A 140,439-nucleotide genomic window follows, 5' to 3' on the forward strand; every position below is an offset into this window, starting at 1 on the left:
TCGGTGATGGAGCAGCGATCTGACTCAATAAAGCGTTTAAGCTTAAAAATTGACAGTGCTGCTCCCTTGCCCTAGAACATCTGAGAAAAGACATGCTTTCTCTACTGGCAGAAAAACTGCAAAATTTCTGTTCTGGAATACAAGGAGAAATCAAATGCACTGATGTAAGATCTAAAAATCCCTGTCCTTCAAGTGAAGGCTAGGCAAATCTTGCCTACTGGACTGGCGTTATCTCCTGTTTCTATGTACCCCACGCTCTGAGCTTTCATTTAGAAAGCAAGATATGGGGCAAAATGTGCAGGTACCTATGAAGTGAGAATGAGTGTGTTATGGCTACCTTGTATATTTTTCCTGGTATTGAGGAATGCATGCTGTTGCCATTAGCAACAGGTCACGATGCATGAAGGTGAAAAATCAGTGTTGCATTGATCTCCTATAATCAGGACCAACAGGATATAGCTGTCTTCTCAGGGTAACAAATTTGCTAGAAGTAGCTCTTTCACTCATTTTGTGTTTTGCCATGTCCCCACTCCATGGCAGCCCCAGCACTCTCAAAGTTGGAAATGTGCCTGCTAGTCCAAAAAAGGTTGGTGACCCGTCTTCTATAGCATGGAACAGATGTAATATGGGCAGAAGCTGACTTTCTGCAACAGTCTCTTTCGCTATCCTGTGTCATATTTGTTGAGAAGTCAGACCCATGTAAGCCTTTGTAGGATTGTAGCCTTAATACCATGCAACCCTTAGCTTTTGTCAGTTGACAAAATTAAATGTTTGCATCTTCTCTTAAGAGTCAAAATTTATAGATTAATTCCACCAGCAATATTTGTTTCATTTTATTTGAAAATTTACTGAAACGAGCATTTAGATACATGTGAACATGCATTCTGATTAAAAGACAAATGTACAAATTTTACACTGCAAGGAATGATTCTGCCATACATGTTCAAATAATTTGTATTTACACACCTGTAACAATATACAAAAAGCCCATGTGCTAAAAAAGCAAGCCACTCATAAGTGGGTAACAACCTACTATACTAACCACCTTTAAGAGACTTGAATATCATGACTGCTAACAGCTAAAGAAATGACACTTCAATTTTGAAATCACACATGTAGAGTTCCCAATATAAATCAGTGAGACTGATTAAAAAAAATTGCTTTGCAAAAATCTTACACTGCGCTTCTATTTAGAATAGAGAAGTGTAATCACAACCCACTGAGATTAATAGGTCTTGCACTGGGCATTAATCACCCACCATCAAGTATTCTGAAATTCCATAGCTTTTGGGAGAATCAGAATAGTGCTTGTATATCTTACTGATTGCAGTAGCAATGTAAAGGCCTCAAAATCATTTTGAAGGACTGCTGATTTTCATTAATTGTACAAAAGTTGTTTGTTATAGGTATGCACCAGTAATGTAAGACTTCTTAAATCATGCCACTATACATTGACTGCAACATTTTACAACTTAAAAACTGACATCCTAAGTTTAAAATAATTTGAAAAGCAGCAAGATTATCCTTTGTTGTGATTCAAATGTTGAACAGTCACTTAGAATGTTAAAGATACTCTGATATTATACTACAGACCATTAAGATATAAAAAGTTGATATATTTCAAAATTAAATGAAAATAAGAGTTTGCTGTAAGGCTGAACTCACCTGGCAAATCTAATTTAGACTGCTGCATTTGGTATTCAACAACGTCAAGTAATGCCTCCTGAATCCTGGTAAGAACTAGACACACTTGCTTACTATTAGGAATCTTGGTGGATTTTTGCACTGCTCAATGTCCCACTGAAATTAGTGGAACACTACCAAATTACTTATATTTAGGAGCAATGAAAAATAAATTTGCAAGATTGCAAAATAAACCTGGAGGAGCTTATTTACTTTTCTCCCTGTAAAGTTAGGAAAGGTTCAAAACGTTTATAAAGAGTGCCACCATCTGGTCAAATAAGCAACAGACAATCAATATTAAGGTAATTTAGTTTGACATGGTAAGTAGGACATTTTTGCACTTCTGAAAGCCTCCAAAGTGTTGCAAAGAATGAATGGATGAGCTCATCCTTGGTAAAATTTTAATTTAAATGTAACTAGGAGCTGGTAGCGATGACTTGAAGAGTCACAGCTGAAGTGCATAATAACTTTGACAAGCTTTAAAATAAAGAAAAGGCTCCAAGGCTTCAAAGATGAGTTTTTACCTCTGAGGTCCATATCCAAGAAACATGTAGCGCAGAGAATTCAGCCTGGGAGGGAAATTGCAAACCTTTCTTCCCGTCAGTGCACTTTGATAATAACTGATACAAAATTGCTCAATCACTCATTTGGGTCCTTACAATGTTGGAAGTCTTGTTAGGAAATTTCTGTAATTCACATTACAATGTAAGCAGACCAAAAAACTAGCTCTTGTTATCTCTCAGGTATTTCATTGCTTACTAAATGAGTTTATGTTAACACTTTACAGGGGAGATAATCATAAAAAGAACTGCAACTGCTGATAAACTTTTTACCATGGCAAATACGTTGTCCACTATCCAGGGAAGTAAGCAGAGGGTCTGGAAGGTGCTGCAGATTTGGCTGGTATTTGAGTTTTTATCAAGGCAGCTGACTTCAGGTGTCCTAGTAATGGGGAAAAGAATCTTAAATGAACAGCTTCAGAAGATTTCAAAAAGTTTTAGAGCAACTTCTCACATTTTAAGTTTAATACACATGCATGCTTGCCCACCTGTGTTGTGAGATGTGTTTTGGCTGAGCCTTCGTAAAGGAATGCTGTCTTCTCTTTTCTTCAAATATTTTGCTTCCAATCCCATGTTTTCACCACTAAATCAGAAGGAAGATACTTAATAAGAAGAAACCATTTCAGTTTGCCACACTCAAAGAATGTTTCTAAATTCACTAAGCTGGGGTTTCATAAGATCTTCAAATAATACATTTTATGGTCTCCTAAAATGCTGCTTTCTTTAGAAGAAGTCAAACTCTCCAGATGGTGTTGGGGACGGTCAGAGTTGTAGTCCAACCTGCTGGCTGGTGCTAATGGGAGCCCCAACAACATATTGAGGGCCACAAGTTAGACATTTCTTCAGGAACACTCAGACATGTAGCCTGTTTCGGACTGCCTTAGTCAAAGTAGTATTTGTATCTTGCCTTTCCACCAAGGAACTAAAGATAAGGTACATGGCTCTTCTATGTTTTATCTACCATAACAAAACAGCCCAGTGAGGTAGATTAGGCTGTGAGAGACTGACTAGCCCAAGGTCACCCAGTAAACTTGGCCGGGTGGAGATTTGAACCTGGGTCTCCCCAGCCAGCGTCCAAGGTCTAGGCAACACAACCATGTACATACGCAATAAACAATCTTTATAGAATTCCTTCAAATCATAACAAGTACAAAATGAAATCTTTAGTCTCAAAGTCTCTGAAAATCTGTAAATGAAGCGAGGTACCAGACTTTGTACGATGAAAGGTAAGCTGTGAAGCTTTGTGTATTCAGCAAATATGATGTCCAACACTGAACAGTGCTTCCGGATATTGACTACTGTTTCACAGAATTCTTCATCAGCGTGGTGGGAGGATATAGAATTGCTTCATAAACCCATCTGATTTCGAATGAATGTATGTAAATATCAAATGCTGTGGAACAGTGCTCATGTAATAGTGTCCAAGGCCTGGCAGCAGCTTTTGGGTTCTATTCAGATCAAGCCCATTGTCAGGGAGGGGCTACAGCTGGGAAGAGTCATATTGCTCACTGCTAGAGCATATGCTTTCCATGCAAAAAATCCCTGGTTCAGTTCCTGGGTATTTCCACTTAAAGGGATCAGGTAGCAGCTGATAGGAAAGGCATCTGATGGAGAGCCAGTGCCAGACATAGTAAGTAGATCAATGATTCACGTAACACAGTATTAATTCCGCATAAAGCAGCTATACATGTTTAAGGGAAGTCAGATTGAATTCCGCAAGGGATTCATCTCATTCAGCTGATAATTAAAAAGTATGCATATCAAAATGACTGCATGTACGCAGCTTCACCTATACTTTAGATTCAAGTAGCATCACAAAATACTTTTGCATCTTCTCTGAACATCACATTCACTTTCTGGATCCTGCCACTTTTGATATGCCCAGTGTGGCCAGAGGAAAACAGAGCAATGCATCGCCATGTTGCCCTCTAGTCTCTGTCACTCTGTTATGGACGGTATTTTGATAGTTATCATAAATGGGTTCAGTCATACCGAATAGCTTCTCCATGAAAAGGAATCTGATGAAAAAGATCAGGCATACCTGTGTATAAAATCCCAAGAGATGTATCTCAAGGGTCGCTTGTGCACATTCCTCCCACTCAAAATTAAAAATAATACTGCTGCTGTTACTCTTGGGGTGTGGGCAGGAGAATACTTTCATTTTTTTTACAATCGGTCATCTAAAACATGTCTGAGGATCCTTTTTCAGTCAAAGGCCACATTCCTTCAGGGATAATATGATGGGAGACACATTCAGGATGTAGATACCTGCTTCCTTCCTTCTTGCCACCCTTTTCTCTCCCCACATCCTGCAGACTGCCAGCAGAGGGACAATCACTCTTGCCAAAGGACTTTGTGCCATCTATTTTGGCACCCCTTTCCTCTCTTCTGGCAACCTCCACCCATACATAATTAGGCCAGGGCCACCGATGGACCATTCCTCAACTAAAAGCACAAGCACTCACTTCTCTTTATTTGTTGGGTGATTTGTCATCAGAGGAATTCCTGGCTGCGAATCCGAACATCTGTTAATCTCTTGAGGTTGCACATTGAACTGAACCTGCTGGAAACAGAAAATTTTTCACACACTCACATTTCCATTTCTAGGCTTTAATTATACATTAAAGAATGCCAAGAAGACTTACTAAAATCTGGTTCATACGCACAACACTAAAACTTAATTTAAGCCACCAAGGGATAAACCTTAGGCTTCCACACTCCCAGTATTTTGTTGAAATTATAAAGGAGGGCAGTTGTGAAAATTAATTTCACTTTATATACCTGCAAAAAAGGAGAGGCTAAGAGATTTCAACAACTTAAGAGGGGAAAGACTTGTTCCTGAGGGATGAGGTTTGCCAAAACAGTGACAGGGTAATTTTTTTGTTCATTAAAAAATATTTGTTTTAGTTCTGCTGCCACAGGTAGCAGTTTCTCCATATGAGAACTTGCAGCTCAGTCCTTGTTACACGTATTCTTAAAGCCTGTATTCTGGGTGTGCAGCAGCTTATAATGCTAACGTGGAAAGATGCAATAGAATATAAAATTATATATTTGGGTGCCTGCCTTTTGTCCTGAAGTTTGCTGGTTGATGCTTTTGACAGCCACTGTATCTGGGAAACTTTGAAAAGGCAGCAAAGGAGAGATGGGATAGCCTAGTCCCGAGTTCAAAAATGGAATTCTGCTATCAACCTGCAAAAGAAAATTAAAATTATAAAGCCAGAGCAACAACAGCACACTATTAGTTCCAAAGCTCCTTTCATACCTTTCCCCTTTTTTGTATTTAAAAGCAAACACATCCAAAATTAAACTATACTAATAATTTATATAGTACTTCATAATTTGTACTGTATTCTTTCCATTTGAAAACAAATCCCTCTATTTGTATCTTAATAGTACAGTGGTGCCCCGCAAGACGAATGCCTCGCAAGACGGAAAACCCGCTAGACGAAAGGGTTTTCCGTTTTGGAGGTGCTTCGCAAAACGAATTTCCTATGGGCTTGCTTCGCAAGACGAAAATGTCTTGCGAGTTCCTGCGGGGTTCCCCCCCCTTTTCCCCAAGCCGCTAAGCCGCTTATCAGCTGATCCTAAGATGCTAAGCTGCTAATCAGCTGATCCGCTAATCAGCTGATCCGCTAAGCCGCTAATAGCGCTAATCCGCTAATGGGCTTGCTTCGCAAGACGGAAAAACTGCAAGACGAAGAGACTCGCGGAACGGATTCTTTTTGTCTTGCGAGGCACCACTGTAGTGGATATTGGGTATAAGCACTTCCTTCTCTCCCAGTATGTGTAGAAATTAACACTATAGGAGAAGGAAAGGACCAAAAGGACCATACAAAAATTCATAAGGACATTACTATTACCATACTGTGAGGTGAAATGCCAGTTCTTGGAGTGGTACCACTAGGACTAGTAGATGTTCCTGACACTTCTTGCTTCCTCGTCATCTGAATTTCATTCAGCTGCTTGTTTAGCCATGTGATGACTACAAAGAAAAAATGTACACCAAGTATTTCACTTTTTAGGACTTTTATCTGCTGTTTTAAATCTAAACCATAGCACAGTATACTGCTGGACAGCCATACATACCGTATTTTTCGCCCTATAGGACACACTTTTTCCCCTCCAAAAATGAAGGGGAAATGTGTGTGCGTCTTATGGGGCAAACAGCAGGCTGTTCTGGGGGCTGGGGTCGGGGGAAGTTCGGGCTTCCCCTGTGCCAGCCCCGCGCCTGGGGGGGAAATATTTTTTTTTTAATCCCCCCCCCAAAAAAAAACCCTAGGTGCGCCCTATGGGGTGAAAAATACGGTAAATAATTCACAGTGCTATCTTATGAATGTCTACACTGAAGTCAGTCCATCAAGTTCAACATGCTTGGGTGTAGGACTGCAGCCCCAGTTTTGTCATATATTAAATTAGAGACTGAGAAACTTAGTCAGTACTCTGTGATAGCCTTACACGATAGATGGGAAGTGGGGAAATTACATTCAGGAATTATTTATTAAAAATTTAAATTACATAATGAAGTTGCAGAAGAGAGAAGGAAACAAAAGGGGAGGAATAAATATGGCAGCCCCAGAAATTCTTCTTTAGGTTTCAGCTGCCAAACAGGATTCTTAGTCTTTGCACAGTAATATTTACATGCTTGCACTTCCTTAACAGAAAGCTGATCAACTGCCACATATCTAAGAACATAGAATTTGTAGACCCACAAAAGTGAGATTACGTCTCAAACCAGCTTCAGTTGTTAGGCTCTGAAAAGTTGATAGGATTAGATATTAGTGGCTAATGCAAGAATCTCATATACACACACCGTTTTCATTGGTTTTGAGAAGATGCTTGCTTTCCTCCAGCTTCTGTACTGTAGCTTCCAATTGTTCCTGCAACTTGCACACCTGAAATGTTTTAACACAGGGGTCAGCAAACTCTTTCAGCAGGGGGCCAGTCCACTGTCCCTCAGACCTTGTGGGGGGCTAGACTATTTTTATTTGGGGGGGGGGTGAACAAATTCCTATGCCCCACAAATATCCCAGAGGTGCATTTTAAATAAAAGGACACATTCTACTCATGTAAAAACATGCTAATTCCCAGACCGTCCGCAGGTTGATTTAGAAAGTGATTGGGCCAGATCCGACCCCCGGGCCTTAGTTGGCCTATCTCTTGTTTTAACACTATCAGTCCATAGCAGTTTAACTGGCAGCACCAAAACTTAATTTAAAAGCAAAGTGTATTAAGTCTATTGAAAAGCTCATACTGACGGTATTTCCACCACACCATAGAATTAGTCTGCCAATCATATGTACAGGGATTATGCAAAATGATTCAAGGCAGAGACCTAGCATGAACTGACATAGCATGAGTTTAAAGTTAAGCATCTTTTTTTAAAAAACACACTTACTGGATAGAAACCTGACCCTTAAGTTACCTCTTGCTCTTTTGCTCGGAGAGAACTTTCTGCTTCCTGTAGATCCTTTTGTTCTTTCTGCAGTTTTTCTTCTTTTTCAGCCAAGAGTTTTTCTTGCTGAATTGTTACTGTATTTTTCAGCTTCAGTTTGCTCATTAGAGTCTTTACATCGCCTTGCAATTTCTTTATTATCTCATTGGCCTAATAAACAACCACAGAATTTTAAATTAAGAAAAACGAAGTCAAATCATCATCATCAAGAAGGACAATAACGTGTTTTGAACAAACCTTAAGGAGTTCAGATGATAGGGACTTTAGTGTTGTTTCCAGATTTCCTATTTGAATTTGTTTCTTTTCTATATTTTTTTCCAGGTTTACCTTTTAAAAGAGCATATATTGTATTAGGGAGGTTTTGTTTTGCCAAGAAATATTCACATGGATCTGTTGCATAAAGTAACAAGAACACTAGTTCTGAAATTCCTATTCTGTAATGTAAAATGCTAGCAATTTCTGAAAAGCCTATCACATCCAAAAATGCTTATTTATATTACTATAGTGACTACAGCGTGGTGAAATATATAACTTTTTAAAAAGTCAATACATTGCAGTATTGCCTACAGTTTCTAAATATAGCCATAATCCGGAGAACTACATAACTATCTCTGTGTGCCCAGCAGCTTTTGGATTTGTTTTTCTAATGGGAATGTACCATGTCACACAGCACACTATTTTTAAAACTTAAAAGGAATTTCAAAGGCATATTGAGGAGCACAACACTTATGTTGTATCAAATAGGAAGTAGACGGGGCATGAGGAACCCCTGCTGTGCACCTATAAGCAGCTCTATGGATTGTAGCTCATGTTCTTTCATTTCAGCATTCAGTTCTCCATGAATTAAAGTACTGCTGCATTCTAGAAAGTAAAATTAAGAACCTTTTGCTCATGTGTTGCATCCGATACTTCTTTTGCCCTAGTAACCAGATCCTCCTTGCTTTTGACCTCCTGTTCTAAAACAGCAACTCGAGTCTGCAGCTGATTTACTAGTTTTTCCTTTTCATGGCATTCAGCATCTAGGGTCGCATTCTCTCGACGTAGAGACAGAACTTCCTGGTTTGCTCTCTGGCATTCCTATGTGGTTGAAGAAATATTTTACAAGCATTTTAACAAAAATGTTGCTGGCAAAAATTCATGCTTTGTTTCATGCTTGACAGAAGTTAAGCATATTCTATAAAAACAAAACAAAAAACTTGTTTTCAATACATAACTGGCAATATTTAGTATATTTGTATGAGTGACTGGAAACTATCAAATTGTCTCCCAACGTAGATCTTAATAGGTGAATATTACTTACATCTTCTATGCCAGACAATTTCGCTTTAAGTTCTCTGACTGTTGAATCGCCTTTGTATCTCCTTTCCATTAGCTCCTTGTTGACATTTTCCAATTCCTTCAGCCTATTCTGCAGCTGCTGCACTGTTTTCTGATGAAAGCTTTCCAGATCCCTTTTCTGTTGCTCATTCTGTTGTTGATATTGTGCTTGTGCCTGCAAAGAAAAGCAATTACTTGAGCAACTACTAAAGGCATAAGGATTCTGCTAGATGTATATAGACTTCTCTTTACACACCTGCAGAGCTTTCTCCTTCTCATTTGTCAGTTCCTGGGTATATTTGTTGGTTAGAGATGCTGTTTTGGATGCCAATTCATTTCTCAACTTGTCCAATTCCCTGCTCTTTTCCGACAAGCTCTAAATATGAGAAAATAAAAATAGTAAGATGGTCAACTTGCATGTAATTGAAGGGTTTTAATCAATACTGTGCCAGTGCTTTATAAAATGGTTACAGGCAGGTTATCCTACTACAAACATATCCCACTGCAAAGACTAGCCTACAGAACATTTCCCACATCACAGCTATCCCAGAAAAAAACATAATTGCTTTGCACTTTACATCATTATATAGACATACACAATTCTTCTGTTTTTACAGAAACCTATAGCACCTTAACCACTAAAACTTAAGCGTAGTATGAGCTTTTAAAGCTGAGCCTACCCTAACCTCCCGTGCATCTGATGAAACAGGCTTTTGCCTATTTTAGCACAAGCTGCAATAAGTTTGTTACACTTCAAGGAGCCAGAGAACTCTTCAGCCATCTAATGCAGCTATTCTTAAATCATTTCCTCTCCTCCTGTACTGAATTCTCAGCAAGAAGGCATATCACAGATCCTAAATTTAGACACAGTATTTATACAATGAATTCAATCAAATAGAGAGAATAATCTTCATTTTCTGTTAATCCCACCCCTCAAAACACAATTTCATGGGGAGCCTTTGGGCTCATTCTCTTAGCCCCGACACCTTAGTGCAACAAATTGAATTGCATGTTCTTTCCCTGCCCTGCCCACACCTCTAATTCCCCCTTCCCTCTGTTGTTTTGCTATGTCTGACTTTGATTTGAGTGCCCCTTGGGGTAAGGATCTGTCAGACTTTCTCTCTCTAAAGGGTCAGGTACAAAAAGGTCATTAAGTAAACACAATACAGTAATTAAATAATAGAAGGAGTCGAACACTGCTCAAGTAGACTTTGATTTGTGCAATGGGTTCCTATCCTCTCTGCAGCCCCCCAACGTACTCCAAAAATCTGTTCCAGAGGGGTTGTCATTTTAAGGACATGCAGGGGGGAGCGTAAAGAATCAGAGAATTGCAGAGGGTCATATAGTCCAAAGCAGGAATCTCAACTAGATGCCCCAGTGCTTACAGTGGAAGTTTTGCTCACACACAGATAACATTGTATACAAACCAACACAGGGTGGGTTTTTTTAACATTAATTTTCTACCATTTGACCCACAGTGGAATTCTGCTCTTACCTGCTGGGCATAGTTCAGCTGTCTTGTAAGGTCCTCGTCTGTTTTTCTAAGTTTCTGTTCCAGCAGCAATTTTTCTTCCTAGGTACAGTTGACAGCTTTGTCGGTCAATGCAACCCTTTCCAGTTCTTGAAATCATTAAACCTACAACCCTAAACATTCTCATGCGTAGGACTGCACTGCTATTCAGCACATCAGATACAAACTCACTCCTGTTACAGGAGCTGGGCTACTTAACTATTAGGTGCCTTTCCATAGGCCTAATTCTGAAAGATACACTGGCCTCGTTTGCATATCACATTAAACCATAGTTAAAATGAAGTATGGTTTAATGTGAATGAACAGCATGTTGGTGCACACTGCTGAACTCACAAGTGCTTTGCTTTTATTCCGCTGCGCTACAAGGAAACAAACACAGGCCTGAGGCTTCTTTCCCTCAAACAAATCATGAGTGGTAAGCCAAGAACAAACCTTGGATTCAATTCATAGTTTGGCTGGAGAGAAACAAACCAAAACCCAAGCCCAGATGACGATAAGCCAGAACGTAACTTGTTCCTGGCAGTGCAGCAGGAGCACCAGCAATTTCACATTAAACTGTACTTTACAGTGGTGCCTCGCAAGACGAAATTAATTCATTCCGCGAGTTTTGTTGTCTTGCGATTTTTTTCGTCTTGCGAAGCACGGTGTCGGGAAAGTTTTGGAAAAGCTTCCAAAATCACCAAAGTCTTTAAAAACCTTAAAAAAGGCTACCACACCGTGTTCTATGAGTTGCTCCTCGAAGTCAAGTCGCAACTGTATTAACGGTGTTAAGAAAAAGGAAACAAACTTGCAAGACGTTTCCGTCTTGCGAAGCAAACCCATAGGGAAAATCGTCTTGCGAAGCAGCTCAAAAAACAAAAAACCCTTTCGTCTAGCGAGTTTTTTGTCTTGCGATGCATTCGTCTTGCGAGGTACCACTGTATTTCGACATTGGTTTAATGTGATGTGTGAACTTTCAATTGTAAAATATAAAAAACTTATGTCAAGGTGGCCTTGTTACACCACTGTCACGAAAAGAAAAGCAGAGTATGCCAGACCACACAGCAGGACACACCCCACAACTTTATATTTTGCCTCCTCATTTAGACAAAGTGACCCAAGCTAGTCACTATGCCAAAAGATCCGAAAATGTAACCCAAAACATAGAACTGAAATCTTAGTTTTACCTTAACGCATTTCAAACAGGTTGCCAGAAACTTCTTGATTTCTGCATCATTTCCGGGTAGGAATTTCAGTGATAAGTGTGTGAGGTGTTTAAATGGGTTTGTCTCGACCACGTTTAAAAAAGCAGGAGTGTGATCTAAATTAGGGCCTGATGAAACCAGGTGCAGCAAAAACCTAAAAAGAATAAGAACACATTAAAAAGGACTTGTTAGCTGGGTCTCTCAGCACACGACACACATATCCTTATGGAAGGGTAGGCTGGTGCAAAGGAAATAACTCTTCCAATTCCACTACCATCCCATCAGTGTGTTAATCCACCAATCATTACAAATACTGGCTACTTCCTCTGCCCACTGGTAGAAGTGTGGATCAATGCAGGTGCAACAACCTTTTCCTAAGCAGTCTGCAAGCCTTATTTAAAAAGCCAGCAACAATGTTTTGGAAGTAGCTCATGAAAAGGCAAAGGAAATGGAATAAGGAAGCAGCTGGGGGGGGGAGGCACATTGCACTATAACAGAGTATTAGATGGACTGGGCAGAGTTTGTACTTGGCCTCTAACTCTACTGCAGCAAGAGGTATGTGTTCTCCACTTAAAGGGTGTCAACAACCCCAACTAGCACTCGTAGAGTCAAGTCAAAGCAACATATAACTGATAGATTTATATGGAATAATTAAACACAGAGCTAAGCAGATTGCTCTGGCAGCACAAACATTTCTCCTTTTCTAATAATAATAATAGATAGGAGGGCGTTCCACAAGACAGGCGCCACTACTGAGAAGGCCCTCTGCCTGGTTCCCTATAACTTCGCTTCTCGCAGTGACAGAACCACCAGAAGGCCTTCGGCGCTGGACCTCAGTGTCTGGGCAGAACGATGGAGATGGAGGTGGAGACGCTCCTTCAGGTATACTGGCCCGAGGCCGTTTAGGGCTTTAAAGGTCAGCACCAACACTTTGAATTGTGCTCGGAACAATGGGACAGTCAGCTCTCTCCTCCTCCAGCTCACTGTTCTAGCAGATCTCCTGCCGCCTCCCCATGTCAATTTGGGAGAGGGCATGGGAACAGGAGAGTGGGTAAGCCCACGTGTGCAGGCTTCCCTTAGCTGAATTCTGCCCATAGGTTTTGCATTGCCCATTTTTGTTGTTACCGAACGTGAGATTTCAAATGGTGTTAATAAAATAAATAAGTGATTTAGACACAATCAGTCTCCTTGAATCCTACTTTTGTTGTTTGTATTACTTGTTTTAAAGAAAACATAGACTACCGTATTTTTCGCCCTATAGGACGCACCGTCCCATAAGACGCACCTAGTTTTTTGGGGGGGAAATAAAGGGGAAAAAATTATTTCCCCCCCAGGCGCGGGGCTGGGGCAGCCCGAGCTTCCCCCGACCCCAGCCCCCAAACAGGCAGCTCTCTGCAAGCCGTGGGAGCCCAGCGGTGGCTCCCGCTGCTTGAGGAGAGATCCGCGAAGCCTGGACGCGCTGAGATCAGCGCGGCAGGCTTCGGGATGCCGGCAACTCTCCCCAAGCAGCGGGAACGTTCCCACTGCTTGGGGAGAGATCCGCGAAGCCTGGACGTGCTGAGATCAGCGCGCGCAGGCTTCGGGATGCCGGCAACTCTCCCCAAGCAGCGGGAACGTTCCCGCTGCTTGGGGAGAGATCCGCGAAGCCTGGACGTGCTGAGATCAGCGCGCGCAGGCTTCGGGATGCCGGCAACTCTCCCCAAGCAGCGGGAGCGTTACCGCTGCTTGAGGAGAGATCCGCGAAGCCTGGAGAGCGAGAGGGGTGGTGCGCACCTACCGCTCTCGCTCTCCTGGCTTCAGCGAAAGTCTGCATTCGCCCCATAGGACGCACCCACATTTCCCCTTCATTTTTGGAGGGGAAAAAGTGCGTCTTATAGGGCAAAAAATACGGTACTGCTTAAGCGTTACTAACCTTGGGATGTCTTTATTTTGTTCTTGGATACAATGTTGAAGGAGGTCTATAAATCGCTGAGGAAAAGCAGAAAAATCTACCAGAAGACTCTGCTGGAGTTTTAAACTATATAAAAAAGAAAAAGTATAATAAATATGTATTCCTATTGACTATTTGTTACTAAAATCATAGAACTGTAGAGTTGGAAAGGACCTTGAGTGTTATCTGGTCCAACACCCAGCAATACAGGAATCTTAATTAGATCATACATGGCAGATGACCATCCAACCTCTGCTTAAAAACCTCCAAGGAAGGAGAGTCCAACAGGTCTTGTGGGAGTCTGTTCCACTGTCAAACAGCTCTTAGTGTCAGAAAGTTATTCTTGATGTTTAGTTGTAATCTCCTTTTTCCTTCTGAGATATGCAAGTCATTAGGTACATAGGAACAATGTTCATAATATTCATTAGCTAAAACGCAGCTACTCAAACTTTTATCTTAAGCATTTTCTAATCAGAACTTGGTAACTTACCTTTGAAAATCTTCCTCAGAAATAACAAGATTGTATAGAAAGAAGGGGTCAGAATCCTCAGTTAAACGAACAACTAAATCCTAGAAGACAATAGTTTGGAGAAATTTATTACAGCTTCACAATTCTTTCGGAGTCACACATTCAGTGGCTTTGTTTGCACACTGCACTATAAGTAACAGATTGTTTTAACTATGGATTGTTTTCAATTTATTTAAATACTTCCATATCCCCTTTAAGAAAAAAATCTCAAGGTGGTTCACAATCAAACATACAATAAAATACAATAAAAACAATAAATTCAGGAACAAAAAAAGTTAAGAAAAAATCAATATGCTGATATTAATGGTTAGCAAAAACCTGAAGTAGTAGTATGTTTTTAGCAACCACTGCTAACCAAGAGTAGGTGTTTGCCTTATCTCAAGGAAGACTGTTTCACTGGCAGGGTACCACAACAAAAAGGCCTTTTTCTTGGCTGTCACAAGATGAGCTGCAAACCTAGTAACAAACCTGGGTTACCACTCATAATTTGTCTGGAGAAAGACAAATAACAAGGCTGAGTTTAGATTACATGCTAAGCAAAACCATGGCTTAACTGACAGAAGGAAGAGGACAGCAGGAGGAACAAAGTGTGCACAATCCAATCTCCAGCAGTCTGCTTGTTCATCCTAAACCATTGTTCAGCTTAGCATTACATGCAAAACAGCTCAAAGTAGAAACAAAGTAGAAAACAATCCACGGGTACTCTGCTAGGCTTGGACATTCAAACAAACCATGCCTTAGTGTTACCCATGCATCTTGTAACTGTTGAATGCATCTATACAACAGATGATACCACAGCACAATAACATAGAAATATTAACCCCCAAAACAATGCTTATTCATAATGTTCCACAAGAAACTGTACAGCAGTGCCTACAAGAAGGATGGGGACTTGTGGACCTCCATATATTGTTGGACTACATCATCCCTGTCCATTGTCCATGCCCCAGCCTTTAGGGCATTGTTTATACTTAGGAAATGTCTCAGGAAACACAGTGTGTGTTTTGGGGGGGGGGGACTACTAATCCCCAGAAATCTATTACTTCTTACAAGGCTACTGTTCATGGAATCAAATTTGTTTGGTGCTAGCTGTTTTATCGATAAGCCTACTTTGTGTTAGTAAACATGATCATACGAAGAAGCAACTAAAGGAGTGCAAAACCAACACATGACAAAGTACAAACCTTTCTATGAATGGGATTTGTTGTTGATTGCAGCTCAATATTCACACGAACGTTTATTCGCCTGCAAAAGAGACATGTGACTCCATCTTTATTCTTCATTTTACTAAATGAAATACTTTGTACCTCAGCTCTGATCAAGATTTTCACAGGGAAAATTAGATTAAGTGCTAAAATAAGCTACAAAACAGCAATGAAGCCTTAATCATTGAATTATTTAGATTATATTTATATTCAGCTAGGAGGTTTTCTCAACAATACAAAAGTGAACTTGTGTAACAGATACTTTTCTTAATGTAATGTCTCCATACATGCCACTTGCTTTAAAATTGCTATCTAAACCATTCATTCATACACACATCACTAATCCTAAAACCAACCCACTAATATGGAGTGGTATGCAACCAAGTTTTACTTACAGTAGACACATTGACATTAATGGACCTTACAGTCATGTTTGTTAATTTCAATGGGTTTACTCTAAGTGAACCTTAGTTTCATACCACCCATTGTTTAGTTAATAACAACAAGCCCACTCATTGAGTGTGGATCCTTATGAAGCCAAAACAGTACAAGTTATCAGCAGGCTACATTATCATTTCCAATGGGGATGCGGTGGTGGGAACAACTCAAAACAGCCCAGTGCAGATTGTGCATGATCAGTGAGCACAAGATGCCGAGCAACTGTTGGGGCAGCAGTGATGGTGAGGAGTGGTACCTTGGTTTACTAACTTAATCCAAAGCGTTCTTAAACCAAGATGTGCTTTCCCATAGTTGTGGGGACTCAATTTACAAATGGAACACACTCAGCAGAAAGCGGAACATGTTCTGCTTCCAAGGCAAAGTTCACAAACCAAAACACCTACTTCCGGGTCTGCAGTGTTCTTAATCCAAGTTGTTCATAAACTAAGCTGTTCTTGAACCAAGGTACCACTGTATCATAGTTGTCAACCTTCCCTTTCCCCCCCGGGAAATTCCCTTATTCCAGCGCCATTCCCTGCTGCTTCCCGCTGCTATCCAGGATTGTTCGATATCCTGTAGACTGTCCCCGGGAAAGATAATTTTCGATCCCTTATTTTCTAGGCTGCTGATCCCTTATTTTCAAATCTGAAAGTTGACAGCAATGCACTGTATCCTGGAAAATGACAAGGCTGACTAGAATCCTGAACACAAGCACTCCACACTACAGCATTGTTACAGGTTCCATTTGTATAGACAATTTGCAGCACAAATGTACTTCATCAAAGCAATTGATATAGAAATGAGCAAACCAGTGATATTTTAGGGAGCAGGCTAGCAGGTGGGGCCCATTACTTACATCATAGGCACCTACACTGTTATTGCTATATGCAGGTTTTATTTATTTATTATCTTATACAGTATTCTGGAAATGTACTCCCAGGTTTTTTTCCTTTAAATTTTGGGGGACCCCCAAGAGAGTGGGGCCCTAAGCTATAGCTTGTTTAGCACAACACACACACACAAAATGATGGCGCCAACATGCTGGGAAGGGGATGAACTCGGGCAAAAGACCCCTAAGGCTCAGGTGCGGCGCCTGGCTCCTCCTCCCCATTGAACGCAGTTGGACCACAAACACACGCAGGTTCCCGAGTCCGTTGCTCCCGAGCCTCGCAGCGCTTTAACACCCCCAACGCACGACATTTACCTGCAACCTCGAAAGGGGGTCGTTTGAAGAGCGTGACACGCGTCTTCCCAGCCCGCCAGAGTTCGCGTTACGACCAGTCTCGCAAAAAGCCCCCAAAAAACTTGATAAACCCCCTCAAACTAGAGAAACCCGCAGCTTTCCTGTTTCAAAAGGGCCCGAGGGTCTTGCGCTGGAGAAGCGGGGGGCAAGCAGCCGGTTTCCCCCCCCAGACACCCCAACAGCTCAGAGGCCCCTCCGTCTCCCCGGGTCCCGCCAGGGGACGAGCCAACCGCCCGCCTGCTGCGACGGACATAGGGCGGCCCTTCAAGCAACGGAGGGAGTGGGGAGAAGAAAGCCCCCGCCCCCGTAGGCCATTGTGAGGGGAGACACGGGACACGTCTCCCTTTGCGGGGAAGCCTCGCCTCGCCGCTCACCTCTCCTCGCAGCCCTGGCACTTGGCCTGCACCGGCACCAACTGACTGAACAGGCTCTCGGCCGCCGCCATCTTGCGCTTTGAGTTTGGCGCCGGCCTCCCGCGGGGCGGAGAAAAGAGGGAAGGAGGCCTCTCGGGGACGAGCGGAGGGGGAGGAGGCAAGATGGCGGCGGAGGCTGCTGCCGCCGCCGCCGCGCCGCTCTCCCCTCAGCCGGGCCGCTGCGCCTATTTCGTGGCGCGGAAAAGGCGCTTCTGCAAAATGGTGCCGGCCCGGGGCAAGCGCTTCTGCGGCGAGCACGGAAGCCGCGAGGTAGTCGCTTTGGGGGCGGAGGGCGGGGAGGAAAGAGAGAGAGGAATGGCCTCAGCTGGAGCTCGTTTCTCACCAGGCGACGTGGAGGCGGAGAGAGAGATTGGCAAATAGCTAGTTCGCTTTCGTTCTCATAAACAATGATACCCCCCCCCCAAAAAAACCCCAACATCAAATGACCAAAATAAAAACCACGCCGTCAATAAGGACACCCCTCGCTCCAGAAACGAGGAAATGCGCTTTGCACGTGCTCAGAGGCACGGTGTTACTTTGCGACAGATCCACCACATGTTCAGTAGTTGCAGATTCCTCGTGGCTTCGTTTATTTCCATGCTGGATGAAGTCTTCATCTGATGCAACACACACATATCCTTAGTTTTACTTTAAATTAATATTTATAGTGGACGACTTGTAGGCCGTGTATCATTCCCAGGAGGAAAAAAACACACCCTATAAAACTGGAAACTGAAATTCTGTGCAATGCAATCCTTTACTCAGTTGGGAAAGCAGGAGACTCTTAATCTCAGGGTTGTGTGTTGGAGTTGGGCAAAAGCTTCCCCGCATTATAGGGGGTTGGACTAGATGACCCTCAGGGTTCCTTCCAATTCTACAGTTCTATAATTCTATGATGGCATTTTACCCAAAATTAAGACCTATTGACTTCAATGGGACTTGCAGCCAGGTTAATGTGTATATAGGACAGCAGTCTGAAACAGGTCATAAAATAAAAAAGCTTTCTCTTTTACACATGCTTTTAATTACAGATAGGTAGCCGTGTTGGACTGCCATAGTCAAAATAAAAAAACTCCTTCCAGTAGCACCTTAAAGACCAACTAAGTTAGTTCTTGGTATGAGCTTTCGTGTGCATGCATACCAAGAAGAAGTGTGCATGCACACGAAAGCTCATACCAAGAACTAACTTAGTTGGTCTTTAAGGTGCTACTGGAAGGAGTTTTTTTATTTTGACATGCTTTTAAGTAAAACTTGTTTCCAGGTAATGTTTTAAGGGTTTGAGTGCAAACTGCACACCCCATTCTATGAAAGCCAATTTTGATTTTGTATTCCGTTCCAGGGTGCTAAATGCAGTTTAGAGGACATGGTCAAGTCCACTGATCTCACTGGGGCCACTCTCTGTATAACATATAACAATACAATCCATTGACTGCTCAAGTAAACACACAGTTTTAAAATTAAAACTTTTTTTGCCACCCAGGAAGAAAATGGCAGGAGAAGAATTCCATGCCCTTTGGATCCGAAACAGTAAGCATGCTTAATAGATGTTTGCACGCTAACTTTTTGTTTTGAGAACAGTGAACAGTGCTGTTAGTTTTCTTTCTGTTTCTGCTTTTAGTACTGTATATGAAGATCAGCTACAAAAACACTTGAAAAAGTGTAATTCAAGAGAGAAGCCAAAGCCTGTGAGTGTACATCTAATGGTTTGAATGAATTAAACGGGGTTTTTAATGGTGTCTCTTAAGCAAAACTGCCTTCTGCAGTGATGTTACTGCCATTCTTCCTTCTGATGGTTCTCCAGTGAGATAAAATCTATGTGGATTTGTTTGGGTGCTGTTTTTATTACAGTTATGCAGACATGGTTTATGGAGTACTGGGTTCTCTTAAAACTATGGATATAAAAGTCTAAGGCAGGATCCTCTAAAGAGGTGGCCACTAAAGTTTAAAACGGGAATAAGAAGAATGGCATCAAAAGAAAAATGGAAAGGGGATGGAGAAGGAACTCTTTCCGTGAACCTTTTAATGAAAGGCTAGGTAAAACCATATAAACATACTGAAAAAGTAATTGTATGTTGTCCTGCCATAATTAGATCCTAACATGATATTTGTTCCACGATTTAATTAAGGTCTACTATGCTCAAGATATTAATGCAGGACTGAAAGATACGACAGAGTTGCCAGGAGAGCAGGTGAATGATTAAATTTTAATATATGATGTTTGTTGCAAATGATAGTTGCAATATGTTCTCTGGTGCAAGGATACTGCCTCTTGTAAGTGCACATTTCGTTGTGTGTCAGTCATGGTTCTGCAGCAAGATTTATTAGCTTAGAAGACAATCCAAGGGGTTTAAACATTGTTCTTAGCTGACCCGTATCTTAAACCTCAGTATAGAAAAAGCTGTTTCTTTGGTTTTGGACAGAATCATATGCTGCTGATCATTTGAGGCACCACACCCAAAGGGCCTTTGTTCAGATGACTGCATCCATCTTCTTATATGTGCCATTATCTTCTTCATCCATTGTTGCTGTGGCTGGCTCTGATGAAAAAGCCTAATCCTATGCGTTTTTGCTCAGAAATATATCCCACTAAAATCATTGGAGTTTACCGGTACTTCCATGTAGATGCATGTAGGACTGGACTACAGGTGCTTATGAATCACACCAAGCAGGATCCACTGAAACCATAAACAGCTATATATACGGCATATAAAAAAAGAGCACCAGGTAGGATGTAACTGACAGTTGCCCAGACAACCAAGTTTCTAGATGTGTGTTCACATTTACTAGGTACAGTGAGAAACATCAAGCTCTCCTCCTCAAGGCTTTCCATTCACTTCAATTAGAATGTGTAGACAGGCTGGGAGAATTGCACCATTATTGCTTCTGCATTCAATTTGTGTACCCTTCAGCAGGTACCGATTTCTGCGCTGTCTAAAGAAGAGTTGGAGGACTTAATTAGAAAGCTAAGAAGAGCAAGTAACTGTGAGTCTGTTTTATTTTTATAATAGATTATGTCGGGTGTTGAGGAAATTGAGTAGAAATAATCCTAATGGTCAAAGCCTAATGTTTTTTGAAGACAGTAGCACCTCGGCTTACATTACCCTTGGGTAATGTAAACTTCGGGTTGTGAAAGCGGCAAACCCGGAAGTGTTTCGCTGCGCATGCATGCGCAGAAGCACTCTACTGTGCACATTCACAGAAGCGGTCCTTCTGGTTGTGGAAACCTCGGGATCCGACCCGAGCTCCAGAACGGATCCCGTCCGCAACCAGAGGTACCACTGTATGTAAGGATGGAACTAGAAAACCTTTAAACTCCGACTGTTTAAAATATTTTTGCTGTTCAAAATTGTGTACTCTCATATGGTTAGTAACTTGGTCACAGGAGGGGACAGTGTAGTGGGTCGATGGTGCTCACCTGACACCTCTGGTCAGTTGTGTTGCTGCTGTTTGCAAGAGATGGAGGGACAAGGAAGCGGGGGCATTGCTATGGTGCAACTGCATTGACAGGGGTGCAGGATTTGCTGCATAAATGAGTTGGGCCCATGTTGCCTCTTTCCCCCTCTCCATAAGCAGCAGTGGCACAACCTGTCGAGGTTGGGAGTTGCAGAGCCCCATCATGTCATCCATTACCCTTCCGTCTACAAGATGCACCGTATTTTTTGCTCCATAAGACGCACCAGACCACAAGACGCACCTAGTTTTTGGAGGAGGAAAACAAGAAAAAAATTATTCTGAATCCCAGAAGCCAGAACAGCAAGAGGGATCGCTGCACAGTGAAAGCAGCGATCCCTCTTGCTGTTCTGGCTTCTGGGATAGCTGCGCAGCCTGCATTCGCTCCATAAGACGCACACACATTTCCCCTTACTTTTTAGGAGGGAAAAAGTGAGTCTTATAGAGCAAAAAATATGGTGTTTACCTAGAAGGAGGTTCTTTGTGACTGCCTTAGTTGAAACTCAGGCAAGGGATAATAATGCTTTTCCTCTTCAGGTATAAATTATGTACTTAAGGACCAAATCCTCTCTCACCAAGCTCTACAAGAGGCCTTGAATGACCCCCAAAATGGAGATGTGGCTTTTAAGCATTTGAAACAACAGGTGAGTACTCTTAGCGGTAAATACTGACTTTAGCAAAACTTTCTTTTAAATTTCTGGTTGATAAATGTCTTGGAAGTGTTAGCATATCTATATATATATTTTCTGAAATTGCTCTGTGCTTTATGGAGCTTTCATTTACATTTGTTTGTAATGAGTTTGGACATTAAATAAACCTGTGAAATTCTTTAAAAAGTAGATGCCCAAAGAAAATGCTCATAGTATTAAGTAAGCAGAAATCAAAAATAGGTTTGGCTGCAATTTCAACAACTTTTGTTGGTGCGTGGCTATGCATTTGCAAAGCAAAGGAACTGTTGTAGGTACAACGAACACACATACTACAACCTGTTCTGTTGGCTACACTGCTTTCAAGCCTAATTTCAGCAAGAAGAGGGCCTCTGTGGGTGCATGTCATTGTGGGTGCCACATAGATGACCCCCCTGCATGGAATTACCAGAATATGCTCAAAATAACAATGCAATAATTTAATCCTGCAATCCATTAGTATGGGCAGAATCAGAAGTAGCATTTTAGTAGGTGCTATGGAAAATTCTTCTGATTGTTACGTTGATGATAGTAGAGAGAATTGATTTCGCTGAGCTGATAAATAATCTTTTGACATCTGTAGGCTTCTATATTAGGTAACATGGAAAGACTGCATTTGCTTGAACCTGGCAACTGTTTTGTTGAATTTGGAGCAGGACGAGGAAAGCTGTCCCACTGGGTGGATATAGCCTTACAAGATTCTAAAGATGTGCATTTTCTTCTTGTTGAAAGAGCAACTACTAGGTTCAAGGTAAGGCAGTATTGCAAGCCTTATAACCCCACCCCCAACCCCAGGGGAAGCCAACTCAAGGGTTTTTTGTTTCTGTTTTTTACAAAAAAATAAGTTTATCAATAAAAAAGTAAGGCCAAATCTAAACTTGTCTGTTTTAAAGTATTGCCAATAACAACATTGCAGCAGAAAAAAATTACTGGAATTTTTACTGAACATTTTTTTATTTCATTTGTGAAATATAACTGGAATTTGCCAAGTAACTCTTTTAGGAGGCAATTACTTCATAAATCTTTCTTGTTGTTTTTTCACAGGTAGATGGTAAGCATAGAAAAAATTGCTTTGAAAGGCTTCAAGTTGATATCCAGCATTTGTGTTTAAGTAAGTTACTCATTCATTTAACATATGCTTCAGTTTGACAGTAATCATTCTTTATGAACTCTGTGAAAGACAGTGCAGAAAAAACCCCTGGTGATTTTAGAAACAGTTAAAGCAGGATCAGTCCTACTAAACTGAGATTTGAGAACAAGTGTGGTGCAAGAGCTAGAGAACAGGATTTCAGTGGCAAGATTTTATATACTGTTAGGTATATAAATACAGCTTTTCAAATCCATTACTAGACACTCCCCATTTGTATTCCTTAAGTGTTAATAATCACAAAGCAGGTCAGATACACAAATCAATTAGAGTGTTTTGGTTTCATGTGCATTACACATTTGGATTGCCATCAGTGAACTAACTTCAGATTAGTCCTCTGTATATTATTTTTAGAATATTTGCTTGTGGCCAAATGCAATGCACTTTAAAAACTTGAAGGCACTGTATCCAAGTGCAGTGGTACCTCAGTTTTCAAACGCAATCCGTTTTGGAAGACCGTTCAACTTCCGAAACATTCGAAAACTGAGGTGCAAAGAGCGGTCTGCCAATTAAATAGAGAAAATTGTGAAAAACAACAGATACACACAGCGGAAGCCATTAGACTTCCAAGGCACGTTTGAAAACTGTTAGGGATTGATTAGCTGCTTGTGCGTAAAAACGTGCTCCCTCAGAGTTTGTGCGATCCCACAAACCTCAGTGTGTGACGGAGCTCCTCAGACATGTCTGCTCTAGTCACTAGTAGAGTCCGACAGTGGCTGTCTGCGGAAGCGTTTCCAACAAAGGAGCTCCTTAACGGAAACGCGTCTCCTGGACTCACGGCGTGACAGTTTCCGGCGAGGTATAGGTCTCCCTATGGGAGACTCAGATACCTCGCCACTGTTCTCGCTGGAAGCGTCCCTGAGCCCTCCCTCCTGCTCACATTCCCTCAGAGAACCACTCCTCCCCCTGCTGGTGCCTGCTTCAGCTGTTGAGTCTCTTTCTTCCTCCCTGAGCCCCTCCACCACCTGATGCTCCGATGGCAGTTCCCTGACATCCACCTCCCCTCCAGGGCCCCCCTCACCCCCTCCCATTACCTCCCCCCTGGGAGGTGAAGGGCTAAAACCCCGAAAAGAATCTTCCTCATCTTCAGACGTCTCGAACAACTCCCTCCATCGATCGTCGTCCTGGCTCGCTGAATCCTCTTCCTCTTCAGAATCTGGGAACCCCTCCAACTCCTCTTCCTCGTCGGTGGTGGCAAAGTATTCCCTTCGGAACCTCGCTACAGGCTGAGGTTTACGTGGGAACCTCTGATGAAAAGTCTCTATTAAAACTTCGTCATTGACATCCTCTGCCCTAACCCAGGTGTTTTCCGACTCCGGTTCCCCTTCCCACATTACCAAATACTCTACTTGATCTCCCTTCCACCTGGAATCAAGGATCTCCGCTACATGGTAGCTGTGTTCCTTCTCCTCCATTGCTGGTCCCCTAGTGACCCTCCCTTCACTGTCTCCTCTATACGGTGACAGCAACGACCTGTGAAAAACTGGGTGCAGCTTCATGTGGTTCGGTAACCGGAGTCTGAAAGCCACTGGGTTGACCTGTTGCATAACTTCAAACGGACCCAGCCTTTTGGGTCTTAACTTCTTACAACCTCCTTTGAATGGCAACCCTTGGGTTGACAGCCACACCTGGTCCCCCACCCTAATGCTTTCACCTTCCCTTCTGTTTTTGTCTGCCTGCCTCTTATATTCCTCCTTAGCCCTGTTTAAGTTGAGTTGGAGCTGGCGATGAATCGCTTCCATTTCTTCAACGAACTGTTCTGCAGCTGGAACGCTCCAGTTCTCCCCTTCCCCCCCTGGGAAGGCTCTGGGATGGCACCCGTGATTAGCCAAAAAGGGGCTCATCCCCGTGGACACGTTCTCTGCATTGTTGTAGGCAAATTCTGCCAACGCCAGCTTCTCCACCCAATCATTCTCTCTGTCATTAACGTAACACCTCAAATATTGCTGGAGAACCCCATTTGCTCTTTCCGCCTGCCCGTTGGTTTCTGGATGACGGGCCGTTGAGAAATTAACCTCTACACGCAGTAAGCTCATGAGCTTCCTCCAGAACCTGGAAGTAAATTGTTTTCCCCGGTCTGAAACCACCCTCAAGGGGGCGCCATGCAGCCGAAACACATTCTCTACAAACAATTTGGCTGTTTCTTCTGCTGTGACCGCATGTGAGCAGGCTATAAAGTGGGCCATTTTAGTTAACAGGTCTACCACCACCATGATGGCTGTTTTCCCTCTAGACCTTGGCAGATCAGTCATGAAATCTATTGCCACTGCTTCCCACGGTCTTTCAGGTGTGGGCAGTGGTTCTAATAAACCAGCCGGCGCCCGCCTCTCCCCCTTGGCTCTTTGGCATTGTTCACACCCTCTCACATACTCCCGCACATCTTCCCTGACCTTGGGCCACCAAAATTCCCTGGTAACCAGCCACATGGTCTTGTGTTGCCCAAAATGCCCTGCTGTGGGGCTATCGTGCAACTGCTTGAGTACCTTCTCCCTCAATTCCCCTTCGGGTATATATAACGCTCCCTTGTAATACAATGCCCCATTTCTCTCCTCAAAACCACCGGGTTTGTCTTCCTCCCTCCTGAGACCCCTGAGTTTGTCCTGGGCGTATGCATCAAGCACCGTCCCCTCTACCAATTCCCTTTGCCCCACCAAAGTCGCCCCACACACCCAGCGATCCTCTGGGATGATATGGGTTTCTTCAGGTGCTCCCTCCCCCTCCAAATATTCAGGTTTGCGTGAGAGAGCGTCCGCCCTAACATTCTCTGGGCCTGGCACGTAACAAATCTCAAAGTTAAATTTGGAGAACTCCTGGGCCCATCTCAACTGCCTTTGGTTGAGCACTCGCGCAGTTCTCCAATACTCTAGATTTTTATGGTCCGTGCACACTTGCACCTTATGTTGTGCACCAATTAGCAGATGCCTCCATCTCCGGAACGCCTCATGAATCGCAAGAAGTTCTCGGTCGTACACCGTGTAGTTCCTCTCGGATTTGTTCAGCTTTCGCGAAAAGAAGGCACACGGTCGCCACTCTGACTCCTCCTTTCCCGGCTGCAGAAGAAGCACCGCCCCTATGGCTCTGTCAGACGCGTCTGTTTCGACCCTTAGCTTTTTTTGTAAATCCACATGCAGAAGTTGTTCTTCAGAGGCGAAGGCCCTTTTCAGCTCCTCAAACGCTCGCTCCGCCTCCGCCGTCCATACAAACTTCTTTTTACTGCTGAGACAGTCAGTAATGGGCGCCGTCAGATGGGCGAAGTTGCGGATGAACTTACGATAAAAGTTTCCAAACCCTAGGAACCTCTGCACATCCTTCTTGGTTTTGGGTGTTTTCCAGTCCAGCACCGCCTGCACCTTGCCGGGATCCATGGCCAATCCCTTGTCTGACAGGCGGTACCCCAGGAATTCCACCTCCTTGGTATGAAACTGACACTTCTCCAGTTTCACCCACAGCCTGTTGGCTTGCAGTCTGCTCAACACTTCTCTGACGTCTCTCACATGTTGCTCCTCATTCTCCGAATACACCAACACATCATCTAGGAAAGCAACGCAATTCTTGTAGAGCAAAGGGCCCAGTACATGGTTCATAAAAGATTGAAAGCACGCGGAGCCTGCTTGTAATCCAAATGGCATAACGAGATATTCAAATGCCCCCAAAGGGGTAAACATGGTGGTTTTCCATTCATCTCCTTTCCTTATGCGTATCAGGTTGTACGCCCCCCTTAGATCCAGCTTTGTAAAAATCTTTCCCTTCCGCACCCTGGTCAAAATATCATCAATCCTGGGCATAGGGAACGCCACTGGTTCCGTCACTGCGTTCAACCTCCTAAAGTCACATACAAGTCTCGGCTTGTCCGCGTTTTTTTTGTCCACAAAAAACACTGGGCTACCCCCCGCTGCTTTGGACTCTCTGATGAAGCCTCTCTTCAGGTTCTTGTCAATAAACTCTCGCAACTCCTGCATTTCCCTGTCTGACATGGCATACAACTTGCCCACAGGAAGCTGTGCTCCAGGGAGTAAATTGATCTGGCAATCAAAGGGCCTATGCGGGGGTAGTTGGTCAGCTTCCTTCTCGCTGAACACGTCGCTGAGATCTGCATACTGTGGTGGTACCTTCACCTTCTCCATTACTTCAGTCCCTGCTAGGGTGGCTTGGGTCCCTGCTGAACCCTTTTCCCCTTTGCAGTGTTCTAAGCAATGTGCTGAACCAAAGGAAACCACTCTTTGATGCCAGCCCACCAGCGGATCATGTAGCGCTAGCCAGCTCATCCCCAAAATAATGGGAGCGCCTCCCAAGGTGGCCACATTAAACGCTATCAGTTCTGTGTGCCTTGCCACCCTCATGATCATTGGGACCGTCTGCAAGCTGACTCCTCCTCCCAACAACTCCCTGCCATCAATCGTGGTCACCTGCAGGGGGTTGCTTAAAGGGATAGTCTGTATCTGGTGTTCAGCAGCAAACTCCTTGCTCATAAAATTGCAGGAGCTGCCTGAGTCCAATAGCGCCTTTATTTTTAGGGGGTGTCCATTTTGCAGCTCTAGCGACACTTCAATCACTAGAGCAGGTCGAGGAGCTTCTGGCACGGGCACTTTCACTGCTCTTTGGCCTGGCTGCAGTGCCCCGATTGTGGCAACCAGGCGTTGGCTTTTACCTGCTCCGTTCCCCCCTGCTCTCCCCCCTCAACAGCTCCCACCATCCCTTGCCATTCCTTCCTCTGGGGGCAGACTCTGGCAAAGTGGCCTGGCTGTTGGCAGAGATAGCATTTCCGGGCGCCCTTTCCCTCCTTCTTAGCCCCCTCGCTGGGTTTTGAAAATGCGCGCGCGCGCGCTGTCCCGATTTCCATCGGCTCTGCCGGCGGGAAAGCTGGCTCAGGAATGTCTGGAATGCGGAACTCCTTCCAACGTTCCCCTCTCCCTTCCCGCCTCTCCAAGGCTCTTGCCTCCTGACGCGCTCCTATGGTCAGCGCAGATTTGGTCAGCTGATCCATAGACCCCGCCCTGGGGCTCCGTGACAGCTCGTCTTTCACAGCCGACGAAAGACCTTCTTCAAATAGCATCTGAATGGGTGCCGCCGATAAATCCCAACCCAGTCTGTGAACCAGCATGGTAAACTCAGTCCAGTACTCACGGACAGATCGGCTTCCCTGCTTGCAAGCCATTAGCTGTCTGCGCACCACCCCTTCCTCAATATCGCTGGAAAACATGATATCCATTGCACGAAAGAACTTCATCGTGTCCTTTAGTACGTCATTGTGCGTTGCCATCAGGGGTCGAACCCAGTCTCTCGCCCCCCTTTCAAGATGCCCAATCACGAAAGCAACTCGTGATTCCTCATCAGGGAATTCATCAAACTGCACATTAAGTGCATATTGCATCTCTGTCCTAAAGGCATGGTAATCCTTGGGGTCCCCCCCAAACTTCTGCACCAATCCTGGTACCTTTCTGGGGAACTGAGTGGCTCTCCCCTTCTTGTCTGCATCCTGAGCCCTTCTCTCCTCCAGCCTCGCCGTCTGCAGCGCCAGTTGGACCTCCAACGCTCGGTATCTATCTTCCAAGCTTGGACCAGCCCCAACTCCAGCTCCTCCGGTTCCGGTTGGTTCGCTCATGATGCTTTCTCTTGCACAGGCAGCGTACAAAGACTGTCGGACTGCTGTTAGGGATTGATTAGCTGCTTGTGCGTAAAAACGTGCTCCCTCAGAGTTTGTGCGATCCCACAAACCTCAGTGTGTGACGGAGCTCCTCAGACATGTCTGCTCTAGTCACTAGTAGAGTCCGACAGTGGCTGTCTGCGGAAGCGTTTCCAACAAAGGAGCTCCTTAACGGAAACGCGTCTCCTGGACTCACGGCGTGACAGTTTCCGGCGAGGTATAGGTCTCCCTATGGGAGACTCAGATACCTCGCCACTGTTCTCGCTGGAAGCGTCCCTGAGCCCTCCCTCCTGCTCACATTCCCTCAGAGAACCACTCCTCCCCCTGCTGGTGCCTGCTTCAGCTGTTGAGTCTCTTTCTTCCTCCCTGAGCCCCTCCACCACCTGATGCTCCGATGGCAGTTCCCTGACAAAAACGGAAGCATTTACTTCCGGGTTTTTGGCGTTCGAAAACCGAAACGTTCAGCGACGGAGACGTCCGAAAACTGAGGGTACCACTGTATAAAACTTGATACATTTGACTAGGAATGTGTGTTTGAATTGTTTGGCATCCTTGACCAGCTTACTAAAGGGGTTGGAATAGGGCTATTGCCATCACATCCTTATTGCTTATGGGTTTCCCAGAGCTGGCTTCAAAAGAGCTTGTGAGATGGGCTTTTGATTTGATTTACTTATGTTGTTAGATTTGATACTCTTATGTCCTACTGTGCTCTTTCTTTTGTAATCTTTCTTTTAAAAACCTTTCATCACAGTGTCTCTGGCTGCTCTGTGGTTGGACCAACATGTAATTTGCATGTAAAAGCGTACGATTTTCGGTTTTGATTTTATTCTGATTGCTTGAGGCATGTGTGTGTCTGCAACAGTCGGAAACATGCTGGCTGGGGTTCTCTCTTTCAGATAAGGTCCCCGTTCTTGTGAAAGAGAAGCTGCCTGTGATAGGAATTGGAAAACATGTTTGTGGTGCGGCAACAGGTACAAGACTGTCCTAGTTGGTGAAGAGAGAGGTGTTTGAACTATACAGTGAGAAGTTATCGCTGATTAAAATCACACAAGCCCCAAAGGGTCACATGACTTGGCGCAGGCTTTGACTTCATTCTGAGAATCAGTATGTCACCATCTCTCCTTTGTATATAGCTGAACACGTTGCATCTGCTTAAAAATATTCACGGAAATACAATGTAAGGCCTTGTTTCCCAAATTTGGGTCTCCAGCTGTTTTCAAACTACAATTCCCATTATCCCTATCTTGCTCGCTAGGGATGTTGAGAGTTGTAGTCCAAAAACAGCTGGGGACTCAAGTTTGGGAAACACTGATAAGGTAACAAAATAAAGGAGATTAAGGCAAGTTAATAGAATTTACCAAACCCTTTCATAAATAATGGTTGTACTTATTAAGCTGCAAGCCTTCTTACACTTAACTTGGGAGTTGGAGTCCTGTTGGGTTGGGCTGCTAAGTAAGAATATCTCTTGAAAATGTTGCACCATAAATTTGGCACATCTGTTAACAAACCAACTGTTGTAGATGGAATCAGGTGAAAAGATGGTTCAGACATCAGAAGAGCATGACCAAGATGACATAAATGTTACAAGTTATACATTATTTCTATTGCTCTTTGAAGCAGCCACAGTTCAAACAATACTTTTGTGTTCACAGATCTTGCTTTGAGATGCTTAGTTGAAACATACACAAAACTGTGCGAAGGCGAAAAGGAGAGCCCTGCACCTAAACGCTTTAAGAGCAATGAAGCCAGCATAACTTCTAATAATTCTGGTGAATTGCATGGCAAGCCTATAGCAGACAGCTTGAGCCCTGTGGCTGGGGTTGTTATTGCCCTGTGTTGCCATCATAGATGTGACTGGAAGCATTACGTAGGCCAAGACTTCTTCACAAAAGTTGGACTTGGGGCGATGGAATTCAATTATTTTAAACGGATGACAAGCTGGGCCACGTGTGGCATGAGAGAAACTGAGAGGAAAAGCTATGCAACTCATACAAAGAATGAAGAACAGAGCAATGAGACAGAAGAAGATGACCAAGATGAATACAATGTGGATAGCCTGCAAGGGTACGTGATCCTTCTCAGCACAACAGATTATTGAAATAAATAGGTTTTAATGTTCTGCATTTGATAGTCATTCAGATATTTAATTAGGAGTATTATTTTCCCTTCCCAAATGTATTTTGTAATTTGTTGCAACCTAAAAGGGACACGGGTGGCGCTGTGGGTTAAACCACAGAGCCTAGGACTTGTCAATCAGAAGGTCGGCGGTTCGAATCCCCACGACGGGGTGAGCTCCCGTTGCTCAGTCCCTGCTCCTGCCAACCTAGCAGTTCAAAAGCATGTCAAAGTGCAAGTAGATAAATAGGTACCGCTCCGGTGGGAAGGTAAGCGGCGTTTCCGTGCGCTGCTCTGGTTTGCCAGAAGTGGCTTAGTCATGCTGGCCACATGACCCGGAAGCTGTATGCCGGCTCCCTCGGCCAATAAAGCGAGATGAGCGGCACAACCCCAGAGTCGGCCACGACTGGACCTAATGGTCAGGGGTCCCTTTACCTTTACCTTACAAGATTTTAAAGTAGATCCAAGTCCACAAACATAAATTTGTTGGTCTTTAAGGTACTGCATGACTTTTAAGGAATTCTGAAGTCACCCATTTGCATTGCAGTGCTCTAAATCTGATGTCCCGATTCCTTTAGATGTTACAATTGCTGTATTTAAAAACATTTTTTCCTTCTGGTTTTAGGGTGTTAACCACTGAGGACCGAAAGCAGATAGGTCAGCTTTGCAAACTGTTGATTGATCATGGTCGGATCGAATATTTACAGCAGAGAGGATATGAAGCTGTGTTACAGCACTATACAGATCTCAGCGTGTCCTTAGAAAATGTACTCTTGACAGCTGTGCCATGTCAGTCTTCATTAACCCCCTCAACTGCTTAAAAGTGAGAGGACTTTAGAAAAAACTGGACACACAGTCTGCAGAACATGTCTCCTCTTCTAACATCCAGTATAGAGCTTACCAAATAGCTAGAGGTTTTTATAGCCTCCTCTGGAACCAGAAGAAAGAAAACATCAACTTAGTCTTCTTCACTGAGAGAACGCCTTTGTTTGGAAGACATATTCTTGTGAACTTCCAGTAGCAGTGAAAACTCAGACTGGCAAATATTTTTTTTTACTTTTCATTGACAGCAGCACCAGCTACCATACCACCTTCCATGTTTTCTGAAAGAGAAAATATTTAATGGAAGAAATCTACATGCCAAGAAACTTACATTAAAAATAATAATGCTGGCAACTTATTTATAATCCTATCTGTTCACCATATCTTTTTGAAAGGTTTTTTTAAAAACATGTTTTTATACTCTTTGCATTATGTGCTTGCATAGAATTAAAGTACTTAGCTGAAGCCTGTTGAGTATTTTATTTTCCTGCTAATGGACTGTAAATTAAATTATACCTTATATGTAACACATAGTTTACTTTTTCATATGTTTATGTTTTTTTTTTCTTTTAAAATAGCAGCTAGAGGCTCCCACATCAGAACTGGGATTGCATTGCACTGAGAGTGAGCATTGAACCCTTTCTCCTGTGCAGTGAAAACCCTTATTTCTGAAGCTGCAATTTGCCTCAAGAAGGGGTGATTTTTCACCAGAGCTTTCATAGCTGTTTCCCCTTAGAAAATCGTATGCTACAGGGGGGTGAGGCAGGAAAAATTAGATAGCACATGCAAACATGCTGACAAATCTAGTAATATATTAGTGTTTCCCAGCCTGCCTTGACAGCCCAGAGAGAAATGCCTTTGTTATTTGTTAAAAGTAGCGCCAACGATCTTAAGAAGGAATATATTTCCACCCTGAGGAAGAATAAAGATTAGAAAGCAAAAAAATTACAAGGTTGCATCACATGAAAATATGCCCTTAGCATTTGGTCACTGAATTCAAATATAACTTTTATTTTAATGGTATAAAGATACCTTTTCTGCTGAGCGACTCCTGAATGTATGCGTGCATGAACTGAATGCCATAAAGTTCCTGTTCTTCTTCTTCTTCAGGATTCTCACAAGGGGGTAGCGTTACCTCCAGCTTCAGTGGATTGTCTCTGAAGTTGACGAATCTAGTAATGCATTAGAGAGAAATTCAAAAAGCAAGAGCTGTTTCAGGCCTTAAAATCGAATCCTTAGGTGAAATGGTTTGCAGCGAAGTTTACTGGAGTAGTATGTGCTCTTTGAAACCTTATTAGACCACTTCCTCCACAATATTAAGGCAGCAGTGTGCTTTTGTGTGTCTGCCTATGAATATGAACATTGCAGGCACAGCGATTGCTTTCCTCTCACCTCAGCTCCGTCATGTCCTTTAGGCAAGCAGGAATATCTTGGAGCTTGTTGCTGGTAAGGACAAGCGTGCTCAGATTTTTCAGGTTACGAATGGATTCGGGTAAATGAGTTATTTCATTCCTTTGGAGCCACAAAGTATGTAGGTTTTCAGCTCTGTGAAGTCAAGCAGATACCTTAATTATGAAGAAAACCACTTGGCTATATATACACATTTCTCTACCCCCTGTAATTTTTCATTGTGGTAGTAATGAAGGCTGAGCATGGAGTGCTATGAGCAATTTCTCTGTGGTATTCGATTACGGAATCTCTGGCAGCTAGCTGAGGATAAACACTGTATTTTTCACTCCATAAGACACTTTTTTCTTCATAAAAAGTAAGGGGAAATGTCTGTGCGTCTTATGGAGTGAATGTGTGGTCCCTGGAGCCAAATTGTCCAGGGGCAAAAAGCAGATCATGCTTTTTTTTTCTTTCTTTTTTTTGAGAAACAAAGCCGCTGATCGGCAAGCGATCTGGAGTGAGATAAGGGACGCTAGCAATAAAGGAGGCTGCCTGGGAGTGGGGAGGTAAAGACAGCAAACTTGCAAGGAGAGGAGACAGGAAGACTAAAGCAATGAGGAGAGAAATTAGAAGAAAAGGAGGAGCAAAAAACTGTTCCAGCTCAGGAAAAGACACTAAGGCAAACAAGAGGAAAGGGAGTGTTGAAAGGAAGCAGCTGATCAGTAAGGGATTGGGGAGGGAGATAAGGGAGCTAGAGATAAAGGAGGCTGCCTGAGGCGGGGGAGGTAAAAGCCCATGGATCCTCAGGATTTTTACATTGGGTCACACCAAATTTATCATCAGATCACATAGCATGTCCATGGCTACAACCTGCACCCAAAAAATCGCGCACACGCTGTTTTGTGGGGCTGCAATGGTGCAAAAACGTGGTTACAAAGCACGGATCCACATGGATCCCTAGGATTTTTGCATTAGGTAAAGGTAAAGGGACCCCTGACCATTAGGTCCAGTTGTGGCCGACTCTGGGGTTGCGGTGCTCATCTCGCTTTATTGGCCGAGGGAGCCGGCGTATAGCTTCCGGGTCATGTGGCCAGCATGACCAAGCCGCTTCTGGCGAACCAGAGCAGCGCACGGAAACGCCGTTTACCTTCCCGCTGGAACGGTACCTATTTATCTACTTGCACTTTGACGTACTTTCGAACTGCTAGGTTGGCAGGAGCAGCAACCGAGCAACAGGAGCTCACCCCGTCACGGGGATTCGAACCGCCGACCTTCTGATCGGCAAGTCCTAGCCTCTGTGGTTTAACCCACAGCGCCGCCTGCGTCCCCTGGGTCACCCCAAATTCAGCATCAGATCACACAGCGTGTCCATGGCTACAGCCTGCACCAAAAAAAATTACGCACCCACCGTTGCCTGGGGCCGCAACGGCACAAAAACGTGGTTACAAAGCACGGATCCACATGGATTCTCAGGATTTTTGCATTGGGCTACCCCAAACTCACCACCAAATCACATGTCTGTGACCACAGCATGCACCACAAAAATCATACATCCACTGTTTCGTTCAGAATTCCCCCCCCCCTTGTTTTCCTCCTCTAAAAACTAGGTGCATCTTATGGTCAGGTGCGTCTTACGGAGCGAAAAATACGGTATCTGCCTGAGATCTTGAAGAGGTGGTGCTTGTCAGGGCTGACAATATCAAACCATTAGTTTGAATTGGGGGAGGGTAAACCCTTGCAATAGTAACTAACTATAGCATTTCCAGGGGAGAATATGGCCCCCCAAAGTCAGACAGTCATGCCAAAATTGTTTTGTCATTCACCTGTTCACCCCTCTCTGCACAACTCACAAAGGGGGCTTCTATGATCCTCATCAATGTATGAGCCCTAACTGCTAGCTTGGTTTGCACACCCTTATATTTAAGGACTCACCTGGTAGTCATAAGCATTCAGAATTTCATGCATGTAACTGAATAGGCTGGTGGAGAAAGAATGAGCAACTTGGTTTCTCTGCTGGCTGCAGAGGAAACAAAGCCTGTTGTGTCCCACGACCAGCAAGGACTTGTTTGCTTTAGGATAAATGGTACAATAATACAGCTTGCCTATACTGCAATATATTTCAGTTTTTACTATCTAGGTAACAAGACATTTCATTTCAGTAAACTTTGATTGTTACCAATAAATACTGGAAAGCGGCAGGAATTTCCCCAAGGTTTCTAATTTACCTGTCCAGATCCCCAGGGATTTCTGTAATTTTGTTGCTCCCCAAGTCTAACCATTCCAGGTTTGGCATATCCAGGATGACTGATGGGAAGGTGGTGAACTGATTCATACTCAGATCTAGGTGATAAAGCTTCTTCATGTTGCTGAGCTGGTAAAAACGCATAAGTATCTCAGTGATAACAACTTTATGAAGCATGCCGTGGGCTATAAACATTGAGGAAGCGTTGGATCCAATTTTGGGCTCTCCTGTGCAATAAACCAGTAGTGCCTCTCCCTATCCCCCACCACATGAGGTGGGAGAGATCACAGGAGATACCTGGACATAAATCATGTTGCTTCTGTCATCTTTAATCCATCCTCCCCATTGATCTTTGAAAGGAAAGCAGAAGTCTAGGGTCCTAAGCATTGTACCACGTGTGCAGGACTTAGCTCAGCAGGTATCGGGAGTGAACCAGCAGTAAACCACACCATGCAAGCTGGAGTTAATGCTTTATTAGCAAGAACACAGTCTGCACAGATGTGGCAGAGAGGCCTCATGAGCACAGCAGCTCATACCCCGGTAGGTCTTGCTTGCCCCATGGTTCAGTTGCCAAGACTGAATGTTCCTGCCTTCCCTTGCTTTCCCCAAGCAATTGGAGACTGCTCTGTAAAGTCAATCTCTCCTCTGCCCTTTTCATGCCGCTCTTGGTTCTGGGAAAGGGGAGGGGAGCAGGAGGGAGAGACACTCCAAGGACCTTCTGGCAGTTCCCGAACTGCGAGAAGTGTGGTTACAGGGAAGAAGAAGAAGAAGAAGAGTTTGGAGTCTCAAAGTGGCTAACATTCTCCTTTCCCTTCCTCCCCCACAACAAACACTCTGTGAGGTGAGTAGGGCTGAGAGACTTCAAAGAAGTGTGATTGGCCCAAGGTCACCCAGCAGCTGCACCCAGTTCACCAGATTACAAGTCTACTGCTCTTAACCACTACACCACACTGGGAACCAGGCAGAGGGCCTTCTCGGTAGTGGCGCCCACCCTGTTGAACACCCTCCCATCAGATGTCAAGGAAATAAACAACTATCTGACTTTTGGAAGACATCTGAAGGCAGCCCTGTTTAGGGAAGTTTTTTAATGCTTGATGTTTTATCGTGTTTTTAGTATTCCGTTGGGAGCCTCCCAGAGTGGCTGGGAAAACCCAGCCAGATGAGCGGGATATAAATTATTATTATTATTATTATTATTATTATTATTATTATTATTATTACTACTACTATGGCTCTTCACCAGCCTAACTCATCTCTGCCTCTTGGAGTCCCTCCCCAGCTTCTTGATTCTGGACTTCTCTCTGACACAGACTCTCCCAGTTCACTAAGCCCTGTTACCTCCTCAGCTTCCAACACCTCTTCCCAGTCTTCTCCTTCAGCCCACTAAAACATCCTCCCACCACCACTCCCAGGGCTCTGAGACTTCTTCCCTTTGTGGTTCCCCAACTGCTTCCTCCCACCAGTCCTCTGCGTTCAACAAGGACATAGACAAAGCTCTGACCTTACTTGTGCCATTGCCAGCTAAGCTCCACCACCTACTTGAGAAGAATCATATCTAAATCAGTGGCACCAGGGCTATGTGTCAGATATAGTCAGGCAGGCAGCTTACTCTTGAATCTAGTCCAGTATACAATACTGTAAGAAAGATGAGCCACAACAAAGGGCCTGCAGAGCAGGTGTCTGAGTGACCAGTGGGATATGCTTGTTCGATAAATAAATCGGCCCTGTTTCTATAGCAATGGCTCGTTTGTTCTCTTTCTCCGTTTGACTTTGTATAATAAGCACCTAAGCCTGCAGGCGTTGTGCAAACAGTATGAAAGGGCCAACACAGAGTCCCAAGATATTTTGGTAGAGTGACAAGGGAAAACCAAGCCTGAGAATTTCTGCAAGGAAATGTAACACACAAACGGCTGCAGAGCGAGCTAGGCAGAGCCATGTCAAACATTACAAAACGGAACGAGGAAGTAGAAGCATGAGTAACCTCTCCGGAAATAATGAATCTCCTTGCAATAAAATCAAGAGGAGGATGTCAGGGAACTGCCATCAGTGACGGAGGGAGAGAGTAAGCTCCAGAGGGATCCCAGAGAGCGTCCCGGGATTGGGAGAGGCAGCCCATCTTCTGGGGAAGGGAATCAGTATAGCACCAGTGGAGAAGGGGGGCAGATGGGGGAATCGGCGAGGCGGTCACATGACTCCTTGCCGGGGACCAGCGGGGAGAGGAAGGGTCCTCCGCTGCCTATGCCCTCCTTGCGCAGAAGGCTTCCGTGCAGGGAAAGTAGGAGGAGACTAGGCGTCAAAGAGCTTCTTTGCTGGAAGAAGTTTAAGAAACGCCCACTGACGGATTCTGCCAGCGATTGAGACAGCCACGAGTGAGTGGCTGTCCAGACAGGAAAGGTTCACTCAGGCAACCCAGCCAGGTGTTGGCACAGGCTTACGCACGAGCAACCCCTAGAACCATTAAAGATAATAAACAAATCATTAGCGCTGCCCCCTTGAACCGCTTTGGCTGCAACATTTAGGATACTGTCCTAAGCATGCTTACTAAGGAAGAATCTCCATTCAACACAGTGGGGCTTACTCCCGAGTAAACGTGCATAGGCTCGTGCTGTTGTGTCCTATGCCATCTTATAACAGGCTTCCCACCTTCTCACAAATACAAAAGGGAAATCTCTTTCTACTGTGGAACATGCATGCACCATCTTTCAAAATTTTGTTTCTCCTTCAGAACTATTGTTCTACGTGGTGATGCATGCAGTTAACCAATGGTAAATCAGTTAATCAACCGATATTCCTTTAATCGGTCAACAGCCGTAATTGTACAATGGAATGTGATACTAGGGGATAGCTCAAAATGGCAGCCCTCGCACCAGATCTTTGGGATCTGTCGTTGAGCTAACTATTGTGCAGTAGTGTCTTTATGAGAACTGGCGTACCCACATGGCGCTGTACATGCAACTACTGCAATTTTGACCATTAAAAGGCTTCCTCAATTGTGTGAACTGTGACAGTTACATTAAATCCATTCTCACAAGTGGTGTCTCCATGTTGGTGCCACCTGGTTGCAAGGGAAGGAAAGGGCTAAGTTGGCACATGGTGAAGGAATAGATTCCACATTGGTTACACTGGTATAAAATGGTAATCGTAAGCAAGTCCCTTGTCCCTCTTGGGATCAAAGAAACAGAGAGAATATGGTCTTTCCAAACCTGATGGGGAAGGTCACAGATGTCTCTGTTCACTGCCAGCTCCAATCTTTCTAAGCTGACACAGTTGCTTAGCTCTTTAGGAACAGATTTAATTTTATTGTAACTGAGGATCAGCTCTTGGAGATTTGACAACTGGCCTGCAAAAGTTACGAATGAAACAAAAATGGGTGATAATGTGCACTTGTTAAAAGCTTATTTTCCAACAAATAGCTCTCAGTTTGCATTTCTTAGTGCAGAAAGTATTGATCTGATGTGTAGATATCTTTCCTATTCTAATTCATTCAAGAGGGTTCTGGAAGCTTCTCTGTATGAAAGAAGCTTAATGTTGTTTGGGTTATACCTTCTGGGAAGCTGGTTTGAACTGATTCTCTTATCTCTTCCAATTAAGGTCAAGCTGACTATAAATATAGGCCAGAAGGAGCCTGGGTTTTACTTTATTTCTCTATCTCTCTTCCTTCTGGTGTGGTGTTCTGTACATAGTATGCTTAGTGCTAAGGTTTATTATGAGTTACGTTTACAGTGGTGCCTCGCAAGACGAAATTAATTCGTTCCGCAATTCTCTTCGTCTTGCGAGTTTTTTGTCTTGCGATGCACGGTTTCCCATAGGAATGCATTGAAAATCAATTAATGCGTTCCTAGGGAAACCGCCTTCAGACCAGGTCCGGGGACAGTCTGTCCCCGGACCTCTTCTGAAGGCTGGGGGGGGGGCAAGGGCTTTTCTTCCCACCCCCAGCATTTTAAAAAACCCCGGGACAGCGGAGGACTTCTCCGCTGTCCGGGGCGATCTTAAAATGCTGGCGGGCGGCATTTTAAAATCGCCCCGGACAGCGGAGGACTTCTCCGCTGTCCGGGGCGATTTAAAAGCCCCTGGGAAGGCAGGCAGGGGGGACAAAGACTTTTGCCCCCCGCCAGCCTTCCTCTTCTGAAGGCTGGCGGGGGCGAAAGTCTTTCTCCCCCCCCCGCCTGCCTTCAAAAGCTGTCCGGCCAAGGCTTCGCGGACCTCTCCGCCAGCAGCGGCAGCGCTGCCGCTGCTGGCGGAGGGTTGCCGCCATGCCGAAGCCTGCGCGCGCTGACATCAGCGCTCCCAGGCTTCGCGGACCTCTCCGCCAGCAGCGGCAGCGCTGCCGCTGCTGGCGGAGGGTTGCCGCCATGCCGAAGCCTGCGCGCGCTGACATCAGCGCTCCCAGGCTTCGCGGCGCTGATGTCAGTGCGCGCAGGCTTCGGCATGGCGGCAACCCTGCAAAAGACGTCCGGGGGAAGCGGCTTCTTCCCCGCTTCCCCCGGACGTCTTTTGCAGCAAGGGGCTGCAGGGAGATAGCGATCTCCCTGCAGCCCCTTGCTGCAAAAGACGTCGGGGGGCAGCAGGGAAGAAGCGCTTAGCTTCCCGCTGCCCCTGGACCTCTTTTGAAGCAAGGGGCTGCGGGGAGATAGTGATCTCCCTGCAGCCCCTTGCTGCAAAAGACGTCGGGGGGCAGCAGGGAAGAAGCGCTTAGCTTCCCGCTGCCCCCGGACCTCTTTTGAAGCAAGGGGCTGCGGGGAGATAGCGATCTCCCTGCAGCCCCTTGCTGCAAAAGACGTCGGGGGGGGGGGCAGCAGGGAAGAAGCGCTTAGCTTCCCGCTGCCCCTGGACCTCTTTTGAAGCAAGGGGCTGCGGGGAGATAGCGATCTCCCTGCAGCCCCTTGCTGCAAAAGACGTCGGGGGGCAGCAGGGAAGAAGCGCTTAGCTTCCCGCTGCCCCTGGACCTCTTTTGAAGCAAGGGGCTGCGGGGAGATAGCGATCTCCCTGCAGCCCCTTGCTTCAAAAGAGAAGACCCGCTGTCCCAGGGCAAGCTTCGTCTTGCGAAGCAAGCCCATAGGGAAATTCGTCTTGCGAGGCAACTCGAAAACGAAAAAACCTTTCGTTTTGCGAGTTTTTCGTCTCGCGAGGCGTTCGTCTTGCGGGGTACCACTGTATAAGCTTTTATAAGTGCTGCAACTGGATTTCTTGTGGACCGTGCCAATCCTGAATGTACTGGATTTGTGACCATTATGCTCATTTGCCTTCAGCATAAGTAAAGCTCTGCTGGGTGAAGTACTATTGCCTCTGGTCTGGGTTTTTTTGGGAAATTCTGCTACATGTTTTAAGGCAGGCGTGTCCAAAGTCTGTTTCGGGGGCCTAATTCAGCCCACCAGTCAATTTAATCCAGCCCCCATGGCAGTATTTGTCCTGGGGTAAAATCTTAAAAAACCTCAGGAACCTCAATCCTAAAAAAACCTCAATAACTTTGGGGGTAAAATTGTAAAAAAATCTGAACAACTTTGGTCGGCCCTCACACATGTTCACTTCATCAAATCTGGCCCTCTTTGAAAAAAGTTTGGGCACCCCTGTTTTAAGGTTTTCCTCCACACATACAACAATAGCATCCTCTGGAAAGAATCCAGATGAAGACATCAAGAAGGTGGATGCTTTGGAGGGGCCATCTCTGATAGATTTTGAAGGCTCTCTCAGTTTTATCTTCAAGACTGTGGAAGTGTTAAGCTGGGTCCACTTCCACAGAGACCATACAGGAAGGCCCTCTCTGTAGGAAGCTATTCCAACAGGAATCCCAATTTATTATTACTTTATCTGACTTGTATACCACTTTATATTTCAAGCAACCTCAGAATTATTTACGTTTCAGCAAAAATCAACAGACGGTGCATTTTAAGCAAACAGTAGTACCTCGGGTTACAGACGCTTCAGGTTACAGACTCCGCTAACCCAGAAATAGTACCTTGGGTTAAGAACTTTGCTTCAGGATGAGAACAGAAATTGCCGGGAGGCGGCAGGAGGCCCCATTGGCTAAAGTGGTACCTCAGGTTAAGAACGGACCTCCAGAACGAATTAAGTTCTTAACCCAAGGTACCACTGCATTCTTTTCGACGGGATAAATGTTGCTGTGCAAATTCCTGCATTCCTGACTCAGAAGCAACTACAAGGTTTCATGGTTCAACTCACCGATTTCCCTAGGAATTTCTGCAATGGAATTTCGAGACAGATCTAGAACAATGAGACTCTGAAAGCGACCGATGAATTGAGGGATTTTAACCAGACCAGTTCTGTGAAGTTGCCATTCCTGGAGGTGGTTCAGTTTCAGTAAGCAAGAAGGGAGAATCTAAATTTGCAAGAGACGAAACAAGAGGGAGATGTCACTTATCATGCCAGATGGACAATGACAATAATCCAATCAGTTTGGTGCCAAAAAAAGACCAGGAACCAATGCAGAACATATATAGCAAATGAATGGCTACTAAGAGATTTTTGTTTATGCCTATGTAGTTTGGACAGCTTCAATAATCCGGTACAAAGATTATAGGTAAAAACACTGTTTACAATTTCCAAGATTTGGGGTGGCAGGAGGAATAAAAATGGTAATCATTCAGTATGCTAACATAGACCGGATTTCAATACTGTACATTAAAGTCTATAAAATGCCAGACAGCTCAACTTCAACCCAAACCCTCATTACCCACCGCTCTCTGTATAATAACTACATTTGTAGTCATTGTACATGGTTTGCTATATTTATTTATTTTATTTATTGAATTTATATGCCGCCCTATAGGTCTCAGGATGGACGCAGGTGGCGCTGTGGGTTAAACCACAGCGCCTAGGACTTGCTGATCGGAAGGTTGGCAGTTCAAATCCCCGCAATGGGCTGAGCTCCTGTTGCTCGGTTCCTGCTTCTGCCAACCTAACAGTTCAAAAGCACGTCAAAGTGCAAGTAGATAAATAGGTACCGCTCCAGCGGGAAGGTAAACGGCGTTTCCGTGTGCTGCTCTGGTTCGCCAGAAGCGGCTTAGTCATGACCCGGAAGTTGCACGCTGGCTCCCTCAGCCAATAAAGCGAGATGAGCGCCGCAACCCCAGAGTCGGTCATGACTGGACCTAATGGTCAGGGGTCCCTTTACCTTTACCTATAGGTCTCAGGGCAGCTCACAGAACAAAATCAGAATATAAAACCACATAGCATATTGTTATGAGTCCAGCAACTAATGGGCAACCAGTGGCTTAACGAAAGGGAAGAATTGTTATTTGATGGCTTAATCTCTCTCCCTCTTGCTCTTGGGCTGTCTCACCCATCAGGTTTTGGGGAAGGTGTTGTGATTCTGATTGTCACTTTCCTCTGGCTCAAGAGACTCCAGCTTAGAAGCCCAACTGCACCCCGTCTCACCCATCCCATTGGACTCAATGACTGCTGAAGCAGGCTGAGAGGAAGGTATTCCTTACACCGAAGTTGAGACTAGCTATTGAAACAGAGCGACGGCTCCTGTTCCAGGCTGAGGGCGACTGTCGCTGAAGCAACATCTCATGAAGTCTTCAGCCTGAGCCTAGCATGGAGCTGTCTAGGGTACTCCTCTGCTTGGCTGAAGTCAGCATTCACAGCAGAATAGGACAGAGAGACCATTAGAAGCAATCTGCAGCTCGAGAGCATCTGATGGAGAGAGAATGAAACTGGAAGCTGGGTTAGGGAGCTGCGGGGAGCTCAGCGCTGTTTATGTGGGAATTTTATGCAGGGTTAGTGGCTGTGCTTTTGGAAGCCTGTGTATTTCCAATGTGCTTCTGTATATTAAAATCTGATATTACAAAGGCACACGTCTCCAAGTACGCATACTAATCCAAAAGAAATGAAGCCTATTGTCCCTGGAACTCTCCTCCTCTAAGAAGAGAGGAGCATATAACAATAGATTCAATCACTCTTACCCAACATGATGCCCTCTGGGTGTTTTGGACTACAATTCCCATCAGCTTCAGCCAGCATGGACAATTGTCAGGGATGATGGGAGTTGTAGTCCATAATTATTGGTACAGCTTTGATTAAACTGATGAAGTGGAGCACTGAAGCCAGGATAACAATGTGAAATGTTTTGTTAGCAGCACCACGCAAACAATACCTTCCATTCTTCTTGTTCAATCTTTAAAACAGCCCTTCCATCTTCTGTGATAACCTTTTCTTTGAGCTTGGCCAAACTGACTCTCTCTTCCCAAACAAGCGTCAGCCTAGAAAAAGGTTGTAACATATTTAATATATAGAAGGGCTTTTTCTGTGATGAGGCCCTGGCTCTCTGTCTTCCATATTATTAGTTTTCAGACATCAACCGAAGATATTTTGAATTACCTAAAGTATTACAGTTTGATAACAAGATGCTTAATCCTCAGAAGCAATATGAGTCAGTGTTCCATTGTTTTTGAAATTTAATTTTTAGCTCATACAAGTTTTGACTGATGTTTGGTGCATTTTGCTTTCTGCTTGCTGTCTATTGCCATGAGCTCCTTTGGAGTATCAGGGTATTCATAAATACCCTAAATAAACCAGCAGATCAGGCCTTCAAAGGAGATAGTTCAACTTAATATGTTGCTCCCAATGAAGCTAGGAAATCAATTTCTAAATTGTTTTTTGGGGAAAACCTCAAGTCGTATTGACAACCTACCTCTCTGCAGACCTCTGACTGAATGCCTTTTGCTTTCGAAGCTCTTCGCTTATTTTCTGGATCCTGACTTCCCAAAGTGCCTTAACAGCTGTAAACGTGCCGACGCAAACTGATGTTTCAGTCATGGCCCTTCCACCTCCCGGTTCAGTGTCTGGTTTCATTTTTCTGCATCAGTGTCACATACAGGGGCGTCACACATAAAAGAGGAAAACCTGGTGAGACCTTCAGTGTCAAGAATTGTTGATCCTTCCTAACTTTCAGTAATATTAATAATAAATTTACAATGAAAGTGAGGGGGTTCCACAGCCTAAAATGATCACAGCCTCCTTTGCAGGCCTATGTAGTCAAGCAGACAAAAAGAGGAGAGGCGAGTTGTTTATTTATTTTGGACAAAGCCAATCTCACAATTGCTCAGCCGTTTCAAAAACCTGCTCCCATTTTTAGCCACAAAGCAAACAGATCAACAAATCTGTTGGTAATGCATTCACCTCGGGCGTTTTAACGGAAGCGTTTTGTAATGGCTTACCTCAATTATTTCCTGGTTTTCCATGACTCCCCGATTCCTGTGTGACAACAGAAGTCGGCTGCAAACCCTGAATGCTTTGCTAAAGCCATTTACAACCTTTGTACCAACTATGGAAGAGTGAAATGCAACGCCTGACGAGTTCTAATTTTAGCCCACGACGCTGGCTGGGAATAGTAAGTATTGCTGTGACCAGGTGTCACAGCCCTCTGAAGTATTTCCCCAATTTTGAATCCCTTTCCGCTTTTCAGAACTCGTCGTGTTCCTACGAGTCAAAGAAAACTCAGCTGCTTTGTACGAAAAAATAGTTTTACTATATTGCTACTACAATACAGCTCTGATTATGATCCGTGTCACGAATTTAAAATCCTGAGGAATCCTGGATAGAATAACTGCCAATCGGGGTATAAAACAGCAGCCATTTTTTAGTAAGCAATAATGGGGAACAGCCAGAAAGGCTCGAACAGTTTATTGTAAAGTTCCTGGCAGTAACTTCTCTCTCTCAATCCGCCTTCTACTTTCTTATCTTTGGCCAGAATTGGAGCAAGGTCACCCCTCCAGAGAGCGTGAACCCTGCCAAATTTCAGAAGGATAGCTGCAGAGACAAGGGTAGACATTATAGTTTTTGGATGAATTAAGAAGTAATCATTTAATCTTCCCTAGTGTACTGTGGGCAGTTCTGTGAGCACGAGAGGTGATCCTGCAAAATTGCAAATAAATCCAGAGGTTTATGTACTCAGCATCTTTAAAGGTGACTCTGGCATGAGAAGAACAATAAGGGGGGCACTTTTTACCAGCCAGGGCTGGCAGTCACAAAGGAGGTCTCTCTTCTCCCTCCACAATGAGGGAAAGTTCCTTAAACTTAGAGATCTAAGTTTTGCTCTCTGTCCTAAGTACTGGGACTGAAATGCACAGGTAAAAAATTAGAACTGACCCTTCAGTCACAATGGGGCCCTTTATATGTCCAGCTGTCCTTTGTCAACAACAAATTGCCGCTGTTTTTTGTGTTGAATATATGCTATATGGGAATTTATGGACCTAATAGGTATCTAAAGCCATTTGCAAATAACAAAATATGCATTTTATCAAAGTAATTGTTGAACTGAAATACGATTAAGAAGTATATTAATAGTGAAATACAATTAAGAAGTATATTAATAGTGAAATACAATAAAGAAGTATATTAATAGTAAAATAATCATTAAGCTCTAACTTAAAATGATTTTTTATTCATAACAAACTTAATAATGCAAATGCATTTGGCAATAAAAAAAGTTCATTTAGAAACACAATTTACAAAGACTCTAATTTTTTACAAAGAGACTAATTTTGGGGGGGGGGGACCAAGAGAGTGGGGCCCTAAGCTATAGCTTGTTTAGCTTATACGTAAATCCTGGCTGTTGTAAACACTATGATGATTTGCTTTGGTGAAAGGAAGTGAGGAGGGAAACAGAAAAATTGGCAGAAAAAACTTCTGATATTCCCACCCATTACTGTTCATTTCTTCTTGTAGCTTGATCTTGCCACATAGCCACTTTTCCTCTTGGATCTGAATTTACATCCACTTTTTGATCCAGTCTATGTGTCAGCATGCAGGTAAAAAGGAGGCCGAATGCTGCTGGCACTACAGAAAATCTTTAAAGAAACAAGTTTCTGCAGATGAGCTCAATCGGTTGCTTTCATGCGACGAGACAAATGGTGTGTATTTGGGACTTTGTAGATTTATGTTCTTGGTGGATTTAAAGCCACAAAATACCCTCAGATAAAAGTCTTAAATCACAAAGTTTGTAATAAAAGATTTATTCAAGAATAGAAAACAATTTAAAAGAAATGTTAAGACAGTATATAGTAATTGTGTTTTAATTGGCAAAAGTAGTGAATACAAAATTCCTCACAGATGTACATGAGACTTGAGTATTATTTCACATATTTAGGTCTCTAAATCTCAGATATTTCACCTCAACTTTCTTCTCACAGATGACAAGAGGAGTGTTTTTTATTAAAAAATAAACATATACGATTTAGGAGTTTGTAGGGATGTTTAACCAAATAACTTTCACAATGAGGATACAGTACAATATTGTTTGAAAATACGCTGTGCGTGCAATACTAAGCTTCTGTCAAGCATCTTGAGCGTATAATCATTTCCCATATGATTTTTAGAAGCTTATTTTGTTTTCTTTCTTTAAAGTGCCTTTTAGTTTCTGTGACGTACAGCCTTTAATCCGGCACGCTCACTTTTAAAGTCACTTTAAATCTCCCTAAACAGTTGCGCATTTGTGTATTGCTTGTTTCAAACCCCTTTCTGCTTGCATCTCAGGTTTTCGCTGTTCTGAAGTCCAGTCCACAATTGCACAATAGAGTTGGAATAGCCTTCCGAGCAGATTTGGGGGACGGTTTGAGGGGCAATTCCTGTGCACACAGCGACTTAACTGGATACCATTCTTCGGCTCTAAATGCACGTGCAGAAAAAGGGATTGGGAACTCCGGTGACGCTGTGGAAAATCCTCAGATGAAACCACTTGAACCCAGCGTCTCTTCAAAGTATTCATTTCATGTGAATGGGCAAACACCTTTCTGCTGTATGCCTTTACTTCCTACTTAACAGCCTCCTTTCCAAACCCAGGCATGCACCCATGTGGAGAAACCTAACGCAGAGGAATTGGCCATTGGCAAATTTTATTATTGTGCTGGCTCAAAATGTGCCTCTCTGATCACAGGAAGTGATGTCAGCTATGTCTATCTGTGGTTGCTTGCTTCATAAATTACATGTGTCCACACCAGAGGTGCCAGCTTGCGAGGGTGATGGGCTGATGTCACACATGATGTCAGAGCATCTGGAGGAACCAGGGCAGAGCTGGACATGGCGGCCACATGGCTTCAAGAGCCAATGGCTACTCCTCCTTCTCCCGCTGCCATTGGCAAGGGGCTGTTTGGACCCTCCTTCCCCTCCGCAGCAGGAAGAGGAGGAGGAACTGGCTATGAAAGCTGCACCACGCTCAGACCTCCTCCTGTTTTTTGGACATTGGGCCCCCCAAAATATTGGGGGGGGGGTGTCCCAAAAGGGCTGGGCCCCCAGGAGTCTGTGCCCCAGGTCCACAGCAGCATGCGGGAGACAGCGAAATAAACAAACGTATTGTGCAAACTATCCTTTGGGCACCTCTGTTACATTCATTAGATTTCACACAAAATACCTATCCATACCATCTTGATACGGAGCACCAATAACTGTCCAAAGTCAACGCACTTGGGATTCTGAAGAAACTCTATTTTGCATGAGTTTCATTTATGGCTCCTTAGCTAAGCTGTGCCCTGTTATGAGCTTCAAACTTTACTCCTATTGGACATATTCCCATTTGCCGACAGAAATTAATTTAGGCAGAAAGGACGTTTGGAAAAGAAACGTTAGCATCAATAACCAATGAAAGGCCATCCCTGTGTATTTAATAAAATAAGCAATAAAAGCATTTTATTTGAACGTGATTTGTGCGTTTGTTGCATCAGAAACTTGGTAACATCCCTTTTATTTTGTGAAAGAGAAAACCCTGTTTCCAATCAAATTCTGAGAAAAGATTAATCTACCAACAGCAGAAGCAGTTAAAAAATAAATGCTAGTAACCTTCATCTGGCAATGTCAGTGTAGTGGAATACGGCCTGTTATCAACATAGATTTCTCAATGCCGCACCAAAGAGCCAAAGTATGACAGTCTAGTATGACAGTCTCTAGCCTAACAATTTACAAACTAACCTACTCAGCCTGACAAAATGTAACAGCTAATCAGTACACTGACCAGTGATCAGAAAGGCCTATTGATCACACCTTGTAAGTGATCACACAATTCACACACTGAATTGTGAAATGTAGTATTTAAGGACACTTGCTAGCATAGCTAGCTTGATAGCAGTTTCAAAATTTAAACGATGCATCCATGCATTAGTCCTCTTTATTTTAGATCCAGCAGCATGAAAGCAGGATTCTCCAAGTAAGATTTCCACAAGTTGGAAAAACGGGACATGGTTGCGCCGTCGATAATTCTGTGATCGGCCGACCAGCTCACATTCATTATCTGTGCTTTAAATATTTCACCTTTCGCATTAAACCGAGGAAGGCCCTAAAAAATCCAGGAAGAAAAGGAGAGAATACTAATGAAGTATTATTAATACATCAGAACTCTCTAACACCTTTAGCTATTGCCCTGGATACGCAAGAGGCCCTGAAATTAGTCGGATGAGAGAGTTTCCCCTCTTGACTCTGAAAGCTTGCCTCACAAAACTGATAGTATCACTCAGAAAACAGTCAGTTGTGTGATTTTTCTCTCTAAAGGCCTAAACGGAGCAGACAGCAAATCTGCAAATGAGGAAAATGCTTTTATTTCAAGTTACCTTTACAGCACAATCCTGTGCATATTTGCTCAAAACCAATTCCCACTATGGGGCTTACGCCTTAGGTGAAAAGCAACAAACGCTTGCAGAGCGTTGTGACCAGTGCTTTTTTTCTTTTAAAATGTTTAGGGGTACTCTCATTTTCCTCCTCATATTAAAATACTGCCCCTCAATGAGGCCAAACTTAAGATTCACAAAATGTGTAGGGGTATGCATACCCCTGCGCCCCCCCAGAAAAAAAAAGACACTGGTCGTGAAAATGCATTCAAAAATGTATGGGAGTGATCAATACTGAATCAATACTGAAATTGTAGGTTTATCACTCAGAATCAACATACTTGTATTTTCCCAAGAGCGCCAATAGCTACTTCAGGAGGAAGAATTACGGGTTTTGCATAGGTACCGCCAATCTGGAAAATAAAATAATAAAATAAACAAGCATTTTTTCTGATGACATCTGTATTAGGTGATCTTTAATCTGGGGAAACAATTCCCCCCTCCCAGCCCATGGGTGAAGCTGTGCATGTTGAGTTGTTTGCTATGTGTGCTCGCATGTACATAACACCATTAATCTTCATGGGGGCCTAATAATAATAATAATAATAATATTTTTTTTTATACCCCGCCCTTCCCGGTTCAAAAACTGGGCTCAGGGTGGCTAACAACAAGTTTAACACTTAATTACAAAAGCAGCATAAAATACAGTATAAAAACATGAATAACAATAAAATTCAAAAATCAAAAATCAATTTAGGGGAAATAAGCATTAGATAATTCCCAGGGCTAGCTGGTTGAATTGGTCCTACTTAGGCCAGCAAGGAGGCCAGGGGAGAATTAGGTGTGGGGTCTCAGCGCAGGTGATCTTCATAAAAGGGGAGGGGGAGGGAAGAAAAGGGAAATAAAAACCAGGCTGAATTCAAATTAAAGGCCAGGTGGAATAGCTCTGTCTTACAGGCCCGACGGAAGGTTAAATCCTGAAGGGCCCTAGTCTCATGGGACAGAGCATTCCACCAGGTCGGAGCCATCACTGAAAAGGCCCTGGCCCCGGTGGAGGATAGTCTGACTTCTTTAGGGCCTGGGACCTCTAGACTATGGTTATTAATGGACCTTAAGGTCCTCTGCGGGGCATACCAGGAGAGGCGGTCCCGTAAATACAAGGGCCCTAAGCCACAAAGGGCTTTAAAGGGCAAAACCAGCACCTCGAACCTAACCCTATATTCCACCGGGAGCCAGAGCAACTGGTAAAGCACTGGGTGAATATGCTCCAATGGCAGGGACCCCATACCACTCTCTCATATTCCAAATGCCCTGCGAGGAAGAGAAGCAACAGACCGCAAGGTCAACAGACACCTTCGCCATCTCCACTTGTAGCTGTTTTCGCCACCCCTCCTCCACCCACCACAGAGACCACCAGGCTCCACTGCCCTGTTATGAACTCCAACAGGACTATCTACTTTGGCAGCGGTGGGTATCATCTAAGCCGGGCATGGGGAACCCAATCCCTCCCAGATATTGTTGGGATTCCAGCTCCCCTCAGCCCTAAGCATGGCCGATGGGACAGGGATGATGGGAGTTGCTAGCCTGATATAATTATCCATCTGTGGGAGCCTTTTTCAGCTTAAAAGTAGGGTATTTACATAACTAAATATTCATTCATCTAACCCCCTGTCCTCCCAGGGGCTTAGTCCCCAAAGCTAGACCAGTTTCTCCCTCCCCCACGGTGTAATAGTTTGTGGCCTGGTTGTATTTAAAACAATATGGCTAGATATGTTTCTGGAGTTGGATTGTAAAAGGCTGTTCAAACTCACTGTGCCAATGTTGGAGAGTGTGAATGTTCCCCCGGTGAGGTCGCTTGTTCCCAGCTGATTCGCAGACCCCAGGCTCTGAAGGCGATTTAATTCTGAAGCAACCTCATATACACTGCAGGCCTGGACATTCTTCACATTAGGGACAACTAGGCCTTGCCCTGTATCCATAGCAACTCCAATGTTGTGAGAAGCCTAGAATGAATGAATGAATATATAAAAAATATTCATCTTTGTTTTGGACCAACAGAATTTCTCTTCAAGATGTAAGAAGGCATGACCAATATATTCTCCCTTTCCTGCTCCACAACTGGACTTCAATTCATGCAATGCTAGATGCAGCCCAGTACTGTCAACTGAGCCGGAAAGACATGGGTTCAAATTCCAAGTCTACCAGCAAAAGCTCAAAGGGTGGCTCTTGGGTGAATTGCTCTCTCCCTCAGGCTGACTTGCAGGGGTGTTGAGGAAAAGATGGGGTTGGGGGGAACCACGTACGCTGCTCTGAACTCCTGAGAAATGTAACACTGGGATAAAATACAGGACTTTATTTTTTTAAAAAACAACAAACCCTTGCAAGCTGCAAACTGCTGTTGACGTACTCCCATAAGCACCCTGCTTGCTTGCAGTACAAACTATAATTTCCTGTATCTTGTTGGCATCAATCATGAGAGACAATGGAGTGCGCCTCCACAGGTGAAGTCAAACCACTGTGTTAGCAGCACCCGAGTGACCTCCCTGGGATGCAAGCCTGGCTAGTGTGGATGAAGGTCCTGGGCTGCTCAGACAAGAAGATGTTGTTGCCTCACTGATGCAGTCCAAAGCAATACGTTTGGCACCAGCTTGGCTGCAGGGATTGCCTAAAGGAGGCGTCCACGACGCCATCCAACCACCTTAGGGACTCTATTCCAGATTTGTGTTGGGTTTACTCCTTAGCCTTTTCTTCTCCTGAAGATAGCCTGCAAGGCAGTGGAGGTTTAGGACCAGAGTTTTCCTTCATCATCATCATCATCATTTTTAATTTGTATACCGCCTTTCTATCTTACAATACTCAAGGGGGTTTACAAGTTGAAGAAACAAAAAAATGTACATAACAATCTACAGTGGTGCCCCACAAGACGAATGCCTCGCAAGACGGAAAACCCGCTAGACGAAAGGGTTTTCCGTTTTTGAGCTGCTTTGCAAGACGATTTTCCCTATGGGCTTGCTTTGCAAGACGAAAACGTCTTGCGAGTGTTCCGATTTCCCCCCCGCTTCCCCCCCCTTTCTAAGCCGCTAAGCCGCTAATAGCCTTTTAGCCTCTAAGCCGCTAAGCCTTTAATACCCGCTAAGCCTTTAATAGCCGCTAAACCGCTAACAGCGCTACTCCGCTAATAGGGTTGCTTCGCAAGACGAAAAAACCTCTAGACGAAGAGACTCGCGGAACGGATTAATTTCGTCTTGCGAGGCACCACTGTATTGCAATACAAAAATGTGATAATAAAACATAACTTTAAAATAGCCTATATCAAAAAAGTAACATTCAACAATCAATTAGAATAGTATAAAATAACAATATCAACATATAAAAGTTAAACAGAAATCCACTCAACAGTTACAATAATATCTAAACTATAATCAATAAAACAAGGGCAAGCCACAGTACATAAAATAATACAATACACATTGAGAAGCAGAGGGTGGGGCAAGGCAGGTGGAAGGAGGCCTTGCCTGATGGAGTCTCTCCCCTCACAGTTCTTCCTCCAGGAACAGCTCCCTTCTGAGGACTCCTAGGCCCGGAGGTGGGGCAAGACAGGTGAAAGGAGGCCTTGCCTGATGGAGTCTCTCCCCTCCTCAATGGGCTCCCTTTCTAGGTTGATGAGCCCCATCTGCCCCCCATGCAGAAACTGTCTTCTTGTCCCCTATTGGTCTCATCCGTTCAATCCACTGGAGCCTGTCTTTGCACGCAGGGGAAGTCTTTAACCCCAAGAGTCTGAGGCCTATCGGCTCCCCTCACCTGGTTTAGCTGGCCAGTCAAAGCCATTCCCAGGGTATGGCTACTATCACAAGCTGACAACTTTGAGGAGCCACAGGTGAGAGCAGAGTGTGTGTGGGGAGACCCCAAGGTGGACAAACTACCCCACAAGGAGCACAACATGTCCCCCACCAGAGGTACTACCCCTCTCCTAACACCCCCTCCCTGTATCTAATCATCATAAAACAGAGCTGGATCTCCCTTAAGAATGTAACAGGAACGTCAATATACAAACCTTGTAAGTGATGTTTTGGCAGTTTTCATCCAGCGAAGCGTTGAGGATCGGATAATGTAATAAGGCTAAAGAAGCGGCCTGTTAAATATTTTTTAAGAAAGACAAATGTGATTATTCTAGCAGCCAGAGCCAACAGGCTGCATGCTTCAGAAACTGTGCAACATAGCTTCTGCATACGTGTACATAGGGAGATAGTGGCAGAGGATCCGTTTTTCATGCGGAAAGCTCCAGCATCTCCAGGTAAACTTGTGAGAGATACCTGTCCGAAACCCTGGAGAGACACTGCCCATCGGTGAAGACTTTACTGAGCAAGATGGACCAATGGACTGACTCAGTTTAAAGAAGCTTCTTGTGTTCCCAAAGGCTTTTGATTGAGCAGAGCTGCCTATTAATGCAAGAGGAGGGGATTTTATTTTTTTGCCAATTCTCCTTTCTCACTTCCGCCCTGTTCCGGCATGTCCCCCAACTCAATGGAGCTCATGGGGGAAGAGGGAATGGGGAGAAATCATCTTCCCCTCCTCTTCCAATAGCAAATGCCTCTGCTGGATCAAATGCCCTTCTGTAAGCTGGATTCCACCCCATACACACACACACACACACACACACACACACACACACAATCACACCCCTCATTTAAATAAATGTGCTTAGAAGCCCATCGGCTTTTCTTTATTTGGCATTTCAGTGGAAATGTCTCCAGTCAGAGTAAGTAATTTCTGTTATTCAATGGAAAAAATTATTGGATGGAAGATCCTTTTTGTTAATTACAACATTATTGTGAACCATCCTGAGATGAAGGGTGGGATATAAAACAACAACAACAACTCCTGATACACCCCCACCCAAAGAATTGCATTTTGAAAGAGGACCATGACTACGCCTCATACTTTTCAAAATATTTTGAGAAGCATGAAAAAAATCAAGTTTTTTTTGAAAAAGGTCAATCTATTTTTGCAGCCAAACATACGTGCAAAACTAAATATGTTGCCAGTGTAACAGCCTGTAAGAAGGAGTGCTGTCTACCAGTTAAAAGACTCTTATTATTTATTATATAGATTTCTGTACTGACTGTCCACAAAAATCACCAGGACATATACATTAATTATCTCCCTTGAAACGTATTACAATTTGATGCATTTGCATCTTATCAAAACTACTGTACGGACAGCTTGAGCTTCTTACAAACCCCTCTCGTTTTGCACATTAGCAAGGCCTGCTGGTTCCGCCTCACCTTTAAAAAGAAAGGCATGAAGGTGAGCTTAATTCCACGTTCGAGCGCTACAGGTTTCAGCTCCTCTCTCAGCCGGACAAGTTGCGTGAGATCAATCTCGTCGCAATAACCGAAGTGAGGAATTTTCAGAGCTGCAGACATGGTTTTCACCATGACCTTCTGGAATCCTGGAAATAAGGGGGAGAAGAAGAAAAATGATGCCTGGTGATGTCCCGGTTTCCTGCCTTGCTTTCCATCTTCCTTCAAATTTATTTAACAAAATTTATATGCCACTTAACTGACGATGATGACAACCTCAGACATAGGCATCAAAACTATTAAAGTTAAAGGGTAAAGGGATCCCTGACCATTAGGTCCAGTCGTGGCCGACTCTGGGGTTGCGGCACTCATCTCACTTTACTGGCCAAGGGAGCCGGCATACAGCTTCCGGGTCATGTGGCCAGCATGACTAAGCCGCTTCTGGTGAACCAGAGCAGCGAACGGAAATGCCATTTACCTTTCCGCCAGAGCGGTACCTATTTATCTACTTGCACTGGCGTGCTTTCGAACTGCTAGGTTGGCAGGAGCAGGGACCGAGCAACGGGAGCTCACCCCGTTGCAGGGATTCGAACCGCCGACCTTCTGATTGGCAAGTCCTAGGCTCTGTGGTTTAACCAACAGCGCCACCCGCATCCTATCAAAACTATTAAAAAGGCTAAATATCGCAGGTGGGACTACAGTAAGCCATAGGAGAAACTCGGGGGGGGGGGGAACCATATGAGAAAATACCTTCTTATTTATTTGCAGAAGACTGCAGTACAGTAAGAATGTATTTGCCCAATGAACAGATTACAGCATCCAAGGCTGTTGTACTGTTGAGGCTAAGTGGGTGCAGACTTTATCAATGCCTGGGTGGGAGATGTTTTGAGAACGATGCGTGGCCATATCTATGGTTTGGTTACCCAGATTACCAGGGTAACCAGAAAATACACTATGTTGGCACTGCACCACAACAGGGTGTTGTTCTCCCCTGCCCTGCTGCATGGTGATGTCACTGAATGCCAAGGCTTAGAAGTCTTACCAAGACAGTGTCTGGATTAATTTTCCAGGAGTCAGGAAGATAATCTGGTGATTCCTGATTAATATGAGAATAGTTGGGAGTGGGGAGCAGACCTGCCAGTCTTTGGAAGCTTCCATAAGTATCAGTGCCTGAATGAGCTCTCTCAAAAATTCTGCATTGCCATTTTCCTGGATTCATCTCTAATTGTAACAAAAAATTGCAGCACATTCCTCAACATCCTACTGGCATTACAAGTGGAAAAACACCAGCAGTGTGCTTCGCTATGAATGAAGAAACAAATATTCATGTTTTACTTGTTCAGTTGCCCTTTACAAATATTTTACACATGCCGTTCTATATTAGATCCTCAGGTTTCATTAATGTATTTACCTGAAACGGCCACTGTTTTATCTTTCTGTGAAATTACGACAGGTTTGGAAATGGGCAGAGGGATTCTTGGAGTCTTTGGCTTATCTGCTGCAGGCTTCGGTGTTGGCGGCGGCGCGACAATTTCAGGTTTTGGTGATAGAGGTAAAATAGCCCCCGTCTGTTTAGCCAAGTAATTGAGAATGTCTTCTTTGAGGATACGGTTATCTTTCCCTGTTCCAACAACTTCACTCAGTTTAATCTGAAAGATAAGAGCACAAGCTAAAGAATTCTGGATATAGGGCATGAGTAGAGGAAACGCGTCGTTTTTCTTGAAATGGCAAAAGAAAATGCGAGAGAAGGCAGGCAAGTTACCGTATTTTTCGCCCTATAGGACGCACTTTTCCCCCTCCAAAAATGACGGGGAAATGTGTGTGCGTCCTATGGGGCGAATGCAGGCTTTCGCTGAAGCCTGGAGAGGGGGAAAACCGACCCCTCTTGCTCTCCAGGCTTCAGGAAGCTATCCGCAAGTCTTGCTGGGAGTTCCCGTGGGCTCAAAAGGCTTGCGGGCAGTTCCCCGGACCTGGTCTGAAGGCTGGCGGCGGGGAGAAGGGCGCTTCTCCCCGCTGCCAGCCCCATAAGCTCCGGGGACAGCGAGGAGGCGCAGCGCCATGGCAGGCTTTTCTGCTGTGCCGCAAGTTCGGGGGTGACCGAGCCAGCAAGATGCTGAGGTGCCCAGCCGGCTCCGCCCTCCCGTGTGCCTGGGACTGAGCAACCGGGGGGGGGGGCACCCCAGCGCCGCATATGCTTAAGACAGCCCTGTTTAGACCACAGCGCCACCTGTGTCCCTGTATTTCCTGTACTGGCTGTGGGCACCTTCCAAGTCTGATTCTACAGCAGATGGGACTACGCGGCCTGCCTCACACTTCAAACTCCCTGTTTGTGTTTCCAGGAACTCCTTGAGGATGGACCAGGCTGCTTCGGGGCTTCTTCCAAGGTTCTCCCGATTGTGGGAGTGGCATGAGGGGTTTCTCCTGATGACATGGGACTCAGAACATCTCCTGCACAAAAGGGGCTTGTCATTGTGTGCTATTATGGGTAAGGGTGCCGGACTGCGTGCAAAGTCACACATATCATATATCACTAAGAGACTCTTGTGTTCTAATGGAACTATTCCGCACAAGAAGTGAATGGCTTCAAAATTCCTGACGCTAGCCATGCAAGCCACTTCATCAAGTCACGAGTGTTGCAATGCAGTCCTTAGAGCCTCTCCATGCTCCATGGTGTCTCTCAGCCCACATTAATCCCCAGCAAGCCTCTCCACTGCATTTGACATAATATAGCATGTGGTGGGTGTGGCTTGCCGTAAAGCCCAGCCCACAATATGGGAGGTGGGCACTAACATACAGGAAGGCAATGTACCACCTTCAGCCACCAAGAAGTTACCTACTCCTGCCACGAAGCATCAAACCTTCTGGTCAGCCTTTACATTAGCACAATTGCCGCGTTAGCCGTTACGTTAGCACAGCTTGTGAATGCATTACACTGGGCCTTGCAAAAGAGATCAACCGCAAGGCAGCCCGCTTCAGTGAAAAGGGAACGCACATTGTTTTCCATGGCAAGGCGGCGGACAGCAGGAGTTGCCAAGGTTTTGTGGCCTTTGATCTCCTGGTGGGTCTGCTCTTCGTGAGACACGGCAGGGGTTTCTACCACGTCCTCTTCGGGAGCGACATCTGCAGGTTGGACACAAAGGGGTTAATTTTAAAACGCAGCAGTGAAAGCGGCTTTCAAGGGAAAAGAGAACGTGGGCCCAGCGACAATGCTGCCAGTTTATTTCGTTTAAGCTTTGGCACGTGTGAAACGAGACCGTTTGCGTGTTTAGATTACGGCATGGTGGTTCCTTCCTTCACACCTCGCTGGAGTGATGTGAGACAACACCCCAAGGGAGGCAGCTTCCAAGTTGCCCTCAGCCTGCCCTCATCTCTGGCCAGAGTGCAAAGATATACAGTGGCACCTCAGGTTAAGTGCTTAATTCGTCCCGGAGGTCCATTCTTAACCTGAAACTGTTCTTAACCTGAAGCACCACTTTACCTAATGGGGCCTCCTGCCGCCACCGCTGCGCAATTTCTGTTCTCATCCTGAAGCAAAGTTCTTAACCGGAGGTACTATTTCTGGGTTGGCGGAATCTGTAACCTGAAGCATATGTAACCTGAAGCGTATGTAACCTGAGGTACCACTGTATACAATTAGCTCCATGCTTTCAAAGGGACTTTAGGCTTGTGGCTCTGCAGCAACGGTGCGTCATAGAATAGCAGACAGCTAATGGCTTCTGAGACACCCCAAAGCAGTTTGCGACGTGGACTGGGTTAGTTGGTACAGGAATCCAGGGTTTCCCACTATCAGAACGAGCTGCAGTCTTGTGTGCGCCTATCTCCCCTCTCCTCGTCTTCTGCATGCCAGCAGGGCAAGATCGGATGCTTCTGATTTTAAACCACTGTGACGTACAAATGGAGGGAACTATGCTTTTGGTTCTGAGAACAAGCTAGGACCTGAAAGTATGGTTTGATCCTGCCTTATTTTCACCAACCAGAATTTAACCAGGCCAGAATTTCCCAGGTTTCAGATGCCCTAGTGGTTTCTATAAAATGCAAGGCAGAGGCTTCCAACCTGGCCTGCAAAAGAGGAAGAAGGGGAGAAGATGCAAGCCCAAGACTTGTATATGGCAACGAGAAATAAGAACCCAAGTCTGTTGCTCAAAGCCCTTGTACACGCTTGAAATGGTTCTCTGAATCCTGATTTCTGTTTATAACGTAACTGAGTGACTAGGCTCTAAAAATGAATTGAGAAGTGCATAAAACTCCCTCCACCCCCTGCCTAGTGAAGAACCTCCTGCAACTTGCAAAGCACTTGGAAACAAGAACTGGTTTTATGTTTTTAAAATTCCCATTTACCTATTTCACATTTGATTCTATGAGACCATCCTGACAGAATGATGAAATCCACTGACGTTACCTTTCAAGGCAGCTGTTTCTATATCCACCAGCGGTTTCCCCACATGGGCAATTTCGTCTAAGTTGTAATGGAGTTTTCTAATGACGCCATCGTAACGGCTGGTGATGGTGACAGAGGCTTTATCGCTTTGGACTTCACAGATGCTGTCAAACTGGGAGACGACGTCGCCTTCTTTTACATACCTAAGAAAAAAGAAAGACCTGCGTAACATACATGGCAGAGAAGCCGGAGGGTTATCAAAGAACAATGGGACAATTGGCACCTCTCCTTTTTTAATGCTCCAAATAGGCGCTGCAGGTAGAACCATGGGAAATATGGCAGAAATGGGTTGGCAGCATTGAGTAAAATCATGGTTTGCTGATGTTTCCATAAAGGAGCTGCTTTACCTCACCTTCCCTCCAATTGCTGTGGCAACCTTGATATATGTGGGGCCCCTAGCGTAGCTCAGCCCCCCCCCCCTTTCAAACTGCCAATGCACACTCAGTTTTATGTTTCCTGGCACAGTGTGTGGAAAGTCCCTCTGGTTGAAAGAGCTTGTTCAAGGAAGTGGCTGAGGTCCCCCTTCTCATCCCTCTCTAATTCTGGCCAATTGGTTGTTCCTCATGTCTCACTGTTATCTTCCGTGGATACAGAAAGATATTTCCAAAATTATGTGGAAGTATTCTTTAGTCAGGGACGCGGGTGGCGCTGTGTGGGTTAAACCACAGAGCCTAGGGCTTGCCGATCAGAAGGTTGGCGGTTCGAATCCCTGTGGCGGGGTCAGCTCCCGTTGCTTGGTCCCTGCTCCTGCCAATCTAACAGTTCAAAAGCACATCAAAGTGCTTCTTTGTAATTTTAAAAAATTCTTTTTTCAATAGATATCATTATAAAAAAAAGAAAAAAAGCACATCAAAGTGCAAGTAGATAAATAGGTACCGCTCCGGCGGGGAGGTAAACGGCGTTTCCGTGCACTGCTCCGGTTTGCCAGAAGCGGCTTAGTCATGCTGGCCACATGACCCAGAAGCTGTATGCCGGCTCCTTCGGCCAATAAAGTGAGATGAGCGCCTCAACCCCAGAGTCAGCCACGACTGGACCTAACGGTCAGGGGTCCCTTTACCTTTACTATTCTTTAGTCGGATGCATGCAGAATGTGACCTCAAAATATGAGGGACCATTTCTCCCCATAATGGGCCATGTGCCAGTCACTGTCAGAAAATGGGGCTCTGCTCTATATGGCTCAATCCTTGCCAGATGACAACAATGATGGCTAGGAGCAGAACTTTAACCTGCAGACTGAAAGCTTTGGAGTGCTCGGTCTATCAAGGTCCTTTTCTTTGTATGTGTATTTTGTGAGGGGCCTCTCGACACAATGTGATTCCTGTCTTAACACAACTCGAACATCCTTTCCTACCCTATTCCAACTTGTCAGGAAAGTGAAAGGTGAAGGGAGCCCTGTGGCACGAAGCGAGTGAACCTACCATTCTTTCACCGTCACCTCCGTAATCCCTTCTCCAATATCGGAGAGCTTGAACTGGACAATTTGGCCATGTGACACTTGGAGGGGGAAAGACAAGGGAACAAATGTCAAACAAAACAACAGAACAGCAGCATGGAGTAGCTCTATGTACAAACTATACAATTAGAGTCAGGTCCCAACAACTGCTGATTAGAAGTGCAATAAAGTGGTGCCTCGCAAGACGAAAATAATCTGTTCCGCGAGTCTCTTTGTCTAGCGGTTTTTTCGTCTTGCAAAGCAATCCTATTAGCGGTTTAGCGGCTATTAAAGGCTTAGCGGTTAAAAGGCTATTAGCGGCTTAGCGGCTTAGAAAAAGGGGGGGGAAGCAGAAAAAAATCGGAACACTCGCAAAACGTTTTCGTCTTGCGAAGCAAGCCCATAGGGAAATTCGTCTTGCGAAGCAGCTCAAAAACGGAAAACCCTTTCGTCTAGCGGGTTTTCCGTCTTGCGAGGTATTCGTCTTGCGGGGCACCACTGTACTGTCCCCACTTTCTAACCTATTTATTACATTTAAATCTCAATCTTCTTCACTTGTGGAATCAAGTTGGGGTACACAGGGTTCTCAGGCAGTCTCCCATCAGCCTTGCTTAGTTCCAGCAGTTTATTTATGTAGATATTTATAAACCTCACTTTCCTAAAGTATATTAAAGGAGGCTCAATGCACACAAAACATAATAAAACCACTCCCATAAAACCCAAGCAGAAATATCAATAAAACATCAGCAGCAGGTACTGGTGGGTTAAAATTCTGATTGCAAAGACCCATCTGAACAATTTTCAGAAGATGTGAAAAAAGGCAGGGACAGTGCCTGCCAAACCTTTAGTGGCAGGCAGTTCCGCAGGGCAGGGCTTGCTCCATGAAATACTTGGTCTCTAGTCAAAGCATGGGGAACCACCAGCAGTGTCCCATCAGAGGATCTCAGTAATTTGAGGTGGAGTAAAAACTATTAGATGGTCCTTAAGATACTTTGGGTCCATGTTGTTTTGGGCTTTGTGAATTAACTATGTATTGCTGCATCATTTACCTCAAGACTGTGTTCAATGACGCTTACTGCAGAATGGAGGGCTTCAGGGTTTCAGCTACTCCATCCTATTCAAACCCCACTACCAGTCCCCCATCCCCCCGTCAGCATTTCATGGCCACGGAGCACACCAGTCTTCTCTGAGCTATTTGGGACTCCTCCACCACACATGAGGTTTGTTCCTCCTCACCCCTCTTTTAGGTGTTTTGGCTTTTTGCAAACCTCGGGATTTCCCTAAGTATGTTGATACCCATGGTGGCTTCCACAACAGACTGATGTTGGGAGGGCAGTGCCCCATTTGCCCTAACAGGACACCATTCACTGTCCATGGCTCCATTTTGGCTGCCATTTTGGCTATATAAGTCCTGACACTTGGATAATTGAGATTGCTCCAAGTATATATGTTGATCCTTCCTTGTTTCCTTGCCTCTCTTTGGAGTGACAAGAACTCCTAATAAAATAAAACAATTTTATGTGTGAAAGAAACTCACCAATAGTTGTTCTGAACAATCGGTGTGGATTTCGATACCTCCATGAGGGCTTGTCAAGCCCACAATTGTATTTTGCCTTTAGCGAACAGAAGTTACTGTACAATCTAATATGGTGGACGCAGAGCTGGCAAAGGAAACAAAAAACAAGCCTTAGAGACAAGCACGACTGAAAACGCCACTTATTCTCTTCTTTCAATTTGTCAGAAGTGCACAGAAGCAACTTATTATTGGGGGAGAAAAATGACAATTAAAGTTAGCAGATGTTATCATTTGCATCTTACTCATTGTTATTAATTGCTTTGTTTCAGAAGGCAAATTCTGCCATATTGTGTGTTCATTGGAAGTTAACAAAAAAGTGAAGATTTGTCCTCAAAATCCTGAGGGGCCTGTATAGAAGAAATGTAAAGAACCATATTAAAAACTACCATCAGATTCCACTAGCTCTGGGCTTTGGAGTCAACATGGAGCTCCGTATAAAGAGAAGCTGCCCCCTTCTCTTCAGTTTTGGGCAATATCAGGAAATGTACGTCCACAGTGCATCTATGGACCATGCTCCAGCTGTGGTCCCAATCACTATAATATTGTTTACCAAAATCACAACTAGATTAATGCCAAAATTAGGTCAAAATCAGCAGTGAGAAGGTGCAACTGATTATCTTCCATAGGTGCTTACTTACTTAGGGCACAGATACGTAATCTTAATACCAATGTTATTCTTGTTGGATATAAACTGCATGTATTTGCTTATTACTTTCTTAGTGAAATAGTGGGAAGGGAGGGAGAATTCCTATGCCGATGTTCTCAAGCAGTGGAGGAATGCAAAGGAGCAGGTGCGCTGCAGAAGATCTTCTTTTGAGAAGCTGGAGGGATGCTCAGCCACAGAAATGCATCAGGTCTCATCCATCCATCAATGGTGGGAGGAGTCACAGAGGGTGTCCTGCTCCCAAGTCCAGTTTTGAAGTCATTAGGACAGTGAGAGAGCATCTACAGAATAATCTACAAGGCACCGTTTTTCCATATCAAAAACGGCACAATACTCAAAGAGTTGTTGTTTGGCACAGCTTCCCAAAAGAGATCAAGATGCCTTAGAATCAACCTAAAATGGTTTAAAACAAAAGTTAACCGCTGGGATTCCTAATAAGGAAGTGTAGCAGGTCCCGCAAAGTACCTCAAGCATTTCACATAGTAAAAACTGAGCAATGATCTTCTTGGCAAGTCCAGGAAAGAGGAGACCTGTGTGGGAAAGTTGGTTTAAATGTGGTACCTTTAACTCCGAGTAAAGAATATTCAAACTCTCTTCCCTCCTATACTAGGAAGAAATTTACAGGCCCATTAGAACGTCATTCCATGTTATTGCTTCTTTTGCAATGCTTCCCTAATGTTAGCCCATTATGGGGGAGGGGGGAGTACTGCCGGACAAAAAAACAGGCCTGAACATTTGGGGTATAAAGAGTTACAGGATTCCAGCAGGACGCTAAGGGACTTGCACTGACTAGAAATGGAGTAGTATGTCCACTCCAAAAACATTTGCAAGTGTAAACAGTATTGGTAGTGTGGTCATGTATAACCACCCCAATACCATCATAAGCACCCATGAATAAAGTACTGAAACTGGCAATTTCAGTGTCCATCATCAGCATATTAACTACTTTCTGAAGTAAACTTCTGCCAAAACTTTTTTACAGTCAAAGTAGACTGCAGCAGCATCTCAACTCACAAATCCTGCAAACCACACACAAACTTGCACCAGACATTAAATGAAATCAAAACACTGCACCAAGATCCACACAGCAGGGTTGTTCTCATTCCCAATCCTTTACACTGGGATTAGGTATCGGACTATCATACAATAGCCACAGCTCACAGTGGAATTCAATGGAATTATCAAAGAAGCTTAGACTTAACTAAGCACATGCATATCATTTACCAATTCAAGTTTTCAAGTTCTGACTGTATGCCAGATTAATCTGCATGTATGTAGACAAGAATCAAGTGAAGGATGTACTTGCAGTTAGTCCCATGCGGCGCAGTGGGTCAGTGGGTCTGGCTGTTAACCAGGAGGTTGGTGGCTCGAGTCCATCCAGGGATGGCTGTGGGCAGGATTCCTACATTGCAGGGGGTTGGACTAGATGACCCTCGGGGTCCCTTCCAACTCTATGATATCAGTTTAACAAAAATTTGCTAGCTTGAATACATTGTAAAATACCCCTGTTCACAGTGTTCATCACAAATGGAGAAGACACACATAGAATCTAATCATCATCCACAAATGTCAGGTCAAGAGTCCCTCGGTGGGTTCACAAAGGACAGGCCACTAGACAAATGGCAGGAGGTCCTGTGACAAGATCTGAAGTTTGGATGCGGGTGGCAGGAGGGATGTGGGTGGCACTGTGGTCTAAACCACTGAGCCTAGGGCCTGCTGATCGGAAGGTTGGTGGTTCGAATTCCCATGACGGGGTGAGCTCCCGTCCCAGCTCCTGCCAACCTAGCAGTTCGAAGGCATGTCAAAGTACAAGTAGATAAATAGGTACCACTCCAGCAGGAAGGTAAACAGCGTTTCCGTGCACTGCTCTGGTTTGGCCAGAAGCGGCTTAGTCATGCTGGCCACATGACCCGGAAAAAGTGTCTGCGGTCAAATGCTGGCTCCCTCGGCCAGTAAAGCGAGATGAGCGCCGCAACCCCAGAGTCGTTCGCAACTGGACTTAACTGTCAGGGGTCCTTTACCTTTTTTTACTGTATGTATAGACTGCCTGGGGACCATACATAAGCTGCCCTGAGTTCTTCAGAGGACTAAGTGCAAAACATAAACTTGACATTTTTTAACCATAATTTCCTGGGTTTTTGTTTTTCACATTTCTAAATATTGACCATGTAACCTCAGGCAGCATACATGGGGCTTTCAAGACATCTCCCAGTCAGGCACCGACCACACCTAGACTCAGCAGAATGGGGACCTTGCCTGTCTTCAAACCACCAGTATTTTTCCCAACATCTGGGACCTACCCAGAGGTATGCTGCCTCTGTTACATGGAAGCTTCATCAAGACACCATCACTAACAGTGGTTGGAAAACACCTTTCATTAACAAATCTGTTAAAAACAGCTGTTGTTTTCAAAAGCCTTATATACAAATAGGAATGTGGCAGAGCAGATTTTATACTGGGAAGTTTCAGAGAGCTAAGACTGCAAAAATGGGCAAGACAGCAGCAGCGGTAGGGGGTGTTGAATTCTTCAACTTCCAAAAACTGAGGAGTGCTTAAAAAGTTGTAAGGCAAAAGATATGTCGGTTACATCAATATTATTTAGCTTTGTTGGCTAAGCAAAACGTGCAACAAATTGCGCAGAAACCATTAAAAAGGATGGGTGTTATATATGTTGTTATTCTTATTCGCTATCACCTTACATTCTCAGATGGTAAGATTAACATGATTTCAGTTCTGCAAAACTAGTTTATGTGCTTTTTAAAAAAATGGAACGCAGATCTACCAAGCCAAATGTAGTCCAGTCACAAAAATAAGAGCAGATTTGAATTCCTTGCACCTCAAAAATGTATTTTAAAGACAATGCTCATGGGAGAAATCTGCAAAATTTTAGTTCAACCCTCCCAAGATGACACGCTCTACCTACTGCAGCAGCAGAGATCTCTTAAGGTGTTAACGATAGGGGCGTTTGGGGGAGGAGGATCGATCACAATCCCCCACTTTTGACGACCCTAATTCAGGTGACCCTTCAGATCCTTGCAAGCCGCCTTGAGCAACCATATGGCGGGCAACCAAGGCGCCCAAACACCCGCAATCACTGGCAGATTTCAAGGCAAGGTCCTCCCAGATCTCTTGCTTTCCACAGAGGAGGATCGCTGGGGCGCGGGATCGACTGAGGAGCTGCTTTTAACCCACCCACCCCTAACCTCCCCCCACTCGCCCATTTCTCATGGGCTTCACTGCACTGCCCCCTTACCAGGCGCCCCGTCGCCTTGTAAAAGCTCCTCAGCCCGACGGCTGCCGCCATCTTATTCCGGGGGAGGGAAGTCAAGAGAGAGGAGAGACCCTCGCCTCCACACCCCTCCCACCTGGCAGCCAATGGGATCGCACGATTGGCGCCCGGTAGCCAATTAGACGTTGAAAGGCTGCCCCCGCCCCCTTGAAGGTCTGTTTCACGCTCGCTCCAATGAATGGTTGAGAGAGGGAGGCGCTTAGCTTGGAAGGTAAAGCGAGATTCCTCTATGGACAGCCGCAAGCAGCCGAGCGGCACAGAACTCTTCGGCAGCGCACGAAGCCGGGTATATATTTTAGAAGGAACAGGCTTCTTCCTATGGCAGTGTTGTGGCATCGCTAATATATATATTCATCATGCGAAAGGCTGTGTGTGTGTGTGTGTGTGTGTGTGTATATATATATATATATGCAGGTTTTGGTGTCTTCGGGTATCTTCCCGTGTAAGAGTTGGGGTGTCTAGGCGACGTTTCGACGAGGTCTCACTCGTCATCTTCAGGCTGGTGCTTTCGGCTTCTTGTTACTAGAACAGAGCAGGATCTCAGTGTTTGAGTTCCTATAAATACTGTTGAGGGGGTGTGGTGTATAGCCTCCAACGTTCTGGGCAGAGAGGAAGTTCCCAGGTTATTGTGCCTTTTCTTCTTTTGTTCATTAATTACTTGAGGGATATCTTGAGTGATTTCTTGAGTGATATTCTGAGTACCACTTAGGAGGGTCATTAGGTGTGGATTAGTTGCTAAAGCTTTCGTGTCTTGACCTCTTGAGCTTGTAAAGAGTTTTTCTGAGAAGATGGCTGTACTGCACTTAGTTGTGCTCTGGCTTGGCTTCGTGTATAGGGGCGAGCTGTGGTTTTGTGCCCTGTGCCAGCCAGATCTGTGTTGGGATTGCAGGGGGGTGCAGCATCCGGAGGTGCCACTATGGTTTGGCTACTGGATGGTGTCTGTAATTTATCTGTGGAGAGGGTCTGGGTTTGGGTCTGGTGTGGTTGATTGGAGATGGCGTTCTGTGTGCCTCTGGTTCTGGTGTCGGTTTTTGTGGGGAGGGCTAATTTCCAGATGTCTGGCAGGCGGGACGTGTCGTCACGCTTGTTCATGTTGTGAGGGTGTTTCTCTATCTCGATGGCTTCCATGATTATTCTCTTGTGGTGATGTTCCATGTTAAAGAGCAATTTGGAATCTGCAAAATTAATTTCGTGTCCTGTTTCTTTCATGTGTTGGTAAAGAGAGGAAGTTTTTTCTTCTTTTTTGACGGCATTCTTGTGTTCTGCGATACGTGCATTTATTCGTCTGTTTGTTTGTCCAATGTACGTGGCCGGGCAGACTTTGCAGGGTATTTCATAGACCCCTTGGTTTTCTAACTGGATTTTATCTTTTGGGTTTCTGAGGATATTGGCTATTTTTTGGTTGGTGCAAAAGGCTGTTTTGATATTGTGTTTATGGAGGATTTTGCTAATTTTATCTGTAGTGCCCTTGATATAAGGAAGGAGGGCCATGCCATTGTTTTCTTCTGTGTCTTGGTTTTTGGGGGGTGTTTCTTTTTGGATTAGCTTCGTAACCCTGTTTTGCTGGTATCCGTTGGCGATTAACACATTTGAGAGATTCTGTAACTCAGTTGTCAAGTGGTCTTTGTCAGCCAGGCGTTTGGTTCTGGAGATGAGAGTCTTGGCTACGGAGTTTATTTGTGCAGGGTGGTGGTGTGATTGTGCATGTAAGTAGCGGTTGGTGTGTGTTTTTTTCCGGTAGATAGTGTGTCCTAGGGAGCCATCAGGTTTTTTGTAGATTAGGACGTCAAGGAAGGGAAGTTGGTTGTTGGCTTCTATTTCCATAGTGAATTGTATTTTGGGGTGTAGGCTGTTGAGATGTGTGAGGAAGCTATCTAGTTTTTCCTTCCCGTGTGGCCAAATTACAAAGGTGTCGTCAACATATCTGAGCCAAAGTTTGGGTTTGTGTTCTGACTTGTCTAAAGCATTGGTTTCAAAGTGTTCCATGTACAGATTTGCGATGACCGGTGAGAGGGGTGATCCCATAGGTGCTCCTTCTATCTGTTTGTATCTTTGTCCATTGTGGATGAAGTACGTGTTGGTTAGGCAGTGGTTGGTCAGGTCCAGGATGTATTCGGGGGGATTGTATTTGTTTTGAATGGCTGTCAAGGCTTCATTAATGGGCACTTGTGTGAAGAGAGATACAACATCGAAGCTCACAAGTAGGTCATCGGGATGTAGGTTTTGCTTCTTTATTGTTTTTATGAACTGGAAGGAGTTTGTAACGTGTGAAGCGATAGATTCTGCATAGGGCTGAAGTTGCTTAGCGAGGAATTTAGCGAGATTTTGTAGAGGTGAGCCTATGGAGCTGACTATTGGTCTGAGTGGTGTTCCTTCTTTGTGTATCTTGGGGAGACCGTAGAGTTTGGGGCATCTGGATGATTTTTCTCTGGGGATGATTCTTAGCTGGATTTCTTCACTGATAGGAGAGGCTTTTATTTTGGATTTGGTGGTTTTTTCCAGATAGGTGGTGGGATCTGTTTTTATAGGTTGGTAGGTAGGGTCTTGGAGTAGATTTGATAGTTTTGCTTGGTAGTCCGATGTGTTCATCACAACAGTGGCATTACCTTTGTCTGCTGGGAGAATGATTATGTTGTTGTCTTTCCTCAGGTTGGTGAGTGCTTTTTGTTCTTCTTTGTGTAAATTGCTTCTGGGTGGTTTGCTGGAGCAGAGGATGTTGGTGACTTCGAGTCTGATTTTATTGGCTTCATCTGGGTTGATTTTGGTTAGGCTAGCTTCGACTCCGCATATGATGTTTTCCGTGGGGATGCGTCTCGGGGCGACTGCAAAGTTGAAGCCTTTGGAGAGTACTTTGGTTTCAGTTGAGGTGAGGATCCTGTCTGATATGTTATGTACTGTTTGTTTCATGGGTTGTTGTGGAGGGTGGCTGGGCTTCTGGCGTTTCTCTAGTTTGTGGAGTTTGTTGGTGTGTGTGTCTGTCTTATGTGTCCATAAACACAATATCAAAACAGCCTTTTGCACCAACCAAAAAATAGCCAATATCCTCAGAAACCCAAAAGATAAAATCCAGTTAGAAAACCAAGGGGTCTATGAAATACCCTGCAAAGTCTGCCCGGCCACGTACATTGGACAAACAAACAGACGAATAAATGCACGTATCGCAGAACACAAGAATGCCGTCAAAAAAGAAGAAAAAACTTCCTCTCTTTACCAACACATGAAAGAAACAGGACACGAAATTAATTTTGCAGATTCCAAATTGCTCTTTAACATGGAACATCACCACAAGAGAATAATCATGGAAGCCATCGAGATAGAGAAACACCCTCACAACATGAACAAGCGTGACGACACGTCCCGCCTGCCAGACATCTGGAAATTAGCCCTCCCCACAAAAACCGACACCAGAACCAGAGGCACACAGAACGCCATCTCCAATCAACCACACCAGACCCAAACCCAGACCCTCTCCACAGATAAATTACAGACACCATCCAGTAGCCAAACCATAGTGGCACCTCCGGATGCTGCACCCCCCTGCAATCCCAACACAGATCTGGCTGGCACAGGGCACAAAACCACAGCTCGCCCCTATACACGAAGCCAAGCCAGAGCACAACTAAGTGCAGTACAGCCATCTTCTCAGAAAAACTCTTTACAAGCTCAAGAGGTCAAGACACGAAAGCTTTAGCAACTAATCCACACCTAATGACCCTCCTAAGTGGTACTCAGAATATCACTCAAGAAATCACTCAAGATATCCCTCAAGTAATTAATGAACAAAAGAAGAAAAGGCACAATAACCTGGGAACTTCCTCTCTGCCCAGAACGTTGGAGGCTATACACCACACCCCCTCAACAGTATTTATAGGAACTCAAACACTGAGATCCTGCTCTGTTCTAGTAACAAGAAGCCGAAAGCACCAGCCTGAAGATGACGAGTGAGACCTCGTCGAAACGTCGCCTAGACACCCCAACTCTTACACGGGAAGATACCCGAAGACACCAAAACCTGCATTCCTGTACCCGTGAAAATCTACGAAAGCAAATATATATATATATATATACACACACACACACACACACACACACACACACACATTGTGAGGTGATGGGACCAGTGGCCATAATCTTCGTTTTTTTGATGTTGAGCTTCAGACCATATTTTGCGCTCTCCTCTTTCACCCTCATTAAAAGGTTCTTTAATTCCTCTTCACTTTCTGCCATCAAGGTTGTGTCATCTGCATATCTGAGGTTGTTGATATTTCTTCTGGCAATCTTAATTCCGGCTTGGGATTCATCCAGCCCAGCCTTTCGCATGATGAATTCTGCATATAAGTTAAATAAGCAGGGAGACAATATACAGCCTTGTTGTACCGCTTTCCCAATTTTGAACCAATCAGTTGTTCCATATCCAGTTCTAACTGTAGCTTCTTGTCCCACATAGAGATTTCTCAGGAGACAGATGCATATATATGTATGTGTATATTTCTCAGGAGACAGATGTACCGGTATATATATATGTGTGTGTGTGTGTGCATATGAGCAAGGTGTATGTGTGTGTGTGTATATATATGTACACACACACACACACCCTACCTTGCTCATATGCAAATACACATATGTATGTCTCAGTTTAACCTACCTCACAGGGTTTTTGTGGAGAAAGAACCTCCTTGGAGAAAAAGCGGGATCTAAAGTAGAATCACAGAATTGTAGAGTTGGAAGGAACCACACAGATCATCTGATCCTGCAATGCAATGCTTGGCAGGGGGTTGGACTCGATGGCCCTTGTGGTCTCTTCCAACTCTATGATTCTATGATTCTAAGGAACCATGTTTCTGCACTGCCCTATACCCTGTTCAGGGCTGGCCCAAGACATTTTGGCACTCGAGGCGAACCCCTCCCTGCCATGGGAACAAGGGGTGAACCAAGATCTACATCGGGGAACAAAGATCTGCATCAGGATCTGCTGCCCCTGTGGATTGTGCCACCCAAGGTGGTCACCTTACCTTCTTGCATCAAGAATGGGGTCGGCCGGATCCTATTGTTGCTCAAACCGAATAAAAGCAAGTCGAAGCACACTCAGGAAAGACTACGCTGCGGTATTCCTTCTAGCATTTTAACCTTTTGCACGCACTGGTTGCAAATTGTTCTTGATCTTCCCGTTTCACCTTTCCCCCCCCAAATTTGCTTGTTCACAATCAAACGGCGTCTAGAATTTTATGACACATAACTGAAATTACATGAAATTTATAAATGGGAGTTTATGATACGGCGTTTTGACAAGCTGCCGCCTGTTTTCAGTGGCAGTTGCGCGCAGCTCATTATTCCAGTCCAACCCCTTGCGGCGCAGGGAACTTTCGCCCCACGGTGCGGAACTCGAACCCACCACCCTGAGATTTAAAAAATAAAATAAATCTCCTGCGCTCTGGGAAGGATCTTATGCATTTTCGGTTTCAATATAAGCAAAAGGCCTGTTGGTAGATAAGAGAAGCCAAATCGCACTAGGGTGGGTAACGCGCGCGAGAGAGAGATCTACGCGCTTCGCAAGCGGCGCTGCAGATCCCCAGCTCCGAGGAAAGGGCGGCTGCGCTGGTTTTCCTGTGCGCCTGCTCCGCGCGCCTCCAACCGGAGTCCGGCGGAGGCGGCGCTTCAGCCGAGTCTGCGGCTTCCCTTCCTCGCTGGCGGCGGCCTGGAGCAAAGGGCGGGTGTGCCGGCGTCTCCTTTTTGCTCAGGTCCGCAGGCTCCGGGGCTCGGATCCTCGACGGCGGCTTCCGATCATGGGGGATCCACAGCCGGTGGAGATCGACGGCGGCATCATGGAAGGGGTGAGCTGGGGATTACGCGCGGGGCCGGCTGCCTTTCTCGGGGTTCATAGCCTCCATGGACCTGAATGAATGGGGTTTTTTGGGGGGGGGACCGGCCCGGCCTCCAGGTAGATCGGAGTTGCATTCTTGGATATTGGGGGGGGGGGAGCGTCTCCCCTTCGATCCCCTGCCGTGGAGCCGCATAACCCCTTGCTTGGTTTCCCCAACGGGAATGCCAAACTGCTTGTGTTTACCTTTCTCCTTACCCCACCCAGGTTACTTAAAGTAGGCTGCAGTCCCGCTCGGTGGGGCTTGCTTCTGAATAGAACAGTAGAGTTGGAAGGGGTCCCTAGAGTCATCTAGTCCACCCTCTGCAATGCAGGAATCTCAGCGAAAGCAGCCATGACAGATGGCCATCCAATCTCTGCTAAAAATACATCCAGGAAAGGAGAGCCCACCACATGGGTAGGCAAACTAAGGCCCGGGGGCGGGATCTGGCCCAGTCGCCTTCTAAATCCAGCCTGCGGACAGTCCAGGAATCAGTGTGTTTTTACATGAGTAGAATGTGTCCTTTTATTTAATGCATCTCTGGGTTATTTGTGGGGCCTGCCTGGTGTTTTTACATGAGTAGAACGTGTGCTTTTATTTAAAATGCATCTCTGGGTTATTTGTGTAGCATAGGAATTCGTTCATTCGCCCCCCCCAAAAAATATAGTTCAGCCCCCCCCCAAGGTCTGAGGGACAGTGGACTGGCCCCCTGCTGAAAAAGTTTCCTGACCCCTGGCCCACCACCTCCCGTTCCACTGTAGAACAGCTTCTTCCTCTCAAGAGAGCTTTTCCTGATGTTTAGTCTCCTTTCTTGTAACTTGAAGTCGCTGGTTCGAGTCCTGCTCTCCAGGTCAGGAGAATACTGCCAAATTTTCTCCTTGCTCAGGGTGCCGTATTACCAAAGTCCGCCCCTGGTTAGTAGCCCACCTTGCAGGTGTGCTGCTGCAAGTCGCATTTATGACAAAAATCAGAAAGCGCTTTAAAAGCAAGCTGCAGTCAAAGGAATATAGGTGGCTGCCTTATAAGAAGCCAGACCATTGGCCACGTAGCTCTGAAGTGTTGGCACAGACTGGCAGTAGCGCTTCAGGGTTTCAGGCATGGATCTGTTCTAGGCCTTCCCTGAGACCCCAGTAACTGAGCATGCGGTTGTTTGCATAAAAAGCACGTCCTCTGCCACTGACGTACGCAGCAATGAACCTGCTAGCACACTTGCAAAGCTAGACAGTATGGTTTCAAATTGGATGGGGGACCACATGTTGAGATTCTTGCCTTGCAGGGGGTTGGACTAGATGACCCTGGGGAGCCCTTCTGACTCTATAATTCTGTTATTCTACGGCCTTTCCCCGAAGACCTCTGCCTACCCACCCGGGTACCCAGTGGGACTTGTGTCCGCATGCATACAAATAGACTGGGTAACTGCAATAGCAGGACAGTACTTAATTTCTGGAAAGAGGAGCAGTCTGCCTGGAAACAGTGACGAGGCTGTACCTGTATGACAGTTGCTTCTATCTGTGGCAAGTATTGATCCTCTCTTTTCTTTTCAGGGTGGCCAGATCCTGCGCGTCACCACAGCTCTGAGCTGCCTCTGTGGTACGCCCTTACATGTGAAAAATATCCGAGCCGGCAGGAGTCAGCCTGGCCTTAGGTAGGTCTAGGAGAACAATTGTCAAAGCGGTTTGCTTTAGGAGAGGCATTGGGGAACCTCGTTGCCCTCAACCTGGCAGGCCAGCTTTGATAGGACAGCCCACCTGTCAATCACCTCACCCCATGATGCTCTGCATCTGGACATTATCGCTTCAGACTGCAGGTTGGGAATATCAGCGGGACTGAATGCGCATCCGTTTTGCATAGCAAACCAAGTCGGGGTGGACAGTCATCAAGGACCACCCTGCTGAGAGCCTGAGGGTCCTGCTCCTGCCTCTATCTACCTGAGCCAGTGTGGGGCCTGACAGGCTTCATAAGGACTGGTGTTGCTGCTCTGCAGAGAGTACTGCTTTTTCTGTTAAATTGATTTTAATTTTTTTTTATGTCCTTTTCAATCATTTTAAAAAGTGATTTAACTGTTTTTAACGTACATCCTCTGCCATTTTAAAATGTGTTTGGGGGGAGGGTTGTGGTTGTTTTTGTTTGATTGTGTGCTTCGTGGTTTTGTGTTCTGGTTTTATCCTGTGAACTGCCCTGAGGCCTATGGGTATAGGACGGTATATAAATTCAAATAATAATAGATAACACTTGGGGAGATAACCTGACACTCTTCAGCTATTTATGTTATTTATTGCTAGACTACAACTCACATCCTCCCTGACCTTTAGCTGCGCTGATGGTTGATTGGAATCCACAGTTTGGAAGCCCACAGAGTCTCCAGTCCTGTTCTAGGGCAAGATTCTCCCCGACACGCTCATTTTCTATGTGTAGGAATCTTTTGTTGTTCTTGCTGGGTAGCGTTCAATCCCTCTTCCCAGGGAATTCTGCAGCTGTGATAGCACTGGTTTCCTCTTTCCCTGGAAGATGATTGCTGCTATGACCACTAACTTTATTGGCCAGGGACAATGGCTGCTCACCCTGAGCTTGCAGGCAGGTTACTGTTTGCACCTCTGGTGTACTGAGAAGTTTGCACCGGACATGCAAAAATCTAGCATTCTTTGCTACATGAGTGCATACGCAGGCTTTGCTTCTGTTCTAACTCAGTCCTCTTGACTTGAAGGCCTCAGCACCTGTCCGGATTGAAAATGGTTCGCGACCTTTGCAACGGGCAGATGGAAGGTGGAGAAATCGGATCGACCGAAGTCACTTTCGTGCCAGGGAAGATCCAGGGTGGAACCCACGTCGCGGATACCAAAACAGCGGGGTATATCTCTGCGACTTCTTTGGGTGCTGATGTAGCAATTGTTATTCCGTGTTCAAGAGAAATTTTACATAACAGAATGAAAGAAAATGGATCCAGTATTGACAAGACACCTTACCGGCTTAAAATGCCGATCGGTCGTGTTTTTTCTTGCTGCCTTTCAGGTTGAATTTGCCTTTTCTTGCATGCACAAGTTGCTGTGTATAGACGTTACTTGCGGGTCCACACCCTCAGGTGGTGATGTCTTTGCCGGACATACCGTATTTTTCGCTCTACAAGACGCACTTTTCCCCTCCTAAAAAGTAAGGGGAAATGTGTGTGCGTCTTATGGAGCAAATGCAGGCGGGAGGCTCTGCTCAGCGCTCCCTTTAAAGAGCCACGTGGAGCGTGTGTGGCTTCCCTTCTCCCTCCTCGGGGAAAAGCCCTCAAGAGCCGCACACACGCTCTGCGCGCTCTTTAAAGGAAACACGGCTCGTGAGGAAGCCTTCCTCCTGCTGCCCGGGGGAGGCTGTGCGCGGCTATCCCAGAAGCCAGATCCCTCTTGCTGTTCTGGCTTCTGGGATTCAGAATATATTTTTTCTTGTTTCCCTCCTCCAAAAACTAGGTGCGTCTTATGTTCTGGTGCGTCTTATAGAGCGAAAAATACAGTAATTGCCCAGTTGGTTTCTCTGCCTCCTGGAAATCCAGAAGGAAAATGAAATGTACTCAAATGTACCATACCTGGGGCTCTCTGCCACATGCACCTTGGTTTTTATACTTTGCCAAGTTGCCTCCTTGCACAATCTTTATTAGTAAAGGAGATGTGAAACTGGTGGCAAAAGAAATTCGTGGAAAGGGATGCCATGTTTGAGTTAGATTGGAGCTGTCTTGGGGAAAACTGCATCAAAATGCAGTGTTTCACCAGAAACTTCAAGATAGCTCTGGATCTTGGGTGGCACGTATTCATGGATTTAAAAAACATCAACAGGAGTGCACTGGAGTCATAATAAATAGTAATATTTATAGCTTTTCTTCGCAAACTCTGAACACTGGGACTGGCTTTTTGAAGCTTTGTTAACTGGGTCACAGATTTTCTGTGAGCTTGGCGGTTTGTGTGTTTTAAAGTATAACCCTTTTCTAAGGTTCCTCTCTGTCACTGGTAGATAGTGTGAGATGTAATCCATTGGATCAGTCAAGTACAACATTCCTTGTTTCCCTAGAGTGGACACAGACAGGGGGATGTTACTCCAGCCAGTATAACTTCCTGTTACACCTGGTCTGGAGCATCCTCCCCCTACATGTGACCAGGTAGGTGGGCGTGACCCTTGCAGACCCCACAACAGGTCCAGTCACACAGCCATCTTCCTCTTCTTTTACCCTTTTGCCTTGACTGTTGTGTCTTTATTCTTTTGAGAGTGATCAAAGGGGACTTACCAGGAATAAATCCAATCTGGGCATGCCAGACTGGATTGCTTAGCTGAAGAGATTCAAACAAATTTGCAAACCAGCTTCCTGCTGTATAAGGCAGGCATGTTCAAAGTGTGTCCCGGGGGCCTAATCTGGTCTGCCGATCGGTTTAATCCGGCCCCTGTGGCAGTTAATTTCCTGGGGCAAAACCCTAAAAGAAGGCCAACAACTTCAATCCTAAAATAAAGGTTGACAACTTTGGTCAGCCCTCACACATGTTCATTTCATCAAATCTGGCCCACTTTGAAAAACGTTTGGACACCCCTGTTATAAGGGGAATGTGCTCTGCTACTTGACTCACTAGAGCAGGGGTCCCCAGACTAAGGCCCGTGGGCCGGATAAGGCCCGAGGGACTCGTTTATCCGGCCCGTGGTGACTCCCGCTGCCGCCGCCCGCTCTTACCGGTGCTGTGCTGCGCGGAACCCATGTGCGGGTCGGATGAGCACCGGAAATAGTTTGTGCGCATGCTCAAGCGTTATTTGCGCATGTGCAAGCGTTATTTCCGGTGCACATCTGGGTTGGAGGAGGCCCATGCACATGCGCAAAAGCTATTTACGGTGCTCCTCCGACCCGGAAGTGCGCCGGAAATAGCGTGTGTGCACGCGTATGGGACATGCTCCCCCACCCTCTGGCCCACCTTGCGATCGGCGCTGGAGACACCGGCCTAAGGTGCGGTAAGTTTGCTGACCCCTGCACTACCGTGAGTGAAGGAAGGATAATATTTAATCAATATATCCTCTCCTACTATCCACAGCGAACATGGGTGGTGCTGTGGGTTAAACCACAGGGCCTAGGACTTGCTCATCAGAAGGTCAGCGGTTCGAATCCCCGCGAAGGGGTGAGCTCCCGTTGCTCGGTCCCTGCTCCTGCCAACCTAGCAGTTAGAAAGCATGTCAAAGTGCAAGTAGATAAATAGGTACCGCTCTGGTGGGAAGGTAAACGGTGTTTCTGTGCGCTGCTCTGGTTCGCCAGAAGCGGCTTAGTCATGCTGGCCACATGATCCAGAAGCTGTACGCTGGCTCCCTCGGCCAGTAAAGCGAGATGAGCGCCACAACCCCAGAGTCGGTCATGACTGGACCTAATGGTCAGGGGTCCCTTTACCTTTACCTTTTACTATCCACAACATTCCCACAGATAGAAAATTGCATCTGGGAGTTTGGGAATCCCCATTGACTCCAGTCCCTCCGTAATAAATAACACATTCTGTCTATGTCTCATTCCCATTGCAGGAGTGTCTGCCTGCTGATGCAAGTTGCAATGCCCTGTGTGCTCTTTGCAGCCTCTCCATCGGAGCTCCGTTTGAAAGGTGGCACCAATGCAGAGATGGCTCCCCAGATTGACTACACAGTGATGGTAAGTTGACCCTTCCATCTTTGCAGCCCAAGTCAGTCCTTTGCTTCATTAGACTTTGGCAACAACGTTACACAAGAAAGCTACATCCGAAATACATTGCCACCAAACGGTTAAGTGGACCTAAATTCCAGAAAGTTGAGATAAAGCTACAAAAAGTTACTAGTTCTAAGTTTTCCACGTCCACCTGCTTTGGTGTTGTGGCATGTTGTTGGCAGGAAGGAGGGAAGAATAAATTTGTTTTTGGTAGCTTCCCTGACAAGACTACTTGAATGGTCTGATGCTGCAGCTACGATGGTATGGCTCTGAGTAGTCCTTTGACAGGCAGATGTCAGATAGTCCCATATAAAGGCAGATGTCAGATAGTCCCATATAAAGGCAGATTTATTTCCTTTAACTATAATAAATTGCTTCTTTGTCTGATTGCTTGGAATTAACTATGTGAATGCTTGTCTACCAGCCTGTTCACTTCATGAAACCATTCATTCAGGCACTATAACTTCTTATTGGTTGAAATAGATGGGATTGTATAAGTAGCACAGTACGCCTGACTTCAGAATTGTGGTTCCTTCAGGCATTTTCATTGCAGTTCATTTTCTTGAAAGGCATGCTTCAGAAGAATGCAACTTCAAACCATGGATTATTTAACTTACCTGGAGTTTGTTTTAAACCAAGATATATGTAATGGCAAACCAGGATTTGTGGAAACTAAAAGTCAACACTGCCCATTGACTCAGTTCAGACACAATGTCAAACCATGATTTTTCATTATGATTTCCCTGTCATGTGCAAGTCTTCTTCTAGTGTGCAGCAAGCCATAGCTTGCTTTGCCTGATTGCAGGAAACAGATTTGCAAAAACTTTATTTTGCCCAAATAAAAAAATTCCTTCCTGTAGCACCTTAAAGACCAACTAAGTTAGTTCTGGTATAAGCTTTCGTGTGCATGCACACTTCTTCAGATACACGCGTGTATCTGAAGAAGTGTGCATGCACACGAAAGCTTATACCAGAACTAACTTAGTTGGTCTTTAAGGTGCTACAGGAAGGAATTTTTTTATTTGGACTATGGCAGACCAACACGGCTACCCATCTGTAACTTTATTTTGCCCGCAAGCCACAATCAAACTGTGGTTTCAGGTAATAGTTTGCAAATAAACAATGATTTGTACAAATCAGCATTTTCTGCATTCAGACAAATTAGAAGCGGCTGCTTTTAATCTACTTCCCCAACACTGCTGCCGTGTGCAATTGAAGGGGAAGAGGGATTGTGAGAGTCTAAGACTTGTTTTTACCCTGTTTTTTATTCTGCGAACTGCCCTGAGATCTCATGATAATAATTTGTTATAAATCATAATAAGTAATAAAACATTAATAAGATTGAATTAAGCCACTACCTTACTAAGCAATTTTGTTTGTTTGACTTGTTGCTTGTTACCCAAAGGTTTCCAAGTAAACGTTTAAAAACATAAATACATCATGCCATTAAAAGAATTCATGCAAATTAACTAGTCGACATTTCTAGCTAGCTGTCTTTCTATCGCTATATATTCAGAGCTTTTTTTCAGCCAGAACTTGCTGGAACTCAGTTCCGGTACCTCTCAGTTGGGCGCCATTGCCATTCTAAGAGAACAAGGGACGTGTTCATGGTGAGTTTCAGCCCCTCTTTTTCCAGAAAAATAGCACTGTATCTGTGTATTATATATGCACAAAACAACCTCCCATAGCAATGAGCGAAGTGTGTGCTTTGGCAGCACACAAGTCAAAAACAACAACATTCTTTTGACACTCTGACAGGGTGATAGGAAGGAATATTTTGCTCACTAAAATATGTATGTATCTGTGTTTTTCAGCAAATGTATTTACTCTCCAGGTCTTCAAACCAATGGTTGAGAAGTTCAGTTTGACCCTGGACTGTGATATAAAAAGGAGGTAGGTTTCAGGCTCCTCCTTTTGTGACTGTGAGGATGAGATTTGAAGCTTTTAAATAACTGCAGTTTGACATTGTGTTTGAACCTTGAACTGTGCTTAAATAAACTCTAGTTTTTATTTGACTTGTTTCTTCGTTGCCATGACAGGAACATTACCTGGCCCATAACCTGCTGTTTCTTGACAGGGGCTACTACCCCAAGGGGGGTGGCGAAGTCATCATACGGATGTCCCCTGTAAAACAGTTGAGCCCAATCGACTTAACCGACCGCGGCACCGTGACCAAGATACACGGAAGAGCCTTCGTAGCTGGAGCTCTGCCAGTCAAAGTGAGCCTGTCCTCGTATTCTTAGGGCGTGTCATTTTAGGGGGCAAAACTCAAATTTCTTTCAGTGAGGGGGTCACAAAGTTTTTGGGTGTGAGGCATTCAAATCTGCTCTTTATTTTCTTCTGATTGGACAGCTCTCAGCTTGGTAAGTCCAGCTCATTAACTGCTTTTGGAAAACCAAGGCATTTTAATGTTACCTTCTGGAAATGTCAGTTAATACTAAATAGATTATATATCAATCTTATGTTTTATTACTAACTGCAAGTACAGTGGTACCTCAGAAGTCACACAGAATCCGTTCCGGAAGCCCATTCGACCTCCAAAATGTTCAGAAACCAAGGCGCGGTTTCCTATTGGCTGCAAGAAGCTCTGCAGCCAATCAGAAGCTGCGTCGGACGTTCAGGTTCCAAATAACGTTTGCAAACCAGAACACTCACTTCCGGGTTTGCTGAGTCCGGGAGCCAAAACATTCGACTCGCAAGGCGTTCGGGATCCAAGGTACAACTGTACTTGGCAATCATTTTTAATGATTTCTGTGCAATTCGACACACATTTGACTTGCCAAGCAGAACCAAATTGTATTAATTTAACCAAAACATCCTGTCAAAATATTATAACTTTGTAGCACCCCTCCTTTTGGTGATCTGTCAGTTGAAAAATTAAATGCACCCTCATGGGAAAATGCATGTGTTCTGCTGCATTTGGTGAATAAAAAAAATGTGTGGCTACTTTCTTTCCAGCATATCAGTGAATTTGTAATGCATATGTATGCAGGTGCCCACACATATTTTGTTATAGAACCAGAAGGAGAAGGACCATAGTTTTTTATGGGGGGTGTCTCAGGAGCTATCACTGGCACCTTTGATTCAAAGAAGGAACGGGGAGCATGTGATAAGCAAGACCCCTGCCAGAGACTCTGGGGGCACTGATGTTGGTGAATCAGCCTGACCTGGAATAATGTATCTTCCAGGGTCTCGTTTTTGTGACATCGGAATAGCACCTCTTTCTAAATATGCAGAGGAACCTAATCCAGATATAGCCAGCCAGTGGGGGTGCCCTGCAGACATTATAGGACTCTAACTCCCATCAGCCCCAATGGTTGGAGATGACAGGAGTCCCAAAAGCAAATTTTGGGAAGGCACTACATTAGCTACCCCTGACCTACATTGTATAGACATTGTCTAATAGGCAAGCGTTTCCCAAGCAGTAACATGCTTTGCGTATAAAGAGACACTTTAGCAAGCCAGGTGTCTGTGCGTCAACCTGCCGAGGAGTAAGGAGAATTTTATCGCCCGTTTTGTATGATAGAAGCCATTTTCTACGTAGGAACTTCAGACTATGGTGGAAAGCTCTTCTGTCGAGGTTTCAGTTGTTTTTCTTTGTTTGACCTTGTCACGTTAGTTAGCAAAAGACATGGCGTCGGCAGCAATGAGGTGCATCAGAAAGGAAATCCGAGACCTTGACGTCAACATTGAGGCTGTTCGAGAACCGGATAATGAGGCCTTTGGAACCGGAAGTGGAATAATGTGAGTGGGCTCAAATTGCAGGTTTCCGCACGCTCGCTATCCAGAAATTCACTTATCTGCACTTTAAAGTTTTCCAAAGGCTGTTTTCTATGCATAACTGTTCCAACATCTCACCCTCCCCCCTTCTGTTTAGAATTGTTGCAGAGACTTCCACAGGTTGCTTGCTGGCTGGGTCATCGCTTGGTAAAAGAGGTGAGGATTTGGGCAAACAGGATTTTTAATTATTATTTTTTTGAAAAAGCTTCTAATGGAAACTAATTTGGCGCTCTGACATGCTTCGTGGTGGTGTCTTATTTTATATTATCCATGTTCTGCGTAATTACGGTGTAATAATTACAGTCACTAAAAGGCCACATTCTTGAGCTAACCTTTTTTTTTTTTTTGCACATAGCTCACACAAGCACAAAACACTTGCCACACATGCAGCACAGGTGTGTTAGGTTCTACCTGTGCTTCTTCTTCACACAGGTAAAAATGCTGACAAAGTTGGAATCGAAGCCGCCGAGATGTTGCTTGGAAATCTTCGACATGGGGGAGCAGTGGACGATTATCTGCAAGACCAAGTAAGCGTTTTGTGTAGAGCTGGGAAGGCAAACCTTTTGCCCTCCTAGTGTGGTTGGACTCTGCTAGTCTGACCAATGGCCAGGGCAGAGGGGAGTTGTGGTCCAGTAACATCTGCAAGGCCACAGGTTCCCTCATATAATCATAGCTGTCAACTTTTCCCTTTTCTTGTGAGGAATCCTATTTCGAATAAGGGAATTTCCCTTAAAAAAAGGGAAACGTTGACAGCTATGCATATAAGGAAACAAGAGTTTGACACGGTCAGGTGGAGGCACCTCCCAAAACGAGAAGGGCAGAATATCAGGCTTGTCGGTGGTCTTGAAAGGGCTGCACTCTGGCACCTACCTGGGAGTAAGTCCCCTTGTGACACGGGTTGCACTGTGGTCCAAACCATTGAGCCTCTTGGGCTTGCTGATCAGAAGGTTGGCGGTTTGAATCCCCGCAACAGGGTGAGCTCCCGTTGCTCGGTCCCAGCTCCTGCCAACCTGGCAGTTTGAAAGCGCACCAGTGCAAGTAGATAAATAGGTAGCACTGCAGCAGGAAGGTAAATGGCATTTCTGTGCGCTCTGGTTTCCGTCATGGTGTCCCGTTGTGCCAGAAGCAGTTTAGTCATGCTGGCCACATGACCCAGAAAGCTGTCTGTGGACAAACGCCAGCTCCCTTAACCATTAAAGCGAGATGAGCGCCACAACCCCATAGTCGCCTTTGACTGGACTTAACCGTCCAGGGGTCCTTTACCTTTACTGACTTCTGCAAAGACATGAATAGGATTTTGTTGTGAGTTATGTGGGCAAGGAGTGTTACTTCAACTGGCTTTCTTTTGCTGCCATGGGAGTTGCATCACTAATATTGATGTGGTTTTTTTCCTTCCTCTCTCTTCTCAAGCTAATCATTTTCATGGCTTTAGCAAATGGCCTCTCCAGAGTGAAAACTGGACCAATTACTCTCCATACAAAAACTGCTATACATTTTGCAGAACAGCTGACAAAGGTGAGTGATACATAGTTTTGTTGTTTTTTTAATGTCGGTTGATGAGTACACACTTCACAGACTTGCTTTCTCTAGTTACCGTAGTTTTCGCTCCATAACATGCATTTTTTTCCTCCTAGAAAGTAAGGGGAAATGTCTGTGCGTGTTACGGAGCAAATGCTTCCCTCCTCCGTGGCTCGCTTTGAAAGAGCAAAGCGGGAGAAGAGCCGCTGAGTGGGGAGGAGAGAGGGACAGAGAGCCTGCTTCTTTAAAGGAGCAAAGCGGGAGAGGAGAGGAGCCGCTTACACGAGTGTAAGCGGCTCCTGTCCGGTTGGCTCCTTTAAAGCAAGCAGGCTCTGTGTCCCTCCTCCCCACTCAGCTCGCTAAATAGCAGCAAAGTTTTTCAGCTCGCTAAGCCGGGGGGATGAGCCGGGGAGGAGGGAGAGAAGCAGAGCCTGCTTGCTTTAAAGGAGCAAAGTGGGAGAGGAGAGGAGCCTTCTCCCCTTATACCCCTCTCCGGCATTATTAGCAGCATCCTTTCTCCACCAACCCCACGCGTGCTCCTTGTCCCTTGAGTGCTTTTCCTTCCCTCCCCACTTAAAATGTGGTTACAAAGCAAAGATCCACATGGATCCTCAGGATTTTTGCACTGGGTCACCCCAAATTCACCATCAGATCACATAGCAAGTCCATGGCTACAATTTGCACCAAAAAAATCACGCACCCACTGTTGCCTGGGGCCGCAGTGGTGCAAAAACGTGGTTACAAACATGGATCCACATGGATCCTCAGGATTTTTGCATTGGGCTACCCCAAACTCACCGTCAGATTACATGTCTGTGGCCACAGCATGAACCACAAAAATCATACATCCACTGTTTCATTTAGAATATTTTTTTTCTTGTTTTCCTCCTCTAAAAACTACGTGCGTGTTATGGTCGGGTGCGTGTTATAGAGCGAAAAATACGGTAGATATTTTCAGCAGTTTATGCTGCTGTTATGGAATAGTCTCCCTCAGGTGGGGGTCTAGCAAAGCCTCCTCAGGTCTGTTCATATGACAAGTTTACTCACGCTTTTAACACCTCAAGTTTTAAACTGAACGTTGTTTACTATCAGTTTTGTATTATTGTTGTTATTGTTGTTGTTGTTGTTGTTGTTGTTGTTGTTGTTGTTATTATTATTATTATTATTATTATTATTATTATTATTATTATAGTATTTTATTTTCAGAACCTGATTTTAATAAGCAAGCTCTTGCACGTCATGCAAACAATATACAGGTGGCTACACATGTGCATTTTAAAGAATACGTTAATAAACCCACTTTATGACACTTAAAATTATTTTCATTGCAGGCTAAATTTACTGTGACAAAATCAGAAGAGGACGCTTCCCCCAAGGATGCCTACATTATCGAGTGCCAAGGAGTTGGACTGCTAAACACCAATTTGTAGCTGCTGCTGTTTGTTGGAATGGTTTAATTATTATTTTGGCTTTGTTTTTGTTTTGCCTTTAAAAATATTGCTGACATCCTCAAGGGAGAAAAGTGTGATTAGTGTTAGGTTTGAATGAATTCTAATAAAGGACATCCATTTTGGGCTCTCTAGATAATAAAAAGCCTATATTGCTGCTGTTAAACACAGCAGATGATCAGTATAGATCACAGCAGAGTGGGGAAAGCGATAGCTTCGGCTTTTAAAAACGGACTTCTGTGATTCGGTCGTTCTTGTCCCCTGTTGGGAGCTGATCATATGGAATCCTTCACGTGCGTTGCAACAAAAATGTCGACAAAAAGTCATTTTCAGCAGTTTCTGTTCACATCTCTTTTTTTATTTCTGTAACCCTTTCTTGCACACGACTACAAATAAAAATAAAGCAGTCTCAACAGATGAAGATATTTGCTACTTATTACCAGTAAAAGGGCAGAGGTTTGCAAATAATATGGGGGGGCATTTTCTGACCTGTATGACCTGGTTTGCATCAGGTGTGCAGGTTCCGGAAAGGGAGAATGTAGCTGTGTCCCTTCTCCCTGTCCATTTACTGCTGCAAGCTTTGACTTAGTGCAGTCGCTCCCAAACTTGAAAACTGCTGAGGGTCTCGGTATACGCGCTTAATGATATTTCTGCCTGTTGTAGCAATTTCAGTGCGCTGTGCTAGACGCCGTATGCTTTATAATTGTGTTTTCGTTGCTCCTTTTCTTTCTTACGTTGCATTTCTTGTAGCCCAGTCTGAGTTCCGCAGAATTCAAGCTGTAACGCAGCACAGTGCGAGAAAGAGAAGAAGCGATAAGAACGCCATTAAAAATCAGTGCGAATATTTAAGGCAGACATGCCACAAAAACCCTTCACACTTGGCACTCTCCCAGTCCTCTGCAATTTCTGGCTGTTTTTAAAAAATATATAAAATGTATTGAATATACATCTCTCCAGCGTTGTCTGTACTTTGCCCCATGTGCAGAGTTGGAATTCAGAAGGCAGAGGTGGGCATAGTAATAGTTGTTTTAATTTGATCAGTTACGTGTTGTTAGTACAACATCAGGGCCATTCGGAGGTGTGTGTGTGTGTGTGTGTGTCCAAGTGTCCCTATTTTCCAGGGACAATCCTGGATTTACAGAAGCTGTCTCAGTTTCTGATTTGATCCCAGAACGTCTCGCTTTCCCTTAGGACGTCCCTATTCTCATTGGAGAAATGTTGGAGGATATGGTAAGACGTCTCTGTTTTCATCAGAGGGTATGCAGTCAAGTAACCCCTGAGCCAAGGAGATAAGTAACCAGTGCTCTTTTTTTCTGGGGGTACGCAATACCGACACCTTTTCCCCCTAGAAGCACTGTAAATAACTATACAACCTTTAGAGGACATCTGAAGGCTGCCCTGTGTAGTTTTATTATGTTTTTATATACAGTGGTACCTCGGGTTACATACGCTTCAGGTTACATATGCTTCAGGTTACAGACTCCGGTAACCCAGAAATAGTACCTCGGGTTAAGAACTTTGCTTCAGGATGAGAACAGAAATTGTGTGGCGGCAGCAGGAGGCCCCATTAGCTAAAGTGGTGCTTCAGGTTAAGAACAGTTTCAGGTTAAGAACGGACCTCCAGAACGAATTAAGTACTTAACCCGAGGTACCACTGTATGTTGGAAGCAGCCTAGGGTGGCTGAGGCAACCTAGTCAGGCGGGGTATAAAGAATAAAATTATTACTATTTTTATTTTATGGAATAGGACATCCCTATTTTCATCAGAGAAATGTTGGAGGGTATGTTGTGTGTGTGTGTGTGTGTGTGTGTGTGTGTGTGTGTGTGTTGTTGATACTTTCACCCCTCCCATTGCAAGAATCTCCTGATCTGATGTTTTGAGAAAGGAGGGGGCGGAAACTGCTCTTCTACTGACCTCCTGACTGTGTGGAGAGAGTCTTATCTATGTAGTGACTAGATGGCTGACTGGGATATGTAACACTCATGCAAGCCAGTAGTTTGTTAGTTTGTAGTAGCTATTAGAAATAAAAGGAGTTATGCTTCACAGCTATCTTCCGCATTATTTATACCCTGCATGAGTCTGGTGTTCACAATGCACAGTTGCGAGTCCAGTGCACTGGGACCTGTTTTCCAGGATTGGAAGGTCTCTGAAAGTGCTCCTGTCGCCTAGCCCAGTCGGGGCAGAACCAGTTACTGAGCCCAGTCACGGACATCGGTTGAAAGGCGTACTGACGTCTGTGTGTGAGAGAGACCATCTACCCTGTTAGCAGCAATAGGAAGCCCAACTGGGGCAAGGGAGGACTTCTTCTGGAGCAGAGCTTACAGGACCAGGAGCCAAAATGGCACAATTCCAGGCAAATCTGCTTCCAGGAACTCTCCTGGTTTGTGCAGGTGTTAGCTGATTTTCACCTTGCGTTCCCGTCAGCCAGAAAGCTTGTCTGTAATCCCTTTCCAAATGTGTCCCAATGTAGTGACAGAAGCTGGGGCGGGTTGATTTTCTTGTTAATCTCACAGCTGTTCAGCTGTATTTGTAATGTTTGGAGTTTGTCTGAAGGGGGCAGCAGATAACTTATTAAACCCTTATTAGTATCCCTCCTTTTTAAAAAATGCAATCGGAAGACTTTTCCCTTGAGTTTCTTATGTTTTCCTCCCCTCAAAAATAAATAAATAAAAGGCCCTAATTTATCCATCGACTATTTGAGAAGCTTGAAAAAGTAACACTCATTCTGTGGGTATCCGCTTTCAAAGAAAGTAAGGTAAAGGTAAAGGTGCCCCTGCCCGTTCGGGCCAGTCTTGCCAGACTCTAGGGTTGTGCGCTCATCTCACTCTATAGACCGGGAGCCAGCGCTGTTCGCAGACACTTCCGGGTCACGTGGCCAGCGTGACAAGCTGCATCTGGCGAGCCAGCGCAGCACACGGAACGCCGTTTACCTTCCCGCTAGTAAGCGGTCCCTATTATCTACTTGCACCCGGGGGTGCTTTCGAACTGCTAGGTTGGCAGGCGCTGGGACCGAACGATGGGAGCGCACCCTGCCGCGGGGATTTGAACCGCCGACCATGCGATCGGAAAGTCCTAGGCGCTGAGGTTTTACCCACAGCACCACCCGCGTCCCTTCAAAGAAAGTAGCACTAGTTCAATAACCAGAGAGTCAATGCAGGAGCCTTGAATTAAAAGTTTCACATCTGTTGCTAATCTGACCAATGGCCAGGGCAGAGGGGAGTTGTGGTCCAGTAACATCTGCAAGGCCACAGGTTCCCTATCCTTGACACAGAGGTTCCCTCATATAATCATAGCTGTCAACTTTTCCCTTTTCTTGTGAGGAATCCTATTTGGAATAAGGGAATTTCCCTTAAAAAAGGGGAAACGTTGACAGCTATGCATATAAGGAAACAAGAGTTTGACAAGGTCAGGTGGAGGCACCTCCCAAAACGAGAAGGGCAGAATATCAGGCTTGTCGGTGGTCTTGAAAGGGCTGCACTCTGGCACCTACCTGGGAGTAAGTCCCCTTGTGACACGGGTGGCACTGTGGTCCAAACCAAGCCTCTTGGGCTTGCTGATCAGAAGGTTGGCGGTTCAACTCCCCGCAACAGGGTGAGCTCCCGTTGCTCTGTCTCAGCTCCTGCCAACCTAGCTGTTTGAAAGCACACCAGTGCAAGTAGATAAATAGGTAGCACTGCAGCAGGAAGGTAAATGGCATTTCCGTGCGCTCTTGAATTAAAAGTTTCACATCTGTTGCTGCTGCAACAGTACGTGGCCTTGAGTGAGTCTCTTCCAGCATCTACTCAGACCTGCATTACCAGTGCATTGTGAGGGCTTGTAGAAATCATCCTTTGCAGAGTGGAAGTCTTATTACAAATGACAGAATGTGTTGAACTATGCTCCTAGGATAAAAATTGCTTTGGTTTTATAGTTAGGCCACTTGGGTTCATGTCTGCCATGCTAACCAATCTGCCACATAGTGATATGAGTGATTTACAGTGGTACCTTGGGTTACATACGCTTCAGGTTACATACGCTTCAGGTTACATACGCTTCAGGTTACACACACTGCTAACCCAGAAATAGTGCTTCAGGTTAAGAGCTTTGCTTCAGGATAAGAACAGAAATTGGGCTCCGGTGGCGCGGTGGCAGCAGGAGGCCCCATTAGCTAAAGTGGTACTTCAGGTGAAGAACAGTTTCAGGTTAAGTACGGACCTCTGGAACGAATTAAGTACTTAACCCGAGGTACCACTGTATTTACTTTGTGGGATTTGATATCAGATAGGCGTAAGTTTTCCATTTCATTTTTTTGCAAGAAAGCAACTCCTGATCCCATTTTGTCCTTCTAAAGACCTATAAAGACTGGTTGCCAAGATAGCTTAAGCTAAGGATTGGTTTGGGAATTCTTCTATTTTATTATTATTACCTTTATGTACCACCTATTTCTTCCAAGTAACTCAAGGTAGTGTAGGTTCATCCTCACAACAATCGTGTGAGCTAGGTTAGGCTGAGAGGCTGTGACTGGCCCAAGCTCACCCAGAGAGCTTCATGGCTGAGTGGGGATTCGAACCCTGGTCTCCCAGCTCCTAGTCTAACACTCTAACCCAGGGGTCAGCAAACTTTTTCAGCCGGGGGCCGGTCCACTGTCCCTCAGACCTTGGGGGGGGGCGGACTATATTTTGGGGGGAAAATTGAACAAATTCCTATGGCCCCACAAATAACCCAGAGATGCATTTTAAATAAAAGCACACATTCTACTCATGTAAAAAGATGCTGATTCCCAGACCGTCTGTGGGCCGGATTTAGAAGGCGATTGGGCCTGATCCGGCCCCCGGGCCTTAGCTTGCCTACCCATGCTCTAACCATTATGCCACAATGGCTCTAGGGCAAGTGGGGTTCTAGGGTATGTGGACCACAGATGCCCCCTCCCAATAATATTCCTGCTACCAGGTTGGGACAGGATGCTTGCCCTCAGTCTTAGAAGCTCACAGGTTGTTGTTGGACCACTAAATAATAATAATAATAATAATAATAATAATAATAATAATAATAATAATCCTTTTGAAAATTTACAAACCTCTATACAACAGCACACCTAGGGCATTCTCTTGAGTACATGGAAACTGTTCCTTGTGGGGAGGGGTGGGGCTGTGCGTCATTTCCTGCCTAGCCACCTGGTTTCACTGAAAAGGGATTATGCCAATAATTGAGTAGGAAGGCCAGCGCTGAGCTTAAAAATATATAGATATTTTGTACACTTCAAAGGGATAATCACATGATCCACACCAGATCTCCAGCTTGAAGTGAACCAGGACTCTTCTACATCTCCACAAATTACAGCTGTAAAAGTGTACAGCAAGCACACTTAAAAAAAAAAAAAATCCAGATTGGGAGGGTGGTTAAGGCAGGGATGGGAGGAAAGAGAAATAAAAGCAGAGTGAAGCTGAGCTGCTACCTCAGCAGTGCTAACCTACTGACAAGATATCAGGGTAGCCAATGTGGTTCTCTCTCAGTATTATTATTATTTTCATTTCTAAGGTAAAGTAAAGGTACCCCTGCCCGTACGGGCCAGTCGTGTCCGACTCTAGGGTTGCGCGCTCATCTTGCTCAAGAGGCCGGGAGCCAGCGCCGTCCGAAGACACTTCCGGGTCACGTGGCCAGCGTGACGAAGCTGCTCTGGCGAGCCAGCACCAGTGCCGCACACGGAAACGCTGTTTACCTTCCTGCTATAAAGCGGTACCTATTTATCTACTTGCACTTAGGGGTGCTTTCGAACTGCTAGGTGGGCGCAGGAGCTGGGACCGAACGACGGGAGCTCACCCCGCCGCGGGGATTCGAACCGCTGACCTTACGATCAGCAAGTCCTAGGCACTGAGGTTTTACCCACAGCGCCACCCGCGTCCCATAATTTCATTTCTATTCCGCTTTATATTTTTAAGAAAAATCTCAAAGCGGTTTGCATATTAAACATCAGTAAAACAATCCAGAATCAAACATTTCTGAAGAAAAGAAAATATAAAGTATATAGTCAAAGCAACATAATTAACAGGAAACTAAAATATTATCTTAAAGATTTCAAAATAAAACATTATAAAGGAGGTCAAGTACAGAATACATATTTAACACAAAGTTAACAAAAAAAATATTATTCCTAAACATTTCAAAAGAAAAGAATGTTAAGTGAAGTCAAATATAAAATGCACATTTAAAACAGCATAGTTAACAAGAGAATATCATTGGACTACAACTCCCATCATCCTAATCATTGGTCCTGCTGGCTGAGGTTGATGGGAGCTGGAGTCCTAGACAGGGGTGCCCATCCCTAGTCTAGCAAACAATCTGGCAGTCTTTGAATTGGTTTCCATTAACTGCTAGACTAACACGCCAGGAATGTTTGGGAAGGAAGGGGACGTATTTCAGCAAACTGTGTTAGATTATAGGGCATCCTTGCCAGACGTACAATTCCGTGATTGATTTTGCAAAATGTGCAATGTTGCTCCTTTCTCCACCCCATAAATCTTGCCGCTATAGCTCTTCAAGTTGTGTGGTTGCAGCCGCTTAAATACTTGCAGGAATAAAACGGCCTTTCATAAACAAAACGAAGCAAAAACCCCAAAATAAACATGACGGAGGAAAGAGGAGGTTAGCTTCACAAATCATGTAGCCCACAATCAAGCAAAAGTTACGCAATTTTAAATCCAAAGGATTTGAGCTGGAGAGTTAAACAAATGCATCAATATCTCCCATGGAGCTGGCTTATTTGTTTTTGCCTCGGACATGTCTTCATTTTACATTTTTGAGGTATTTTTGAGCCTTGTGGATTTTGTTATAACTTCTGTAAAGCTGGTGTAGCGAATTATTTTTTTTTAAAAGTAAGTATTGGTGTAAGTATAACCCCCCCCCCTTAACCTGAGGGGGAGATATGAATGTTTTGCCATTCCTGTTTCAATGTCCTCCTACGTTCTGTCGATCTGTTTTTATCCTTTTTATTATAACTGACAAATCTGTCTTTCCTCCTCATTTTGTTAGTGATGGTCTTTCACTATAAGCGGTTAAAAACAGTTTGTTCCTTTGCCCTAGCAAGTTTAACTTCGCCAAAGTCCATGCTGTGTGTATTTGTACCCCAGTTTAGAAAATTAATTGGTCATTAAAATATTAAGTGCAATACATTTTGATATTGGTAAGTAACTTGTTTTTTACAAAACAACCCACACGTTTTGAAAGTTCCTGTATTAACTTAAGAGGCACAGTTAATCATAGCTACTCCCAGTGCAACTATATCGTCAGTAAACAATTAGGGTAAAGAAGATTAAACAAGATGTAGAGCAGTGTTTCCCAACCTTTTTTGGGCAAAGGCACACTTGTTTGATGAAAAAAATCTCGCGGCACACCACCATTACAGCCCCGTGACGTCAGCGCGCAGCATCACGCCGGGAGGGACGCACGAAAGTGAAAGTTTTCAATTTTTTTCCCTCCCCCTTGCCGGGGAACCTCCAAGCTTTGGGGGTGGGGGGGAGGAGGCAGCAAAGCGAGGGACTGAGGGACCCTAACCCTAACCCTCACCGATCACCCGGGAAAGCATGCGAACGAGGAGCCCCCGTGTCCTGCTCCCGGCAGCGGACGGCACAAAGCGAGGAGGCCTGGACAAGGCAGCACGCTCCCCGCTCTCGCTGCATCGGGGATTTTCTCCTCCAGGCCACTTTCAAAGTCCCCTTCTCCGCTCCCAAGAGCCGGAGCCGCTGCTTCCAGGCCCTGTCCGAGCCCCGACTTGTGGCCTCACTTCGAGGAGCGCCTGTTGCTGGGGACGGGGCTGCATCCCCCTCAGCCGCCGCCTCGCTTCCTTCCAGGAGACCCGACGGCTCCCCCTCTCCCGCTCGCCCTCCTGCACCCGCAGCAGACCGAGACCTCCCCGCCCCCGCCTGGCTCGGCCCTACCTGGGCGCCTCCAAGCCCAGCCGGCTCCGCGTCGCGCTCCACGCCGGGCAGCTGCAGCGGGGGCGCGCGGCGGCCCGGCTGAGCGCGCCCCGGAGCCGCCACGCCGTCGCTCGCGAGTCCCTCTGAGAGCCCTCGGGACTGACTCCGGAGTCGCGAGGCGGCGCGTCGCCCAGGGAAGGGGCGGCTTCCCACAAGTCCTCCGGGAAGCAAACGCCCTCGCCCGCCTCCCTCCAGGCCGCCTCGCTTCCTTCCAGGAGACCCGACGGCTCCCCCTCTCCCGCTCGCCCTCCTGCGCCCGCAGCAGACCGAGACCTCCCCGCCCCCGCCCGGCTCGGCCCTACCTGGGCGCCTCCAAGCCCGGCCAGCTCCGCGTCGCGCTCCACGCCGGGCAGCTGCAGCGGGGGCGCACGGCGGCCCGGCTGAGCGCGCCCCGCAGCCGCCGCGCCGTCGCTCGCGAGTCCCTCCGAGAGCCCTCGGGGCTGACTCCGGAGTCGCGAGGCGGCGCGTCGCCCAGGGAAGGGGCGGCTTCCCACAAGTCCTCCGGGAAGCAAACGCCCTCGCCCGCCTCCCTCCAGGCAACATCTCGCGGCACACCAGGCAACATCTCGCGGCACACTAGTGTGCCGCGGAACACCGGTTGGGAAACACTGATGTAGAGAATATATTAACCTTCTGCTCAGCGCAAGGCATGAGACATCTCTGTTCTGCTCTATAAATGTACATTACGTTTGCCTAGATAGTTCATGCCAATCTGGATTTCATGCTGCTGGCACTGCAGGAGTTCAGCGGAAGCGGAGAGGTTATTCCGTAATATTGCTTGAGTAGCGAGGGTGGATCATAAATAAATTACCGCTTCGAAGAATTTGCCATGGCTGGTCTGAAATTCTGTCCAGGTGGTCATTATCCAATATGCTGCCACCAGGAGGAAAGTGACAATTTTAAGTGAAGATGGCAATCCTAATAATAATAATAATAATAATAATAATAATAATAATAATAAATTTATTATTTATACCCCGCCCATCTGGCTGGGTTTCCCCAGCCACTCTGGGTGGCTCCCAACCAAATATTAGAAACACAATACAGCATGAAACATTAGAAACTTCCCTAAACAGGGCTGTCTTCTAAAAGTCAGATAGTTTTTTATTTCCTTGACATCTGATGGGAGGGTGTTCCACAGGGCAGGCGCCACTACTGAGAAGGCCCTCTTCCTGGTTCCCTGTAACTTGGCTTCTTGCAGAGAGGTAACCACCAGAAGGCCCTTGGCGCTGGATTTCAGTGTCCGGGTAGAACGATGGGGGTGGAGATGCTCCTTCAGGTATACTGGGCCAAGGCTGTTTAGGGCTTTAAAGGTCAGCACCAACACCAACAATTTCGGCTTTTCAAGGCCTTCAGATGTGTGTGAGCTGTGACTGCTTTCTGAGGTGGCTTTATGATAAATTTTAGCTGTCTTATTGTTGTTTTCTTTGTACAATGTGTTGGTGGGTTGTTTTTTAAAAAAAGAATTTTAGAAACCGTTCCGTGATTCTTTTGTAACGAAGATCACTCTAAAATTTTCACTAAAAACAAAAATTTGAAAGCTGGTGATTTGGAAAGGAGGGCTGAAGATGACTGTGCTTTCTGAAAGATCATCTCAAGAGGAAGAATGTCAGTGATATTTTGCTTTTCAGAATGTGCAGCACACACACACACAGGTGGAATCTACACACATATTAAAAAATGCTGTGAAATGCTTTTTTTATTATAAAAAACCGTTTTGAAAAATACATTGAATTTTGCATAGCTCACTGTCGCCATCTAGTGTCACATTTGTATATTACACTTTACAACACCTTTAAAACGTTTTTATTTGCAGCTGTATAGCTGAGTGCATACACACGACTTTTTTCTAGCCAGAACTTGCTGGAACTCAGTTTCTAGGATGACCTGTGTGTGCTTAGAAGTGGTGGCGTAAGCAATCCTACCATAGCTGTCAACCGTCCCTTACTGGGCAGGAAAGTCCCTTATCCCAGCGCTGTGTCCCACGGCTGTCCCTTATTGATGATGCCCCTTAAATTTCCCAGGTTTCAAAGGAAAAGCTCCTCTCCCTCCCTCCCTGCCGGCCGGCCAGGGAGGAGGGAGGTTCCAACTGTGTTGCTTGGCTGCGTTGCTCACCCAATAAGAAGTCTAAGAATGACTGGGGGGTGGAGCTTGCATGCCTTGTGCCGATCAAATCGGCCATGTTGCCTGGGGACTCGCCTTTGCTCAGTGCTTCCCAGCGGAGAGGTGACGGTGGTTTTCCTTGCTGCAACCCCTTTGCTGGGTTGCTGCACTGTGGGGACCACTGCTTGAGGCTTCGTTTGGCTGCTGCCTGGGCTTTCTGCCTTTGGTTTGGAGGGGCTCAGAAGTCGAACATACTTGTGCTCTGAAAATCCCTTATTTTGGCTGCTGATCCCTTATTTCCGAGGCTGCTGGTCCCTTATTTTCAAATCTGTAAGTTGACAGCTATGAATCCTACACAGAGAGGTGCGCTTCATTGGTGGTCTTTGAATGCAGCTTGTCTTGAAGCTTCATGACACCCCTGCTTTCTGTTAACTTCAAAATGGCACAAATAGAGTTGGAATAACATTGATCACAATCTCGGAGAAGCAGTCTGCTGTCCGCCAGCTCCCAAAGATGGTGCCTCCCTTCCAAATAATTTGTGGGTGTCTGCCTTGCCCTGAGGGTAGAAGGCAGGGCAGATACGGAAACAGGTGTTCTACTGTATAAGTGATACTGATGATTGTTATTCTATTGTATAATAGTTCTACTTTATAATAGCTATTGGTGATTATTATTTTAATAATACAGTGGTACCTCAGGTTACATACGCTTCAGGTTACATACACTTCAGGTTACACACTCTGCTAACCCAGAAATAGTGCTTCAGGTTAAGAACTTTGCTTCAGGATAAGAACAGAAATCGTGCTCCGGCGGCGCAGCAGCAGGAGGCCCCATTAGCTAAAGTGGTGCTTCAGGTTAAGAACAGCTTCAGGTTAAGTACAGACCTCTAGAACGAATTAAGTACTTAACCCGAGGTACCACTGTATTATGTAAAATGCTTTGTGAGGTCTGCCTGGAAAAAAACCCCAGCATACCAACAACTTAAATAAATAAGCAGCCAAAATTAGGCACTTTTCAAGTCCTTTTGAATTTAATGGGTTGGGAGGAGCGAAGCACCACTTAAGTCTCTTAAGAGTGCTTAACTCTGGCTGGAGAGTCCCATTTTCAGTTAGGATGCCCATGTATCCTATCTTACAGAAGACAGTTGTCTGCTTGAAGGAATCCTCTAGGGCTGTGCAGTCCAAATCTGTTTTGGTCTGTTTATTATTGTGTTTGTTTCTTACTTTTCCTCCAAAGAGCTCAAGGTAACACACATGGCCCTCCCTCTTTCCAACGGATGTTGTGAGGTTGGCTAGGCTGAGCCTGGCTCAAGTGAGCTAGTCTTTGGGGCATAATTCTTTAGAAGTTAGTGGCCACCAGTTGAAGCACAATTAGCAGCTTTGCTGTTAAATGCTACTTTTCAAATCGCTCAGAATATTTCCCCAGGAATTAATTCTATTTTCGCCATGTAAACGCTCCTTTGGAGCTTGCACCAGGCAGCAAGGTAAGCTGGGTATTACCTACCCACGGTAAGAAGTGCTGATTTCTAGAAGGAAGAAACATTACCAGTATTTATCCCTGCCCCCCCCCCCAAAAGCAGGGGAATGATGTCAAAAGCAGGACTCTCTGTTCCAGAATTTTTGCATCTTTGCACATTAATTACGGAGAATATTGGTTCTCCTGTCACCATTTTGCATAGAAATACAGAGAGATGGGGTGAGCCAGCCTCCCCTTTAGTCCCCATGGGAACAGCTTATTTTTAACTCGATTTCCAGATTTGTATTCATGTGCTCTTACAAAGCTGATCTCCCCTGCTTGGCTGGCACCGTTTATCCTGGGGAGTTTAAATAGATAATCACTGGCGGGGTTGTTGTTTTTTATATAAACAAATATTATCCTCAGATCAGCACGGCACATGTGTGAAGGGAGGAAGTGATTCATAGTCTTCTGGGCTCTAAGCTTATGCGCCCCTCCTTTCATTCGTGTGCTGGTCCTTGTGTCTCCAACAGAAGCATACCTAGGCTCCTGTTATGTACTGAGTTGAATAGGGTCCAAAATACAGCAGTCTGATTGGTCCTAGAACAATAGGATCCAAAATGCAGCATTCTGATTGGCCCTAGAACAATGCAGCAGTATGATTGGTCTGCAGGAGCCACCCAATCCAGCTCCAGGTGGAAGTGAATCCACAACCTGATTGGCCTACAGGAGAATCCCGGAATTAGCCAATAACGTGCAGCCCATTGTGCAAATAATGTATATAAAGCAGATACTTTGAGGGGACATTCATTCATTCCTCCTCACCACTATGAGCTGAATAAAGAGCATGAAATCCACTCTCGACTCTGAGTATATTTCAGCTCCCTTGCATTCTTGGCAAGGAGCTATATTGGCACCTCTGAAGCTTGGAGAAACCATGGACCAGAAACCCATTAAATTTGCTTTTTGTTGCCTTTTGCACTCCACCAATGACTTCTTCCACAGCCTCCGAGGTCGGCTCTGTTCTGTCTCTCCTCCTCCATCAGTCTGCCTTCCTCCCCTCCCTGCTTTCCTTTCTGCCTCCCTCCTTCCCCTTTTCCTCCTCCTGCAACTCTTGGCCTCTCTCTCCATTTTTCCTCTGTGCCCCGCTAGGTGCTCTGCTTACATGTCTAATAGTGCTGCTGGCCGACTGGGGAGGGGGCTCTGCAGGGCCGATGTGACAGCCCAGATCAGCGATAGGATTTCTCCGCTGAGGGACCCAAAGGAGCCTGCACCCCTCACCCGGCCACCCAGATTAGGGGAGGAGCAGCCCCTGGAGTGTGTAGACAAACAGATGGGCTCTTAGCCACTCCAAGCCAGAGAGGAGAGGTGCAATTTTCGTGTCCCCCACCTGGCCTGCGCCCTGGACAGGGGTCAACCTGACCAACCCCTAGGTACGTCCGTGTTCTCTATCACCCTCCACAGTCAACAGTAGGGTGGTGCTGTGGTCTAAACCACTGAAACCTCTTGGGCTTGCTGATCAGAAGGTCAGCGGTTCGAATCTGCACAACAGGGTGAGCTCCTGTTGTTCTGTCCCAGTTCCTGCAAGCCTAGTAGTTTGAAAGCATACCATTGCGAGTAGATAAATAAGGAAGGTAAACTGTGTTTCCGTGCGCTCTGGTTTCTGTCACAGTGTTCCGTTGCGCCAGAAGCGGTTTAGTCCTACTGGCCACATGACCCGGAAAGCTGTCTGTGGACAAACGCCAGCTCCCTCGGCCTGAGAGCGAGATGGGCGCCACAACCCTATAGTCACCTTGGACTGGACTTAACCGCCCAGGGGTCCTTTACCTTTACCTTACCTTGGAGAAAAAGGCAGGATAGAAATGCAATAAGTATCCACACAACGCCTTCCTCATTGAAATGCCATCCCCCATACAATCCAGATTGAAGGTTTCCATGTTGTCGTTTTTACTCATCAAATTCTCAGTGGGAAGAGCAAACCCATATTAAATGGGGGAATAAGACGGGGCGGGAGGATCATGATGAGGATGCCATCAAGGAGGGCCACTCAGAGATGTGACTTCCCTGCTCACTTGCAAAAGATACAAGATAAGATGGCCCCTCCCCTGGCATTCTCCCTTTTTGCGTCTTCTATTCATTTATTTAAAATTTTTATTTATACATTTCAGGTTGATACATTTCCTTAATTTTACAATAATTTTAACATTTCAAAAGTTGACTTCCTCCCCCCTCTTTCTGCGGTTCCTTAAAGTTACTTTTAAAAAATATCTTCTGCATATCCAAATTCATTTAATTTGCTCATTTGTTTATCTACTTTAAATACCGTATATACACAATAATCCTTCCAATGTTTTTATCTGTTTACAGTTTATCTGTAAATATTCAATAAACCATATCCAGTCTTTTATAAAAAGTTTGTTGTCTTGATTTCTTATTCTTCTAGTAAGTTTCACTATTTCAGCATATTCCATAAGTTTTTATATCCATTCTTCCTTTGCTGGGACTTCTGCTTCTTTCCATTTTGGGGTGAGTAACATTCTTTCCGCTGTAGTCGCATACATGAATAGATTTCTATGCAGTTTGGGTAGTTCTGCTGTGGGAAGGATCCTGGCATTGCCGGGGGTTGGACTAGATGACCCTTGGGGTCCCTTCCAACTCTGCCATGCTATGATTCTATTGAGCAGCTAAAGGAACGGGCGGCGGAGAGCAAGATGCACAACAAGGAGAGGCACAACCACACACCCTAACAGCCCCCTCTGGCCTGACCCACGGTGGCCTCATCCCAGCACATTGACACCCCCCTTTTTATTTTTCTTAATTCAGCTGCCTGACAACCCAGCAGCCTGGCCCCTGTTTGCCAGCTGATGTCACAAAGTGCTGCTTTGCAAGCAAGCCTTATATTGCCCTGCAAGAGGGATGCCTGTCAGATCATGGTGAAAAACTTGGCAAGACAAGTGTGCCCATTAGCAACTATGAGAGGGACCTCTGAAGATAGGAGGAGCTCCAAGGCCCAGAGGAGATGAGTGGCATAGAAATATTATTATTATTATTATTATTATTATTATTAGCATCACACGTCACTGATGCATGTGGCTTAGCTCCCTGGCATGACTTGTCCACAGCTGTTGATAGCTTGGCAGGTCCTCAGCTGTGGTCCCCAGATGATATTTTCTGTTGTGAATAACTGGTTGGTTACTTCCTCTGTTTTGTATTTTCCTTTCTGTCTCCCAGGTCCTAAAACAGGCAGGCAGTGAAGAAGGGGAAGCCGCCCTGGAAGTCGTGATATGTTGATTCCATGGGGAATCCATTCCCCACATGTGCCAGGAGGTTGTGGCGCCAACCTGAGCAAAACAGGGCTGGGCTAGGGTGGAGCAGGCCTGTCTCGCCCCCCCTTGCCCCCCTTCCAAGCCAGGGGTCGGGCTGTTGTGGAGGGCCGTCTTAAGCATATGTGGCGCTGGGGTGCAAAGATCTACCCAGCGCCCCTAGGTTGCCCAGAGTTGTCAACATTTTTTTAGGGGGCAGCAAAGTTGTTGTCTTTTTTAAAGGAAATAGTTTTAACCTTTAAAACGGTTGTGGGACGCAGGGACTCACAGAGCCAACCAAAAGGGGTGCCAGCGCCCCACGCACAGGGGCATATGAAGGGGGTGCAGGTTCCATGCTGGGGGGACGACAAAATGTCAGGTGGCACAGTCACCGTGCTGTCTGCCCGCTGCCTCCCCCCTGCATGGCGGTTAACTGTTTTGGCTGCGCGCGGAGTGCCGTGTAACGTTGTGGGCGCTGTGTGATGCATCCTGTTGTGTGCGTCAAGCTGCGGGTTCCTTTGCTGGCTTTTCTGCTGTTGGTGCACACTCCCAGCGCCGTCCAACCCGGGGTGCCAGTGCAGAAGGATGCGGAATGCAAGCGGCATTGGAGGCAACATCAGGATCCGTACGCTCCTATCTCTCGGGTTTTGTTGCTGCCTTCGGTACTGTTGGCGCGCAGCATATCCCACCACGACGTTACATGGTGCTCTGGGTGCGGCGCCGAAACAGTTAGCTGCCATGCAGCTGGAGCAAGAGCCAACAGCCGAGCGGAGCTGAGATTGTCGGAGTGCCGCGGGCTCTTCTGCTGCTGTGGCTCGGTGTGAGTTCGGGGGCGAGTGTTGGAGTCTGGGGAAGAGCCGCCTGCAGCAGAAGAGACTATGGTGCTCCGACGGACTCTGCTCCGCTCGGCTGTCGGCGGCTCTTCCCCGGACTCCAACACTCGGCCCCGGACTCTCGGCCTGGTGCCCCTGAGAGCCCGGTGCCTTGGTGCCGTACACCCCTAGTGCCAACGGTTAAGACGGCCCTGCTCCTGTATAGGATATAGCCAGTGCCATATTTATGTATAGGCTAAGTTGGCTGAATCCTAGGGCCTCTAAATCTAGGGGGCCTCGCCAGCCTGCCCACTCCCCAGCAGGCAACCTCCCCTCTCCCAAAATTGCAAACCCAAGACTTCATGCAAGGGCAGGGCAACTTGCGCCTCTAAATCTAGGGGGCCTCGCCAGCCTGCCATCTCCCCAGTGCCACAATCTCCCCTCTCCCAAAATTGCAAACCCAAGACCCAATAAAGGGGGTGGCACTTATTGGAAATCAGTTTTGTCACCTCCCCCCACACCAAACCCCGGGACAATTAGCCCAGCCACCTTTTATTCACAGTCGCATAAGCACTGCACTACAGCATGGCCATAAACCTGTACGTTCAACCGCTGAAATACACACCCAATATGTAGCAATGGAGATTTATGTTACTGCTTTACGAATGAACACTGTGTTCTGTTAATGGATTCTGTATTTTTGGAATTACCTAACAGCCACCAATAGGGAGCTCTAGAATCTGACAGTTAGCTGCCATGCAGCTGGGGCAAAAGCCAACAGCCGAGCGGCGCAAGCGGCATCGGAGGCAACATCTCCGGACAAGATCCGTACGCTCCTATTTGTCGGGTGAGGTTCAGGTGAGGGTCATATGCCTTGTCAATCCCAGCAGGTATATAACAGGAAGACCCAGGCCAATGGCCTGCCCAGGCCGGAACAGCAAGCGTCGACAGGCAGTGGGGACATGGGCATGGGCAGCATGGCAGAGGGGCTTGTCCTGCCTCCCTTCTTCCCTGGGTCAGGTGGCCAGGCCCCCTCACCAGTGCTCAGGCTGCCCCCCCAGGGGCCCTATGTCCCCACCGCAGGAATGCCCTGCCTCCTCTGGATTGCCTTGTCCTGTTCTGCTTCTGGGCTGCTCTGTGCCACACAGGAGAAGGAGGGATGTGGCTGGGGGGAGGCAGGAGACTGAGGAAGGAAGGGAGATGGGAAGACAAAGGGGGGGGGAAAGATAAAATATAGAGGGGACTGTGCCCCACAAGAACATTAATGGAGACGGCCCACGGACCCCTGTCCCCTAGAGTAGATGCTTATGCCTGGAAAATACAATGTACTTCTTCTTTCCCAGGGCCATGGTTTGGGAGAGCAGCTAACACTCCGGCCAAGCAGCAGCGGCAGCAGCCCAGCGGTGCCAGGGGGAAACCCAGAATTTGCAGGTATGCTGTGACCTTCTATGGCAGGGGAAGTGTTTCCCACTCATCTTGCCAGCTGGAGGAGGAAGGCCTGATTTAGATATTCCTATAGTTTTATGGGAAGTGTTTCTTTGTGGTCCATCTGGGCAAAACCACATCCCAAGATTGGGCCAGGGCAGTTTTAGGATGGCACGACCAGGGCACTCACACTGGGCACCATGCTGCAGAGGGTGCCAATACAATGTGGAAGAACAAGAGGGAGGCGTGCCGAATTTTAGGGTCGCACAGGGCACTGTTGACATTTGACAACCCGAAGTTCACCCTTGGTTGGGCACAGTTCCAGATTAAAACCTGTGGAGGTCCCTAGGTAATAAAACTCTTGTGGGGCCCTCACAGATTATCTCCTGATACATCTTTGATTTTACCAACCAACAATATTAATAATCCAATTTTATTACACAAAACAAAGAGTATTTATTTTGATCCGTTGTTGCCCAGTGCAGACTTCTGCTCTCCTCTCACTTCCTGTACCCTTTGTTTTCAGCGCCAGTGTGGACATTTTGATACAGCATGTACATCATGTCTGGCTGATGTATTTGGGCAAGATCTACAAACAGGAGCCAACATGGCTGCCCCACAAGCACTGCGTGTCTCTGCCTTATCGATGGGCTCAATATGTTCCCAACCCACCAGGGTCCCCAAGGAAGCAGCACAAAACAGTTTGTGGGACTGCACGAACACCCCGCTTGTTAAATTTCCTTAGTCCTTCCGCTTTCCTGCTGGTCTTCAGAGCTCTGAAATAGTAGGGGAGATTGTGGCTTAACAATCAGCTCCTCTCCCCATGGAGCTCTGATAATTATAGCTCTGTGAAGGGAATAGGCGCTTTCCTAACAACTAACTACAGCTCCCAGGATGCTCTGGGGGCAGCCATGATTGTTTAAAGTGGGACGATACTGCTTTAAATGTGTACCAGATGTCAATGAGAACAACAACTACCAGACTTATAGAAGACATCTGAAGGCAGCCCTGCTTTGGGAAGCTTTTAATGTTTGATGCATTACTGCATTTTGATATTTTGTTGGAAGCTGCCTAGAGTGGCTGAGGAAGGCCAGCCAGATGGGCGGAGTATAAATTATTATTATTATTATTATTATTATTATTATTATTATTATTATTATTATTATTAATAATAATAATTACTGCAGATGGAGGGTCTTACTAGGCTGGCTCTGTCAGCTGTGATAGAAAGAGCAGCACTCTATGAAAAGACAGAAGTGGGTGACTGTAAACTTGAGAGAAAGGATATACAGTGGTACCTCGGGTTACATACGCTTCAGGTTACATATGCTTCAGGTTACAGACTCCGCTAACCCAGAAATAGTGCTTCAGGTTAAGAACTTTGCTTCAGGATAAGAACAGAAATCTTGCTCCAGCGGTGCGGCAGCAGCAGGAGGCCCCATTAGCTAAAGTGGTGCTTCAGGTTAAGAACAGTTTCAGGTTAAGAACGGACCTCCGGAACGAATTGAGTACTTAACCCGAGGTACCACTGTATACTTGTTTTACTTGTAGGCAGCCTCAGGTTTTTCTCATGGGACCTGCATGCTTTCAGTTGCGGGGGGTTGGTCTGATCTTTGTTAACGCTGTGTAGGAAAATGACATACACCGAAAGCTATAATGCCTGGTACAAGTACGTCCAGGTTTAAATAGTTCAGCTAAGAATCTAAGCACTTGAAGTGTGATGGGTTTTTTCATCATCAGGTTGAGAAACTCTTGAGTGTGATTCATTGCCTGTGAGTTTGTCTTCTGCAGTGCAGCTGGCTCACCCGACCGTTTTCCCATTTCATTTTTCAAAACCGGGATTTGCACTTTCTGAAGATTGTGCTACCAACACAATTAATCATAACGGCTGTGAAACAGAAATCACAAACGGTAGCTGTGCAATATCTCAGGGGTTTATAGTTCTAAACCTATTTGAGTTTTTTGAAACAAGAAAGCAAACAAACAAATGTGTACCCTGAAGTTGAGGCTGAAAAGAATATTGAAAAGCAACCTTTGAAGGACCTGTGTTAAAATGTGATGAATTTGCAAATAAATGGACTACCGCTGTGAGACTGGTGCTTCCAGAAGACCTGCTTACTGAACATTCATCTTGATTTGTTTGTAGGGAGATTAGACAGCATTGGCTTTTAAGGAACATTAATTTGGATTTGTTTGCAGGGAGGATGAATGACATTGGGTATGGTGCAAGTGAAATTGGTGGCACGAGATCGAATCCAACCCCAAAATGCTGATGGCCTAGAAGCAGCCCTAAGCCATGGTCCCGCCAGTGCGAGGATTTCCACTCCCCCCTTCCTCTGCACCCCCTAAATCTATTTTAGGGGGTCCCCCAACTCTCCAGAGCAGATCTGAGGAGGCACACAAGGAAGAAGGAGGAAGGGGAAAGTCCAACTGCAGAAATGGAAATCCTTGCGCCAACAGGATGTGTTAGTTAGATATCACTCACTGCCTTTCGGTAGCATCTTGTTTCTAATTAAAATGGCGGCCCAAATCCCTTGCACTTCAAATGACCTCGGATTGCAGCCAAGCTCCTTCTCTATCCCAATAATTTTTTTGCAGCAATGCAACTGCATCATATTTGTGCACGATGATCAATAGACATCACCCCTACACACTGATAGCTCTACTCTCTGTCACTTGGAAACGAAACGTATCAGCTCCAAACCACATGGTCATCATTCCGGCATGTTCTGATATGATACTGAGAGAGGCTTGTCCTTCTTTTCTGTCAGCCTTCTCACTGACACTCTCTTAAGCATAGACATCTTGGAAAGACAGCCTTTAAGTGGCTCTCCAAAGTAAACATCCACGCACACTCGATTTGTGTAGGAGAAAATGAACGAGGGCATAGAGTAACCATATGGTAAGTCAAATTACTAATATCACGTTCTGTTGCTTCCAGACATGTTGTAGGGGCCCAATAAAAACACCAGGAAGAAGATCAGAAAAGAAGTAAAATTAATCTGATGGAAATCAAAATTTAAGATGCAAATTAAGGCCAAACAAATGAACACACACAAAAAAACAGATCACAATCTAGGTAATCTTAAGAATGAACTTATTTCTCTCCCATAGAAGTCAGTAGTGGTTCTCTTTGGCTGGATCCTGGCTCATAGTTTTAACAAGCTGCATTCTATGTTCCACTATAAATTATTATCTGGATCCCAGTGACATCATGCTTGCCCTGAAAGTATGGTACTATCCTATTCCTGAGCATTAACAGAATGAACAGATAGGTTGATGCTGGAAGGCCTTGTGAAACAGACCATCTATGCAAAGAACAAACTAAATCTTGCCTTTAATAATTAAAAAATGCCGTTTGAAGACTGGGAAAGATTGTGGAAAATGACTTTAAATTTACAGATTGCTCTCTGTTGAAAGAAAATTATATAAAAATGATGTACAGATGGTATATAACGCCAGTGCAAATAGGAAGAATGTACAAAACTGCTTCAAATATATGTTGGAAATGTAAGGAAAAAGAAGGGACCTTTTATCATATGTGGTGGGATTGTTGTAAAATTAAAAAATTCTGGGAAATGATATATAATGAATTGAAGTAAATGTTCTAATTTACATTTGTAAAAAAACCCCGAAGCCTTTCTGTTAGGTATTGTAGGAAAAGACCTGCCAAGGAAATTGGAAAACTTTTTCATGTATGCGACAACGGCGGCAAGAATCTTAACAGCACAGGGATGGAAGAATGAAGAAATCACAACCAAAGAACTGTGGCAAGAGAAACTGATGGACTATGCGGAATTGGCGAAACTGACATATAAACTACCTGATAAGGACAACTGTGACTTTAAGAAAGAATGAAAACCCTTTGCAAAGTACCTAAAGAAAGAACAAAACGAACTAGACTCCTTGGCAGGTTTTGAATAAACACTCACAAACTTTTTACTGATAATAGCCAGTCAGAAAAATTAAGGAACTATACAACTTTGTAACATGTAGAGAATAAAGTTTGTTGATAAACCAGAGAGAGGAGCTGAGGGAAGTCGGGGGGGGGGAGTGGGTTACTTTATGGGGAGGGGGAGGGGGGAAATGGGGGGGATTAAGGATGATATGTTTTTTAATAAAATGTTTTGCTGAAATTCCTAATAAAAATATTTAAATAATTAAAAAACGCATGTCTCATTGGTTTTAATGGGAAATTTCAGCATCTCTGCAACCATTTCCCGTTTAAACTGGTGGAAAGTAAAAGTAGACAATAGGAATGTGATTGGCCAATTTGATATTCCTCTCTCAACAGCACAATTTCATTTTCAGGTAAGATGACCCTTTGACATGGACAAAAGCAATTCATATTTATAGTCTATGATTCTGTGTCGCCATAGAAGCATTGTTGTATGAATGACTCAGCTGCCAGTTGGATGAGGCGCCCGGAAAAAGTGTAAATTAAAATCAGTTTCATCCAGTTCTGTCACACTGCGAATTTCCTATAGGAAAACTGGGAACAATCAACATCTTTCAAACGATCTTTGATTCAGGATGAAGATTTATAGTGACCTAGATTGTTCCTGTAATTTGGTCCCCTCGAGTGCTGTCAATAAGTCAAAATGTACTGCGATTAGTATCTTTTTCTTGAGGACTTCCTCATCTTTGAACGGTTTGCTACACAATCCAACTTCCCAAACATGTTGAAATAAAATTAAAATGTTGGTCTGACTACAGATGATAAAAGATCTTCCATTCCTTTTATCATCTGCAAGCAAATCCATTTCATTTAGATAACATGCACATTATCCAAGGTTCAGGTATACAGTAGGTGCCATTTTGAGATGCTAAAAGAAATTTACTGCTTTCTAAACAAGAGTGAACAATCATTTCGTGAAGAAGAAAAAGCTAGTTTTTGTATGTTGCTCTTCGGTTTCCTTCGCATGCACACTAGAACCAAAATACCCTAACACAAACAAAAGTGTGCCCTTAATTTTATTTCGCCAGTTAAAACTGGCCATTGCCCAGTACTAGTCAATCAACTCAGGACTAGTTAATCAACCCTACAAGAGGGGTTTCCCATTGCAGGTAATGTAGCAGTGTTCCCCAGAACTCCTTGTATCCAGGAAGGGGAAGAGGAGAAGGAGTTCAACCTATGGGAATCTTCTGGCATGCATGGAATTCACACATACAAGAAGATATGATGATCAACCAATTACAGCAAGTGGCCTTATGAGAATGGGGAAAAGGATAGCTAAAGAAAGCTTCATAGGCTGAACTCGAAGTGATCATAACTAATCTTGCCCTGTAATTCCAAATGTATTGGCGTCCATCTATCTCAGGAGACAATGGAGGAGTGTGCTTTTGGGTGTGAAGTCAAACCATGGGAAGGTTGCAGCGCCTTCTGTGGCTGTAGAGACTGATAAGGGAGAGACATGTTTTGTTGCAGCTGAGGCAGGTGAAGGCTTCCGGGCTGTAATTTCAGGTTAGTGATAATCTAAACATCTGTAAAGGCCTTCACCTGGGGATAATAATGCTGTGGAGGGGGTTATTGTTTTCGTTTGTTGCTGCGGTATGTATTTTTGTGTTTTCGTATTGTAAACCACCCTTTGTCTCTTAGGTAAAGGTAAAGGACCCCTGACAATTAGGTCCAGTTGTGACCGACTCTGGGGTTGCGGTGCTCATCTCGCTTTCTTGGCCAAGGGAGCCGGCGTACAGCTTCTGGGTCATGTGGCCAGCATGACTAAGCCACTTCTGGCAAACCAGAGCAGCACACGGAAACACCGTTTACCTTCCTGCCGGAACGGTACTTATTTATCTACTTGCACTTTGACGTGCTTTCGAACTGCTAGGTTGGCAGGAGCAGGGACTGAGCAACGGGAGCTCACCCCGTCACGGGGATTCAAACGGCGACCTTCTGATCGGTAAGTCCTAGGCTCTGTGGTTTAACCCATAGCACCACCCGCGTCCTTTTCCCTTCGTCTCTTGGGGGACCTTAAATCCTGGTAAGTCGCTGCCAGTTGTTGTAGAGATGTCAACTGTGCTCTAGATCATGGGTAGGCAAACTAAGGTCCGGGGGCCGGATCCAGCCCAATCGCCTTCTAAATCCAGCCCGTGGATGGTCCGGGAATTAGCATGTTTTTACATGAGTAGAACGTGTCCTTTTATTTAAAATGCGTCTCTGGGTTATTTGTGGGGCATAGGAATTCATTCATTTCCCCCCCAAAAAATATAGTTGGCCCCCTCACAAGGTCTGAGGGACAGTGGACCAGCTCCCTGCTGAAAAAGTTTGCTGACCCCTGCTCTAGATGGACCAATGGACTGACTTCTTATTGATGGACCAATTAGGCAGCTTCTTATGTCTTATGGAACTGGAATTTGCTCAGAGCCAAGCCTTTGTGGCGGAGCCTATCCTTTCACAGGAAAACACATAAGTAGAGCCTTCCTAGAGCTCTGACAGTTATAATGTAAAGAAAACATTGCTGTTGTGTTTCCTGACAATTCATGGTGCTGCAGTTGTTCTGAACTGCTGATGTTTCCCATGCAAATATTATAAAATGCCAGACCCTCCAAGTGTCCTTATTTTCCAGGGACAGTCCTGGACTTACAGAAGCTGTCTCCCAGTTTCTGATTTGATCCCGGAATGCCCTGCTTTTCCTTAGGATGTCCCTATTTTGATCAGAGAAATGTTGGAGGGTATGGAGTTATGTAACCCCCCAAAACCAAGGAGATAAGTAGCTATAAAACCTTTAGAAGACATCTGAAGGCAGACCTGTATAGGGAAGGTTTTTAACATTTAATATTTTATTATGGTTTTTTAAAATAATATGTCGGAAACCTCTCAGAGTAACTGGGGTAACCCAGTCAGATGGGCAGGGAATAAATAACAAAATTATTAGTATTATGTATTATGGAATAGAACATCCCTATTTTCATCAGAGAAATATTGGAGGGTATTAAATGCTTGGCAATGGCTTAAATAGCATTCTAAATTACTCTTTCATTATAAATTATGAAAAGTATCATGAATTTCTAGTGCATGGTACCACGGGCAATTTCTCATCATATATTTTAAACATTCAGTAGAGAACTTCACTTGATAGGAGAACTGCCAGTTTTTGCCCCCTTGGCTTCTCTTCCTACTGACAGCGTGCAGAGATGCAGAACAGATTTCCTTGCACTGCATTCTCTCTGTTCGACATGCTATCTAGAAAATCCAGCCCATCATCCCAGTGTTGAAATGTTGCGCAAATTTCCACCTTCTGGTTTCCTTCACTTGGGGGACCAGCGCCTTCAGGAAGGCAAAGGAACTTTGCAGGGGGGCAAAGGCAGATCAGAAAATAATGGTAAGATGTCCAACTTTACAGAGGACCATCATCTTTTTGAAGGGCTGTCCAGTTTAAAGACAAAGAATGATGTGTGCATGGTCTATATGGGTGGTCTGCTATAAATCCATCACTAGTGACACGTTGCAGAATACACCCAGCCACCCACCCAGCCACACACCATAAGTCTGAATCAAAAGGTAGGTAAAAAGGTAAAGGACCCTTGGACAGTTAAGTCCAGTTAAAGGTGACTTTGGGGTTGAGGCGCTCATCTCGCTTTCAGGCCAAGGGAGCTGGTGTTTGTCCACAGACAGTTTTCTGGGTCATGTGGCCAGGATGACTTAGCCGCTTCTGGCGCAACGGAACACTGGAACAGAAACACCGTTTACCTTCACGCCACTGTGGTACCTATTTATCTACTTGCACTGGCGTGCTTTCAAACTGCTAGGTTGGCAGGAGCAGGGATTGAGCAACGGGAGCTCACCCCGTCACGGGGATTCGAACAGTGACCTTCTGATCGGCAAGCCCAAGAGGCTCCATGGTTTAGACCACAGCGCCACTCGCATCTTTAGCCCGAAACAGTGTGTAGTAGAAAGGTCAGTCTTATTCATCCTACCATGTGGTTTTAGGGTAGCCTTTGGACAAAAGCTGAAATACAGTAAACTCCCATGTTCCTTCCCTCCCTGCCATATTCCTTAAGACACCACTGCCTTAAGACATTTGTGAGGATCCTTGTTGCATTGATTGAAATAATAAGGGCAATTTAACACCAATCTAACTTCAAATTGAATGTAAAAAATTAGACCCATCTGGAGGAGCCCTTGCCAGCTCTTTCTGTGTACGTGACATGGCGTCAGTAGAGCAGAAACAGCAAACCATTTTCAAAAAGTGGTTGCATTCCTCTCTTTCTAAACAAACTATCAAATGTTTGCTTGAAGGGATATGTCAAAAGCTGCTGAGAATCAATGCTGGAATCTTGGCAGAAGAGAAGCTTTCCTAGAAGAGGTTATGTGCTTACTGGGGAAGAGGCAAGTTGGATCAAGGATTCCTAATCTGCAGAATGGTTGCTGTTGACCTGGCTAATGTACTTAGACTAGCAGTCATAAGCCCAAGAATCACACAAGTGCTGTAAGACATTCCAACCCTGTAGTCACTGGCCAAAAATGATAAGAGCAAAAGGCTCATATGGGAATACTGCTTCTTTTCCAAAGCAGAAAGTGGTCTTCTTACTCGGGTCTTACTCAAAATTTATTCAATATTGTAAACTTTAATATTTAATTTGTTAACATTAAAAAACAATTCCCTGCCAATGCCAATATTTCATAGGAGAATATTCAGAAGCACTCCCCAACGGCCATAGGTTCATCCCAGGCAGAGAGAGAAAGAGCTCTCATCATTGTAAAAATAAAAGTGAAAATGGGGACATCAAGTTGGTTATTTCCTTGGAAAGAAAAAGTGGGATAGAAGCAGGAATGGGGGTTGTATCCAGAGAGTGTGGGTTATGGCCGCTCTGCAAAGTAGCCCAATATTGTTACATCCATTTTACTGGGGGTGGGGTGGGATGCAGAGTTTATGACCACTTAGCAGTGTAGCAATCCCTTCTCCTGCTGCTCTTGCCATTTGGGGAAATGCAAGTTAAAGTTGATTGCATCAGCGGTGCAATTAATCAAGGGCCAGAGCGGGTTGATGGGAGCCAGAAGTGAGATTAAGAGTTTCATTGGCAAGATACAATCACAGACGTCAGGTCTACTCATCATGAAACAACAGAGATGGTATAGAAGTTTCTCAGAGGCCAGGTCTACCTAGCTTGGAATTTACCAGAAATGGTAGTCTGTTCTCAAACACTAGTTTTGTATGTACGGTATGTATTTTGCCCTCAACCTGGAAAAAATCCTGCAGACACCCTGGTGACTATTGGTTACATGTTGGGGGTCTGAAAGGCCTGCTGTGAAATTTCTCATCCACCACCCTCCGATGTTCTTTTCAGACAGTCCGTCCTTCACACCCTAGGTTCACACTGTCAATTACATTAGCACAACTGCCACTGCTAAAGTAGACAGACACCTTGTGGGGCAACATCAACATCCATTAGTTCCTAGTCCTACTAGCTAATTTCCATTGATTGAGAGAGCTGCAGTGCTGAAGTCAGGTGTAGTTGAGCAAACCAAGGTTTACAGCAGAGCTGGGGTACCTTGGGCTCCACAGATGTTACTGAACTCCACCTCCATCCTCCCTAGACATTGGCCATGCTTGCTGGGGCTGATGGGAATTGGAGTCCAACAATATCTGGAAGACTACAGGTTCCCTGTCCCCGGTTTACAGCAAACAACTAAACAATTCTACGAAATCTCGCAAGGGCCAAAAGAAAACAGCAACCCTTACAAAGCAAGGAAAAGGACATTTATTTACAAAGGTAATAATAACACATAAACTAGCTACAGAACTTCGGCTACGTTGCTGTTTAGCAGAACAACATTTTACAAATGGGAGCGGAGGTAATGTAAACACGAATATTCTATTCACAGGATAAAAAAACTTTGGTGCTACAAACAGATTTAAATAATACTGTGCAAGACGTAAAAGTACCAAGAACATGAAATTGCAGGTGAGGGTGTCGAAAATATTTTCAGAAGGACATATCATCACTCCACTGGGAATGAATTTCATGAGTGCTATTGTACAAGCTAATTTTTGTAAAATTACAGTTGAGAGCGTCCTTCAAAGTAGACATTAAAAGTCAGTTTTGTTGTTTTGTAGTTAGAATTTAGGGAGACAACACATGTTTTGAACTCCACTTAATATGAGTGGAGGACGTTCTGCCATGTGATCATAAGCATATTTATTCAGATAAATATGCCCTATGAAGCGTGCATAGGATCGCAGCCTTAGTTTTATTCAGTCATAGAGAATGACGTCACAGAACATTGTCTATACACTACCATGTTGTGACAGTTTTAAACAAGCTTAACTGTTGCAGCTCCCCCCTCCCCAGATTCCTGGCATGGGTGCTGAGGAACATGTTAAGAATTCCACCTAGTCTTTCTCATAGAACTTCACTTTACACTGCTGTAGGTTCGTGAAACTACCAGATTGCATTGCTGAAAATGACGGAAAGGATTGGGTATGTATACAGACGTTAGTTCAAATGTGTGGTGTGGATCTGCCCAACTGTAAGAAGTACAGTTTATTTCAATGGAAAGATTAAGCGTGTCTTTTAAAATAACCTCCACTGAAATCAGTGGGTCTTTAAAATCCCTAACTTCAGTTGGATTAGAGGGACGGGGAACCCCACACTCTGTAATAATACAAACTCACCAATCTTGCTTTCTGAACCACCCAGCAATTATTCCGCTATATGTGGTAGGAAATGCTTTGGCACAGAACTAATAGGGCCATGGCAAGTTTGGGCATTTCCCCCTCAGATCTGTGACTTTATAAAATATACGCTATTTCTAAGGATGGTCTAATGCTTCCAGGATTTCCTTCTGTGAAGGCAGTTCGAAAGCAAGCGATTGACCTTTTATTAATAGGTAACATCTGCCCCGCAGACAGAGGTGGATTTAGGGGCGCCTGAGTGGTTCAGTTCCACTGGGTGCAGAGCTTCGGAGGCACCACAACTATGATGTAGAATGAAATTATGGTGCTGAAATTTGAAACCCCACAGTCTGCCATTGCCCACAGATCCCTTAACTTAGCTACCAAAAGATGCGAAGCTGTATATATCACATTTTAAAACCTTCAGGTAGGTAGCCGTGTTGGTCTGACACAGTCAAAATATATATTAAAAATAACAATAATTGTCCAGTGACACCTTAGAGACCAACTAAGTTTGTTCTTGGTATAAGCCTTTGTGTGCCTTCACACTTCTTCAGATACCTTGTCCTTCCACTAAGAATCTCAGGACAGCACCCATAGCCTCACCCCCATTTTCTCACTAAAACCACCTTGTGAGGTAGGTTAGCTTGAGAGAGTGACTGACCCCAGGGAGCCCAGCAAGATTAACGGCTGCGTAGGGACAAACCTGGGTCTCCCCAGTCCTAGCCCAACACACTTAACAACTACACCACGGTGATTCTCACGAAAGTGCGTATTTTTGGTTTATCACATTGAGTTATGATGAGGAAGTTCATCAAAGCAATGCACGACATTATCCGCCTGTTAATCTTGCAGAAAACATGTGGTTGCTCTTGCTCTGTTTATACTTTTGGTTTCAGGGAGTTCACCAGGCTGTAGGATCTGTTGATTTTCGCCTTTCGAAAAATGTAAATCAATAGGGCTGCCATGGGCCCAGCCGCCGTTGCTAACGAAGAAACAGCAATGATCACAGGAGTCACGTAATCTGGCTCTTCTATTCTCTCTGCAGAAATCGGGGGGAAGATAAAGAAGTTGAGTGAAGTTGAGTTATTATATCAGTAGTGCTACCTTAAAGACAATACATCTTCACACAGAGTAGCCAATGTACTGCCCTACAGATGATGTTGGACTACAACTCCCATCATCCCTGACCTTTAGTCACGCTTGCTTTGGCTGATGGGAGTTGTAGTCCAACATCATGCAAAGTGTTCCATGTTGGTTAGCTCTGTCCTAACAAAATAATTCCCTTCCCTTCTGAATTTAACATCACTCTTGCTCCCTCCGAGAACTCAATTGTTTGCATCATTGTTAGGGATGGAGGAAAAATTCAATTTGGTACACCTTTATAAGTCAAATCCACAAAATTTGTATTTTCTGAAACAATATGTTCAATATGAATCCTTCAAAATCCACACCTATCCGAATATTGTGATGTAAATAATATTGACAAAAATGGATAGGCTAGGTCAAAAGTGTGCATAGAAATGAAGGTATTAGTAAAAATAACATACAAAAATGCAAATTGCTTGCAAAAATGTGCACATTAAAAGTGCAAGCAAAAAAGTGTTTGCTAAGATAAATTCATGCTAAAATGGTGATGAATTTTCTTGTGGATTTCTTTTAAAAAACACAAACACACAAATTGCTGCAAAATGTGGAGAACTGAATTTAAGACTGAAAACTGGAGAAACGGAGAGAACCAAAATGGACAGTTTCTTCCACTGCTAGATCTTCTTGAGTAAAGAGACATAATAAAACACCCAAACTGTTGCCGAAGACATGGTATTTCTGTTTTTCCTCCCTTAAATTATTTCCCATGGTTTAACTTCTTTTGCTGTACTCTTTTCGGCATGTCTTCAAAACATTTTTTGTTCAGACAAGCACATCCCGACACTTGGATGTTGTTCGGGTATCATGCTTCATTTTTATTTTTATTATTAGTTTTAATCTATTTTTATTGAGGATCCTAATATTTCTTGTAAACCACCTAGAGCTTATACTGCAGCTAAATACAGTGGTACTTTTGGATGTGAACGGGATCTGTTCTGGAGCCCCATTCGCATCCTGAAGCGAACGTAACACGCAACTGCACATGCGCGGGTCGCATTTCGCCGCTTCCGCGTATGCGTGTGACGTCATTTTGAGCGTCTGCACATGCGCAAGCGGCAAAACCCAGAAGTAACACGCTCCATTACTTCTGGGTCACCGTGGAGCGCAACCCAAAAATATTCATCCCGAAGCTACTTCAACCCGAGGTATGACTGTAGTTAGCTCTCTGGCTAACTCAGGTATTGATTGACTACAACTCCCATGATTGCCACACCTCTGGTGTGAGGATACAATAGTCGGGGAGGGGCAGTGAATTACTTACCTTTGACTATTTTGTCCTCTTCTGTACTGTTTCCAACATCATCAACTTTCACTGCGTACGTGATTGTATTGTTTCTGGATGCTGTATACGTTGTAAAGATTCTTCCGTTTGTGGTGAGTGAAGTTTCCTTTTCCGGATCGTCCCCTTTGCTGTCAGTCACTTGACGTTGAGTATTATAGGTTGTGCTCTTAATGGCGAAATCTTCCACCTCAGTAACAGTTTCAGTTTGATCTGTTAATGCTGGAGTGGAGGGTGACAATTCTGGAGTGGAGGGTGACAATTCTGGAGTGGAGGGTGACAATTCTGAAGCAGTTGGTGACAATTCTGGAGTAGAATGTGACATTTCTGGAGTAGAGGGTGACAAGACTGGAGAAAAAGGGGGATATATTTAGTGGCATTCATAATCAATCCAGATAAAAAGGTTGAGTTACACTGTGCAAATACTGTCAAATCAAGAATCACATACATATCTCAACTTTTCAAATATTTGGCAAACATTTGAGCATTCAGAGCTGGGGAGTATTCCAGCACTAAAAACTGAAGAGAAGGATTTAGCAGGCAAGTTAATTTCATCTCTGCCCTTAACCAAAAGTGAAGAGCACACAATCTGGCCCTAGAAATCAAAGCTGAACTTGTTTCGCTGTAAACCTTTATTTACCTTGAACAATTATTTCCACAGTTCTGCTTTCTTTCCCAGCCACGCTAACTGCTTCACACTCATAAAGTCCCATAGCTTCTGCCTGTATGGCTTTTATGGTTAAAGTAGCACCTTCCAAAATGAGCCGAGAGCCTCCGTTCAAAAGCTGCTTTTTCCAGAAAACATTTGGGGTGGGACTCCCATAGGTGGAACAAGTCAGAGTTACGGTGTCTCCTTCCTTCACTGTGTTAGAAGGTGCAGCGACAATCCTTGTATTCCTTGGTCCATCTAGAAAACAAAATGCAAAAAGGATGCACTTTATCCAAGCCTTGACTAAAGATGTGAGGTGTGTTCTGCAGATACCCTGGGGGGTCTTAAGACAAACCTCACAACCTTAGCCCCACAGCTGGAATATGGAGATTTGTTTTTTTCATTTATCTATTTCATTTATTTACACCACACGCTTCAAAGCAAAAGCTTTCACGAAGCAGCTTATGCTAACATTCCAGCGCTTTCCAGAACACGAAGGTCTTCTGCTAAACACATCTGAAGGCAAGAAGAGGGGCGCTTGGTCAGTCTTGACCTGTCTTACAGGGCAAGGGCACTCGGAAATGTAATACCGACACCGTTCTGCACTGTGAGAAGGCAGAGAGCGGGGCAGGCAGAGATACAAAGTCCACCCTCTTCCAGGGCCAACAGACACCATCTGCCCTGTAAGAAGGAAGAGAGGACTTGGGAGAGGGCTGTTTGTGTTCGTTTGTGTTTTTATTTTTATCTGCCAGAGAGTCAATGGGCGAATCACAAAACTGGAGAGCTCTAAAACTCAGTTTGGGTGCCTCAGCAGAAAGGCAGCATATAAATTCATTGAGTAAATAACAAATAAATAAAATAGATGCTAAGTATTGCTTATTTATTCAAACTTACATTCCACACTTAGTGTTTCTGCCCTTTTGACTTTCCCAAACTCATTCTCTGCTTCACACTCGTAGTCTCCTACATCATCAGGAGTCACTCTAGGGATGTGGACGACTCCATCCTTGCTATCAAGGACCACTTTTTCACTGGCTGATTTCCTCCTTATGGTGACCTTGGCAGCAGGGTTGCCCTTTGCAAAGCACTGCAAAGTAACACTTTCTCCTTCCTTAACTGACCCAGCAGGAAGGATGGAGAAGTCTGGAAGTCTGGGGGCATCTACGAGAGGAGAAACAACCACATTGCAAGCCTGTCATTAGTGTACGTTGTTAAATGTCAGTTCAGTAAGTTTATTGTGCTAGCCAAAAGCTCTGACCATTACATTATAGTGTACAAAATTCAAACATAGCAACAATACAACCAACACCAATAATATAGAGGAAAGAAAAATCAGATTAAATTTCTGCATCTCCAAAATAGATCATAGCAATATCATCTAACTCTTTCCAGTTTTAATTTTCCTTTTGCAGCCGTGCCAAAAGATCTACTTCGTGTGTCACAAAGCATTAGTGTCTCTCAGAAGAAATTGATCCGTATGTATTATTGCTTCCCTATGGTTTATTTATTTTCTTTACTTATCAAAATGTACTCATTGCTTAATTGTAGTAAAAACCAGCAAGTGGTTTACATTAAACAATGGCCAAATCAAGAGCCAAAATGGGATAGATCTATTATTACAGTCATATCTCTGGTTACGAACTTAATTCGTTCTGGAGGTCCGTTCTTAACCTGAAACCATTCTTAACCTGAGGTACCACTTTAGCTAATAGGGCCTCCCGCTGCTGCTCTGCTACTGACACGCGATTTCTGTTCTCATCCTGAGGTAAAGTTCTTAACTACTTCCAGGATAGTGGAGTCTGTAACCCAAAGTGTTTGTAACCCGAGGTACCAACAGGCCTTTTTTCAGCAAGGTTGTTCCCCAGTGTCACTAAATTTGTCACACACTACAGTGGACACGGGTGGTGTTGTGGTCTAAACCACAGAGCCTAGGGCTTGCTGATCAGAAGGTCGGCGGTTTGAATCCCCGCAACGGGGTGAGCTGCCGTTGTTCGGTCCCTGCTCCTAGCAGCTCGAAACCACGTCAAGGTGCAAGTAGATAAATGGGTACTGCTCTGGCGGGAAGATAAACGGCATTTCCGTGCACTGCTCTGGTTCGCCAGAAGTGGCTTAGTCATGCTGGCCACATGACCCAGAAGCTGTCTGCAGACAAACGCTGGCTCCCAAAGTCTATAGAGCGAGATGAGAGTGCAACCCCAGAGTCATCTGTGACTGGGCCTAATGGTCAGGGGTACCTTTACCTTTACAGTGTGTAAAAATGAAAACTAAGTCACATCCACACTGATGATGGTGATGATGATAATGGGATAATTAATCAGTGCTGCACCCTAGGTCTTGATTCTCTCCTGTACATATAATGTATCCCTGAAGACCAATTGTCTCAATTTACTTACAGTTAACATGCAATATTTGTGTTGTTTTCCTCGCCTTGGGCTCAAACTCCATCTCATCAATTGGCAGTTCAGCTCTGCATGTGACTTCTTTCCCATTATCTTCTTCACTGGGAGTAAACGTCATGCTCGCACTTTTCGTCTCGACAGATTTGTTAAGGGGTTCTCGGGAAAACTCTGTCATCCGACGAACCTCCCCTTCTATCTCCAAGTAGATCTCCAGCCGTTCAGCGGGATACACTTTAGGAACACGGCAGGTGATAGTGGCTGGTTCCCCCAGAATAAGCGGCTGGCTGATCTCTATAACAGGATCACTGGGGAATGCTAGAAATAGGACACAGAAGGAGAAAAGGTTACTCGAGAGAGGCTCAAAGTGGAATGCCTGCATGTTGTGCACACACCCTAAATTCAGGTTTCTGGTGTTTTGAGTATGATCTGCTTCTCAAGTCAAGACCTATCACAGCTGAAGGAAAACTGAAGCAGCAGTGAGGGGGTTTTCATATGCGAATTCTTCCTGACAGAAAGAACTTTCCAAATTCTGCATGTTGGTTGAACAAGTACCGGTACTCATTCAGTTGCATCAAAATATGAAGGACCCACTTGCTTCCATGTATTTAGAAAGCAACACGGAAAATTTCTAGAATGTGTTTTAAATTATAATGGCTCCATCTGTACAGTGGGACCTTGGTTCTTGAACTTAATCCGTTCCGGGAGTCTGTTCGACACCTGAAACCATTCGAAAACCAAGGCATGGCTTCTGATTGGCTGCAGGACGTTCGGCTTCCGAAAAAGTTCGCAAACCGGAACACTTACTTCTTGGGTTTTCGGCATTCGGGAACCAAGCCATTCAAGTACCAAGGTACCATTGTACTGGGGAATCGTCCCCCCTCACTGACAATATTCAATTGGAAACTCTTCAAGAGCTTGACTGTGCTCTGTTCACCTCCTGCTCACTTCAATGAGGCTTAAGAAGGATTTCCATGGAGATTTTGTTCAACACAGCCTATTCAGTATGTTAATGCACGCTGCAGAGAAAGCAGGTAATGGGAAGCTTTTTCTTCCTCTCACACAATACTAGAACTCAGGGCCATCTAATGGGCAACCTCACATATAAATCACTGCAGTGTTGGAAGTGGGAGGTTATTAGAGCAAGGACCATAGAACTGTAGAATTGGAAGGGATCCTGAGCAACATTTAGTCCAGCCCCCTGCAGTGCAGGAACATGCAGCTGTCCCATATGGGATTTGAACCTGCAACCTTGCCATTATCAGCACCACACGCTAACCAGCTGAGCTATAATGGTAGCAAGGCTCTTTGTGTCCAGATAGGGCTGCAGGTCGTAGATCAGCCAAAACTAATAAAATGCCTCTAAAAGTGACTTCATATACAGCGTTGGGTCCAAAATTGCTTAACTGAACTTTTTTGAGGAGGGGGTGCAGGCCCCTCACCCCAGGAGAATGCTACTCAATTTAGTCACACTGTATAAACTGGTGTGCAACCTTTCTCTGTTATCTGGGTTGTCTTGAGCAAAACAAACAAATCCAGAAACGAGCACAGATCAAATGAGATGCACGTGGAACAATGAACATGTAAAATCCTGGATCTAGACTGTGAAAAAAGCAAGGTGCAACTAAAACAGAGAAAACAAACCGGTGCCAAGCATTATAGTTATTAGTAGGTTGAAATGTGATTGTTTCAGAGGGTTGTGCAGGAATACTACTTACAGTAAATGTCAATTTGCACCCTCTTTTGTTTCCTGACATCCCCGCATCTAGTGTTGCAGAGATATTCGTGCTCGTTTTCAAAGCCAACCTTCATCGTTAAGACTGAGCTGCTTCCCCGTCGGCTCACATTTGCACCTAACGGGAAGTCAAGCTGAGTCCTCCAGAAAAAAGTGGGGTGATCACAGCCAGTTGTGTTGCACCATAGCTCCAGGTCTTCACCGATCTGTGCGGCAACTTGGTGGCCGGGCACAATGTCCTCCACTTTAAATGCTTTAGCTGAAAGAAGAGGGAAAGAAACAGGGTCAATCTCTTTAATTCAGTTAGGCTTTATATTTTCCTCTAATGACATTCCCCACCATATAGGCAACGTCTAAATCCATCAGATTGTCTATTCTCAACAAGTCATCTCCAGTCCACACCTCATTGAATTCAATGGCACATTCTGCCAAGCAAGCACACACAACTGTCTAAGCAAATACTGAACTGAGTTTCAGATGTCTGGGTTTAAATCTACAATTGTGACAGTTTATAAACCTATACAAATTTATGCTTGCTGGCAACCTAAAATCCATCTGTCACCAACTGATTTGAACAGCCGACAGCAGGTGAATTATTGCCCCAAAGGCCTTGTTTAATTCATTTCACTTGACCTGTTTAATACACAAGTTGATTTTGCATATACAACTGTAACAGTATTTCTAAAATTGCATGATCTGTACATAAGTACTTGGGCAGGAATTCCAATGTAAAATTACCTGGCTGGGAATATGCCCCATTGAACTCAGCAAGATTTAGGCTGCAATCCTAACCTCACTTTCAATAGGACTTACTTCTGAGTAGACATTTTAAACAGACATGGCTACCTACTTCAAGTAAGTCTTACTGAATTCAGGGGAAAGAATTTGTGCTATTTATGAGTAAACACAGGCAGGATCAGACTGTCAGCACGATCTTATGCATGAAGTCACTAATTCTCAGGAGTAGGGATGGAGGAGAAATTTTGTTCTGTTCATATTTAAAGCTGAAGCAAATTCACGCTTTCCAAAACAAAAATGTGTGCAGCTCTCCTTCAAAATTCACACTTACTTGAATTTTGCAATACAGTTCACCAAACAAAAAATTGCATATTTTGTGGGAAAGTGTGCATAATAATTAATATATTGGTGAAAAGAACTTAATTGCTTCCAACAAAGCATATGTTAGTTAAAACAGAAATTCACACTAAAGTGCAAAATGTGGATAACTGGAAAAATGATAAACAGGGATAACCAAAATGGACTGATCGACCTCCACTCAGAAGTAAGTTCCACTGCAGGTTTTGCTCTCAAATAAGGATTAGGACTACCCCGTTATTAAGGGGCTTCTTCTGCACCTAAATAATTTAGATTTATCATTGAAATTTCTTCCTTGCACCAGTGATGCTATTTTCCTGAAACCATTCATTTATAAGATAACAGTTTACGTGTCTCATACTACTAGACTGAGCATGCAATTTTTAAAAACACGCCTCACATCAAACAAACTAGGCAAAGCTTAGGCAAAGCCAAAACTCAACAGGTAGCAATGGTAGTACATATCTAAAAGCACAGAATTCCTGCCTCCTGAAAAATACCAAAGCAAAGCACACAACTCACAAGTTAGGACAGCCATAAGTAAAAGCGCCGTCAACGCTGACGAAGTTCCTCTTGACATTTGGCTGCCTTTCGTCTTAAACTGATATCGAGAGGGAAAAGGAAACCAGTCTGAGAACCTTGATGCTGCTCCTTCTGAAGTGAAAGCCAAGGCTTTTGAAAGTATTGGCTCCGAGAGGGAAAGCAGTGTGAGGAAACTCCATCTCTTTCTTTTTATATACAGTGAAGGAGGGGTTGGCTGTGGGGAAGGGGTGAGGTGGGCAAGACAAAGTTGGAATTTCCATGCCGGGAAACCCCATAAAGCAAGAGTAAAAAGTGAAACCCCCCCTCAGTGAGGAGTGGACTTGGAGTCGCTCCCTGGGCTTGGCTCCCTCTACTGCTTCCTGAGCTATATTTCGTTTCTCACAAAAAAAAAAAAAACCCTGACAACAGCATGAAAGAAAAACAAGAGGCTCTCTATCAAGAAGGGAGTTGGGGGAGGGAGGAAGAGAGAGAGAAAGGAAGAGCAAATAAATTTAAGTGCAGGAGAAAAATGAAAATCTAACAGGAAGGAATTTTAGGGCTCATACTACTGGGGGGAAATGGTGAAGAAAAAGTGTTAGGTAAAGGTAAAGGGACCCCTGACCATTAGGTCCAGTCGTGACCGACTCTGGGGTTGCGGCGCTCATCTCGCTTTATTAGCTGAGGGAGCTGGCGTACAGCTTCCGGGTCATGTGGCCAGCATGACTAAGCCGCTTCTGGTGAACCAGAGCAGCGCACGGAAACGCCGTTTACCTTCCCGCCGGAGTGGTACCCATTTATCTACTTGCACTTTGACGTGCTTTCAAACTGCTAGGTTGGCAGGAGCACAGACCGAGCAACGGGCGCTCACCCCGTCGCGGAGATTCGAACCGCCGACCTTCTGATCGGCAAGTCCTAGGCTCTGTGGTTTAACCCACAGCACCACCCGCGTCCCGCTGTGTGAAAAAGTGTTAAATGACCCTAAATGACTTCAAGCGCAACATATACAGGACTTTAAGTGAGCCTCTTTCTTTCTCACTCGGTTCTAGTACCCCCCCAACCCCTTGCAAAGAGGGAATGAGAACACTGGCCAAGCTTACAGGGCTGTTGTAACAATTCCTATATTAAGGTTCCCATTTTTATTTGCTTTACTGGCTCACGGTCCTTTGATCTGTCAGGCTGAAGGCCTGATCTGTACTCGTTAGCAAAGGGGTGGACAATCTTTGTCAGGCTGAGGGCCACTGTCCTTTCTGGGCAACCTCCCAGGGGCCACATCTCAGAGCTGGGCAGGGCCAGAGGCAGAGCACCAAATTTTACTTGTGTTACATTTGCCTAGCTTCTGCCCCGACTTCTCTCATCCATCCAGTCATGCAAGACTTCAAGGGCACATTGCAGCCAGGCAAAAACACCAAAGGACAATGCAAAGTAGGAACAGTCAGGTGTGTGGCCTGAGGAATCGAGGTGGGGCTTGAGAGATTTCCAAGGGCCAGATAGAGGGTCACATTTGGCCCCTGGGCCTGAGGTCCTCCACCCTTGTGTTCCTCCCCTCGTCACTCCTTTATTTAATTACTTTTAGGATTTAGCCCTGATGAGGCATCTTACATGACAAAATATAAAATACCATTTTTAAAAAACCAATTTTAAAACTGAAGCTTAAAAACATGCCATGAATGTGGCCATGAATAATTTCAATAAATATCCCCTTAAAAATATCTCACAATGTACTTGCTGAGTCCTTGCTTGCACTTGTTTGTGATCTTCTTTCCCCCAATAATATTTTATTAAGTTTCAACATTTTCAACATATACAATCCAATACACAATTATGTTTTTTCTCTTATTTTTGTCAACTTCCCATCCTGTTTTCCAGGGAGTTGTTGTTTCTCCCTTCTCCCATCTATTAAATCATAACCCACAGCGCTATAATCTAATTACTTCTGTCACTCATATCTCAAATCCTGCTCACGAGTTCATCATACTATTATATTTCTTTAAGTAGTATGAAAAAAGGCACCTGTTCTTTCATAAAACGCTCATCATTAGATTATCTTAATTTTGCTGTTAATTTTGCCAGTTCTGCATGGTCCGTTATCTTGCTTAGTTCCCCACCCACGTATGAGCAGGTGATAGCAGGGCCGGCCCCTCCATGAGGCAGACTGAGGCAACTGGCTCAGGCGGCAGAATCCAAAAGGCGCCACTACAGGCAAACCACCCATCCTGTTGTCACTGGAGAAGTGAGGAGAAGTGGTTGTGGTGGCTTCCGGGTTCGAGCGAGATCTTGCAGGAGCCCTCGTAAGTGAGGGGTTTGGTAGGGGCGGACAGCACCTTCCTGTTTTGCCTCCGGCGGCGAAACAGGATAGGCAGGTGACAGTTTTCCTTATGTGAAAAAAAAGCTATTTCTTTTGCAAACTCAGGCAGCAGGAAAACAAGGCAGACCCTTTTGTTTTCTGGTTCGTTGCAACTAGAGATGTGTGCGGTGCACTTTGAGCTTCACAGAAGCTCTGTATAATTCCTAAGCACTATCAATGTGGCATGCACTTGCAAGGGAATTTGACAAGCCGTTTCGCTCCGAAACTTTGTTCACCATTGAAGCATTTGAGAAAGGAGCCAATGTGTTATGCACTGAAGTTCTCACCCTGGGCCAGGAGGGGGATACTGTAGATAGTTTTCACTCAGGTCCACATATGCAAATAAGGGATGGAAAGTGACGTTCAGTGATTGGATAGTTACAGAAAGTGGTTACTGTTGCGTTCTAGTGGAGCTCTGTATAAGCAGGCTGGCTGAACCCTTCAGTTCTGTTCTGTTCTGGCTGTGAATAAACAAGAGCTGTTTGAAGAATCACTGTATCATCTGATATGTTCACCCACAACTTAACACAATGTGGTGCAAAGGCTAGCGGGCTGGATTAGACCAGGGTTTGAGTCCCTATTTAGCCATGAAGTACACTGGCTTCGTGGGTGTTTTCTCTCTGCATCTTTTGGGGTGCTGTACACCACCTAGCCTCTTGAGCTTGCAGATTGTAAGGTCAGCAGTTCGAATCCACGTGACAAGATGAGCTCCTGTCTCTTTGTCCCAGCCGCTGCCAATCTAGCCATCTGAAAGTACACCAGCATGAATAGATAAATAGGTACCACTGTGGTGGGAAGGTAAACAGTGTTTCAGTGCACTCTGGCACTTGTTACGGTGTCCCGTTGCACCAGAAGCAGTTTAGTCATGCAGGCCACATGACCCAGAAAGCTGTCTGTGGACAAACACCGGCTCCCTCGGCCTGCAAAGCTAGATGAACGCCACACCCCATTGTTGAAGTCCACTGGACTTAACCATCCAGGGGTCCTTTACCTTTTACTTATACAGACACCATCCCCATGTCATCCCTGTCCCACACTTTTTGTCAGTGTGACGCTGGAATGGTTATAATCCATTTTGTGCCAAAGGGGCATCTCTCAAAGCACTTCCTGAGCACATGTGTGCACAGAGCTCAGTTTCCCCTTCTTGGGGCAGACCTATTGACTTTGCATAGCTGTGCTCCTCTTCCTCACTATGTAAATAACCTATGTATGACTAAAAATAGTCAAAACAGGAAGCTGTACAGTGACGAAGATGCCTTTGTATGTGGACATGCGGTGTATCTTTTCTGTATATCAGTAGATCACTGCCCCGCTTTCTTTCAAAGGACAGGGAATTAAAATAAATGAATAAATGCACATTGAAGGGGCAGTAATAGAGAACACTGTTGCACACTAGTTTGAAAGGGCCCTGGCAATATTCTAGATGTTCTCACCAACCCACCTGTGTTAAGCCCTCTCTCTCTCAGCCCACACAATGGGGCAGAAGCAGTGGCGTAGCGTGGGTTGTCAGCACCCGGGGCAATGCAAGTAATTTGCGCCCCCTAACCCGTGGATTTGCGCCCCCTAACCCTAACCCTCTGATGTTGCGCCCGGTGCGGCCGGCCCCCCCTGCACCCCCCACGCTACGCCACTGGGCAGAAGAACAGGTTATGCTTGCTGACCTGAGTTTCTGATGTAAAGGATGGAATAGAATTGTAAGGAATAAATATAGAAAAATGCCACACCAAAATTGTCATTCCCCAGTACCCCTGCTCCCCACCCCCAGTCCATAATAGTTGTAGAAATTGGCCACAGGTTATATTTTAAAGAGATAAACTAGAGATATCATAAAGGGTAGAAACACAAGAGATTGACTTTAATTACCTTAGAAAAGCTGGTAACTAAAGCTCTTTCACTCTTTTACCAAAGTACGGTAATCTGTGATTTTATTTCTCTATCCTCTAGTGGCCTAGCAGGGATTGCCATAGCCAAATAATTGAAAGGGATTTTTGTTATTGTTGTTGCTCCTAATTCCAGGAAGGGACTTTAAAAGAAAATTACTTTAATCTAGACTTGGGTGGCCCTCCGAGTGGAAACAATGGGGTGACTTCAAAATTCAGAAACAGAATGGAACCAGGAAATGAAGCTGTCTGAAGGAAACCGAAACTAAATGAGAGTTTTCCACCTCGGTAGACAGAGCAGAAATCTGAATCATTTAATTTTACTCTGCATTTTGCGTGCTTAGGTCCCCCAAAACATCCCTACCCCAATAACTCACACATTACACATAATTTTTGTTTAAGGTTTTTGGCATAATTTTGGCCACAACTTTATTAAACATACAAGATGTGAATGGTTGCTTAGGCATTGGTTATGACTATCTGTCCGTCCCGTCCCCACCCCGCCTTGGGGACAGAACTGACTCTCGGATTCCAGCGAAAGCCAGTGTGGGGAAACAAGATTGGGGATAACTGGAGCTGCGACACAGACCCTCAGCTTCTCCCCGCATGCTCCCAGGGGCTTACGCGGCCCAAACCCGATTCCAGGGGTTTGGACGAAAGGATGGTAAGCCCCTGAATTCCTTTAACGGAATTCCCTTGCAGCAGCAGCATTAGAGGGGCTGGCCCAGCCAATCCATACCCCTCCTCCAACCAATTTAAACCAATGCCTAACCGCCAACCTTACAAGTTGTGACGATTTGCTACGCAGTAGGCAAAAAACCAAATGGCACCCACTAATCAGCCAGATGGCAAAATTCCTACCGGGCCCCTGCCCCAAAGCAGACGACCCCATGACAGGCATAGCAAGGTCAAAGCACAAGCCCAAAACAAGGGAGGGCGGGCGGGTGATCCGGTGCCCACAGCGAAAGAGAAAGCAGATTGCTGTGAGCACTGTTTAAATAATCTCTGCTCCCACCCCCAAATTGGCAACATCAATTTTACCCCAGCAACACAAACAACCAATCCTTGCCTGGCCCTCTATCTTATCCTGCCTGGCAACTACGGGGTGTCTTGCTTGGCCCCATCCGCAACACACGCTCTCTTTTAATGAGAACACGCTTTCTCTCCATACCCTTGTTTCCAATATCCATCCCTAGTTTGTAGGTGAGCTGACCAGGAAAGCAACACATTGGTCTGCTCATTGGGCCAAGCTTGATGTACAAAGCAGCAGGTGAAAAAAGTTTTGCAGTTTGGGAATAACCACAATCACCTGCTAATGTCTGAAGACGAATCCACTCTTAATGGCGAAGGTATAGAGACTGGCCCAAAAGTTGGCCGCCCTCTGAATTTTGCCCCATTTCATGGAACGGCTGAAGCTGAACCCTCCACCAGCCCTTCTGGTGGAAAATGTGAAATTTCCTCTTTCCCGACACATTGAGCAACCGCCTTCGAACTTCTAATAAATCCTCCTCTCTCAGAAATAAAGGGAAATTCCTGTCTTCTATGTAGATTGGAATGGAATGTAAAGGAGGCGGAAACAAGAAGGCAAGAAAGACAGAAAGACTGGTAGATTTACCAAAATACAGCTGAACTTTTTGCAGTGGATAATTGACCATTAGGGTGAACATACCCACCAACCATCCCAATTTGACCAGGATATCCTGTAATTACAGAAGCCACCCCAGCTTCTGATTGGTTGGATCCCGGAATGTACTGCTTTTTACTTGTGCGAGAGCACGGGACCAAATGATGAAGGGGTTTTGGTTGCCACACTCTTGCCTTGCACCTTCACACACCCCCTCCTCCTCCATGTCACGTGGCCCAAGTGACACTGACTTCCAGAAGTATGTCACAAGAAAAGAAGAAGAAGAGTTTGGACTTGATACCCGCCTTTCACTCCCCTGAAGGAGTCTCAAAGCGGCTAGCAATCTCCTTTCCCTTCCTCCCCCACAACAAATACTCTGTGAGGTGAGTGAGGCTGAGAGACTTCAGAGAAGTGTGACTAGCCCAAGGTCACCCAGCAGCTGCATGTGGAGGAGCGGGGAATCGAACCCGGTTCACCAGATTACGAGTCCACCGCTCCTAACCACTACACTAAGGCCTGGCTCCTCCTGAGTCCCCACCCCCACCCCCAACTTGGAACTTCAGCTTGAAACAAAATAAACTGTGGGCGTGGGAGTTGCTGCATGTCAGGGAATGGTCTGAAGACGAGGACTGGGGAATGCATCCTATGGCAGACCAGCTTCTCTCCGATGGACGGCTGGAGGGGGAAGAGCTCCCCCCTCTTGTCCACAGCGTGTTCAGAAGCAGAGAGAGAGATAGGAGCTGAACAGCTTAGGGTGGAGTTACCCAGTTATGAGATAATGACAGCAGAACCAGAAGGGAGGGGGCAGCTAGTTGAGACATCACTTGAGAGTGTGTGTGGGGGACCCCCTTACCATGGACCCAGAGGTCCAAATGTATCAGAGAGCAAAGGAGTCAGAGGGAGGGAGGAACTTCTCATTGGCGCCCAAAATGTGGCGGAAGTCAGAAGGAGGGTTTAGAGTAGCCAACTGCCCTCCTTGCGGAGAGCTATGTATTTGTCCTTGCAGCATGATGCTGTAATAAAAGGACTATAAATCTTTCAACCACACGTTAATTCTTATCCGTGAAGTTACCAAAGGGAGGGGAGGACTCTCCACACCTGACACTGTGGCCCTCATGTGTGTGTGGGGTGTGTGTGTGAAGAGGCAAAGGGGTGGGGGTGGGGAATCATAGAATCATAGAGTTGGAAGAGACCACAAGGGCCATCGAGTCCAACCCCCTGCCAAGCAGGAAACACCATCAGAGCACTCCTGACATATGGTTGTCAAGCTTCTGCTTAAAGACCTCCAAAGTAGGAGACTCCACCACACTCCTTGGCAGCAAATTCCACTGTCGAACAGCTCTTACTGTCAGGAAGTTCTTCCTAATGTTTAGGTGGAATCTTCTTTCTTGTAGTTTGGATCCATTGCTCCGTGTCCGCTTCTCTGGAGCAGCAGAAAACAACCTTTCTCCCTCCTCTATATGACATCCTTTTATATATTTGAACATGGCTATCATATCACCCCTTAACCTCCTCTTCTCCAGGCTAAACATGCCCAGCTCCCTTAGCCGTTCCTCATAAGGCATCGTTTCCAGGCCTTTGACCATTTTGGTTGCCCTCCTCTGGACACGTTCCAGTTTGTCAGTGTCCTTCTTAAACTGTGGTGCCCAGAACTGGACACAGTACTCCAGGTGAGGTCTGACCAGAGCAGAATACAGTGGCACTATTACTTCCCTTGATCTAGATGCTATACTCCTATTGATGCAGCCCAGAATTGCATTGGCTTTTTTAGCTGCCGTGTCACACTGTTGGCTCATGTCAAGTTTGTGGTCAACCAAGACTCCTGGATCCTTTTCACATGTACTGCTCTCAAGCCAGGTGTCCCCCATCTTGTATTTGTGCCTCTCATTTTTTTTGCCCAAGTGCAATACTTTACATTTCTCCCTGTTAAAGTTCATCTTGTTTGTTTTGGCCCAGTTCTCTAATCTGTAATGGTCGTTTTGAAGTGTGGTCCTGTCCTCTGGGGTGTTAGCCACCCCTCCCAGTTTGGTGTCATCTGCAAATTTGATCAGGATGCCCTTGAGTCCATCATCCAAGTCGTTGATAAAGATGTTGAATAAGACCGGGCCCAAGACAGAACCCTGTGGCACCCCACTAGTCACTCTTCTCCAGGATGAAGAGGAACCATTGATGAGCACCCTTTGGGTTCGGTCAGTCAGCCAGTTACAAATCCACTGAATGGTAGCATAGTCAAGACCGCATTTTACCAGCTTCTTTACAAGAATATCATGGGGCACCTTGTCAAATGCCTTGCTGAAATCAAGGTAGGCTACATCCACTGCATTCCTTTCATCTACCAGGCTTGTAATTCTGTCAAAAAACAAGATCAGGTTAGTCTGACATGACTTATTTTTCAGAAATCCATGCTGACTATTGGTGATCACAGCATTCCTTTCTAGGTGCTCACAGACTGTTTGCTTAATGATCTGCTCCAGAATCTTCCCTGGTATTGATGTCAGACTGACTGGGCGGTAATTATTTGGGTCCTCTCTTTTCCCCTTTTTGAAAATAGGGACAACATTTGCCCTCCTCCAGTCTGCCAGGACTTCGCCTGTTCTCCAGGAATTCTCAAAGATGACTGCCAGTGGTTCTGAGATCACATCTGCCAGTTCTTTTAATACTCTTGGATGAAGTTCATCTGGCCCTGGAGACTTGAATACATCTAAACTAGCCAAGTATTCTTGTACTATCTCCTTAGTTATTCTGGGCTGTGTTTCCTCTGCTGAATCATTTGCTCCAAATTCTTCAGGTCGGGCATTGTTTTCTTTATCGGAGAAGACTGAGGCAAAGAAGGCATTGAGGAGTTCAGCCCCTTCTGTGTCCCCTGTTTGCATTTCACCATCTTCTCCTCTAAGTGACCCCACTGTTTCTTTGTTCTTCTTTTTGCTACGGACATACCCATAAAAGCCTTTTTTGTTGCTTTTAACCTCTCTAGCAAGCCTGAGTTCATTCTGTGCTTTAGCTTTTCTGACTTTGTGTCTACATGTGCTGACTATTTGTTTGAATTCCTCTTTGGTGGTTTTCCCCCTTTTCCATTTTTTGTACACATCCTTTTTTAATCTTAACTCAGTTAAAAGTTCTTTAGATAGCCACCCTGGCTTCTTTAGGCACCTTCCATGTTTCTGTCTCATTGGTATTGCCTGAAGTTGTGCTTTTACTATCTCCCTCTTAACAAACTCCCAGCCATCATGAACTCCCTTTCCTTTTAGTATTACTGTCCATGGGATCTCACCCAGCATTTCCCTAAGTTTTATGAAGTTGGCTTTCTTAAAGTCAAGAAATTGAGTCCTAGTATGCTTGGCTGCTCCTTTCTGCTGTATAGTAAACTTCAGAAGAGCATGATCACTCGCGCCTAATGATCCTTCCACTTCTACCCCACTAACCAGGTCATCAACATTGGTTAGGACCACATCTAAAATGGCTGTTCCTCTTGTTGCTTCTCCCACTTTCTGGACAATGAAGTTGTCTGCAAGGCCAGTGAGGAATCTGTTTGACCTTATGCTCTTGGCTGAGTTTGACATCCAACAAATATCCGGGTTATTGAAGTCCCCCATTACTACTATCTCCCTTCCTTTTGCATGCTTGGCCATCTGTTCTAGGAAGGCATCATCTATGTCCTCCGTTTGGCTTGGGGATCTATAGTAAACTCCCACAATGAGGTCTCTGTTATTCTTCTCTCCCTTAATTTTGACCCAAATGCTCTCACTTTGGCTTTGAGGTTCTAAATCTTGGATCTCTTCACAGGTATACACATTCTGACATATAACACCACTCCTCCTCCTTTCTTGTCTGGTCTGTTTCTCTGAAATAGATTGTATCCCTCCATTATTACATTCCAATCGTGGGACTTATCCCACCAGGTTTCAGTGATGCCTATTATGTCATATTTAGTTTGCTGTACCAAGAGCTCAAGCTCATCTTGTTCATTTCCCATGCTTTGCGCATTAGTGTACAGACACTGAAGTCCATTAATCATTCCCCCGTGTCTCTTATTTAAGGATTTTTTTCCTCCAACCACTAGGTCTGCGTGCTGTTTGCTCCATTTGGTCTATGACATTTGGATGATCATCTTCATCAATTGATAGACTCCTACCTTCAGGAGCACTGTCTCCCTCCCCCACATTAGTCAGTTTAAAGCCCTCCTGATGAGGTTTCTGAGATTTTTGGCAAAAACATTCCTCCCAACCGTTGTGAGGTGCAGCCCATCGCTTGCCAGAAGTCCATCTTCAAGAAACTGCAGTCCGTGATCTAAGAATCCAAACCGTTCCTGTTTACACCATTTGCGAAGCCAGCTGTTCACTTCCACTATTTTCCCCTCTCTCCCTGGGCCACGTCGTTCAACTGGGAGGACAGATGAGATGACAATTTGTGCATTTAATTGCTTCAATTTTTTGCCGAGAGCCTCGTAGTCTCTTTTGATCTTCTGGAGGCTATTGCTTGCAGTGTCATTGGTTCCCACATGAACCAAGAGGAAGGGGTATTTGTCAGTGGGTTTTATGATTCCTTGCAGTCGTTCAGTTACATAGAATCATAGAATCATAGAATCATAGAGTTGGAAGAGACCACAAGGGCCATCGAGTCCAACCCCCTGCCAAGCAGGAAACACCATCAGAGCACTCCTGACATATGGTTGTCAAGCCTCTGCTTAAAGACCTCCAAAGAAGGAGACTCCACCACACTCCTTGGCAGCAAATTCCACTGTCGAACAGCTCTTACTGTCAGGAAGTTCTTCCTAATGTTTAGGTGGAATCTTCTTTCTTGTAGTTTGGATCCATTGCTCCGTGTCCGCTTCTCTGGAGCAGCAGAAAACAACCTTTCTCCCTCCTCTATGTGACATCCTTTTATATATTTGAACATGGCTATCATATCACCCCTTAACCTCCTCTTCTCCAGGCTAAACATGCCCAGCTCCCTTAGCCGTTCCTCATAAGGCATCGTTTCCAGGCCTTTGACCATTTTGGTTGCCCTCCTCTGGACACGTTCCAGTTTGTCAGTGTCCTTCTTGAATTGTGGTGCCCAGAACTGGACACAGTACTCCAGGTGTGGTCTGACCAGAGCAGAATACAGTGGCACTATTACTTCCCTTGATCTAGATGCTATACTCCTATTGATGCAGCCCAGAATTGCATTGGCTTTTTTAGCTGCCGCGTCACACTGTTGGCTCATGTCAAGTTTGTGGTCAACCAAGACTCCTAGATCCTTTTCACATGTACTGCTCTCAAGCCAGGTGTCACCCATCTTGTATTTGTGCCTCTCATTTTTTTTGCCCAAGTGCAATACTTTACATTTCTCCCTGTTAAAATTCATTTTGTTTGTTTTTGCCCAGTTCTCTAATCTGTCAAGGTCGTTTTGAAGTGTGGTCCTGTCCTCTGGGGTGTTAGCCACCCCTCCCAGTTTGGTGTCATCTGCAAATTTGATCAGGATGCCCTTGAGCCCATCATCCAAGTCGTTGATAAAGATGTTAAATAAGACCGGGCCCAAGACAGAACCCTGTGGCACCCCACTAGTCACTCTTCTCCAGGATGAAGAGGAACCATTGATGAGCACCCTTTGGGTTCGGTCAGTCAGCCAGTTACAAATCCACTGAGTGGTAGCAGAGTCAAGACCGCATTTTACCAGCTTCTTTACAAGAATATCATGGGGCACCTTGTCAAATGCCTTACTGAAATCAAGGTAGGCTATATCCACTGAGTTCCCTTCATCTACCAGGCTTGTAATTCTGTCAAAAAATAAGATCAGGTTAGTCTGACATGACTTATTTTTCAGAAATCCATGCTGACTATTGGTGATCACAGCATTCCTTTCTAGGTGCTCACAGACTGTTTGCTTAATGATCTGCTCCAGAATCTTCCCTGCTATTGATGTCAGACTGACTGGGCGGTAATTATTTGGGTCCTCTCTTTTCCCCTTTTTGAAAATAGGGACAACATTTGCCCTCCTCCAGTCTGCTGGGACTTCGCCTGTTCTCCAGGATTTCTCGAAGATGACTGCCAGTGGTTCTGAGATCACATCTGCCAGTTCTTTTAATACTCTTGGATGCAGTTCATCTGGCCCTGGAGACTTGAATACATCTAAACTAGCCAAATATTCTTGTACTGTCTCCTTAGTTATTCTGGGCTGTGTTTCCTTTGCTGAATCATTTGCTCCAAATTCTTCAGGTCGGGCATTGTTTTCTTTATCGGAGAAGACTGAGGCAAAGAAGGCATTGAGGAGTTCAGCCCTTTCTGTGTCCCCTGTTTGCATTTCACCATCTTCTCCTCTGAGTGACCCCACTGTTTCTTTGTTCTTCCTTTTGCTACGAACATACCCATAAAAGCCTTTTTTGTTGCTTTTAACCTCTCTAGCAAGCCTGAGTTCATTCTGTGCTTTAGCTTTTCTGACTTTGTGTCTACACGTGCTGGCTATTTGTTTGAATTCCTCTTTGGTGGTTTCCCCCCTTTTCCATTTTTTGTACCCATCCTTTTTAAATCTTAATTCAGTTAAAAGTTCTTTAGATAGCCACCCTGGCTTCTTTAGGCACCTTCCATGTTTCCGTCTCATTGGTATTGCCTGACGTTGTGCTTTTACTATCTCCCTCTTAACAAACTCCCAGCCATCATGAACTCCCTTTCCTTTTAGTATTGCTGTCCATGGGATCTCACCCAGCACTTCCCTAAGTTTTATGAAGTCGGCTTTCTTAAAGTCAAGAAATTGAGTCCTAGTATGCTTGGCTGCTCCTTTCCGCTGTATAGTAAACTTCAGAAGAGCATGATCACTCGCGCCTAATGATCCTTCCACTTCTACCCCACTAACCAGGTCATCAACATTGGTTAGGACCAGATCTAAAATGGCTGTTCCTCTTGTTGCTTCTCCCACTTTCTGGACAATGAAGTTGTCTGCAAGGCCAGTGAGGAATCTGTTTGACCTTATGCTCTTGGCTGAGTTTGACGTCCAACAAATATCCGGGTAATTGAAGTCCCCCATTACTACTATCTCCCTTCCTTTTGCATGCTTGGCCATCTGTTCCAGGAAGGCATCATCTATGTCCTCCGTTTGGCTTGGGGATCTATAGTAAACTCCCACAATGAGGTCTCTGTTATTCTTCTCTCCCTTAATTTTGACCCAAATGCTCTCACATTGGCTTTGAGGTTCTAAATCTTGGATCTCTTCACAGGTATACACATCCCTGACATATAACGCCACTCCTCCTCCTTTCTTGTCTGGTCTGTTTCTCTGAAATAGATTGTATCCCCCCATTATTACATTCCAATCGTGGGACTTATCCCACCAGGTTTCAGTGATGCCTATTATGTCATATTTAGTTTGCTGTACCAAGAGCTCAAGCTCATCTTGTTTATTTCCCATGCTTTGCGCATTAGTGTACAGACATTGAAGTCCATTAATCATTCCCCCGTGTCTCTTATTTAAGGATTTTTTCCTCCCACCACTAGGTCCGCGTGCTGTTTGCTCCATTTGGTCTATGACATTTGGATGATCATCTTCATTAATTGATAGACTCCTACCTTCAGGAGCACTGTCTCCCTCCCCCACATTAGTCAGTTTAAAGCCCTCCTGATGAGGTTTCTGAGATTTTTGGCAAAAACATTCCTCCCAACCGTTGTGAGGTGCAGCCCATCACTTGCCAGAAGTCCATCTTCAAGAAACTGCAGTCCGTGATCTAAGAATCCAAACCGTTCCTGTTTACACCATTTGCGAAGCCAGCTGTTCACTTCCACTATTTTCCCCTCTCTCCCTGGGCCACGTCGTTCAACTGGGAGGACAGACGAGATGACAATTTGTGTATTTAGTTGCTTCAATTTCCTGCCGAGAGCCTCGTAGTCTCTTTTGATCTTCTCGAGGCTATTGCTTGCAGTGTCATTGGTTCCCACATGAACCAAGAGGAAGGGGTATTTGTCAGTGGGTTTTATGATTCCTTGCAGTCGTTCAGTTACATCTTGGATCTTAGCCCCGGGGAGACAGCACACTTCCCGAGACATCTTGTCAGGCCCACAGATCACTGCTTCTGTTCCCCTCAGTAGGGAATCCCCTATCACCACTACACGCCTCCTCTTGGGTTTGGTCGGGGTTCTTCCGTGAGCTGTCCGTTCCAAGGTCGCCTGCACATTCCCTGAGGACTGACTTTGCTGCTTGTCTTCATATACCTGATCGACTGTAATGAGGGAGAGATCCTCAAATGGAGTCTGCTCTTCGTCTTCCATGCTAGGGGAGAGGACCTCAAAGCGATTGTGTATTTCTAAACAATCAGAGTGAACTCTGGGCCTCCTACTTCTTTGAGTCACGTTTCTCCATATATCTGGCTCCTGTGTTGATGAACTAGCCTCCTTCTCAGGGGAGTCCCCTGTCTCCTCCTTGGTGGGGACGGTGTGCTCTGTTGCTTCCAAGAAGAGCTCCAGCTCTCTAATTCTTTGGAGCGTAGCTACACGTTCCTCCAGTTGCTGGACTTTGTCTTTTAAAAGGGCAATCAACATGCAATTGCTGCAGGTGAAGCTGCCTGCAACCTTTGGCAAGATGGCAAACATTGCGCAGGAATCGCAGGCGACTGCAGCTGTTCCCTCCCCTTCCATCTTGAGATCCTGTTGTTGGGGGTGGCTACAGAGGTCCTCCATCATAAAAAGCTTGAAGACAGGACAAATAACTTCGCCCACAAAAAAAAACACCTAGGTCTCCCCCAACAAACGTTTGAGACTAGCTCCCCTAAATCTAAAAGATGGATATAACTGCGCGCGCCGCTGCCCTACAAACTCTGATAAGCTCCTCGCACAGCTAATCCCCTGCCTCAACAGAAACCCTGCCCCCTCTGACCTTTACACAGGGAAAACAGCTAATCAGCCACAAGAAACACACACACACAAGAAAACCCTTTTTGCTCCTTCTTCAACTGCTGCCCTACAAACTCTGATAAGCTCCTCCCACAGCTAATCCCCTGCCTCAACAGAAACCCTGCCCCCTCTGACCTTTACACAGGGAAAACAGCTAATCAGCCACAAGAAACACACACACACAAGAAAACCCTTTTTGCTCCTTCTTCAACTGCTGCCCTACAAACTCTGATAAGCTCCTCCCACAGCTAATCCCCTGCCTCAACAGAAACCCTGCCCCCTCTGACCTTTACACAGGGAAAACAGCTAATCAGCCACAAGAAACACACACACACAAGAAAACCCTTTTTGCTCCTTCTTCAACTGCTGCCCTACAAACTCTGATAAGCTCCTCCCACAGCTAATCCCCTGCCTCAACAGAAACTCTGCCCCCTCTGACCTTTACACAGGGAAAACAGCTAATCAGCCACAAGAAACACACACACACAAGAAAACCCTTTTTGCTCCTTCTTCAACTGCTGCCCTTCACCACTACACGCCTCCTCTTAGGTTTGGTCGGGGTTCTTCTGTGAGCTGTCCATTCCAAGGTCGCCTGCACGTTCCCTGAGGACTGACATCTTGGATCTTAGCCCCAGGGAGACAGCACACTTCCCGAGACAGCTTGTCAGGCCCACAGATCACTGCTTCTGTTCCCCTCAGTAGGGAATCCCCTATCACCACTACACGCCTCCTCTTAGGTTTGGTCGGGGTTCTTCTGTGAGCTGTCCATTCCAAGGTCGCCTGCACGTTCCCTGAGGACTGACTTTGCTGATCGTCTTCATATACCTGATCGACTGTGATGAGGGAGAGATCCTCAAATGGAGTCTGTTCTTCGTCTTCCATGCTAGGGGAGTGGACTTCAAAGGGATTGTGTATTTCTAAACAATCAGAGCGAACCCTGGGCCTCCTACTTCTTTGAGTCACGTTTCTCCATATATCTGGCACCTGTGTTGGTGAACTAGCCTCCTTCTCAGGGGTGTCCCCTGTCTCCTCCTTGGTGGAGATGGTGTTCTCTGTTGCTTCCTAGAAGAGCTCCAGCTCTCTAATTCTTTGGAGTGTAGCTACACATTCCTCCAGTTGCTGGACTTTGTCTTCTAAGAGGGCAATCAACATACAATTGCTGCAGGTAAAGCTGCCTGCAACCTTTGGCAAGATGGCAAACATTGCACAGGAACCACAGGCGACTGCAGCTGTTCCCTCACCCTCCATCTTGAAAACGTGTCATTGGGGGTGGCTACTGTTGTGTATTGAGTCAAAGGATTTTATATCTGTATTATTATTGTCTGTATTTGCATTAGGGTAAGGTAACTGCCTTTTGGTTTCAAAGGGTATAGCTACTATTGGTTCATTTAAGCTGCTGTATTTGGATCCTCTGTCTTATTGGTTTCCTCCAAAAGGCAGGACTGTGATTGCCTGATATTGTTCCCTCCAAAATGTATCCTTCCTAGCTAGTTCCCTGTCCCTATAAATGTAGCTTTCCCTCCTCAGTCTTCTGTCTTGTTTGCCTTAATAAAGGAGTGTTACTAGAGAACTGTCTCCAGCATATTATGTCAAGAGAGCTGAAATCACAAACCCCACGTCACAACAGCTACAGTGGTCCTCCATCTTAAAAAGCGTGAAGACAGGACAAATACCCCCCCCCCCAAAAAAACCCTAGGTCTCCCCCAACAAACGTTTGAGACTAGCTCCCCTAAATCTAAAAGATGGATCAAACTGTGTGCGCCGCCGCCCTGCAAACTCTGATAAGCTCCTCCCACAGCTAATCACCTGACTCAACAGAAACCCTGCCCCCTCTGACCTTTGCACAGGGAGAGCAGCTAATCAGCCACAAACACACACACACAAGGCCCAAGTGAGAGGGTCCTCCATTGAGGAGCCCAGCCACATCCTGATTTTCACTTTTCCTTGAAACAGAGGTTCTTCTTTGGATGAAACGAAACCTTATCTATGAATCTAGTGAGCTGTAACAAGAAAAATGACATCCAGAAAAAAATAAAAGAAAGGAAATGCCCTGTTGTTGTTGTTGGCACCAAATGCACGTTGTGGAAATCCCAAATTTAAAATGTGAAAATGGGCATGAATCTAGTTAACAATGCTCTCTCTAAAATCAGACCTTCTGTCCGCATCCTGTTTTCAAATAAACTTGGCTAGCAGAAACGTTGTTTCAAGAAAAGAAGTATTTGAAAGGAAAACATTTAATGGGTTTAGATGCCTTCACCTCCATTTCTTCTGTTCCAGATCAGCCCTTTAACTTCCATAAATCTATCACTAAAGCACTATAAGGGAATCAATGACATGTTGCAGAATACACTTGCAGAGGTACACCAGCCTGGAGCAGCCTGAAGCGAACCACTAGCTTAGATGTGTATCTGATTTGTATAAAATAAAAACCCTCTTATGTCGCTCAAAGTACAATTTGGCTGAAAACCAGGGTCTTGAGAGCACATTGATGCATTGAGAAATTTTCATAGGTAAGGGATCAAATGAGTCACTTCGCTCAATTGAAATATTCTTCAAAATCATCCAGCACCCAGCCAGACAGCGTATGCCAGGATTTCACACCCACATCACATTATTTTAAAAAGAAAACTTGCTTCTTTATCTCCAAAGAGCACTCACTCTGCGCTCTGATAGAGGGTGACACAGTCATGCAAAACATTTTGCTTCAAATATGTATATCTGAATACAAGGACTGCCGTCTTTGAAGCCCAGCCAAACCAGCCTCTTGAAAGGGAAACTCAATCTCAGCAGCTCATGTCGCTATTCACTTGCCTTGTCTGCAAGATGGGGCTGCGTATAGTTCTTATCAGGCTACGAGCCGCTCATACTTGAACACATTTCTGCCTCTTTTGCTATACACACTAAAGGGAACCTATCCTAAAAATACACATTCCAGATAAAAGTACCTGTAAGAAGAACTGTTGGACAGTGGGAGAGTCAACAACAGAGATTACTGAGTTGCCAAGGCTGCAATTCTATGCAGAGGCACTTGGGAATTTTGCTTTTATTAATTTATTATGGCATTTATTTCCCACCTTTTCTGCAGAGAGCTTGGGGTGGCGTTTGCCCTTCTTGCCCCCCCTTCTTATTCTCACAACGACCCTGTGAGGTGGGCTAGGCTGAGAGAGAGTGACTGGACCAAGGTCACCCAACTTAGTGGGGATTTGAACCTCGGTCTCCGAGGTGCAGCCCTCTAACTATTACACCACACTGCCCTTCACTTCCAATCAAACATTGTCCATCTTGATCACTGAGTTCTTCTGATGGGACACTTTGGGTGGTCCCCCGTGCCCCTGAGTTTTGGCTGGCCTTCGCCAGGGACCAGTTGTTGTTGCTGTTATGTATTGAATGTATATCCTTCTCTTTCTTCCAAAGGAGCCCAAGGCACCAAGCACACCCATACTTAAAAAACCTCGAAAAGCCTTCTAAAATAGTTAAACATTCTAAAAACAGCTACAGTTCAACAACAACAACACTATGTGCCCTCTGGAACGCCATGCCAGTGGGAGTCTGCTGGAAGACATCCCTGCTTTCTCTAGGGGTCTTTTAAAAACTGTACCTACGGCTTCGAATGACGACCTTTTCATCAACCAGTTTACTGGCACGCTACTGATGTTTTTCTTGATATTCTTGCAGCGCTGTGTGTTTTTATGCAGTACACCACCTAGTGATATTTTCTATGAAAGTGCCATTTATAAATATTTAAACAAACAGTCGAACAAAGAAATGTTCTTTAAAATCTCTGCGGCAGGTATTTTCGATGGAACAGGCCCAATGTGTTCTCGACAAAATGATTTCGATTAAAACCTCGGCTCTTTGGCCTAAAATTGTAAGGTGGTTTTCTTTCTGGCTGCTTGCTCAAAAATCATAGCTTCCATTTCACAGAATTTAGCTGGACCATCAAATCATCACTATTATTATTATTATTATTATTATTATTATTACCACATTATTTGCAAGTTCTTAGATATTCCTGCCAGGTAGGAACTTGGGCCCTTACTGTCTGCCAAGGCATAGAGGGTTTTCAAAGGGCTAAATAAATTTCCCTTGCAAATGAAACATTCTTAGCATTAATAAGTTGGAACAGCAAAGTCCGCAGGCCTACGAAGATGGGGGGTGATTTACAAACGTCAAAGCTGATGTTTGGATTATCCAGGGGACCAAATATTTCATATCATGTGACTAAGACAAAATATCATGTTATTACTAGCTAGCTGCCCACCAAATGATGGGAATTTGTAAGGAAATGTAGCCATAGGCTTCTACCACATGGGAGGTGGGTTAACGCCAGCATAAACATCCTTTTCCTGTCCTCTGCTGTGTTTGGGCTGGCTTTCATTCCCCCGTGAATGCAGCATTTGGGGCCTTTGACTTTAGAGAAAATGCGAGCAAGAGGAGACACGATGGAAGGGTGTAAAATTATGCATGGAGAAAGTGATGGTGGCTGAGTTATTAACCTAACACGGGCAGGGAGATGGGCAAAGAACAAAGCAGTTTGCCCTGAATAGCAGAGGAGTGTGAGCTCCTACGTACTCTAGTGAAGTAGGAGATAAAAGGCCAGGGTTTTTAGGATAGCAGTTGGTAGCGATTTGCTGGCAAAAACTGCAACAGGCTGCAGAAAGAAATCAGAGAGCATGGCTGATTTCTGTTTTGGATCCAATCGTGCTGTGCCTATGGGATAAGCAAGAGACCTTACTGGAGTGTATTGCCGTGAACTCCTCTACATCATAGGCTCAGGTTGCAAATAAACCATATATCCTAAAGACACCACAGTCTCCACTTTGCCTCATTCTCAAAGGGCAAGCACCTGGATCCCTGGATCTCATACTGCTGTGGAGATTAGGGTGGTGTGCAATAATATTTAAGGATTCTTAGCCACGCTAGCTTATAGACCAGGCTTCCTCAAACTCGGCCCTCCAGATGTTTTTGGCCTACAACTCCTGTGATCCCTAGCTAGCAGGACCAGTGGTTAGGGATGATGGGAATCGTAGTCTCAAAACATCTGGAGGGCCGAGTTTGAGGAAGCCTGTTCTAGACCAATCCTTAGGCATATATTGGATGGGAGATTTCACTTCGTATTTCAGCATCACCCACCATGACTTCTAAACATTTGTAGGGGGCATTTTGTTTTTCCAAATTCTGCACCGTGTCATGCATTCTTCTCACCGGAGTTGCTTTCAGAATCCAATTATCACACAGGGCACACACAGAACAGAGGCAGGATGTCCAAGCAAAACAGACAAGAGGAGATGCTGCAACTATAAATTACCAACCGAATTACTGACATCCACAAGATTTCCATTGTTATCTTTCCTCTTACCATCAGATCACTGACCTTACTCGCTTCGTTTGACTTCTTTGTTTTGCATTTTCATGTTGACCATTATTTTGACCCATGTGCTGCCATGGCAAAGGTAAAAAGCCCTCGAAGGAAGCCCTCATCCTCCTGTTGTCCCTGCAGATTTCCTCCAAGGGCTGTTGAAAAGAACATTGGTGCGCTGACTTGGCTGGAGTTGGCTGTCTGGATAAAAGTGTGCACTCAAATTGGTGTTAGTTGGCTTTGGGGTGAGAGAAACCCTGGCTCTTATGCTGGAAGATATTATCATTCGTCAGCAAGACCACTTTATGATCCAGTATCCTGCCTATGACAATGCTGAGCACCTGGTGCCATTTCAGGAGGA

General features: G+C 45.1%; 7 protein-coding genes and 1 long non-coding RNA gene across 18 annotated transcripts; 4 read left to right on the forward strand and 4 right to left on the reverse strand.

Annotated features, from left to right (window-relative positions):
* Nucleotides 1-796: 796 nt before the first annotated feature.
* SASS6 (SAS-6 centriolar assembly protein) lies at nucleotides 797-17,580 on the reverse strand. 3 transcript variants are annotated; one of them, XR_014008344.1, is made up of 18 exons: nucleotides 17,447-17,580; nucleotides 15,371-15,431; nucleotides 14,148-14,227; nucleotides 13,640-13,744; nucleotides 11,710-11,881; nucleotides 10,508-10,585; nucleotides 9,269-9,388; nucleotides 8,996-9,187; nucleotides 8,578-8,772; nucleotides 7,933-8,022; nucleotides 7,666-7,845; nucleotides 7,054-7,135; nucleotides 6,104-6,225; nucleotides 5,307-5,432; nucleotides 4,709-4,806; nucleotides 2,732-2,826; nucleotides 1,114-2,625; nucleotides 797-1,079 (listed from the first exon to the last, which is right to left on the reverse strand). XR_014008344.1 is itself a non-coding variant. In XM_081194996.1 (17 exons), the coding sequence occupies exons 1-17, from the start codon at nucleotides 17,515-17,517 to the stop codon at nucleotides 2,537-2,539; spliced, it is 1,953 nt and encodes a 650-aa protein (XP_081051122.1). In that variant the 5' UTR covers nucleotides 17,518-17,580; the 3' UTR covers nucleotides 797-2,536. The 3 variants fall into 3 exon arrangements, 2 of the variants coding, with proteins under 2 accessions (XP_081051122.1, XP_081051121.1); XM_081194996.1 differs by having other exon boundaries at nucleotides 797-2,625; nucleotides 4,709-4,803; XM_081194995.1 differs by having other exon boundaries at nucleotides 797-2,625.
* Nucleotides 17,581-17,608: 28 nt separating this feature from the next.
* On the forward strand, nucleotides 17,609-31,876 carry TRMT13 (tRNA methyltransferase 13 homolog; the record flags this gene model as incomplete). 3 transcript variants are annotated; one of them, XM_081195044.1, is made up of 11 exons in its annotated part: nucleotides 17,609-17,755; nucleotides 18,966-19,012; nucleotides 19,104-19,170; nucleotides 19,612-19,674; nucleotides 20,395-20,467; nucleotides 21,473-21,579; nucleotides 22,205-22,372; nucleotides 22,666-22,732; nucleotides 29,309-29,383; nucleotides 30,065-30,476; nucleotides 31,153-31,876. In XM_081195044.1, 11 exons carry the CDS (start codon nucleotides 17,609-17,611, stop codon nucleotides 31,346-31,348), a joined length of 1,422 nt encoding a protein of 473 aa, XP_081051170.1. In that variant the 3' UTR covers nucleotides 31,349-31,876. The 3 variants fall into 3 exon arrangements, with proteins under 3 accessions (XP_081051170.1, XP_081051171.1, XP_081051172.1); XM_081195045.1 differs by having other exon boundaries at nucleotides 20,398-20,467; XM_081195046.1 differs by lacking the exon at nucleotides 19,612-19,674.
* Nucleotides 31,497-44,319, reverse strand: LRRC39 (leucine rich repeat containing 39). 3 transcript variants are annotated; one of them, XM_081195058.1, is made up of 9 exons: nucleotides 44,160-44,319; nucleotides 43,634-43,845; nucleotides 43,097-43,202; nucleotides 41,161-41,317; nucleotides 38,184-38,320; nucleotides 34,964-35,109; nucleotides 32,742-32,894; nucleotides 32,382-32,521; nucleotides 31,497-31,630 (listed from the first exon to the last, which is right to left on the reverse strand). In XM_081195058.1, exons 2-9 carry the CDS (start codon nucleotides 43,792-43,794, stop codon nucleotides 31,581-31,583), a joined length of 1,050 nt encoding a protein of 349 aa, XP_081051184.1. In that variant the 5' UTR covers nucleotides 43,795-43,845; nucleotides 44,160-44,319; the 3' UTR covers nucleotides 31,497-31,580. The 3 variants fall into 3 exon arrangements, with proteins under 3 accessions (XP_081051184.1, XP_081051185.1, XP_081051183.1); XM_081195059.1 differs by having other exon boundaries at nucleotides 43,634-43,887; XM_081195057.1 differs by having other exon boundaries at nucleotides 43,634-43,798; nucleotides 44,160-44,298.
* Nucleotides 44,216-47,634, forward strand: LOC308587440. Its single transcript, XR_014008384.1, has 2 exons — nucleotides 44,216-44,332; nucleotides 45,670-47,634. It is a non-coding gene; the product is annotated as an uncharacterized lncRNA (long non-coding RNA).
* DBT (dihydrolipoamide branched chain transacylase E2) lies at nucleotides 47,595-65,308 on the reverse strand. Of its 2 annotated transcripts, XM_081195036.1 has the most exons (12): nucleotides 63,252-63,282; nucleotides 62,415-62,479; nucleotides 61,247-61,370; nucleotides 59,696-59,771; nucleotides 58,239-58,420; nucleotides 56,832-56,959; nucleotides 55,251-55,488; nucleotides 53,822-53,988; nucleotides 52,591-52,668; nucleotides 50,348-50,539; nucleotides 48,878-48,949; nucleotides 47,595-48,268 (listed from the first exon to the last, which is right to left on the reverse strand). In XM_081195036.1, the coding sequence occupies exons 1-12, from the start codon at nucleotides 63,265-63,267 to the stop codon at nucleotides 48,101-48,103; spliced, it is 1,506 nt and encodes a 501-aa protein (XP_081051162.1). In that variant the 5' UTR covers nucleotides 63,268-63,282; the 3' UTR covers nucleotides 47,595-48,100. The 2 variants fall into 2 exon arrangements, with proteins under 2 accessions (XP_081051162.1, XP_081051163.1); XM_081195037.1 differs by lacking the exons at nucleotides 62,415-62,479; nucleotides 63,252-63,282 and adding an exon at nucleotides 65,203-65,308.
* Nucleotides 65,309-70,917: 5,609 nt separating this feature from the next.
* RTCA (RNA 3'-terminal phosphate cyclase) lies at nucleotides 70,918-83,940 on the forward strand. Of its 2 annotated transcripts, XR_014008350.1 has the most exons (12): nucleotides 70,918-71,069; nucleotides 72,641-72,741; nucleotides 73,801-73,944; nucleotides 76,617-76,740; nucleotides 78,608-78,666; nucleotides 78,851-78,992; nucleotides 80,393-80,517; nucleotides 80,651-80,709; nucleotides 80,986-81,080; nucleotides 81,964-82,068; nucleotides 83,403-83,816; nucleotides 83,853-83,940. XR_014008350.1 is itself a non-coding variant. In XM_081195054.1 (11 exons), the coding sequence occupies exons 1-11, from the start codon at nucleotides 71,022-71,024 to the stop codon at nucleotides 83,499-83,501; spliced, it is 1,101 nt and encodes a 366-aa protein (XP_081051180.1). In that variant the 5' UTR covers nucleotides 70,918-71,021; the 3' UTR covers nucleotides 83,502-83,940. The 2 variants fall into 2 exon arrangements, 1 of the variants encoding a protein (XP_081051180.1); XM_081195054.1 differs by having other exon boundaries at nucleotides 83,403-83,940.
* Nucleotides 83,941-99,323: 15,383 nt separating this feature from the next.
* LOC308587954 (uncharacterized protein) lies at nucleotides 99,324-105,346 on the forward strand. Of its 3 annotated transcripts, XR_014008578.1 has the most exons (4): nucleotides 99,324-99,991; nucleotides 100,488-100,575; nucleotides 103,341-103,471; nucleotides 104,881-105,346. XR_014008578.1 is itself a non-coding variant. In XM_081195933.1 (3 exons), the coding sequence occupies exons 1-3, from the start codon at nucleotides 99,901-99,903 to the stop codon at nucleotides 101,352-101,354; spliced, it is 438 nt and encodes a 145-aa protein (XP_081052059.1). In that variant the 5' UTR covers nucleotides 99,324-99,900; the 3' UTR covers nucleotides 101,355-101,581. The 3 variants fall into 3 exon arrangements, 1 of the variants encoding a protein (XP_081052059.1); XR_014008579.1 differs by lacking the exon at nucleotides 104,881-105,346 and having other exon boundaries at nucleotides 103,341-104,605; XM_081195933.1 differs by lacking the exons at nucleotides 103,341-103,471; nucleotides 104,881-105,346 and adding an exon at nucleotides 101,096-101,581.
* Nucleotides 105,347-110,251: 4,905 nt separating this feature from the next.
* VCAM1 (vascular cell adhesion molecule 1) lies at nucleotides 110,252-120,364 on the reverse strand. Its single transcript, XM_081195017.1, has 7 exons — nucleotides 120,014-120,364; nucleotides 118,380-118,655; nucleotides 116,659-116,979; nucleotides 115,160-115,426; nucleotides 114,257-114,523; nucleotides 113,599-113,964; nucleotides 110,252-112,230 (listed from the first exon to the last, which is right to left on the reverse strand). The coding sequence occupies exons 1-7, from the start codon at nucleotides 120,069-120,071 to the stop codon at nucleotides 112,070-112,072; spliced, it is 1,716 nt and encodes a 571-aa protein (XP_081051143.1). The 5' UTR covers nucleotides 120,072-120,364; the 3' UTR covers nucleotides 110,252-112,069.
* Between the last annotated feature and the right edge of the window lie 20,075 nt (nucleotides 120,365-140,439).

This window comes from Podarcis bocagei (genome assembly GCF_964188305.1).
Source record: "Podarcis bocagei genome assembly, chromosome: 5".
Taxonomy (NCBI): domain Eukaryota; kingdom Metazoa; phylum Chordata; class Lepidosauria; order Squamata; family Lacertidae; genus Podarcis; species Podarcis bocagei.

Coding starts and splice junctions, on each gene's coding strand:
- SASS6 (XM_081194995.1), bottom strand. CDS start 17,517: ATGGCGGCGGCCGAGAGCCTGTTCAGTCAGTTGGTGCCGGTGCAGGCC. Junction 13,745..14,147: donor TCTGAGGAAGATTTTCAAAG/GTAAGTTACCAA, acceptor TTTTTTATATAG/TTTAAAACTCCAGCAGAGTC. Junction 4,807..5,306: donor AGCAAACTTCAGGACAAAAG/GCAGGCACCCAA, acceptor TTCTGTTTCCAG/CAGGTTCAGTTCAATGTGCA.
- DBT (XM_081195036.1), bottom strand. Junction 58,421..59,695: donor GAGGTGACGGTGAAAGAATG/GTAGGTTCACTC, acceptor CTTTTTTCTTAG/GTATGTAAAAGAAGGCGACG. Junction 52,669..53,821: donor TCATGCCTTTCTTTTTAAAG/GTGAGGCGGAAC, acceptor AATATTTAACAG/GCCGCTTCTTTAGCCTTATT.
- VCAM1 (XM_081195017.1), bottom strand. CDS start 120,071: ATGTCAAGAGGAACTTCGTCAGCGTTGACGGCGCTTTTACTTATGGCT. Junction 116,980..118,379: donor GGTGCAAATTGACATTTACT/GTAAGTAGTATT, acceptor TCCTATTTCTAG/CATTCCCCAGTGATCCTGTT. Junction 114,524..115,159: donor AGAAACACTAAGTGTGGAAT/GTAAGTTTGAAT, acceptor TTTGTTTTCTAG/ATGGACCAAGGAATACAAGG.
- RTCA (XM_081195054.1), top strand. CDS start 71,022: ATGGGGGATCCACAGCCGGTGGAGATCGACGGCGGCATCATGGAAGGG. Junction 71,070..72,640: donor ACGGCGGCATCATGGAAGGG/GTGAGCTGGGGA, acceptor TTTTCTTTTCAG/GGTGGCCAGATCCTGCGCGT. Junction 81,081..81,963: donor ACGATTATCTGCAAGACCAA/GTAAGCGTTTTG, acceptor TCTCTTCTCAAG/CTAATCATTTTCATGGCTTT.
- LRRC39 (XM_081195058.1), bottom strand. CDS start 43,794: ATGAAACCAGACACTGAACCGGGAGGTGGAAGGGCCATGACTGAAACA. Junction 41,318..43,096: donor TTGAACAAGAAGAATGGAAG/GTATTGTTTGCG, acceptor TTGCAAATTTAG/ATTCTCCCTTCTTGCTTACT. Junction 31,631..32,381: donor GGAGTCGCTCAGCAGAAAAG/GTATCTTTATAC, acceptor TTTCTCTTTCAG/AAAACATGGAAGGTGGTATG.
- LOC308587954 (XM_081195933.1), top strand. CDS start 99,901: ATGCAGCTGGGGCAAAAGCCAACAGCCGAGCGGCGCAAGCGGCATCGG. Junction 99,992..100,487: donor CGTACGCTCCTATTTGTCGG/GTGAGGTTCAGG, acceptor CTTCTTTCCCAG/GGCCATGGTTTGGGAGAGCA. Junction 100,576..101,095: donor GGGAAACCCAGAATTTGCAG/GTATGCTGTGAC, acceptor CTTTGTTTTCAG/CGCCAGTGTGGACATTTTGA.